This window comes from Salvia hispanica, chromosome 1 (genome assembly GCF_023119035.1).
Source record: "Salvia hispanica cultivar TCC Black 2014 chromosome 1, UniMelb_Shisp_WGS_1.0, whole genome shotgun sequence".
In the NCBI taxonomy this organism is placed as follows: Eukaryota; Viridiplantae; Streptophyta; class Magnoliopsida; order Lamiales; family Lamiaceae; genus Salvia; species Salvia hispanica.
In genome coordinates, this window is record NC_062965.1 from 9,956,794 (window position 1) to 10,097,513 (window position 140,720).

General features: G+C 36.6%; 15 protein-coding genes and 1 long non-coding RNA gene across 18 annotated transcripts; 7 read left to right on the top strand and 9 right to left on the bottom strand.

Annotated features, from left to right (window-relative positions):
• Positions 1-3,233: 3,233 nt before the first annotated feature.
• Positions 3,234-5,791, top strand: LOC125201400 (lysine histidine transporter 1-like). Its single transcript, XM_048099487.1, has 8 exons — positions 3,234-3,408; positions 3,516-3,673; positions 3,737-4,123; positions 4,375-4,768; positions 4,872-4,977; positions 5,068-5,159; positions 5,256-5,324; positions 5,402-5,791. Exons 1-8 carry the CDS (start codon positions 3,361-3,363, stop codon positions 5,498-5,500), a joined length of 1,353 nt encoding a protein of 450 aa, XP_047955444.1. The 5' UTR covers positions 3,234-3,360; the 3' UTR covers positions 5,501-5,791.
• Positions 5,792-6,583: 792 nt separating this feature from the next.
• Positions 6,584-9,098, top strand: LOC125201399 (lysine histidine transporter 1-like). Its single transcript, XM_048099486.1, has 8 exons — positions 6,584-6,668; positions 6,921-7,078; positions 7,349-7,732; positions 7,859-8,252; positions 8,357-8,462; positions 8,563-8,654; positions 8,748-8,816; positions 8,881-9,098. Exons 1-8 carry the CDS (start codon positions 6,585-6,587, stop codon positions 8,977-8,979), a joined length of 1,386 nt encoding a protein of 461 aa, XP_047955443.1. The 5' UTR covers position 6,584; the 3' UTR covers positions 8,980-9,098.
• Positions 6,783-9,729, bottom strand: LOC125201401. The gene is made up of 4 exons (XR_007172902.1): positions 9,595-9,729; positions 9,123-9,194; positions 7,839-8,190; positions 6,783-7,716 (listed from the first exon to the last, which is right to left on the bottom strand). It is a non-coding gene; the product is annotated as an uncharacterized LOC125201401 (long non-coding RNA).
• Positions 9,730-11,603: 1,874 nt separating this feature from the next.
• On the bottom strand, positions 11,604-17,744 carry LOC125201398 (transcription factor GTE8-like). Its single transcript, XM_048099484.1, has 11 exons — positions 17,342-17,744; positions 15,761-17,024; positions 15,600-15,648; positions 15,389-15,514; positions 14,431-14,492; positions 14,251-14,320; positions 12,694-12,771; positions 12,505-12,620; positions 12,365-12,431; positions 12,142-12,272; positions 11,604-12,062 (listed from the first exon to the last, which is right to left on the bottom strand). The coding sequence occupies exons 2-11, from the start codon at positions 16,964-16,966 to the stop codon at positions 11,799-11,801; spliced, it is 2,169 nt and encodes a 722-aa protein (XP_047955441.1). The 5' UTR covers positions 16,967-17,024; positions 17,342-17,744; the 3' UTR covers positions 11,604-11,798.
• Positions 17,745-26,042: 8,298 nt separating this feature from the next.
• Positions 26,043-26,507, bottom strand: LOC125186726 (dirigent protein 2-like). The gene has a single exon (XM_048083165.1). It carries the CDS (start codon positions 26,505-26,507, stop codon positions 26,043-26,045), a length of 465 nt encoding a protein of 154 aa, XP_047939122.1.
• Positions 26,508-58,125: 31,618 nt separating this feature from the next.
• LOC125216491 (kelch repeat-containing protein At3g27220-like) lies at positions 58,126-60,406 on the top strand. Its single transcript, XM_048118222.1, has 7 exons — positions 58,126-58,425; positions 58,629-58,799; positions 58,865-59,100; positions 59,191-59,361; positions 59,647-59,752; positions 59,831-60,037; positions 60,117-60,406. Exons 1-7 carry the CDS (start codon positions 58,252-58,254, stop codon positions 60,279-60,281), a joined length of 1,230 nt encoding a protein of 409 aa, XP_047974179.1. The 5' UTR covers positions 58,126-58,251; the 3' UTR covers positions 60,282-60,406.
• A 1,059-nt stretch (positions 60,407-61,465) lies between these two features.
• On the top strand, positions 61,466-61,919 carry LOC125186732 (LOB domain-containing protein 24-like). The gene is made up of 2 exons (XM_048083178.1): positions 61,466-61,618; positions 61,710-61,919. The coding sequence occupies exons 1-2, from the start codon at positions 61,466-61,468 to the stop codon at positions 61,917-61,919; spliced, it is 363 nt and encodes a 120-aa protein (XP_047939135.1).
• Positions 61,920-63,226: 1,307 nt separating this feature from the next.
• On the bottom strand, positions 63,227-67,003 carry LOC125217753 (serine/threonine-protein phosphatase 6 regulatory ankyrin repeat subunit C). The gene is made up of 4 exons (XM_048119282.1): positions 66,582-67,003; positions 65,496-65,771; positions 65,108-65,245; positions 63,227-64,913 (listed from the first exon to the last, which is right to left on the bottom strand). The coding sequence occupies exons 1-4, from the start codon at positions 66,912-66,914 to the stop codon at positions 63,384-63,386; spliced, it is 2,277 nt and encodes a 758-aa protein (XP_047975239.1). The 5' UTR covers positions 66,915-67,003; the 3' UTR covers positions 63,227-63,383.
• A 9,620-nt stretch (positions 67,004-76,623) lies between these two features.
• Positions 76,624-80,204, top strand: LOC125202464 (probable inactive leucine-rich repeat receptor-like protein kinase At3g03770). Of its 2 annotated transcripts, XM_048100860.1 has the most exons (7): positions 76,625-77,997; positions 78,232-78,561; positions 78,653-78,786; positions 79,044-79,287; positions 79,372-79,583; positions 79,660-79,782; positions 79,866-80,204. In XM_048100860.1, exons 1-7 carry the CDS (start codon positions 77,166-77,168, stop codon positions 80,103-80,105), a joined length of 2,115 nt encoding a protein of 704 aa, XP_047956817.1. In that variant the 5' UTR covers positions 76,625-77,165; the 3' UTR covers positions 80,106-80,204. The 2 variants fall into 2 exon arrangements, with proteins under 2 accessions (XP_047956816.1, XP_047956817.1); XM_048100859.1 differs by having other exon boundaries at positions 76,624-78,561.
• Positions 80,205-82,843: 2,639 nt separating this feature from the next.
• LOC125222691 (uncharacterized sugar kinase slr0537-like) lies at positions 82,844-85,888 on the top strand. Its single transcript, XM_048125450.1, has 5 exons — positions 82,844-83,270; positions 83,530-83,792; positions 84,010-84,127; positions 84,908-85,116; positions 85,235-85,888. Exons 1-5 carry the CDS (start codon positions 82,956-82,958, stop codon positions 85,692-85,694), a joined length of 1,365 nt encoding a protein of 454 aa, XP_047981407.1. The 5' UTR covers positions 82,844-82,955; the 3' UTR covers positions 85,695-85,888.
• A 346-nt stretch (positions 85,889-86,234) lies between these two features.
• LOC125222699 (dnAJ-like protein slr0093) lies at positions 86,235-88,203 on the bottom strand. Its single transcript, XM_048125460.1, has 6 exons — positions 88,030-88,203; positions 87,884-87,961; positions 87,744-87,819; positions 87,184-87,257; positions 86,988-87,058; positions 86,235-86,420 (listed from the first exon to the last, which is right to left on the bottom strand). The coding sequence occupies exons 1-6, from the start codon at positions 88,048-88,050 to the stop codon at positions 86,378-86,380; spliced, it is 363 nt and encodes a 120-aa protein (XP_047981417.1). The 5' UTR covers positions 88,051-88,203; the 3' UTR covers positions 86,235-86,377.
• Positions 88,204-89,460: 1,257 nt separating this feature from the next.
• Positions 89,461-100,049, bottom strand: LOC125200647 (dual specificity protein kinase YAK1 homolog). Of its 2 annotated transcripts, none has more exons than XM_048098342.1 (18): positions 99,417-100,045; positions 98,076-98,275; positions 96,960-97,113; positions 96,760-96,869; positions 96,591-96,660; positions 96,404-96,486; positions 96,239-96,317; positions 96,112-96,152; positions 95,272-95,394; positions 93,882-94,032; positions 92,630-92,744; positions 92,446-92,528; positions 92,283-92,357; positions 91,902-91,976; positions 91,044-91,816; positions 90,452-90,610; positions 89,833-90,008; positions 89,461-89,744 (listed from the first exon to the last, which is right to left on the bottom strand). In XM_048098342.1, the coding sequence occupies exons 1-18, from the start codon at positions 99,609-99,611 to the stop codon at positions 89,665-89,667; spliced, it is 2,742 nt and encodes a 913-aa protein (XP_047954299.1). In that variant the 5' UTR covers positions 99,612-100,045; the 3' UTR covers positions 89,461-89,664. The 2 variants fall into 2 exon arrangements, 1 of the variants encoding a protein (XP_047954299.1); XR_007172744.1 differs by having other exon boundaries at positions 89,731-89,744; positions 89,833-89,967; positions 99,417-100,049.
• A 3,279-nt stretch (positions 100,050-103,328) lies between these two features.
• On the bottom strand, positions 103,329-104,781 carry LOC125201910 (probable polyamine aminopropyl transferase). The gene is made up of 7 exons (XM_048100206.1): positions 104,509-104,781; positions 104,377-104,429; positions 104,246-104,305; positions 104,092-104,169; positions 103,824-104,006; positions 103,585-103,740; positions 103,329-103,509 (listed from the first exon to the last, which is right to left on the bottom strand). The coding sequence occupies exons 1-7, from the start codon at positions 104,756-104,758 to the stop codon at positions 103,369-103,371; spliced, it is 921 nt and encodes a 306-aa protein (XP_047956163.1). The 5' UTR covers positions 104,759-104,781; the 3' UTR covers positions 103,329-103,368.
• A 2,221-nt stretch (positions 104,782-107,002) lies between these two features.
• Positions 107,003-108,195, top strand: LOC125213109 (probable carboxylesterase 18). Its single transcript, XM_048113476.1, has one exon. It carries the CDS (start codon positions 107,094-107,096, stop codon positions 108,102-108,104), a length of 1,011 nt encoding a protein of 336 aa, XP_047969433.1. The 5' UTR covers positions 107,003-107,093; the 3' UTR covers positions 108,105-108,195.
• Positions 108,196-110,447: 2,252 nt separating this feature from the next.
• On the bottom strand, positions 110,448-113,336 carry LOC125201680. The gene is made up of 5 exons (XM_048099895.1): positions 113,091-113,336; positions 112,304-112,995; positions 111,288-111,697; positions 111,020-111,089; positions 110,448-110,910 (listed from the first exon to the last, which is right to left on the bottom strand). Exons 2-5 carry the CDS (start codon positions 112,924-112,926, stop codon positions 110,847-110,849), a joined length of 1,167 nt encoding a protein of 388 aa, XP_047955852.1. The 5' UTR covers positions 112,927-112,995; positions 113,091-113,336; the 3' UTR covers positions 110,448-110,846.
• A 6,171-nt stretch (positions 113,337-119,507) lies between these two features.
• Positions 119,508-128,215, bottom strand: LOC125215738 (U1 small nuclear ribonucleoprotein 70 kDa). Its single transcript, XM_048117272.1, has 12 exons — positions 128,100-128,215; positions 126,250-127,645; positions 123,805-123,812; positions 123,227-123,402; positions 122,582-122,642; positions 122,343-122,441; positions 121,530-121,624; positions 121,301-121,414; positions 121,071-121,138; positions 120,616-120,726; positions 120,073-120,310; positions 119,508-119,932 (listed from the first exon to the last, which is right to left on the bottom strand). Exons 2-12 carry the CDS (start codon positions 127,623-127,625, stop codon positions 119,822-119,824), a joined length of 2,457 nt encoding a protein of 818 aa, XP_047973229.1. The 5' UTR covers positions 127,626-127,645; positions 128,100-128,215; the 3' UTR covers positions 119,508-119,821.
• Between the last annotated feature and the right edge of the window lie 12,505 nt (positions 128,216-140,720).

Consider the following 140,720-nt stretch of genomic DNA (forward strand, 5'->3'; position numbering starts at 1 on the left):
TTAAAAAAATACATAATACAAAATACTTCCTCCGTTCCGTCCGTCATAGTTGAATCATTTTCTATTTTGAAAATTTTTCTCATAGTTGAGTCATTTGCATATATATAGAAATAATAAACACTTTTTCTCACTCTTATTTCACTCTCTTATTTTTTTATATATTTACTTAACAGTTAACACACTAAATAGCCATTTTTTAAACATTATGCCGAAAAGTTTCGCCTCAACTATGAGGAAATTGATGTAGTATTAAATTTTACATGTAATATACGCACAATTTTTACGGACACTAGATGATAATAGTTTTGGACGAGTCGACATGTGCCACAGGTCACATTTTCATTTTTGTTTGAAATTTATCTTTCAATGTATACAATTAAGATATCATTAATCCGTTTGTTCCTCATTCTATTTTGCAAATCTATAAGTTTCTCAATAAGTTTAATTGAGAAAAATACTTTTTACGACAACAAAGAATACTTTTTATGACAAAAGTTGTTACAATTGAAAAAATCAAAGTGTCAGTTCAATTGAATTCGGAATTGAAATGTACTACTACTATTTAAATTAGTTGTAGTTGAAATTGAATTATTCCTTAATTTTTTGAGAGTATCGCTTAATTTTTAAGAAAATATTGATACATAAAAGTTAGCAATAACAATAATTTGTTATTAGGAATGTAAGAAAATAATTTTACAAATTAATGTCATTAGTATATTTTTTAACTAGCTTTTTTACAACATTAATTTGTCATACTATCAAATCGGTCAAAATACCAATTAATTTCATTATTTTATTTTGTTTATAATGTTATAAAAACAACCCTAGTCAACAAAAGGCCCAGTAACAAAGTAAAAGCCCAAACAGTCGTCTTCTCCATTTTCTCAATTTCCAGTTACAGAGAACGGCGTCGGTCTGGATTGCAGGCTCCTCAAGCAATCTGGGGCGGAGACCTGGCGGAGGACGACCGTAGCAGGGGGATTCTGGGTCCGGTGCCGGCCAAGCCCCCGCTGGCGCGGGGGCTTGGCTCTGTGTGGTTCCGCCGCTGGATACTAGTGACTTGACCGAGGCAGCAGGGTTGATCCAACTATATAATTAATAGTAGAATTCATTTTATTAAGCCGTAATCTTTATCATTTTTTCGATATAAGATTTCCTTTCCAGTTTTACAAACATGTCTCTCGATTCAAGCTTTGATTGTGCATTCAACATTTAGTTATTTTAATAAAATTATTAATTTTTGGCTTACTCATAATTTCATAAATCTCAATTATAATATTTAATCAATATATTTTTTGTGTGAGCTGTTCTTAAAATAGTTTTAAATATAGATTACAAAATAAAATTTGTTAACCAAAAATCGAATCCTAATATTTTTGTAAAAATTGATAACCAAGTATGAATACAGCTTTCTGGCGGTCGCAATCTACCTGCATCAGCCTCCCTATACTTTGCCATATATCTTTAGATTTGATTTAATTAAGAGAGAAAGATGGAGAGATTTGATTTAATCATATAATATAAATAATGTATAGAATATTACTATATAATTTAGTAAGTACGAGATTCCAATTTTCCATGGCTCTGTCAAAAATAAAATAAATATGAGGTCAACGTTTATCATCTCGCAAATCTTTATTATCTGATTTGTGCATTTATTTTATGTAATATGATTTGCACCGAAAATGCTTGATTAGTTCAAGTAAACGATGCAATAGTAAATGTCCAATTAATGGAATAGCTAAAGTTGACTATTGCTGGCAAATCGCCGGAAATTGCGACCCAGAGGAATAAGTTTACAAATACTATTAGTAAATTTCTCCCTTCCTTCACACTTTTTTATTAATATTATAAATAATTATTTAATGTTTTATATTGATTATTAATTCCGTATATTTAATGATATAGCACAGAAATTAAGACAATATTGGTAAAATAAAAGATGTGAGGATAATAGTAGTAGTAGTTAAAGTAGGATAGTGCATAGTGGGATCCACATTATTATTGTTAGTGTTTTGATGCTGATATAAGTTGCAAATAACTTCATGTATAGAAGTAAAAATTCGGATAGCTTTCCATAAATGAAAATGTCTATATTTTTATGGGACGGACGAAAATTAAAATACACATATTTTTATAAGACGGAAGGAGTACCATTTTAAATTATTAAGTATATTATAATTATTATTATTCTTTTAATAAATATTTTAATTATTATTATGTCAATTTGTTAATCCATTTATTATTTCAATCACTTGAATGAATTTAACTAATTATATAAATTTAAAATCCTAACAATTTTTTTTATATTTCTTTACATAGAAAAGTAATCTATCGGGAATCATATTCTCTAGAATCAGAATCTTTAGCAAACTGAAAGAAAAAAAAATGTGTCGTCTTATTTGGTACAGAGGGGATATTAATTTTCTTAACAAAAAACAAGCCCATAATGTATTCTTACTATTTTGAGTATACTAGAAATATTAAATTTATGTTTATCAAAAGAAACATATTTATCCAAAATTCACAAGATTAGCATCAATGGGATCAAAATATACTTTTGATTTAGTTTTTCGTTAAATATTTTTTTATTACCAACTAAGTTAAAAAGTTAAAATTTTTTTGAATTAAAATATGTACATCTTGAAACTCAAAGCACATTATGTATTAAACACAATAATTTGGAAAGGTTTTTAATACGGAGTATTTAAATATATATTTGGGATGTAATCAAATGAACATTATAAACTTCAAATTATGCTCTGAAATATAACAAAATGTCAACAGATGATAAAATAATAGTAATAAAAATTGTCAATATAATATCAATGATTGATGATGTATTGATATTTTTATTTTGTGATCTGTTGATATTTTTTAATTATTCGTTTAGTAGTTAACATGTTCTGGACAAAACGATCGATACAGAGAGTTATTACCTTATTTGATAGGATTGTGTATATGTCGCATTGAATTAAACTAAACAAAAACTTCACGCCGATCGAGGTTTGGTTATAGCTGGATCACTATTTTATGGATCAGTATAATTTCTTCATTCTTGACTTGGGCTGGATTATCACAATTCAGCCGAACAAATATTCATTCTTGACTTGGTTTGATTTTATCTATTTGTTATACATGTCTGAATAAATACATATATATTAAACAATTGTTAGGACAAAACTGCCGGCTTTTATATATGCTTTCAATTTTATAAACAAGAATTCATGTCACCTTCTTCACTATAAGTCAAACAAAACGTCTCTATCTCTGGTAACTCCATTAATCTTCCAACTGCATATTTACATATTAAGAGGGTGAGGAGTTTGTATTTCCAGAGTTGATACACATTGAATTTTAATGGCCATGGCAACTGATGATTCAACTGCAAGCGATTACAAGAAAAATGTAAGTTCCCATGTACCACAACACATGTCAATTTAATTTGTTCAAGTATATCTATACCGGACTTAGAGCAACTCCAAGGGAAGAGGTAAACGAAAATAAACGTGCAGGTGGATACAAGGACTGCGGAAGAGAAGGCGATCGATGATTGGCTGCCTATTACTTCTTCACGAAATGCGAAATGGTGGTACTCGGCTTTTCACAATGTCACAGCCATGGTTGGAGCTGGAGTTCTCAGTCTCCCTTTTGCCATGTCTGAGCTGGGATGGTAAGTATTGAAACTTCTGCAGTATATATGACTTGAAACTGAACGATTTCGGGTTATTTTCAGGGGTCCCGGAGTAGCAGTGATGATCATATCTTGGATCATCACCCTCTACACATTGTGGCAGATGGTTGAGATGCATGAAATGGTACCTGGCAAGAGGTTTGACCGATATCACGAGCTCGGACAGCATGCTTTCGGAGAGAAGCTCGGGCTGTACATCGTCGTGCCTCAGCAGCTAGTTGTTGAAGTCGGAGTGGACATTGTGTACATGGTCACAGGAGGGAAATCACTCAAGAAATTCCATGATTTGGTCTGTGATGATCACTGCAAAGACATCAAGCTTACCTATTTTATAATGATCTTCGCCTCCGTCCACTTTGTCCTCTCACATCTCCCCAACCTCAATTCCATTTCCGGCGTGTCTTTGGCTGCAGCAATCATGTCCTTGAGGTACATAGGGTTCCGTTATGTTGATAACTAGCTTAAATTGATATCTGACAACTATGTCAACAACCTACGTTATTGAGGTCAACTAAATGTAGTTGAGTTATATATGCATGTAAAATATCAATAGTTGTCAGTTATCAATTTAAGATAGTAATCAACCGATTATATCCCGAGATACATATATATTTATATACTGTGAAACTTTATACGACTTACCTATGATCTGACATGATGATTTTGTCTTGTGTGGGAAGCTATTCTACGATTGCGTGGGGGGCTGCGCTGAAAAAGGGCGTTCAACCAAACGTGCAATATGGTTACAGAGCGAAAAGCACAGCCGGTACTGTTTTCAACTTCTTCAGTGCTCTGGGAGATGTGGCTTTTGCCTATGCCGGGCATAATGTTGTCTTGGAGATTCAAGCCACCATCCCTTCGACACCGGAGAAGCCTTCCAAGGGGCCCATGTGGAAGGGAGTCATCGTTGCCTACATTGTTGTCGCCCTGTGCTACTTCCCTGTCGCATTCATTGGATACTGGATGTATGGCAATGAAGTATCAGACAACATTTTGATATCATTAAACAAACCAACTTGGCTCATCGCCATGGCTAACATGTTCGTCGTGGTACATGTTATTGGAAGCTATCAGGTAAAATGAAACTCAGTGTGTTTCATCATTCTAGTGTAATTCAGTAATTCGACATACACATATCAAAGGAAGTCATCGAATCACATGCTATGTGTGGATGCAGATATACGCGATGCCAGTTTTTGACATGATAGAGACTCTCCTAGTCAAGAAACTACGCTTCAAGCCAACCTGCTACCTGCGCTTCATCACCAGAAACATCTATGTCGGTACGTTAAAGATACCGCATTCAAACTCCATTCCGTAAGATGATTGTTATGTTATGCCACTTAAAAAGAATGTTTATATCAATGTTTCAGCATTCACAATGTTTGTTGCCATTTCATTCCCTTTCTTTGGCGGACTCCTCGGATTCTTTGGAGGTTTTGCTTTCGCACCAACCACATACTTTGTGAGTACAATTAAACTGCTTATACTGTTTGTGCATTTCATAGATTGAATGTCTCCTGTTAGCATAATATCTAAAATGCTCAAAACTTTCCTACAGCTGCCTTGTATCATGTGGCTTGCAATCTATAAACCAAAGAGGTTCAGCCTATCTTGGATTACTAACTGGGTGAGTTAATACTCTATGTTCTTGCATATCTTTTTGTCGTATCACTAGCTGATGGTTTTTGGGATTTCGGAACTCAGATTTGCATCATTCTCGGAGTCCTTCTGATGATTATAGCACCAATAGGAGCGCTAAGGTCAATAATATTACAAGCAAAGACCTACGACTTCTACTCCTAAGCATCTACAGATTGATGTGTCTTGCTGGTTGAGAAGGCTCGATCGGTGAAGAAATTTGGATGAATTTTAAACCAAGATGGATGTGTCGATTGCTAAGCGAGGAGTGGAGGGTTCATCGCCTGCTCCAGCAATTCAATGCTTACAATTTTATCTCTGAATTTATTCTGTGTATAAACCTGTTTGCTTGTGTTCTAGACTATTAGTGCTTTTGTTAATGAAAAACAGTATTGCAATGATAATTTAAATACAATCATATGCTAGCAAATGACCATGTGACTGTTTTGATTTTCATGTTCTAGTTTGCTTTTAATCAACACATAACACGCTGCTGAAACGCAATGCAAGACGTTGACTACATGTAGACCATTAGATAGATAGTCTAAACGAAACATGAGGAAGCATGTCCTTTGATACCCTAGACTCTTTAGAATACATTACACATACCAAGAGAATAATACAATATATAATGAAACAGAATAAAACAAAGTAATATCATATGTCAAGGCGATGTACCTTGAATTCCAAAACTAGTAGAAAATTGCATTTGGCTGGTGAAACTGTCCTTGAAATTATCGTTCCTCACTCGCCGAGCTGGAGAGACGAAGCATATCATATTTGAAATAGAGTACAAAACAATAAAATGAAGGATGGAGAAATCTAAGACTGCATAATCTATCCTTGCTCAAGGATGAGGTTAATTTATTGGTTGCATAATGCATACAAGATTAAATCTTGTCCAATGTGAGCCTGCATCTCTATGTGTTGTCAATCTCTATGAATTTTGGACATTACGATACCTTCTATAACCAGCTACACACTCAAAGGTAAACTTGTATGACAACAAAAAACGAACCTAAGTTTATTATAATTAGGCATCACTCATTGGTGATGACAATACAAAGTTCGGAATCTTGAACTAGTGTGAATACCGCTTACCTAGAAGACTTGTCTGCCGCAAGAAGCATCTTTCCAACAGGCAAACCAAGATTTATTCATTTAAAATCTATGTGCTAATACATGACATCTATATAAGAGCCATTGTGTAGTTCCCTGCACCTTCTCTCCATTTCTGTGCTACAACACCATGGCAACGAAGGAAGCAGCTGATGACAATGTTTCTATCCCTGCTTCAACACCAGCAGATGGAGAGACATACAGAGCAACAAAAGTAACTGTCATTCTCTCTCCGTACAACATAAATTATACACGTGTTTTTGCAGATAAAAGACCTGGCTCACAGGATCTCGATAAATTGTAGTTTCACACAATTCATCATCACCACTAAGGCACTAACTGATATAGAGAGAACTGTGTGGAGAAAGTTCTAACACCAACCATTTCAACATTTCCATACTTAACAGAACATCTTTATACTCTAGTTCCATTACATGGTCTGAATGTTTCGTATTGCTAATTATAGGAAGATTACCGGTCAGTGGAGCAAAAGGCAATAGATGACTGGCTTCCAATTACTTCATCACGGAACGCAAAATGGTGGTACTCAGCTTTCCACAATGTTACAGCCATGGTTGGAGCAGGTGTCCTAAGTCTTCCTTATGCCATGGCAGCTCTGGGATGGTAAGCATGCCTTCAACTTGAGGACAAATTTGTTTGTTTCGGTAAAGCTTAAGCTTTGCGTTATGCTATATTTAGTCCCAAGCTTTCATTTGGTTAAATTGGATCACTAGACAAGGATCCAACTGAACCAATGAAAGTTTTAGCATCCCATTACAAAAAAATAGAAAGTTTAAAAAAATGAAAGTTCAGGAACCTATCAATATATTGCTCCTTTATATTTTCATTTCTCCCATCAAAACCTATTCCTTATTCCATAACTTGTGACTTTAGGGGACCAGGAGTTGCCATTCTAATTCTCTCATGGATCATCACATTATACACTTTGTGGCAAATGGTTGAGATGCATGAGATGGTACCAGGAAAACGTTTTGATCGATACCATGAACTTGGCCAGCACGCATTTGGTGAAAAGCTTGGCCTTTACATCGTAGTACCTCAGCAGTTAGTCGTTGAAGTTGGTGTCAATATAGTTTACATGGTAACTGGAGGCAAATCGCTGAAGAAATTCCACAAAACTGTATGTGGAAGCTGTAAGGATATCAAAACTACTTACTTCATAATGATATTCGCTTCTGCCCATTTTGTTCTCTCCCATTTGCCAAACTTCAACTCAATCTCTGGGATATCTTTAGCTGCAGCTGTCATGTCTTTAACGTAAGTGTTCAGTATCTTTAACAAAGCCCTCCTCAAATAGAAACTAATGCTATATCACAAAAGGTAGATGTTGTAAGCAAAGTTCATAAACAACAATGATACTCACTTTCGTTTCCAAATAAACAGTTACTCTACGATAGCATGGACAGCTTCCATTCACAAGGGAGTCCAAAAGGGAGTTGAGTACAGCTATCCAGCATCCAGCAGAGCTGGAAAAGTTTTTGACTTCTTCACCGCCCTGGGGGAGGTGGCGTTTGCCTATGCCGGTCACAATGTGGTGCTGGAGATTCAGGCAACTATTCCGTCAACAAAAGAGAAGCCCTCAAAGAAGCCCATGTGGAAAGGTGTGCTTGTTGCCTACTTCGTTGTTGCATTGTGTTACTTCCCCGTTGCTCTTATAGGCTACAGGATGTTTGGGAACCAAGTCGAGGACAACATACTTCAGTCGCTAGAGAAACCTGCATGGCTCATAGCAGCAGCTAACATGTTTGTGGTTATCCATGTTATTGGAAGTTACCAGGTTCAGTTTTCATTTCTTATTGAATTGTTTTTTGTCTTTTTCAACCACTTCTCGAGCAATAAACAGGTGTTCGATTTTCTGACATTGGATCCCATTCTCTGCAGATTTATGCCATGCCAGTTTTTGACATGATCGAAACTCTGTTAGTGAAAACATTGAGGTTCAAACCAAACTTCTGGCTTCGTTTCATCTCACGCAACATCTACGTAGGTAGTATTACCAACAAATCCCACACCCTCTACCAAACTGAAGTATTTGCTAGTTTTGAAGTAAAAGTTTTAGCAACCTTATCTCTACATGTTTTCCCCAGCATTTACTATGTTCATTGCTATAACATTCCCATTCTTTGGTGGGCTGCTGGGATTTTTTGGAGGTTTTGCTTTCGCCCCGACAACCTACTTTGTAAGTAATTCTGAAAACCCAGTTGTGAATACTGTTCTAACCAAACATAAAATTGGCTGAGTCTTCTATAATTCTATTATCTCTCTATTTCAGTTGCCCTGTGTCATGTGGCTTGCAATCTATAAACCTAAAAGATTCAGCTTATCTTGGTTCACCAATTGGGTAAGTAAAGCACAAAGTCTATAACACTAAAAGTAGTATGTCTAATCATCTGCTTTATTTTCAGATTTGCATTATTCTTGGACTTATGTTGATGATACTCTCACCCATTGGAGGCTTAAGAAATATAATCCTGAAGGCTAAGGACTACGAATTTTACTCTTAAGCACTTTCACCACTTTCTTTAGAATAAGGGTAAGAATGTAGTAGCAACGAATTCTGATGGCTTTAAAGCATGATATATGCACTACATGTGGATAAATATGAATTTTCAAGGGAAATATAGCAACCAAGAAAAGAATTAAATACCCTGGGTTCATTTAAAAGTTGTGTTTTTTCCTTGTGATTGATAAATAAGCCACATATTTTTTCCTTATGTTCCTGAAAAGTAGAAACAATAAAACTTGATTACAAATAGAAGGACTACATTGTGCAAAGGGAATTATTTCATTAATGTTTAGAGTGTATATTGTGCATAATGTAAAACATGACAAAACACACACACAAACAGATATGCATTCTACAAGACAAAATTCTGAAATGGCATGCTGGTTGTAGAACTAATTGACCTCAGTAGGAAACCACAACAACATATTAGAAACTTGATTTTTAAAAAAAGGTGAATCAAAAGAATAAAGGTAAACCTACTCTCCACCAAGAAAAAGAAAGATTCTCATAAAAATATCAAACAAGGATTTTTAATCACTTGTAATAATTCAAGTTTGCCATTAAAAGAGAATAAATAGAGCGCATAAAACGGAGGAGACATAAGATCAAACACCTTAGCTGCAATGTCCACATCCGAGCTGGCCAAACAATGAAGATGAGATAGTAGAGAATATCCGTGAGGAAATCAGGCAATGCTGTAATCCAACACGAGGTTTTTGCGAAGGAGGAAAATTGCCATTTCCAGAGACATTTTTTATCGTTGCAAATTTGAACATAAAACAGTATTCCGTTTTTCTTTTATTTCAAATAAAATATGTTAGAATATTGATATTTACAAAATTCTTACTACAACTACTACTACTTCCTCATGTTAATGAGAAATTGAGTTGAAAAGTAGGAGAGATATACTACTCCATAAAATAAGAAATTGAGTTGAAAAATAGGAGAGATATATATAAAATAGGAAAAATAAAGAGAGTAAAATAGGTGATGAAATAAAGTAAAAGCGTTTGGATACTTTGATTTTTATTTTTAAAAAAAATATGACTCAACTTAGTTGGTATGTTTCAAAAAGAAATATGACTCAACTTAGTTGGGACGGTGGAAATACTATTTGTTTGTAATAACTCAAATATTAAGAAAAAAAAAATACTTCATTCGCCTCACTTTAAATGGCACATTACTCCCTCCATTCTACCATAGCTAGGTATTTCTTTTCGGCAGAGAAATTAAAAAAGTTATACTTATTATATTAAATAGAAAAAATAATGTGAGAGAAATGTTAATTATTATTAATTGCGTCCCAGAGAAGACAACTAGGTTTTCTTTCGATTTGTCCCAATCAAGATGATCAATTACTAAAAATGGAAATACATTTATTTTTACTTTATTTTCTCCTCATTAACAAAAAACAACACTGCATAAAATTTTATGCCGCCAAAAAATGAGACAGAGAGAATATTAAATATGAAAACGGGTTAACGGAAATATAATATAGATGTACTTTTTCATTGTATTTTAGGAGTAATGTTATATTTAATGACATGAAATTTAAAATTGTGTTTAATTGCTTTACGTCCATTATATAGTACATCCCTGTCGGGGAGTGATCAATTGCTAACTCATCACTTAGTTGCTAACTACAACTAATTTAAGACCATAAGATTTTAAAAATCTTGTGGTCTACAATTTGTCATGTGTAATTTCGTTTTTCATTTTTTAATATTAAAAAGATGATAGCAACTATCAAATTTAGGGTTTAGAAATACAATATCAATACAGTGTATGAAATACATCAACACGTAGACATAATAATGTCAACACAGTTTCATATTGACATTTTACAAGCATAATATTGACATATTAGGTAAGGTGTATTGACATAAATCTGTTCGTAAAAAATACGAATTTTTTTTTGAATTTTGACGTCGGAACATATGCATGTAGTATATCGTTGGAATTCTTATAAAATTATCTTTAATTTGATATATGCTATATGAATTTAAAGTTTTGGGATTTCTTTTAAAAGTTAGTTATAACTAACTTGACATTAATACCCCTATTGATTTTTATTGGAATTAATCCTACAGTGTTATTGACGTTTTTTTTTATCGTATTGACATTTCTTGGTTGATGATCTAGGCCTTTAATTTGAATATCTAATGGTTATTATTGAGTTGTAGTTAGCAATTAAACATTGAGTTAGCAATATAACAGCCCCCATCCCTGTCTCACTAAGTTGGTTCATATTCTTTTTAAATATCTAATTAAGTGGCGTTATTTTCTATTTTGACAAGAATAAAATATTTAATCACTCATGATTTTCTTTTCTTTTATTTATCATACTTTATTATCTCCTCTACTTTAGTTTACTTCCCTCTAACTTATTTCATACAATTTCTTAATCTTTATGCCCAAAGGAATAATTGGGACAAAGGGAGTATTTCTCTTTGTTGAAGCAATTCCGAAAAGAAAGTAGTACTGAAGTTTTCACTTGGATCAATTTTTCTGTTTTTTGTGTGAATTGTATACATACACCAAACAAGAGAAACTTACCATTTGCAATAGAAAAAAATGCAAATTCCATACTTAGATCTTGTATTAAGAGAGAAGAGAGCAAAATTAGGAGCCAATATAGACCACACTTCCACACCATCATATATTCATACAACATGATATCAGCTATACGTATTTGTATTTCCCACGTAAATAAGGTTGGAATCATTCTCATTTTCAGGACTTATTTTTGTGGTTTTCGAAGTTGAAGACCAAGAATATCGAGAGTCCAATGAACAGGCGAACCGATCTCACCTTCATCTACATTGAGCATGTAGTAGCATTGGGATCGGTTGTTGGGGGTTCGGGTTCCTCATCGTCGTCGTCCATCTTCATGTACAATCCAAGCTGCTCTAATGGATTATGACTTCCGAACTTGAAACTCCCAAACCCATCCTGTGAGTCCTCTGGAGTTGTTTCATCGACAATGCTAGCTAGTGCTAGTTGCTCGGTAGGGGCTGTCCTCAACATTTCCAAGTCCTCAAGAAAACGAGAATTCTCGTTGATTTCAACCGTCTTCTCCATCTGCAGCGTTACACGGTAATATAGGCTTCGATGGAAGAGAATAAGGGATAAGATTCGAGTTAGTTTGTGGTAATCGAACCTTGAGCAGCGCTTCTCTCGCTGCTTCTCTCTCCAGTTCCCTTCTCCTTTTTTCTTCAGCTGCAGCTTCAGCTTCAGCCCGCTTACGAGCATCTTCTGCAGCTTTGGCTTCTGCTTGAAGCCTAGCTTTCTCTGTTTAAATGAAAGCAAAGATGTTAAAAATCCTTTGTTGGAGAGCAGAAGTGCTCATCCATAAACCATCACCAAGCAATTACATGAATTACCTCTTTTTTTGTGCATCTCAAGTTCCTCTCTTTCACGTCGGAGTTTCTCCGGGTCCATCTTCTCATCCTGCCAGGAGATCAGGATCATGCTGCTAAAACTAATAGGGTAACTAGTGATGAAAATTTGGGAAATCACTAACCTGAGTTAGAGTTTTCTCTCGAGCTTTTAAGATTGTGTCCAAAAACCGATTCTTCAAGATAGCTGCCCTGTACAGCTTGTCTGGGGAGACATGCCTGTCATCTTGTGCACCCTCCACTGACACGTTCAACAATGACAGATAAGAAACAGCAAATATTTACATAGCCAATCCATCACACTGAGCTCTTACCATCAACTTGTCCATCTGAATCACTCAAGGAAGGCTTCACTAAACCATCTTCAAGGTGGTCCAGTTCACTAGCAGATGCTGTAAGGAATCAGGCATCTAGCTTAACCAGTAAATCGTGTAATTGACTGAGAAGTTAACAGATAATAGAAAGCTGACTTAACATGCATCACGCCTGAAAATACTTCTCAACACAGAGCTGAGAGCTATAAATAATATTTCAACTAAACTTAGGACATCATGCCTGAAAATCTACTTCTCAACACAGGGCTGAAGAATGCTGTGTACTTACAGCTGAGATACAACTTCATCAGGCTCATGGAAATGTTATCAGTGGCGTATGGCGGTCGACAAAAAAACCTCCACAAGGTTATGACGGTTGGCATGGCAGAATATTACGATCAATAAATAATTAAATAAATAAATAAATATTATAAATGTATATAAAAATACAGTATATATAAAATGCTAATTTTTAGAAAACGCTAAAAAATATCTCAAAATATAATTTTATTTGAAGAAAGTACCGTCATCATATTAAGTTGCTAGAAAACAGTACTTTCTTCAATTGAAATTTATTATATTTTGAGATTTTTTTTATCATTTTCTAAAAATTTGGATTTTATATATGCTGTAATTTTTATGTACATTAATAATATATTTATTCAATTATTTATAGAAAGTACTTCTACAATTTTCTTGATAAAGTAAATTAGATCTAATAATCGATAATATTAATACTACATACATCCCATTCAAGATGTCTACTTTCCCTTTTTAGTTTGTCTCAACTAAGATATCCTCTTTTCTTTTGGGAATAAAACATGTCTCTTCTCTCTCCTCGATAAAATATTCAACTATATTTTTCTTTCTACTTTAATACATTCAACAACTCCACCTAAAATCTTATGTCATTCAAGAATATGGTCATCTTGAATGGGACAGGGGGAGTATGTGTATCTGAATTCCACTAATACATAAGGCATACAGTAATACAGAAATTGAGAAAACGGTGCCAGAGGCTGAACAGCAGGCAGTGGGGAGGTGCATCGATTGAAACGGCGCAAACTTAGGCAGCGGGTCCAATGTGTGGAGGATAAAATTTCCAAAACCCCTACTTTCAATAGGTGAATGGATTGGGTTTTTGGTTAATTGGTAAATGGGTGGGAGAAAATGACAACTATGAAAGTGCCGTGGCACTACAAGAGGCATGGTGGCAGCCATCGCTGCCACCGAAAAATGCCAAGCCATGCATGGCTGCCTTTTTATAACACCGCTCATCTCCAACAATGTGGGATGAGCCACGATGTGTCATGGGACCATAACTCCTACACTAAAGGAATGACTTCAGAAGCCAAAAGATCTAAGTCCAAGCAGCTATTTCCACATTACCCCAAAAATCTAATTTACATTGCATTCAAAGCAAGTTGATATCTTCAAAATGCTGACTCTCTGGAATTAAAATAGAAACGAATCCTAAAATCCCAAAAAAGAACAAAGCCTCTCCCCTTCCTCCCAATCCGATAAAACAGAAGGATAAGACAAATCCAGAACACTTACGATCTTTGCTAACCAGCTCGCCAGTGTCAACCTTTTTAATATCTGAATCTGCTGTGTGACAGGTTTCATCCTGAAACATTTATTAAAAACACTATATAAATACCAACAAGCAGCAATTACTGACTCTATGACCAAAGGAGAACAATGGTGCAACCGTGCAAGAAAGAAATAAGAGGGGACCTGCTCTTGTTTTACAGCTGAAGAACCCTTGGAGCATTCAGACCCTCTATCAGAGTCTGGACCTGCAAGATTAAAAATATAAGAAATATTTTAGGGTTCAGCGAACACAAATCATAGAAGGTACAGAAACCATGCTATGTCTCAAAGGAGGACTATAAACATTTAACAAACAATTAAACATTTAGCTCTAGATAGATAAAAAATACTATGATAAGTTAATTGATTGTTTACTTATATGGAATAGAACTTTAGAATATCCCAAAGCCATTGAGATTTTTTTACCATTAGAGCTAATTTTGTAATTTTTGTTTGATTCGTATCTCACTCAAAGGCTAGGATGGAGAAATCATAATGATAAGGACTAAAAATACCCGACACTTTATCTTGTCAATCATGAACCCTGCCTATAATTGCAAGGCGAACAATATCTAACACTTCCAGAACCAAAATAGTTCAACCGGGGAGATGGGTGGCATGGTTGTGGTGGCAGGGAATTGCAACAGTGGTGTGGTGGGGATGGGCAACGGAGTGGTAGCAGAAGGAGGTGTTGAGTTATGGCTGGGGAAGAGCTGGGGCTGGCAGAGGATGGATCTATGGTGGTGGAGGATGGATAATGAGGAGGGAAACGGGGAAACCCAAACACCAGTCAGAGGTGAGGAATGAAAAGCACTCAAATGGGGAATCAAAACTCTTGAAAACCAGCCGTGCAAATGCATGCACATTTAAAACTTCTACAAGGACGTATTCACAATTAGTAACCACACAGATTATAAACATAAACTTTGCAGCACAAAAACATCACATGCAAGGAAACAGACATTTATATCACACTGAATTAACTAGCACATGGGATCAATTTAAGAGTTCAAAAAATGTAAACGTTTGCTAGCATGAAGTCCTGATACAGGATTATAATCAGATAATATTTACTGTTTGTTTATTCAGAATCCAGATCAACCTGCTTCATTATATTCTTCAGCTCTGCCCCCAACATCTTTTTCAATCAAAACTGGAGGATAACTAGTGACAGGAGCTTCATTTCCCCCAATATCAACATCCTCGTCAATGGGATCGTTATCGTTGCCTTAAGATAGTGAACATCACATAATCAAAAAATAACTTCAGAGAAGTGACACTTAATCATAGAGTCAATTTACAAAAATTAGAACCTTTATCAACTTGAAGTGATGAATTGCTAAACCCTGATACATTTGGGAGCTGAAAAAGAAGAGAAACGATCAATTGGTGGTAATGCTAAAACAACACATGCATACTTCAGCAGGGTCTCCACAATGAGGGACAAGAAATGAGCTAAAAGGAAAAAAAATACCTCAATCTCACAGGCCTCAGATCTGGCAAGGTTCTTCTGGTTATCAGGTAAATGTTCATCTAAAAGCTTCCTCAAGGTAAATAAGGTGTCATCGCTAAGATCGTCAATGTCTATTTCAATCTCATCCTCTCCACCATCACCTCTATTTGAAGTGTGTGCTCTGAGCAAATCAATGACGGTATCAGGAAGGTCCCCATCAAAACCCTCTAATTCCATGCTCAATTTATGCTTGTCTTCAGAAGTCAGCTTCCTCTTTGTAGGTTCTTGTACAACTTCATGTTGTATTGGACTCGGTTTCCTCTTTTTCGATGGAGCCAATGTCTTGGCTATTCCAGTTTCTTCAATACCCCTTGGCTTTTTAGGTGCCGAATGAGAAGCAATCACCAAAAATTTATTCTCAATAGCTTTCCACCTTGTTTCAAAGAACTGACTAAATGACTCAGCCAGAACGTGGACGTCACTCCCAGGTGGATTATATGTCTTTGCATTTGTAAAAGTAAGTCGGACATCATCTACGAATTCTATAGGATCTGAGTACTTCCCTGAATTGAGTTTTCTCTTAACTGTTCCCAAATCCATGGGGGTTTTGATTATATTAAAATAATCCGGAATGTTCAGTTTCACCACATCGACAGGTGTATTGAATACCCAAGCAAATTCTTGCGACATCAGCTTCTTCAAGAGACCATCGCACTGCTTAAGTGTTGCGTTGTTAGCATTCACATGAGAGTTGTTGCCTGCTGATTGAAACCTTCCCGTTATACCTCGATTCCAACCACGAGCTTTCTTCCCAGATGCAGAATTCAACAACGCCGATTTCTTCAAGCTACCCACTTGCAGCCCTTTCTGTTGTCCATTAGCGCAAGTGAGAGCATCACTAGAATTTGACTTTGTAAACTTATTTACCATTTTTTTCATTGGCAACTCAACCTTATTTTGGAGAATTCGAATCTTCTCAAGCTCTGATGTCAAGCGACGCGCCAAACTCTTCCTCTCCAAGGAAGACAATTTGGACATTGGAATAATTTGTACGGGTACAGTAAAACCATCCCTGGAGGCTGAATTCAAATCAACCCATTTTCTCTTAGCCGCAGAAGAGCCATCAACAGAGTCAATGCGTCCCGAGCTGCCAGATCCTTCAGATTCATAATTTGGAGCAACACTAGCAGAATAACCAGGGGGGAATCTATCTTTCTTGGCCATCATTATACCGCTTCACGCACTTATACAGAATTCTTTTACCAACTATAGCAACCAAAATAATCTGCAGAAAGCATTGGGGGGAAAATTGCATTCATTCGAACATACATATTAAAAATTCACTATTGGTTAACTTTTCAACTTTGCTTAAATATACAGATTTTTTGCAGAAGAAATTCAAGAAATAACCTAAACAAGTCTCACTCAGCTTGTGAACAATTACTAAACCTGATTCCCCAAATCAGCAACACTTTCCTCTGAAATAAACCAACATTTTACATTCCACTCATATATACAAATTGGACTGGGCCGAAATACCTAACTTCAATAACACCTAACATAATCCATTACCAATTCATGCTCGAGCTGAAATACAATTACCTTGACATATATTCCAGTCCTCAATCTTGGCCACGAGCACCAGTCCAGCAGCCAATGCCCGGGAAGGGACGGAAATATTTTGTATAGAGCAAAATTCACTAACTTAAATTGGAGAATTGAATAACTCAACCCTAGATCGAGAATTAAAAATTGGGAGCTCAGCTGAGAAAATGAATACTCGTAAAAACATAAACACTCAGTAATTTCGAAACCCTAGAAGAATACAAAAGCTTGAACTGGATTAATAAGGGAGCCCCGAATCAAGCGCGCTAGTCGATTCGGGAAAGCTACCCGAAGCATCTGAGCTCCAAAAGGAGTGTGTATATCGATATGATCTAGTGTAGTAGATGGAGAGAGAAAGTGTGCGCAATCACTCTGTTCATTTTTTTCTAGAGAGAGAGAGTGCGTGTATCAGTGGGAGTGGGCGGCAGGTCGTATACTTATGGTGGCGGCGCCATTGTGGAAATCTGACCGTTGATTGTCTGCTCGGATGATCCTAACCGCTAGATCTGGATCTAAGTAATATGGAAGGCAGCCTCAGTTAGATTTATATACATATATTCGTATTGTAATTTTATGGAATTAAATTAAGAAGTTATATATTTTACTTTCATTTTAAGACATTGACTAGATGGGATTAACTAATTAATAAAAATGTATTGTAATATTTAATTCCTTGAAAAATTAATAAATAATTTATACACACTCCATCCCATAAAAATATAGTATTCACTTTTATTTCCATCCATCCCACAAAAATATGTGCATTATATTTTTAGAAATTTATGTTAATTTAATAATATAGTTTCCACTATGCATAACACTACTTTAAATACCATTCTCCTTCTCCCTCTTACCGTATCATATCATTATTCTCTATTTCTCTTACTTTACCAATTTTGTCTTAATTCTCGTGCCATATCCATTGCACCTATTTTTAAGGGACGGATGGAATATTAACTTTTACATTCTCTAAAGGAAGATGAGTCATTTCTTCGACAAAAGTATTTTGCAATGTTGTTTATATGCTAGGTCAGTGAGTATATCTTTTTTTCTTAAGATTTTATTGTGTTGGATATGGAGGAAGATAGAAACGTCCCTCTTATTTTAGAGGGCGTTCTTGGAAGAACTGATGAAGCATTGATAGATTTTAAATGAGAATTGACCTTAGGTTTCAATAAATATAAAATATTTGGTTTCGGGAAAAATATTTTATATAGTGTTGTTTTGTGAGTTAATGAAGGGAGTAAAATAAGAAAGAAGAAAAAATAGAGATGATGTTGATTCTATTTTCGAAAACATTTCATTTTTAATAGAGTGAACTACAAAAATAGTCCCTGGACTATGCGTTTATCTCGCCAATGAACCCTGGACTTTAAAAATATCCCCAGACAACCCTGGACTAAGCGTTTATCTCGAAAATGATCATTTTTCACTGTTTCGTGACGAAAATACCCTTTTGGGGGGTTTGAGCAATTTGGTCTTTTTACATTTTAAATCTGATATTATTTCAGTGATGTACTAAATATGATATTATTTCAAAATTATCATTCTTCTTCCCTTTTGCCATCCTTCACCTTGTTTCTTTATTTCAATATTATATTTAATTTTTAATTTTAATTTTAATTTTTAAATCAATAAATTTTTTAATTATTAAAATTACTATTAAATAACAAATTAATAGTTTTAATCAATATTTTATAGTGTCTAATATTTAATCAATAAGGTACGATAACGTCTTAGTTTTAATTAATATTTAATAGTTTTAATCATAAATAGATTATATAACACGATTTATTCCGAAATAAATATGCATCTAATGTATAAGAGAATTTGACTAAAAATATTATGAAGTTGACTAAAAATTTGATACTAAAATTTTGATATAGGAGAATTTTTGTTGAAATTTTCTAGTTAATTTTGATTGTTTTCAAATTAATAAATGAAAATTATATTAGTCTTACATTAGATGCATATTTATTTCAGAATAAATCGTGTTATATGATCTGTTTATGATTAAAACTAAGGTGTCGGCGTACCTTATTGGTTAAATATTAGACACTTTCAAATATTGATTAAAACTATTAATTTGTTATTTAATACTAGTAGTAATTTTAATAATTAAAAAAATTTATTGATATTTAAAAATTGAAATTTAAAATTAAATCTAATGTTGAAATATAGAAACAAAGTGAAGGATGGCAAAAGGGAAGAAGAATGATAATTTTGAAATAATATCAGATTTAGTGCATAACTGAAATAATATCAAATTTAAAATGTAAAAAGACCAAATTGCCCAAACTCCCCAAAACCCCCTAAAAGGGAATTTTCTTCACGAAACAGTGAAAAGGGACTATTTTCGAGATAAACGCTTAGTCCAGGGTTGGCTAGGGATATTTTTAAAGTCCAGATTTCATTGGCGAGATAAACGCATAGTCTAGGGACTATTTTTGTAGTTCACTCTTTTTAATAATACAATCCAAAAAAAAAAACTGTTTTATTTTTAATATGACTATGAAAATATTAAAGTTCCATGAGAGCTCCTCTAGACTCTGGAGACGCTTCAAAATAATTTAGTCAATCCTTCCTCAAAGTTAATTTGATTGAGTGTAAAACTAACATGTGTGATTTTGTTAGAGTACTTAGAGCATTCACTATTTTTTTTATATCAGTATTTTATCCCATTTATTCTTAACAGCTTATTTCCTTATAACAAAAGGACATATCATATTTTTCATTTCATCCCCACATCATCAATATTTGTATATTTCAATTTAAATTGTTTCACTCAACTAAAATGTGATAAGATGGTGAATAAGAATAAATTCTAGACAAAATAAATTATAGAAAACATATTTAATTAAAAAAAAAAACTTACATTTTAAAAAAATTCAGAAAATAAATAATAAAAAAAAACACAAATAAACATAATAGAGTATAGAGATATATATAGAGGATTTAAAATAAATTAAAAAAAGATCAATGACAGGTGATCGGCCCTGTCACAATGGAAGGCCGATCAAAGGCCCTATATGGGAAGGCTCTATATGGGATCAGCCAAAGCCGATAAAGGGCTCTTTGGGGTGATGGTGGAAAAGCCGATGATCGACCCCCTCTTCCACAATGAGGGGCTGATAGGAGTGTTGATCATATGCTCAATTGACTGCCCCCATAGTGAATGCTCTTAATACCTTGACAAAAGCTCCACCATGGACAATGATTCATTCCTAGAGCATCTCCAACGACGTCCTTATGGAAGAGCAGAGCCGTACCGATGACACGACAAAGGAGATGCTCACGGATGCGCTTGTGCTGACGGCACGGTGGTGCTCTTAGCTAAGACTAATAGCTCCGTCTGTTCTGACGGACACACGCGACTGAGCGACGTGGCGCTCCCATGTTGTGCGGTAAAGCCTAATCGCGCCACCTGCGACTGGGCTTGAACATAGCTATTAGAAAATAACTTTCTTTTTTTTTAATTTGGAAAAATTCAAAAAATCAGATTTTAATATAAAAAAATATTTTTTCACTTCAAAATAAAATATATCCATTTTTTCCCACTTTTAATTTGTTTTTTCATTTTTTAACTCTAATATTCACATTTTTCATCTACAAATACCCAATTTCACCAAAAAAAAATCACACCGAACATGTAATTTTTGGAATATGCAATTCCAACCTTTTAGGGTGTTATTTTAAATTTTTAGAATTTGTAGTTATGCACTTTTTTTTTTACGAATTTCTAATTGATTTCGGATTTATTAATGTATTTTATTATTATGGAAATGTTTTTAGTAATTGAAGTATTTAAATTGAATAATAGAACGGTGGAAAACGAAAAAAACATGTCTTAGCTAAGAGCATGATTGAGGGTATTATGCAGTAGCTAAGAACACAGAATAAAAAATGAATAAAAGTGAGACCGGGAGCATAACCGTGCTCTTAGCTAAGACCACGGTGGGGGTGCTCTGAGGACAACTAAAGATAAGGAGGCAAAAGAAAGAATCAAAGGAACGGGTTCGAGCTTAAGCAGTCATTTAAACCGCTCATGTAACGATCCAACTCCCAAACTGACAACTGTCTGACAGACCAACACAAATCTTTTCGGCATGCTTAGTCCTTACTCACATGCTCCATGGGCACCAGCTTTCCAATCTTTTTCCCAATCTTTTTATAGTTATTCTGAATAGTGCATCGATTTTTTTTTTTTTTAAAGTCAGATTCTTTTTACCTTCAATTCTTATAGGAAAATAATATATATTTTGGGCCTTTAGCAATTATTTCTTTTGTACCCAATTTCCTCTTTGAAACTACATTTCGAAGCCCAATTTTTGGAGAAGAGCAATTTAGAGCCCTTCGCCACTTCCTTTTCGGTTACCACAATGGATGCCAATGCTAAGAGAAAATCTCGGCTAAAGCTCAACAAAACTTGACGTTTAGTTTATGTATACCACCATCCACGTTCACTCTTGGTTCTTGTATCTTTTTCATGATCAAATTAACTGAGAGCAGAGAGGGGATAAGGGAATGTAGGCGACTGAGTTCTTTCTTGGATTGAGAACAAATTGAGAGAGATGAGCGACGGCAGTGCTCGGCGAGCCGGGACAGCAGCGGTGTGGAACCGGCGAGAGCATGCGGCTTGGCTTCGAGCGGTGTGACTAGAGACTGGCGATGGTGCTGAAGCCGCTGTGATTTCGGTGGAGGCAACGTGGTGAGTCGCTGGAAGAGCGGACAACGATCGACAACAGTAACAGAGACAACGATGGCTCGACCAACCGCTCATGGCGAAGGCGAGCAACGACAGGTTGACGGCGGAGGTGACCGAATTAAGGTGATGTACAGAGAGAGAGGCTTGAAAGAGAGATTTGGGTGAGAGAGGAAGATGACATACGTGTGTTTCAAATGAGAAGGGGATTTCACTTAAGGTGAGGAAGATTAATGAATGTTTTTGGCTCAATGAATTAATTTCAATGGTTGGGCCTACTGTTTTAATACAGGAGATAGGATTGGAGTTGATTTGGTTTGAGCCAAATTAATTGAATGGAAGTTTGGGTCGGAGTACATTAAATCAATGGGTGATTTCACGTACGCTTTTTGAGTACAAAATGGAACACAAGTTAAGACTTCAAACGAACAAGGTGGGTTTTTTAAACTAAAGTATTTTCAGGAGTTTTCGATTTAATATTTCGGTATGAGCATCATTTTAAGCGTAGGAATGTCTTCTAAGTATGATTGCATATTATTAATTTTATTCCAATGATGATGTGATATATGTGTTTAAAGTGAAAGTGTTGTTGTGTATGATATGTGACGCTATGTGATGAATTATTGAGTGATACTATAAATTTCCCGACTTTATTGATGTGATATGAATCGATGCTCAACATTGACAAAAGTGTGATTCATGTTTTAAATGCGTTTTATGAGAAAAATAAAGTTTGCAAATGTTATGCCATGCCATGCTTTATTTTGAGAAATGTCTATCTGTTGGTTTAGCAAGGGAAGTGTCCCTACTAGGCCTATTACAATCGAATTCGGGTATGACTAGGGAGTGAGTTCCTACTTAGACTAGTGTATACCGATGAGGTTCGTGAGCCGTCTTTTGGGTCGGCCGGTCCAGTGATCGAGTTTGTGGCCACATTCTCATTTCACAAGATATTGTTATTGATGATGGGCTAGGGAATGGGAGTGACCCTGCTATGCCAGATGATGGTAATCGAATTTGGGTCCTAGCAAGGGTATGTCCATACTCAGACTAATAATGTACATGGTGTGGACCTTGAGTCATCGAACGGGTTGGCCGATTTTCATGTTCGTCGAAGGTGGCCACCTTTCACGGCACCCGAAAGAACATATATGACAGTTTCTTAAATAACTCAAGGAGATATGGTTGTTTTTTTGAAATGATGAAATATTTTTAGTGTCTCGAGCGTTTTCAAAGTTAAAACCCCATGGTCACTCAATAGTTCCCGGTGATGTCCACGAGCATGCGCCGAGGGCAGCAGCACCTGCGGTGAAGCAGCTGCAGGAGCAGCTGAGATGACGTCGGATAACAGCAGCCATGGGAACGACGAGCAGGCTGCCCAGCCTTTGACGTCCAACGGTGTTGACGGAGACGTCTAACAGCTGTGGCAGTCCGAGTAGGAGCTGTGCTGCGGCAGTTCCCGGGCTTGGCGACGTCAATTTCAAAATTAGTTAGGGTTCCCTACTGAGAAATTTCGGAATAAGGGGTTAAGTTCGCTAACCTTTCGTAATTAGGGATTCAATTCGCTGACCTTTCGTAATTTGGGATCGAGGCATGCGTATTCTTCAGAATAAGGGATTTGTGGTATTTTATCTTTATTTATGTTCTTTTCTAATATTTTTCCCTCTAACCATTTATTAATTGCCTAAATTACCCCTTCAAATTTTTAGGTAAAAATTGTATATGATTTTTAGGTGATTTTATTATTCATTTTTGAATTGAATTGAGGTATTGTTAATCGGAGGAAATGACAACGAGTCAAGGGGGATTATCAGCCTCCACCAAGAGAAGCTTGTCGTCCTTAATTATGTATTCTCCCTCTCAAGGCCGGAAGAAATCCATCGCCGCCTCCGAAGGCGCCGGATCTTTCTTGGGCTCTCCCTCTCACAGCAAATCTCAATCTCTCTCTCGGCACTCCCCGCTCCATATATCTTCTCTAGTTTTTTATTTCTATACATTCAATTCCTCTATTGTGTTTTCCTCAAAATGACAATTGATCAAATTTGTGATTTAGGAATATGATTCATTTGATATTGAACCTGCTGCAATTTCGATTGTGATAGTGGTCAATGAAATAATTTCTTAGTGTGTTATTTGTGCTTGAAATTTTGATTAATACGGAGTATCTATTTTATGGAAATTGCCCAAGTAGAATTTAGGTAAAAATTTAACGGGGTAATTTAGGCAATTGATAAATGGTTAAAGGGAAATAATACTAAAAAGGAACATAAATAAGATAAAATATTACAAATCCCTTATTCTGAAGAATACACTTGCCTCGATCCCAAATAGTGAAAGGTCAGTGAATTGAATCCCTAATTATGAAAGGTCAGCGAATTTAACCCTTTATTCCGAAATTTCTCTTCCTGGACCTAGGAACTAATTTGGAGAAAATTTTGAAATTAGTTATGGTTTCCTAATCCTTGGAACTAATTTTAGAGTTAATTTTATGATATAATTTAGAATAAGTTTTGAATATATCAATTTAATTGGATTATCTAAAATTTATTAATTTTTTAAATTAAATTATGGATTAATTGGATTTTTATCCTTATTTTATGGACTTATATATATTTAATTATATCTTGAGAAATTCTATATGAATTTGGATGATAGTAACTAAATTTGTTTATGTCACGTGATTAAGATAGAGGTTATTCTATCATGGTGAATCCTAGATAGATAATAAATAATAATTAGGTTTATTGATATCTTGCAGATATTGATAGACATTAGGAACCATTATACACATTGCTAATTGATCCTTTGATCTACATCCTTCAATAACTTATTTGGTAATCAAAGCTTATTGTGTACTTTTTATGTAAAGATTTACACATTTTATTGCAGATTGTAGAAACGGACTTTATTCCACAAATTTATTTTATGGTGTCTACGGAGACTCGCGCCAAATTGATTGATGAATGATCATTCAAGAAATGTTGAATGTTGAATCTTAGGGGAATAAGTTGAGGCTGTCGAGAAAATTATTTGTTCCACAAATTCATTTTTTGGTGTTTACGGATACACTCTCTATCAAACAAAAGAGGGATTAGTTATAGACTATTGTTTTTTTTAATGTCTTTACCCACTCCTTCGTTTGTTTTATTATATGGAGCTATGTGTCTTGACTGTTAAATGAGTTAATGTTGGCATCATTGCTTGAAGTCAAGTGGAGAGGATGAACTAATATTTTAAAATTTTTTTGTTATGTTGGTCATGCATTTATATTAATATGTATTCTAATAGATTAAATTAATAAATTGTTTATGTCAAAAATGATACTCCGTAGCATTTTTTTAGAAAATGATTTTGATCAACTGATACGTTTTTATAGGTTATATTTAACAAATAGTTTATTTTATTTTCTATTTTTGAATACGTATAATAATTTATACTATTATACAAATTAAAAGAATATAGAATGTATCGTGCATCGCACGGGTGAGATACTAGTTTAAGTAAAATATAAGATTAATGGGCCGGTCATGGATTGCCTTGGTTGGTCCTAAATTATAAACAATGCCAAATAAGTCTGTTGTAACCAATGAGCCCATTTCAACACCGTTTTGTTTATGATGGATCGATCTTATGCCGGGCCTTACCAGGCTTGGGTCGGACTGGGTCACTTGACAAATCTATTTATGTAAGATGTGTTTGCGTTGGTTGATTGGGCTCGGTCACACTAAAATTTGTTGTGGGCCACTAAATTTTATTTATTACATGACCTTAGTTTTATTAATCTTTTTAAAATTAGATGTATCTGATTATATAGTCCTTCTCAAAATCCAACTATGCTCTAAATCATACTAATACATAAACATAGTTTTTTATTTCATACACCAAATATTATTCCATTCCAAGAAGCTTAGACATGCCGAGTTCGAGCCCTCTTGACATCAGTTGTAATTTCATCCTTCATATAGGAGTTTATTAAAAAAAAAAGCAGTTAGCAAGTCAAACAACATAGAAGTCATACACGAACACAAAGGTATTAGGGGTGGAGGAGAAGAGGCTGCTAATGGTGTATCCTCGCGCCAAACGGAATACACCGGTGCCCCCGATGATCGGTATTTCCTGATTCTTCACAAATGGCATCTTCCGGCCAGCAATGGTAAGCGAGCTCCCTCGGTATGGTCCATCCGTGAATATGAAGGTGTACGTCAGCACAATTGCAATATCATCGAGGTCTGAAAACGCAACAAAGCCTTGGCTTCGGCCCAATCTCATCGAGTTCGGGTCAGGAGTAGCAGTTACGAAGTCATCGCCTACTAGGAACTGGCCGAAGTTTGTGGGAGAAGTGGACGTAATGTTTGCCCGTGCCACCTCGTATAGAGTTGCATTTGGGCCGCTCAAAATTTCTTGAAGATAAACACGAAATGTTGCTTTCTTATTCAGACTTGAGCCGTTGCATAACACCATTAGTGAACAAAATACCAATATTATGGGGAGTTTGGCCATTTTGTTTTAATGAAGAGATGGTGGAGAAATGGGAATTTATAGCTGGATAAAAGAATGATCAAGTGTAACTTGGTTTATTTTGTCAAAATGAATTATTGGTTCATTAAATGAGAATTTGGATTTTCAAGTGATTCACTTCTTTTAAGTGATGCTAAATGGCTATATTTGTTTATTTTTTCATAAAAAGTTAGGCCATTTTACATTATAGTTAGTTTTTTTTTTGGAAAGGCTACAATTCTTAGGTTAGTAATGCTCTTATGCCTTATTGTATCATTATTTGACATGATAGTGCTTTGACAAAATAATATTTCTCAATTCAATAAACTGTGTTGGGAGGATTTAAGGAAAAATAAGGAATGTGATCTAATTCTTAATTTATAAAATTTCCATATTTAGTTAGATTATAAGAAAATCTAAAAGTAGTTTGATTCTCCAACACAAGAATCATAACGTAAAATATAAGGATTATTTTAACTTGTATAGTTCTATGTTTCTGCTTCTATATCTAGCTCTCTGCGTCTCTACTTCTATGGTATTCAGATATAAAATTTTCAAATCTGTGTTGCTTAAGCCACTGACTTTTTTTAGTAGTTAGTTATATGTGTTTATGTTCTATTATCCCATAAATCAAGTATGGACTCTCTTTTTTCAGTCACTGTAGAGATTAGAAGAAAAAGATCATAACACTAAAAAAAAGTGTTTATGTTCTATTATCCCATAAATCAAGTATGGACTCTCTTTTTTCAGTCACTGCAAACGGTGCAAAATATACATGTGCTAGCAAGTTAGAGCAAGAATAGGTGCTAGCAAAACTTTAATTATTATCCAGATCTACTTTCTTCTTTCTCATTTGTTACCTTTCCATATATTTATTATCACTGTATGATTCCTTCCCTTCTGCCATTACCTGCCAAACCAAGCTTCCACCCATAGCAAATTTTTTTGCCAGATCTACTGACATAAAAGGTGGGAGTAGAGAAATATGGGGAAGCAAGTTCATCAAATTTTGATATTTTCCAATTATTGAAAGTTGGGACTAGAGAAATGCGGGGAAGCAAGCTCATCAAATTTTGATATTTTTCAATTATTGAAAGATAAAACTTTGATTTATTAGTTATTCTTCTAAAGTTGTGGGCTAAATTATTATACTTAGATATTCTTCTAAAGTTGTGGGCTAAATTATTGATTTGTTAGTTATTCTTCTAAATTTGTTGGCTAAATAATTCAAAATATTATTATACTTGATTTTTCAGCTATTCTTTTGAATGTGTAGGCTAAATTATTATATGGAGTACATGATTTGTTAGATATTCTTCTAAATTTGTGGGCTAAATAATTCACAATATTTTTATACTTGATTTGTTAGCTGTTTTTCTAAATTTGTGGGCTTAATAATTCAACATAATAGTGTACTCGATTTGATTAATATTATTATACTTGATTTGTTAGCTATTCTTATTTTTTATTTTATTATTTTTTTCCCCACATATATGACATGTGATTTATATTGTTTCTTGCCTAAGATTTTTGCGATTTGGAGGTGTTTCTGTTGCCCGTGGTCGGCCCAGCTTGACATTTTTCAAGTATCTAAAGGTAAAATTTTTATTTGATAAATATTCTTTTAAATTTGTGGCTAAATAATTCAAAATATTATTATACTTTGTTTGATTTATATTGTTTGTGTATGATGGATAGTGAAATGAATAAAATTCCAGGAAGAGAGTGGATGTATGAGAGAAAATTTTCCACCGGAGATTTGAATCTGGATTTTATTGATGGTTTGGATAAGTTTATAAATTTTGCTATACAACATCCCTCTAGAATGAATGGTTTTAAAATTAGATGTCCATGTGTACGATGTGATAATAAAAAATGTCTTCATATGGACATGGTGAAGGAGCATCATGTGAAAAAAGGGTTTACTCAATATTATTATGATTGGAGATTTCACTATGATGTTGAAGTGTCGTCCAACTCAAGGCAAATAGAATCCATGCATTGTGATCCACCATTGAATCCGTACCAGCACATGGTGCACGATGTGTGGGGACAATCAGATGCTCACGAGCATTGGCAGTATGTTCTGCCTACATACATGCCAGAACCTCCATTCAATAAGTTGCAACAGTTCTACAATTTGTTAGAAGCTTCTAAGTCTGATTTGTGGGAGGGGTGTGATTATTCTGAGCTGTCAACAAAGCTCGAATAATGACTATGAAGTCTGAACATTGAATGTAACATCCCGGATTTTAGAACCCTAATTTTTTTAGCCCTAGAATTAATTGTTGATGACGTGGCATCGAGAATGCTTTTATTTCATGAGTTGATATGGTCGATTTGAGTTAGGGTTTGTGTTGAAAGTTTGAAAAGTCAAACCTATTTAAGTTAATGGTGTGGCATGTGATATATTAAGTTATGAGACTATGTGGTCATTTAATTGTTTATGGGTGAGTGAGAATATTAGAGAAAATTTCCATAAATACTTGTCACCCTAATTCTTATGATTTTCGAACCCTAGACCCCTTGGAGAAAGAATTTCTATTTTTCCGGAATTTATTTAATCCTTGGGATATTTATCCAAATTAAATTCCAAGAGCCAATTATTTCCTTGTTTAGAGATGGAAAAATCGAGCCCCTTATTCTTCTAGTGATTTTCGAAAATCACTATATTTGGGAAGGAAGGAATTGTTTTATTTTATTTGATTCCTTACTTGATTTCCTTCCATACCTAGAATTTAATTATTCTACCAAATCTTTTCATACTTCAAGAGATCTTGCCTTACTTTATTTTAGTCAATATTCAAAAATCCATGCCTTATTTAAAAGGCTAGAAATCGCCCCTTGTCTTGCTCATGGAGGATTTTCCTTATTTTTATTTTGCTCCATGATATTTTATTCTATATGGAAAAATACCAAAAACAAAACCATGGCTAATTACCTAGCCTAATTTTCGAAAATTAGGAGATATTGCCATCTTCTATTTTTGTTAATTCTTCTTCCCTACTTCACAATATTATTTTATTTATTTATTTATTTGGGAGGATGGGATCTTACCAAATATTCTATTCTAATTACTTAAAGATCTTGTTGAACTCTATAAATAAGAACCAAAACCCCAACCCTAGCCCCATAATTTTCGGCCCCCTCACCCCCATACACTCTCTCAATTTTTCTTCTACATTACTCCATTAATCCTTCATCCTTTGAGAAGAAATTGAAGTTTAATCCAAGAACTTTGAAGAATCAAGGCTAATACTTGTTTTCTACCGATTGTTTTTCGCTAAAAAGGTATTTTCGATTAAGAGTTATGTTTGTTCTTCTTCTACCTCTTCTTTTCTTCTTCCAACCGATTAATCGGTCTTCTTGAACCCTCATGCATCTTAGTCGAGTGAAAGAGGGATAAAAAGGGATGTGGGAACGTGTGTATGTGTGTGTGCCGAGTGTGTGTGTGGCGTGTGTGTGTGTGCCGCGTGTGTGTGTGTTGTTGTGTGGTGTAGTGTGTGTTTGATAGTTAAAAATATGGTGTGATAAGCATGATCTTGATTAATTAGTAATGATAAGATGAATCGTTGGGAAGGGGGAAAAGTAATGAGACATGCATGAGTAAGAGTAGTATTGAACCTAATTTGTGATATGTGCCTATGTGATTAAAAGGTGAAACTTTGGTTGCGAAGCCGGATAACGGAAAAGCAAATCTACTTGAAAACTAAGCAATCGAGGTGGGCTTTACTCTTAAAACTCTCTTTTATTTTGTCAAAATGATATTCGGTGTTATAAGGGTGGTTTAACTGTTATGCCATGCCTATGTTTGTTTTAATGTGATTGTTGGATATGCTTATACGAATTCGGGTCTGAGTGTGGGCCGCAAGCCCTACCAGGCTGTGTACACGATGGGATCGAGAGCCGTCCTTGCTAGTCGGCCGGTCTCGTGGGCGAAAAGTGTGGCCACACTTTCGTCGCACCATGGAATGATTGTTATTTGATGAGAAAATGGGAGGTTATTTTGACTGGCCAGTTTATGAAAATGTATTTTGTGATACTCGTGATATTCCTTTTATAACTGCTTAAAACTCGAGTACACTTGGTAAGGGTGGCATAACTTATAAAATGTTTTGGCAACGAGCTCACTGAGTATTTCAAAATACTCAGCCCTGCATGTGTTTTCCTTATGTGCAGGTTGAATGAAGACGAGTGGTGGCGGGTGTTGAGCAGCTTAATTACTTAATGAGGATATGTCGAACTCTAAGTGTAGTTGTGTCACCATACATAGCTATACTTTCTCTTGGTCATTTTCCGCTGAATTTTTGATACTCTTAGAACTTCTTTTTGGAATATTTGCATCTTGCCTTCGGTTTGAGGCCTTAGTCTTTTCATGTAATTTCGTCTTGGATATTGAGCCGTGCTCTTAGGTTATTTTGATCGCCATTTATGATATCTTTCTTCTTCTAAACTTCTAGGTTAAGTTGTTGCATTAAATACTCTGATATCTCTTTCATTTCTTTTGGTCAATACTCTTTAAATGGAACCCTAGCCTATGTTTACTTCTTTGGAGTCGGTTTTGGGTAGCAGCTGCCGCATTTATTGTACCCTAGGAGGGCGGGCTGTTACATTGAATGTCTCAACGAGCTGTTGACGAATTGCGTCAGTTTATGGAAGAGCGTTTGTCAAAGCCAAATCGTATGCCTAACAGTTTCTACAAGTGCAAGAAACAAATGCAGACTTTAGATATGCCCCATCCGAAGATACATTGTTGCAAGAAAGGGTGCATGATCTATTGGAGAGAAAACGAGAATAGGACCAAATACAAAGTTTGTGGTCATGCTAGATTCAAGGATAATGGCAGGATTCCATTCAAGAAGATGTATTATGTTCCTCTCGGCCCAAGATTAAGACGATTGTATGCGTCTGAAGTTGAGCACGCCCAGACTGCAAGAGAGATGCGTCATCCAGCTGATTCTATAGCCTGGAAAACTTTCGACAAGACACATCCCTTATTTGCTTCTGAATCAAGAAATGTCAGATTGGCACTTAGCACAGATGGATTTCAGCCATTCGGCCAAAGTGGTTCACAATACTCATTATGGCCCGATAATTTTAACTCCATACAATTTGCCGTCATGGATGTGCATGAAAAATCCATACATGTTTCTCATTGTGATCGTGCCAGGTCCGAAGAGTCCAAAACAGAAAATTTATGGACTGAAGGAATTCCAGCATACGATGTATCAAGAAAACAAAACTTCCAATTGCATGCAGCACTGATGTGGCCTATCAGATACTTCCCCGCATATTCAATGTTATCAGGATGGAGTACATCTGAGCACCGTGCATGTCCGTATTATATGGAGGACTCACAAGCTTTTTCCTTGAAGCATGGACGGAAAACTACTTGGTTTGATTGTCACAGGAGGTTTCTCAATAGAAATCACCATTTCCGCAGAGATAAAAAGAATTTCATAAAGAACAGAAACGAACATTTCGGTCCTCCTTCGATCTTAAACGGAGAAGAGATACTTGATCACTTGGAACAATTTGAGTACAAGAGAGTGTTTGATGAAGGTGCAAAAGCAGCAAACTCCGAGTTGAGCAAGATTTTTGGATGGAATAAACAAAGCATATTTTGGGATCTTCTGTATTGGAAGACAAATGTGATTCGTCACAATCTAGATGTCATGCACATAGAAAAAAATGTGTTTGGCAATATCTTCAATACCATCATGAATGTGGAAGGCAAGACGAAAGATAATGCTAATGCAAGAAAGATTTGGAAGAACTTGGTATACGGCCTGAACTTTGGCCTTGTGACGGGAAATATCTTAAGGCTAATTTCACAGGCAAAGCTTAATGATGCATGCATTGAATCTTATTGGCAAGAATTTAAGGTAATGTTGTTCTAACTTTTTTTCTTTTCTTTTATATCATTTTGCAGGTGTATGCAAATATTGAGAACTATAATCAAGATCTTGCCAAATTTGCCTTTCGTAAAAGATGTAAGCGTAAGTATGGAGATCATATTTACAAATTGAAACAAAGGAAAAAGAAGCCTGCATACTTCACAAATGCGTTGTGGGAAGATTACACTAAATTGTGAGAGACGGATCAGTCTATCAAGGTTTCCGAGAGATGCTCGAAAAACCACAAACAAGGATATGAGAAAGCCCCCAGCACACATTGTAACACATGTGTTTCATTTGACGTGACTGCGGAAAAGATGGTAAACTTTGCATTTTCTAGTTTAACTTGTTCATTTTTTAATTATTGTTAATCATTTTGAATATTGTTTGTAGATTAAAGAGAATAATGGAAAGATGCCTAAATTTGTAGAATTTTATAAAAGGACTCACACGCTAAGGGGCAAAGATTCACAGGGGAGGCGCGCCATAGAAAGAATGGTAATTTCAAAGTAATTTGCTTACAAATTTATATATCTATAATTAATTTTTGAGTGACAACTGCCGGAAGTAAATATCTTTAGTATGATGAATAGTAAATATGAATATGATAGTAGTAGTGACTATGAAATTAAATAAGATATCAAGCTTTTTTTGGTCTTGCATCTATGGGATTTTAAATGAAGAAAATGGGGACTGCCTTGCATCTATGGTATGCTTCCATGATTGATTCTATGTGAGCATTTCATGAAAAAGAAGGCAGTGTTGAAGGGGGTTTACCATCGGCTGGTATAATTACTGTTGAAATAAAATGTTTGTTATGAAGAAGTGAACTGATGGTGATGAGCATATATGTGAGTGTGTGTATATATATACAAATCTGATTCTTGATTACTGTTGATATCATAACTGTTGAAATAAGAGGTGCTGTATAGTTTGAAAATCTCACCATCTTCTCATTTCCTTTTCTAAAATGTCTTCTTGGCTCTTTTGAGTTATGAGAGTAGCAGATAAATTCCTTTAGCACCATTTCAGATTAAATTAGAGAGCTATGTATTGCTTTCTATAGAGTTGCAGTGTCATATGCTGGTTGAAATAGACCGTATATAGCATGTGCATGCATTGGTTTGAAGTCTTATTATACATGATATGAATCCTGTATCTTGATTGATTCTGTATCTTTTAGTTCTGCAAACGAGGGGGTTCTGATTTCTAAGTTGATAAGATTGATTCTGTATCTTTTAGTTCTGCAAACGAGGGGGTTCTGATTTCTAAGTTGATATTTGATTTTAAATGTTGATTTTCTTCCTGTTTTTTGTTTTTTTGCAAACGAGGTGCTTACTGTTTTCTTCTTCTAAGTTGATATTTGATTTTAAATTTTGGGGCAACCTCTTACTATGTCTTTGTTTGTTTGTAGGAGCAAGTTATGGCAAGAGCCTATGAATTAGGGGCTGCAGGGGAATTAGATCCAGATTTAGATCGCATTTTCCTTGACCTTTTTGGGAAGAATATGGAGATACAGCAAATTCCTGGAGCCGAACAGACAACAAGCATTTATTTCCCTAATGCTAGTGGTTCGTCCAATGGGGGCTCGGGCGTTAGCAAGGAAGAGTTACAAGCAATGCGAGAGCAAATCACTATTGAGGTGCGCGAGGAGATGGAGCAGCAAAATGAGGCGTCGCGCGCGGAGTTGGAGAGGCAAAATGCGGCATTGATCGCAAAGCTGGAGAGGCAAAATGCAGGGTCACACGCTGAGTTAGCAGGGCAAAAGGTGGAGTTACGCGCGGAATTAGCGAAAGAAAATGAGAGGGCTATTAGAACAATTGTTTACCCTTAGTGAAAAGGTTAATAGAATGAGTAAAAAACTCAGTGTAAACCAATCTTATTAATTTTATGTAAGTTTTGAATTTTGATAACTTTTCATTCTCGTTTTATTATTATTTTTATTTAATAAATTATCCAGATAATAATTTGAAAAAAAATAATGTTAGAATTTGCAAACAAAAAATATATTCAGAATACTAATTGCTAGCACCATTGTGCTCGCAAAAAAAGCTGAAATTAAATAGTCTAAAATTTGCGAGCACATATATGGCTTGGTCGACTTCGCCATTTAGCGAGCACAATGGTGCTCGAAAAAGAACTTATGCTCGCAAAACTGCTCACAAATTTGCTACAAGCGTTATAGCAAGCACAATTGGTGCTCGAACTGTGCTAGCAAAACTAATTGTTGCGAGCATTTTATTACCCTTTTGCGAGCACAAGGGTGCTAGCAAATGGACGCTTAGGTTTATGTTCTTAACTTAAGTTGCTTCGGCCTTTTTTCAGATGATGAAAAAATAGATTCAAATTTGAAATTAGTTCATGTCTTATGATTCATATGCATAGGAGGCTGTGACATTAATCTTAAATAAAGGAAAATTAAAGTTTTGGAATCTTAACATAGGCCAGATGCAAGAATCATATTTTTTTAGGAATTACTATAACTTTGAAATTATATTTCCAGAGTTTATAAATTACAAAAATCAAAATCCTAATAGTTACTTACTATTTCCAAATAATTCTAATAACTTTCCTTTTCCCAACAAAGAAGGCACCAACTAGTGAGATTAGGCGCTAGTTTAGGTATAATTTTAAACTTATTGAGTATTATTCTCAATACTTTTAAAATATCCGTTTTATTTAGTGGTTAATCTAAATTGAGCAACTACTACTACTTGATAATAAAAGAAATTAACGTGTGCAATAACTTTGGAAGAAATTAACGTGTGCATTAATTTTGTAAATAATTAAGTTTTCCAAATCAAGTATAATTTATAGGCTTAGGAAAGGTTAACTTTATACAAGTATTTCCAAATTAAATTGGAAATCACGTCCATACAATCATTTTTAATTAAGTAGTATATTTTGAAAATATGTTTAGTAATAATCCCATTATATATATAGCGGCTGCGACCAAAGAACCCATGTCTTTCTCAAGATCGTCTCTCGAAACCTAGTACATGAATACATAAGTTTATATTAGTGATTTGTTTAATTGGTTGATGTTCTGTGGGACTTGTGTTGCATGCTTGTATATTTATGTGGAATTTTGAGTTGATGATATAAAAGAGATATTTTCTTTGACTGTGGTTTTATGGCTTCTTTCGCTTGTCTGCTTGTCGTGGTTTTCTTTTCTAGCTTTGTTTGGGGTGGAGTTTGATCCTCCCTTTCTTGCTGCTTTGGGTTGTATAGTTTTTGTTTTGTATTCTACAGTTCGCTTCTCTTGGCTCGAGCATTTAGAATAATAAAAAAAAATAGAGACATATTGTCTTGTGTTTATTTTTCTGTTTAATTACTTCATGTGTTGTGTTTTACACCTATTTCAGTTTCAATTTATGGCTGTGATTTATTCGATCTATATAATAATATATATACTATATGTATGTGTTACTATTCACCTATTGATGAATAATTATAATTTCAGGGTTATCTCACAACTCTGTGGATTGAATCAATCAATTGGCTGCCCTCTTTCTGGATCTTTCAAAATGTTAATTGGCCATGTTAGAGAAATCACTCCACAGGACATACGAATCGTAGGTTTTACCGTTGTTTTTTACTCATCATTTGTGTAATCCAAAATCTATATACATTATGTACTATTTGTATTTAATGCATATATATGGTAGCCTATTGAAGCACTGATTGATTAGAAAACAATAACAATTCCTTATATTTTTCTACCATGTGTGCTAAACTTGTCTTTTGAACTCGATCAGGTTAAAAACCTTGTCGAAATGTGCATTCAACGTTACATGAATGAGAAGGAGGTTGTGGATATGTTGTCCAATGATGCAAAAATTCAACCTCGCATCATCAAACTTGGTAACATTAATTTCCACTTAGTCTCTACTATTTTCATCGATCTACCTATTATTTTGATTTTGTACTCCATTAACAAACGTGCTTCATTGATTTTGATAATTCTTGAAAAATGTTTGTACCCGTCCCGTACAATTCATTATACTATAAGTTTGGAATTATCTAATAATTTGCTTTCTTCTAGTGTGGCAAAGGCTGGAATCGGAAAATCCAGAATTTTTTCAGACGTATAATCTCAAATTGGCTTTGAGGGCCCAGATAAGAAAATTCAATGAGTTCGAGAGACAGGTTGAGGTAATGCGTCAAGTTGGCCAAGGAGTCATTTCCATGTCTTCGTCGAATGGATCTCAGATGCATTCAAGTGAGTTTTCTTTTGTGTCATGGTGATTTTATCCATGCATCTTTGGATCAAAACAATATGTTATTGGTTTGATTGATAATCAAATTTTGTTTTTAAGCTTGGGCAGAGCATAATAATTCAGGTTATCAAGTTCAACGGCCGGTCGGGCCACCTATAATGCCTGAAAACATGCACCAAGTTGTTACATTACCCAATGTCTACACTAATGGTGTGTCCGCCCTGCAACCTACCGTGCAACTTCCGGTCAGCATGTCCAGTCATTGCGGTCGGACTGAGATGCCAGAAAACAAGCTGTTAACTCAAAATTCCAGCTCAGGAATCATGCAAGGGATGAACCATCTGATGATTGAATCAGCGGGTGGCTTTACAGGCGACTCCCGCGGCATGTATGGCCCAATGAAAAATAAAGTAGAGAAAGTAAAAATGTATTCTTTTAAGCCCTATTGAATCTTAGGGAAATTAGAAGTAAATATCTGACAATAAGAGTTTTGGAAATTTTGTTACCTTAAGAGATTGAATTGTTTTTGGTTGGATTTAATGTTTTATGAAGTAGAATTGCAGCATGTAATACCCCGTTTTCTTAATGGTGTTTAACGTTTATCAATACGGGCATGCTTATATTAAAGTAAGTAGTACTTCAAACTACTATCTTTTTTTACTTTAAATCCTTTTGTGTTTTATTATTCAAGTGCCAACTTGAGTAGGTAAATATGCTAAACAAGTTTGTTGTGCAAGGAAATACAAGTTAGCGAATAATTTTCCGTGTATAATTATAGCTCAGATGAATATTAAATGTCCATTTACAAAATATAGATATTTTACATTTTGAATTATTACATCCTATACATTTCAACTAGAGCCACAGTCAATCCAAAATGGACGGATCTGTCAAATATTAACAATCAATGGGTGTTTACCCGATTTTGACCCAATTAACATTTTTTATTATTTCAAAAATAATAAATATTATTATAAATAAAATAAGTTTTATATTATAAATAAAATAACACCAAATAATAACATGCTTCTTCCTTTCACACCCAAAACTGAATTTGTTCCCCAAAAATTTCCTAATTTCCCAATCCCGCCACCTCATCTCTTCCCTTTTTCTCCCATCGATCCACCCTGATAGGATAAACCTCCTATCGGGCTGATCGGCGTCCGTAAATCGGCGATCGATAAATGTTTGTCGCGGGCAAGTGTCCGTCGAGCACGACGACTTTCTCACTTAGAGAACATAATGAACGATAATATTGATATTCTATTGATTGATTTCTCAAATCCACCTTGTCCTCAAGGTGGGAACTCGACAACCAAATCTAGTGTTGTGCGCGGAACGTCTTCCGTCGGGCAGCGGCGCAACTTTGGTGCGAGATGGTGGGAAGGCATAACTAGTTGTTGTGCGCGGGTGGATTCCCGTCGGGCAACGACGTAGTTATTGATCAATCGGTGTGGCTAGTTGCTGTGCGCGGTGGATTCCCATCGGGCAGCAACATAGCTGTGATTCGATCGGTGTTTTGGAGGGTGAGATCGTGATGAAAGCACCAATTTGATTCGATCGGTCTCCCTCTGCCTCACAGAATTGATTTCACGGCGCCCTCATTTCTCTTCGGACATGTCGGCTTCCTACTCCCGGTGTTCAGCCGTTGTTGCTCACCCTCAAGCCATCGTCTCGCCTCTCCTCTCCTCTGCGTCAGGCTCATCGCCGCTGTCGTCGCTTGATGGATGTAGCGCGTCGGTCTCCTGCCATCAGCGCCGCCTTCGAACTTCGTGCTGATGCGAGATTCCGTCGTTCCGACTAAGCAGTTTTTGCTCGCCGACAAGACAGAGATACACATCTCTAGTCTCTAATGTTGAGATTTGCACTCTCGGTTCTCTCTGATTTTGATTGTGGAAGTAAGTGTGTGTGTGGAGATTGAGTCGGAGGTGGTGGATTACTGGTGGGATAATTAATCGGGTAAAATGGCCATATATTAATATTAACCAATTTATTTTATTTAGAGTAAGTGCATCTCCAATGCTGAGGATGTCTCATTGGACTTCCCCGACGGACTTCACAAAACCCCTCCTGCCACGTCATAAGGACCTCACACTGCACTGCCACATCATAAGGACATCTCACTGCACAATGGCGGACATCCCCAAGGACTTCCCGCGCAGACTTCCCGCAATAAAAAAAATCACAAATTCACAAATATGCAATTTACGTTGCGTAATAAAATTTCGACACGAATACGGATGGGGAAAATGCAACTACTTCATTAAAAAAAAACATACATAATTATATATATAAAAAAAATTACATGGTTATAAAAGAAAAAAAAAATACAACCCCAAGCTTCAACAAATGCGACCCCCGGCTCACTCCTCATTGTCCGCATCGTCCCCGCCGCTAGTCCAGGCGCCACTCTCGGGCAGGGGTGCCATCCCCAAATCACGCCTCAATGTGTCAATGACATCCTTCAACATCATCTTGTATAACGGACCAGTCGCGTTATGCCACATTTCCATGGTCTGTACCAGGCTATGCATTTGCTGCGCGCGGGCGAGATTGTTGATCTCGGGAGTGGCCTCCGATTGGACCTCGTCAGACCCGCTGGCGCTTCTCCTTGCCATCCGTTGTGCAGTCTTTTGCCCAACCGGACGACGACGGCGGCAGGAAGACGCTTGAGGGGTCGGGATCTCTACCTCGGCCTTGGGGAGCTCGTGAGAACTGGCACTGCTGCTGTACTCACCAGAAGCGCTGATCTTCGTCCGCTTCGGCCAGCCAGCTTCAACACCCGCACAAAACTTGGCGGACTTCTGCACCACCGGAAAGACATCCCAATGCTTGAATTCGCGGAACTTCAACGCCCTATCGGGGTACTGCTGCATGGAAAGGTTCTTCACATCCTTCTCGGACATGACGTTGGTTGCTTGGCGGAGGTTGTTTTGCTAGATGCCGGCAAATTGACTGAGCTTAGGCCTCAACCGCTCCCACTATTTCCGGCATTGCTCGGGACCGTGAGGCTTCCACTGGCGGTTTGAATCGGAGGTAGCCTTGACTAATGCGCAGCCACATTCTGTCGATATACTGGTTAACCCCGATGTAGGGATCCTTGACTACAACGACCCAAGCCTTCATCAGCGCGACGTTTTCTGCCACACTCCAGACGGTCCTCTTTCCCGTCTCCTCCACATCCTCCTCCTCCTCGGCCCCCACACGCACACGCGAGGACGAGGTAGGGCCCTTGCCCCTGCCCCTGCCCCTCCCTGCGTCCTTCTTCTTCGACCTCCCTCCCGCTGGTGGCACCACTGTGGGAGTCTCCCTGATCGGATATAGCCCCAACTCCTCCAAAGAGAAAGTATCATTCTCGGTGAACTGATTCCCCAGAGGAGTACTCTGGGAATCCCCCGATAATAAATCCATGTAGGGGCGATAGACATTGTCCCCAGGTGATAGGGGCCCCTGCTAACCCCCCTCCCCCCCGCAGTGGCAGGCATGCCGGGCATCATTCCCCCCATCATCCCCGGTGTCATGCCCCCAATCCCCACTGCCATCCCAAGCATCATTCCCCCATCCCCGCTGCCCCGGGCATCATTCCCGGCATCATCCCTCCACTCACCCCGGGCATATGGGGCACCATACCACCCATCCAAGGGTACATATTGTAGTACGGGGACATCATCCCCGTCATTTGGGGAATCATCCCCGCCATTCCACTCGAGTTTCCCTCACCTCTGGCGGGAAACATCGGCATTTGTGACTTGCTCGTGGCGGCAGAATTCTTATCGTTCTCCATTTATCTTCAACAGAAATGAAATTTAGAGAGAGAGAGAAAAACTTGTTAACACAAGTGGTGCGAATGAAATGAAATTCAACGAGCCGTATATATAGAGTTTTTTTTTTTTAAAGGAAAAAATCGGAAGTCCGCGCCGGACGTCTGCGTCGTCGCCGCAATGGCGGACGTCGCGACGGACGTCCGCCTCAGCCGCGGATGAGCGGTGTCCACTCCAGACGTCTGCGTCCTCACCTTCCGCGCCTAATGGCGGACATCCCGCGCGGACGTCAGGCAGGAAGTCCGCCGCTGGAGATGCTCTAATGCCAAAATTGGTCCAGAACATATGGTCATTTTACGATTTTGGTCTCAGACATTATGTTTAAAATATTTGCATCCCAAATATTTCAACTCGGATCACAATCGGTCAAAATTTGACGGTTCCATCAAATTGTAATAGTCAATGTCTTTAAACGCGATTTTGACACAATTAAGCATTCTGATTACATTTTTTTATTATTCTGAAAATAAAATAATTCATATATGTATTTCAATTCATAAAAATCCCCTCATTCATCTTCTTACTCCCAAACATATCTTCAATTCCATCATCCATTATTTCAAAAGCTTCAATCTAGGGTGCATTCGGCGCTCACCACGGCTGCCGAAGAGGTGTGGAATCTCAAGGCCTAGCAAGCCTCAAAAAGTATTTCCATATATTCGGCTACATCAACACCTCCTTCGACGAATTCCTCGAATCCACAGTAAAAAAAAACTACCAATTGAACTTCAACCTCAACCAAACCGGCGAGCTCGACAGGGAGGAGATTTGAGTTTTCCAATTTGGGAGTATTCTTTTTTAAAAGAACTAGTATCACACATGTGCGATGCACAGACCTAATGTATTCGTATTTATACGATTATAATTTGTATATTTAATAATGATATTAATTTGAATAATAATATAGATATATGGATATATAACAATAGTAGAAAATTACATTTGTAACTTTTGATATTGTACTAATATTATTTATGATCTATTCTCTCTTTAGCTTGAGAGAGGTGCTGAGTTTGATCAAAAGAGAGGGATGGAAGGAGATGAGTTTGAGATGAATGTCCAAACAGTAGTACTCGTAGTGACAAGTTTACGGAAGGATGAATCTATCTTTGGGGCAGTAGTAAAACATTGTCGTCAGCTTTTGAAAGAGGTCTCCGGATCCTCTATGAGGTTCGTAAGGCGATCAGCGAATCAAGTTGCCCGCACGTTTGCTCGGGCATCTGGTTCTATAGCTGAGAACAAGTTTTGGTTGAATTGCATTCCTATTTTTATTCGCGATGTAATCGTTATGGATTTGGTTGAATAATATCTTTCATTTGGTGTTAAAAAAAATATCTATTCTTGAGAAACATCACTTTGGACATGATTTTGTATTTTTTTAACCCTAACCCTCTTACTTTTCAAACTATTTCCAAGACAGTAATTTACTTTAACTATTACTCAAATAAAAAATTATTTCATATTCATATACTTTTGCACTGAAAATAACAAAGTAGAAAAATCAGACAAAAAAAGTTGAAAGAGGAAATAAAGATAAGCATGCAAGGGCAGCACTGAAGATAACAAAATAGAAAAATCAGACAAAAAAGTTGAAAGAGGAAATAAAGATAAGTATGCAAGGGCAGGGTAGTGATCAATTGCTAATACTCATTAGCAGTCCTAAACTAAGATTAAATCTTAGCCATTAGATTAGAAGATCTAGTGATTGAAATAATGTCACATGGATTATATTTTTAATTAAGAAATTAATAAATAAAATTAGAGAGTATTAATGTCAATTCTCTCTCATTAAAATCATCTTAAAATTTTAAATTTACGTAACTCTCTCGATTTAAATTATTTTTTCGCAAAAAATATATCAATTTAAAGATAATTTTTTAAGGATTCCAACGAGATCTCAGTTGCATATGTTCTGACGACGTTCGGATGATGAAATTTGATATTTTTTATTTTAATTTTTATAAATGTTGATAATCAGATATTTATCAATAAATACATAAAAAAAATCTCAATAAAACCATGTAAAAATCTCAATAAATATGTGTTGATATTTTCTTGCACTAGTGTTGATATTCTTATGTTATATTGTTGATATTTGCAATACACTATGTTGATATAAAAAAAAATATTCACGAAAATTATCATATGATAACATAATGACGATATTACCTTTTTGTTGATATTTTGTCTACTATTTATTGAGATTCGTAAAATTTAATTTCATCCACTCATTTTAAAATCTAAGGGTGGAGATTTGGTTTTGATTTTGGATTAGAATGCTATAATCATTAAAATATGACCGTTCACGGGCATTGTATAAAACTCATATTTGGGGTTGACTAACTTAATTATATCTTCCATGAAAATATTAACTTCCTTGATTGCAGGTATGACATTCACACTGAATCTCTTTAAGGTGCTCTGAAGCCTTTTGTCATCTGTTGTGGTCATCTTGTGTACAACCTTTCTCTTTCTGCAAACCACACAAGTGATTTTATTAGAAACACAAACGGACAAAGTTGAAATCATGACAAGTGTTGCTCTTCTGCTAAGTTTAATCTTGACAACATAAATCAGTTAAAACTATAAATAAAAGTTTGCTGCATAAGAGCATCCGTAATGGTCGGCTAGCGACCGGTTAGCCGATTCGTTGCGCTAGCCGATTGGCTAGCCGAACCATTGCAGTCGGCGAGAGAGAAATCGGCTAGCGCTTCGGCGTGGGCTAGCCGATCGCTCGTCGCTGGCCGAAGCGCTAGCCGATCGGCTAGCTGCCATTGTGGCGGCCCGATCGGCCTTAGCCGATTTTTTATTTTTTATTTTAAAACCTATATAAACGCGATTTTCGTTTCATTTTCATTTGCACCACTTATTTTAACGAGTTTTCTCTCTCTCTAACTTTCTGTACAAGAGCATCATCGAGCGATGGATCACAACAACGAGTCCAGTCCGGCCGACGAGTGGATCTCGGACTCCCACGGTACTGTGGGATCCGGATGGGGGCGATGGGCTCGGGGGTTTAACATCCCTTGGAATCGATGATGGGGATGATGGCCGGTGCGCCGGGGGGGGAGGCAGGGGGTATGCTCGGGGGTATGCCGTGGGGTGGGCAGGGAGCGCGGGCGTCGGCGCCCGGGGTGGGGGGGTATGCCCCGAGATGCAGCAGCAGATGATGGGGATGATGTGGCGGGGCGGGATGCAGGGGGGGATGTAGCACGGTATGCATCCCGGGATGCAGGGGGGGCTGCAGGTGTCACCGGGAGGGGACACGGTATATCGGCCCTCGCTTGATTTTTTGACGGCTTCGTCTCACACGTCGACCCCGGTGGAGACGCAGTTCTCCTGGCGATGACCTTCTGTCATTGCATGATATGAGGATCGATCTCGGGGAAGATGATACTTTCGTTCCAGCGACACGGGCCGCGCCGAAGAAGAAGACAAGGGGGAAGGGGAAGGGCAAGGCGGTCGGCGAGTCATCGCAGCCCGCTGCCCCTGGCCGGAGGAAGTGGACGGAGGATGAGTACGCCGGGGTGGCCAAGGGGTGGTTGGAGGTGTGCGGCAATCCGCTGGTTGCGAACAACCAGCGAGTCGTCAACATGTGGTCGAAGATTAGAGCTGCCTATAGGAGGCACTTGCCCGCACGGGAAGGACTTCAGCAACGAGGAGGTCCGGAAGGGGTGGGAGCGCACCAGGGCCGCGGTGGGCCGTTTTGCGAATTTGTTCGCCAACGCCCTCCGTCGGCTCAAGAAGTGGGCAGAATGAGGACGACGCCCCGGAGGATAGCCGCGAGTCGGTTCCCCTTGGAGGGGAAGTATAAGGAGTTCACCTTTCGGGAGTGCTTCTTGTTGTTGAAGGACTCCGAGAAGTTCCGGGCGGGGTGCGACGCTGGGTGGCCGAAGAAGCGGCCGACCGAACTATAGCGGCGGCTACAGCGGCTAAAGAAGCGGCGCGGATCCCACGACCTTCCCCCGGATGCCGAGGAGTTTCCATCCCCTCCTTCATTTGCGGTCGCCCCCGCCCGGTTGGACGGAAGCCGGGCTGCGAGGAGCGAATCCCCCCTATCGCCCCGCGAGGTCCAGTCCTCCGCCCTCCCACCCGCCCCACTCGAGTACACTCTCCATTCGCGTAACCAAACGCGGGCTCAGATGTACAAGGTCTTCCAAGAGTGGAAGAACGCCACTGACCCCACGGAGAAGATGTTTCTTCACGAGATGCTCGAGAGAATGCGTGTTGATTTGGAGATCGCGAGGGCACGGCTAGCGGGTTCCGACGTGGGCTCAGATACCACGAGTAGCGGCAGCGGCGGCGGCGACGGCGATGAGGAGTAGAGAGTGGCGGAGCTCGTATGTTGAAGCCCCTTTTTTAAAAAAAAAATCATGTACTTTTTTTTTAAATCTTTGTACTTTTTTTTAATGGAAATGATTATTTTTCCCGTATATGTGTCGTAAATTTAATTCCGTATTTTAATCGTAATTTTAATTCCGTAAATGTAGTATATTTTGAATTATTTTAATTGCGGCTGGCCTATGGCTGGCCTAAATCTGATGTGGCAGGTAGATTTTTTAGTGTTGCTGACGTGGTAGGGGAGAGAATGGCTGGCCTATTGCTGGCCTATGGCTGGCCTAAACAACATTGCGGATGCTCTAATATCGAGAACAAACCTTCTCATTGTACCCTTTCCACCAGTGAATTCCATGGTTTCAAATTATTACAAAATTAGTAACATAACAAATTAACAATCACATAAAAAGTACGTGTAAAATATATGAAAGCTAATGCAATCGGAGAAGGCAATGTGAAAGTGACTATAAACTTTTATAGGAAGATATTATAATTTATTATTTATGTACCCTTTCCACCAGTGAATTCCATGGTTTCAAATTATTACAAAATTAGTAACATAACAAATTAACAATCACATAAAAAGTACGTGTAAAATATATGAAAGCTAATGCAATCGGAGAAGGCAATGTGAAAGTGACTATAAACTTTTATAGGAAGATATTATAATTTATTATTTATGATTATGAAGTCTTTATTTCATTTTATTTTAATATAATATTCATGATGGCAATTTTGTAAATATCTCTAAATCTCCTCTTTTATATATTTATAGATAATAGAGAGAGAATCAATTTGGGAAGATATGACAGAGAGAAGAGTGAGAATATGATTTAAATGTTAAGTTGATTATAATAATTAAGGATATAATGGAAGTTAATAATCACACTTAAAGACTGTAATTAGGTTAAAATTGCGTTTAAAGATGTTGACTGTTATAATTTGACGGAGTCGTCAGTTTTGGACTGATTATAATCCGTGTTGAAATGTTTGGGATGCAAAAATTCAAAACATAGTGTCTGAGACCAAAATCGTAAAATGATCATATGTTCAGGACCAATTTCGGCACTTACTCTTTTATTTATAATACTCCATCCGTCCCACTTTAGGAGTCCCGGTTGATCAATTTTGGACGTCCCGCTTTAGGAGTCTCGGTTGAGATAAATTAATAAAAAAATGCCTACAAAGTGTTAAAAGTGGGTCCCAACATCCACTATAACATTTATTTATTGGACACTCAATTAAAAGTGGGTCCCAACATCCACTACAATATTTATTTATTATACACTCAAACATTTTTTTCTTAAAACATGTGTCCGACTCAACCGGAACTCCTAAAGCGGGACGGAGGGAGTATAAAAGTTACTTATTTATAATTGTAGTATTATTTTTTAAATAATTAAAATGATTAATTGGGTCAAAGACTCAAAATCGGGTAAACACCCATTGACTGTTAATATTTGACAGATAAGTCTATTTTGGACTAATTGTGAACCGAGTTGAAATGTATGGGATGCAATAATTCAAAACGTAATGTTTTGGACCAAAATCGTAAAATGGGTGTTTATGACCACTTTAGGCCTTTACTCACTAAAATAAATAATGGTCTGAGGGTATCACACTAGTATATACTCTCTCTGTCTCATGGTATTCTTATTTTTATATTTTGAATCGTCCCTACTTGTACTATTTTTATTTTAAGTAAGAATTAGGATATTTAATTAATATATCAAAATTAAAAGTGTTCCTTCATCAAGTAATCTCAAATTATACTTAAAATACTAATTTAACTATACTAAAAAAAATCCATCCTAAATATATGAGGCATTATAATATTAAACTTATTGAGTACCATTCTCATTACTTTAGAAAGATCCGTTTTATTTAGTGGTTAATCTAAATTGAGCAACTACTAATAACTTGATTCAAAAGAAATTAACGTGTGCAATAATTTCGGGAAAAATTAGCGTGTGCAATAATTAAGTATTGATAGGCTTAGGAAAGATACTTTATATAAGTATTTCCAAATGAAATTTGAAATCACGTGCATACAAACATTTTTAATCATTTGAAAACGTTTTTGGTAATAATCCCTCCACATATATAGCGGCCGCGACCTGAGCACCTCATCACTTTCTCAAGATTGTCACTCTAGACTTTGAAATTGATTCTTTCTTTTTTTTTTTATGGTTTGATTGGTTGATGTTTTGTGGGAGTTGTGTTGCATGCTTGTATATTTATGTGGAATTGGGAGTAGATGAGAAGAGGCATATTGTCTAGTGTTTATTCTTCTGTTTTATTAATTACTCCCTGTGACCCTGTGTGTTTTACACCTATTCCAATTTCAATTTATGGCGAATATCCTATCTATGTAATAGTAAGTAATATATTATATGTGTGTGCTACCATTCATCTATTGATGGGATGTGGGTCCTACTTTTAAAGTATTAGTTTTATAATATAATGTGAGTATGAATGAGTTAGTGGAATATGAGGTCCACTATCAAAAATGGTAAAAGTGAAATGGGAAAAATTATGTAGGACGGCTCAAAATGGAATACTGGGTCAAATTATGTGCGACGGAGGGAGTATTTATTACTCTCTCCGTCCCACTTTAAGAGTCCCGGTTTACTACTTTTGGGTGTCCGACTTTAGGAGTCCCGATTAGAATATTTCATAATTGGTAATAGGCCTCACATTCCACTCACCTTTTTCCACTCACATTTTATTATAAAACTAATATATAAAAGTAAGACTCACATTCCACTATCTTTTTTCATCAACTTTCTTTTATATTTCTTAAAATTCGTGCCGAACTCAACCGGAACTCTTAAAGTGGGACGAAGGGAGTATCATTTTTATAGAATGAGCGTACAAAAGGCAACAGGACTACTACTATTGTATTGTGTGCGCATATGCTTTTGTCCATACTTTATTTTCTTAAACGTTTATTGTTTAGTAATTTATAAAAGCTAATTAGAATTCGAATTGTTTATTTATGTTAACAAGCCCCACGCTAATCATTTATGTTTCCTAAAAATAGAAATTATTTTTTTTTTTAGTTCTATCGTTTCCAAAATTCTTATTTTTTTAAAACTTAAGTATAAGTTTTGATTAAATACCAACGGGTTTGGAAAGCAAAAAAGAAAGGGAAAATTCAGTCCCAAAATTTCACTTATTTGGAATAAGTTAAATCAAGCTATTCATTGTCATGTCTTTGGCCCAAGAATATGGGCCATCATTTTAATTAACCTTTAAGTATTTTTTAACTCTTTTTCCAAAAAGATTTATTAATGTAACTCAAATTTTGTTTAATACATTAATTATCCTACTTCCACTCATGACACAAATTTTTATCATTTGAAGTTATGAATCACTCCATTTTATTTTCAAACTCGTGATTCATCCAAATTCTAATCAATCGAATAACCTTAAAAGTAAATTAAACGAACCCCAACACAAGTAACGTACTACAATTTTCATACTAATTCAATTACTACAACAAATAACGGAGTATTTAATTTGGACTACTAGTTGTTATTTTAATAATTTATTTAAAATTATAGAGAAAACGAGCAAATTGAACTTTGATTTTTCATGAATTTTAATTAAAATTTATAATAATATTTTTTAATATATTAAAATCAAACTAAATATATAAATTAAAACGACTAATAAAAATATCCGTCTAACTATTATTCTTGACTCGATTTTCTTTGCTTGATTCTCGATTTCTTAATTCCAAACAATTGTTGTATCGGTGCAATCGGTAACTAAATAACCTTGGAGTTGATTAATCATGACATTCATCATTATGGGCCGTAATAAAATTTCGGTTGATGTTGTTTTCTAAGTAAGAGTGGGGACTGCTCATTTGTCAAAGATTAGGGGCCAAAGCCCTGAGAAATATGGGCCATTATAATAATTATCCTTTTACTAATTTAGGTTGATGTTGTTTTCTAATAAGAGTGGGAACAATGTTGTCGGAAATGTCTATTCAAAAATGTTTTTGTAGAACTTAGTTCAATTATTCTACTCATGGCACAAAATTTTCTTCTCATATAGTTCTCACTCTATTTCCTCGTAGTCGAGTCATTTTTCTATTTTAGAAAGTTTCCTTATAGTTGACTCATTTCCATATAATTAACATTTTTTCTCACTCTTATTTTACTTTCTCTTATTTTATTCTCTCTACTTTTTTATTTCTCTTACTTTTTTATCTATTTACTTAACATACTAAACATCAATTTCTTAAACAATGTGACGAAAAGTTTCGGTTCAACTATGAGGAAACAAAGGGAATACTCACTTCGTCGCATTAAAAATGAAACGTTTTCCTTTTTGGTCTGTCCCATTAAAAATGAAAAGTTTCTAAAAATGGAAAAATACTCTCTCTACATTTTCTTCTCTCTTACTTTAGTCTTTCTTCATTAACTCACAAAACAACACTACATAAAATCATGTGCCGAAAAACAAATGTTGCATATTTAATGGAACGGAGGGAGTACTATTTTATAAGTTATAACCAAAAATGATTTGTATATATTTCACATAGATGTGAAATCAAAGTATGCGACAAAATAGCGCCAAAATAAAGAGTGACTGCACTATAAGAGGAAAGAGAAACACATTTACGCTTTTAGAATTTGCACTTTTCACAGATTTTTGGCGTGAATTTTCAGATTCAGGTACTCAAAATATGCCAACACTATTTTTAGTGATCGATTTTGAAGTTCGCTCTTTCAAAATAAATTGCCAAGACAATACGTGCCTAATTTGCAAGATGACACTTGTTGATATTGTCTTCAACTTATAATAGTATCTTAACAAATGAATGTTACAATTTCAAGTTATAGAATCGATTCACTCAACTCTCAAAATGGGATAGGATCGTTGAATTTCCAGCCGTTAATCAAAATAAACGACTTTCCAACGCAAGTAATCACACTACAATTTCCATAAAACTCATCAAAAAAGGTTCAAGTTTATTATATATGGAATCTCAACCAAATAGAAAAGTTCATCCTAATTTCCTCTTAATATTTTAGGGGTTTCTCTAAAGTTGAATTCGTCAACATAGCTCAATTATCAAAAGTGATTTAAGCAATTGCATCTAAGTCTAAAAATAATCATTTTTCCTGCAAAACAAAGTTAAGTGAAGGATTTCGAAAGTCAAATGTCGGAAATTTTCATCTTGTTTCGTACCGCTCTTATAACAATAATAATAATATAAAAATTAAGCCTTAATTAGTCTACCAATTATGACAAAAATATATAAATGCGATAGTAGTAATTTAAATGTCAAAGTTTGGTTAGATTAGATCAGTTCCATAAATTTAAAAATAAAGCAAAGCATTTCAAATTTTCTCAATTTTCTTATCCGTATAAAAAACGATAACTTAATTTAATGATGTCCAAAACAACATTATTTAGTTAAAAATAAAAAAGAAAAAAAGGAAGAAAGTACTTATTTTAATTGAGAAAAAAATGAAAATTGGTAATTTAAATACTTAAATTCGTTTTAATAAATCTTACGAATCTGATTGGACTTTGACCAAATTTTGATATTTAAATGAAATGTCAATCTTTTCTGGACACATTCTTCAAGACTAGAATATAATCGGCCACTTTTCCTCCGAAAAGTTTTCTAGTAGAGGTGGTCAAACCAAACTGGACCGCCGGCGGTTCGGAACCGGAACCGGACGACGGTTCCGGTTCGAAATCCGGTTACACGGTTATTACGGGCCGGTTACGGTTCAAAAAATAAGCAACCGGAACTGACGGTTAACCGCCGGTTAACCGAGAATATGTAGCCGTTCGCCGGTAGGTTCGTAGGGTTGCAGGTGTAGGTCTGAAAAAGGTCGGTTAACCGCCGGTTTGTGTCGGAAAACCGGTGGTTTGTGTCAGAAAACCGGCGGTTTCTGACACAAAACCGCCGATTCCCGACGGTTCAGGGCTAGGGTTCAGGCGTAGGGTTTAGGGTTACAGCGTAGGGTCTGAAAAGGTGTCGGAAACCGGCGGTTTTAATATGTTTTAAATTTTACTTTTAAGTTGAGCTCAAGTCCTTTTTCTTTTATTTCTTTTTTTTTTCTAATTGTTTCAACTTTACTTTTAATATGTTTTTTGTAAATTATAATTTTGTATTTAAATTTTAAATTCAAGTGTATAGTTGTATTGTTGTATTTTGTAACTTGTAATTGTATTGTAGAAATTTACATTTAAAGTTTCAAATCAATAAAATTGCAATTCTTTATCGTTATCAATTCTCTTTGGACTTTAATATAGAATTGCAATAAAAGTTATAACTCTAAGATTTAAAAAAAAAGAAGAACCGGAACCGACCCGGAACTGCCAGAACCGGTGAAAAACCGGCGGTTAGTAACCGGAACCGGATAACCGGTATCCGGGCCGGTTACGGTTCAAGCTTTCGACAAACCGGAACCGGCGATTTCCGAACCGTGGCCACCTCTATTTTCTAGCATACTGTAGTATATATTCATGGGCTTGGCCGGGCCGTGTTTATTTTCAAGGGCCAACTAAATTATTTCCATTGGTATCAAACACCAAGACTTTGACCAAAATAGTCCTATTCTGTGCTATCAAACACACCCTAATAGTAATATTATAAAAAGGAGAGGATGGAAGAATATTATTAGATATGTAACGAATATTCACCATCAAAATGAATGAATCTGAAATTGTACCAATTGTGTTTGGATGTGTCTCAATTACAATTTTTGGCTTAATTTGCTTATGCGCTGTTCGCTGGCCCGCCGCTGGTCCATCTTCTGCTCAGCCGGTGGATCGCAACGTCAACAGAGAGTATACAGAGGAAAGCAGTGGAGCCAAGAAGGCGGACCTTGGACAAGGGGCGGCTAGCGCTGCTAGCGCTGCTGATGGTCCCGATGTCAGAGAATCTACTGACTGTAGCACAGGGGGCGGCGGTGGCTTCGGAGGAGGAGGTGGTGGTGGCTTCGGAGGAGGAGGTGGTGGTGGCTTCGGAGGAGGAGGAGGAGGCGGTGGTGGCTTTGAAGGCGGAGGTGGCTGTTGAGGTAGGTTGAGTAGAAATATATGGTACAGTAAGAAAGAATATAACATATAGAAGAGTCTTTTTCTGCACTATTCTCTTACTTACTCTATCATTTCTCTACTTTAAATATTTATTACTCCCTCCGTCCCAGATAATTTGGGACACTTTGACCCGGCACGGGTTTTAAAAAATGTAATGGAAAGTGAGTTGAAAAAGTTGGTGGGATGTAGGTCCTATTTTTAAAGTATTAGTTTTATAATAAAATGTGAGTATGAATGAATTAGAGGAATATGAGGTCCACTACCAAAAATGGTAAAATTGAACTGTGACAAACTATGTGGGACGGCCCGAAATGGAATACTGGGTCGAATTATCTAGGACGGAGGGAGTATCATTTTATTAAAATGCGTGCAGAAAAGACAGCGGGACTACGAATGATGGAGTGATGGAGTACTACTATTGTATTTGTATGTGTGTATATGCTTTTGTCCAAACTTTATTTTCTTAAACGTTTATTGTTTCCGTTTCGCCATAGTTGAGTCATATTTTCATTTCGGAAAGTTTCTTCATAGTTGAGTCATTTCTATATATTGTAGTAACTTTTTTCTCTTTCTTACTTTACTCTCTCTTACTTTATTCTCTACTTTATTCACTTTATACTTTATTCTCTCTACCTTTTCCTCTCTTTTACTTTTTTATCTTTTTGTTTAACACATCCAATATTCATTTCTAAAACTCCGTACCGAAAAGTTTCGTTTCAACTATGGTGAAACGGAGAGAGTAATTTATAAAAGCTAATTAGAATTCGAATTATTTATTTATGTTAACAAACCCCACGTTAATCAAACATGATTTCCAAAAATCATTTAGTTTCCTAAAAATAGAAATTATTTTCTTTTTATTCTGTTTCTATCGTTTGCAAAATTCTTTTGTTTTTTTAAAACTGAGTAAGTATAAGTTTTTTATTAAATACCAACGGGTTTGGAAAGCAAAAAGATAGGGAAAATTCAGTCCCAAAATTTCACTTATTTGGAATAAGTTAAATCAAGCTATTCATTGTCATGTGTTCGGCCCAAGAATATGGGCCATCATTTTAATTAACCTTTAAGTATTTTTTAACTCTTTTTCCAAACAGATTTATTAATGTAACTCAAACTATGTTTAATACTTTAATTATCCTACTTCCACTCATGACACAAATTTCTATCATTTGAAGTTATGAATCACTCCATTTTATTTTAAAACTCGTGAATCATCCAAATTGTAATCAACCCCAACACAAGTAACGCACTACAATTTTCATACTAATTCAATTACTGCAACAAATAACGGAGTATTTAATTTGGACTACTAGTTGTTATCTTAATAATTTATTTAAAATTATAGAAAAAAAACGAGCAAATTGAACTATGAGTTTTATAAAATTAAAAATTGTAATAATATTTTTTAATGTATTAGAATTAAACTAAATATATACATTAAAATGAACAATACAAAATGTGCGTCTAACGATTCTTGACTCGATTTTCTTTGCTTGATTCTCGATTTCTTAATTCCAAACAATTGTTGTATCGGTGCAATCGGTAATTAAATAACCTTGGAGTTGATTAATCATGACATTCATCATTATGGGCCGTAATAAAATTTAGGTTGATGTTGTTTTCTAAGTAAGAGTGGGGACTGCTCATTTGTCAAAGATTAGGGGCCAAAGCCCTGAGAAATATGGGCCACTATAATAATTATGCTTTAAGGCTTTAACTAATTTAGGTTGATGTTGTTTTCTAAGTAAGAGTGAGAACAATGTTGTCGGAAATGTCTATTCAAATTTTTTTTTTGTAAAACTTAGTTCAATTATTCTACTTATGGCACAAAATTTTCTTCTCATATAGCTCTCCCTGTATTTTCTCGTGGTTGAGTCATTTTCCTATTTTAGAAAGTTTTGTTATAGGTAATACTTTTTTATCTATTTACTTAACATACTAAACATCAATTTCTTAAACAATGTGCCAAAAAGTTTCGCCTCAACTACGAGGGAAACGACTACTATTTTATAATTATAACCAAAAATGATTTGTATATATTTCACATAAATGTGAAATCAAAGTATGCGACAAAATAACACCAAAATAAAGAGTGCCTGCACTATTAGAGGAAAGAGAAACACATTTACGCTTTTAGAATTTGCACTTTTCATAGATTTTTAGCGTGAATTTTCAGATTCGGGTTCTTAAAATATGCAAACACTATTTTTAGCGACCAATTTTGAAGTTTGCTCTTTCAAAATAAATTGCCAAGATCTTTCACAAATGAATATTACAATTTCAAGTTATAGAATCGAATCACTCAACTCTCAAATGGGATAGGAGCCGTTAATCAAAATAAACGACTTTCCAACGCAAGTAACCACGCTACAATTTCCATAAAACTCATTAAAACAGGGTCAAGTTTATTATATATGGAATCTCAACTTCGGAAAAAGGGATTAATTTCGCTGACCTTTCGAAATTAGGGATTAATTTGGCTGACCTTTTATAATTTGGGATCGAGGCATGCATATTTTTCAAAATAAGGGATTTCTGATTTTTTAATCTTTTTTCTATTCTTTTATAATATTATTTCCTCCAACCATTTATCAATTGCCTAAATTGTCCCTTAATTATGTTACCTAATTTCTAAAAAATCAAAGCCGTTTCACTTCCAAACCACCCGCCTTTTTTTTTATCCCAAGCCTTCTCCTCTCCTCCCCCCTCCCCTCCCCTCCACGGCGCCTCCGCTCTTCATCACCTTTCGTCGCCTCTTTACCTTACTCTAGACCCTACTCCACCCTCCTTCACGGCGCCTCCACTGTCGTCTTTCAACTCCAAACAGCCGTGATTATGAAAGGATTTCAAAATACACATACCTATTTTCTGTTTTATTTGTATAGGCATACATATCCGTCTGTATATGCAAATACATATATACACAATACATATTTTTTGTTTGTCGGTATTGGTGTTTTGAAATCACTTTACTTAATGTAATTGAAAATTTTGACATAAAAACTATTTTAAATTTTGTGAGAATACATGTATCTCTATATATATGTTTGTCTGTGTTTGGACAAATTCTTTGTAGAAACGGCTGGAGCTATGATTTTGTAGAAATCATGTCAAATAATTGAGAGGGTAATTTAGACAATTGATAAATGATTGTAGGAAAATAATATTAAAAAAGAATAGAAAAATGGAAAAAAAAAATCAGAAATCCCTTATTTTGAAAAATAAGCTTGCCTCGATCCCAAATTACGAAAGGTCAGCGAAATTAATCCCTAATTTCGAGAGGTCAGCGAAATTAATCCCTTTTTCCGAAATCTCTCATCTTAATTTCCTCTTAATATTTTTGTGGTTTCTCTAAAGTTGAATTCGTCAACATAGCTCAATTATCAAAAGTGATTTAACCAATTGCATCTAAGTCTTTAAATAATCATTTTTCCTGCAAAACAAAGTTAAGTGAAGAATTTCCAAAGTCAATGTCGGAAATTTTCAGCTTGTTTCGTACCGCTCTTATAACAATAATAATAGTATAAAAATTAAGCCTTGTACATATTGTTTTTATTACTCCATGTATTGTGTTTTACACCTATTTCAGTTTCCATTTATGGCTTTGATTTATTCGAATATCTGATCTATGTAGCGACGGAGCATCTCACAACTCAATCAATTGGCTGCCCTCTTTTTGAATCTTGCAAAATGTTAATTGGCCAAGTTAGAGAAATCACTCCACAGGACATACAATTTGTAGGTTTTATCGTTGTTTTATACTCATCATTTATGCAATCCAAAATCTGTATACATTATGTACTAATTGTATTTAATGCATGTATATGGTGGCATATTGAAGCACTGATTGATAAGAAAACAAGAAAAAATCCTTTTATTTCTACCATATGTGCTAAATTTGTCTTTTGAACTTGATCAGGTCAAAAATCTTATCGAAATGTGCATTCAACTTTGCATGAGTGAGGAGGAAGTTGTGAATAAGTTGTCCAATAGTGCAAAAATTCAACCTCGCATCATCAAACTTGGTTACTTTAATTTCATCGATCTGTACTATTATTTCGATGTTATACTCCATTAACAAACGTGCTTCACTGATCTTCATAATTCTTAAAAAATGTTTGTACCTGTCCCTTAAAACTCACTATACTATATGTTTGGAATTATCTAATTATTAGTTTTCTTCCAGTTTGGCAAAGGCTCGAGTTGGAAAATCAGGAATTTTTTAAGGCTTATCACATGAGAGTGGCTTTGAAGGCCCAAATAAATAAATTCAATCACTTGCTCGGGAGACAAGCTGAGGTAATGCGTCAAGTTGGCCCAGGATTTATTTCCACGTCTTCATCGAATGGATCTCAGATGCATTCAAGTGAGTTTTCATTTGTCGTCCCAGTGAATTTTATCCATGCATCATTGGATCAAAACAATAAGTATGTTATTGGTTTGAATGATAATCAAATTTTGTTTTGAAGCTTGGGCAGCGCACAACAACTCAAGATATCAGGTTCAACAGCCGGTCGGGCCACCTATAATGCGTGAAAACATGCACCATGTTGTTGCATTACCCAGTGTCTACGCTAATGGTGCGTCCGCCCTGCAACCTACCGTGCAACTTACCGTCAACATGTCTGGTCATTGTGCTTAGATCGAGATGCCAGAAAACAAGTCGTTAACTCATACTAATTCCAACTCAGGAATCGTGAAAGGGATGAACCATCTCATGATTGAATCAGAGGGTGCAAGCGACTCCCGCGGCATGTTTGGCGCAAAAAAGAATAAAGTAGAAGTAGTCTTTTAAACCCTATTAAATCATAGAAAAATTAGAAGTTAATATTTAGATAGGAGTTTTGAAATTTTGTATCTTAATAGATTGAGTTGTTTTTGGTTGGAGTTAGGCCTGTCAAATCGGGTATCCGCGGATACCCGATCCGAAAATTTCGGATACCCGATCCCGAATTTTCTAAAATCTAGTATCCGATACCCGATCCGATTTTGATTTTGGATACCCGGATACCCGACTCGGGTATCCAGTCCCAAATAATCGGGTATCCAATCCCGATATTGATTTCAATTCAATTTTGAGGAGAGATGGGAGAGGAGATGGGCCGCGGCGGCACTGGGAGAGGAGACGGAACGCGGCTGGGCAGTAGAGGAGAGCTCGCCGGCGCTGGGAGAGATGAGGGCTAGTGCTGGGAGAGGAGACGGCGGCGTTGGGAGAGGAGATGGGCCGCGGCGGGCAGTAGAGGAGGGCTCGCCGGCGCTGGGAGAGATGAGGGCCAGTGCTGGGATTGGAGACGGGGGCGTTGGGAGAGGAGATGGGCCGCGGCTGGGCAGTAGAGGAGAGCTCGCCGGCGCTGGGAGAGACGAGGGCCAGTGCTGGGAGAGGAGACGGCGCCGGCGGAGGGAGGCGCGGGCGAGAGAGTAGAAGAGGGGAGGGAGGCGTGTCAGCTGCTAGTTTGTAACTCAGTAATTAACTACTCCCTCCGTCCCGGAGTATTAGACTCAATTCTTTTGGGCACATGATTTAAGGAATTGATATTTAAATAGTTAAAGTGGAGAGAGTAAAGTATGAGAGAGGGAAAAAGTAGGGGAGAGAAGAGAAAAAAGTAAGTGGAGAATAAATAAGATAGATGCTTTTTGCTAAAAAAAAGAAATGAGTCTAATATGTTGGGACATCCCAAAAAAGAAAATTGGTCTAATACCTTGGAACGGAGGGAGTACCATTAACACTAATATTTAATTACTTAAACTTTAAAAGTTAGAACTAATATATTAGCAAGCGGACAGTTAGTATTTCATATTTGGGTTAGTAAATAAGTATGAATATGCAAATTAGAATTAACACACTATTTATTAAATTTTTTAAAAAAATCGGATAATTCGAATATACCCGAAGATCCAAAATTCTCAATACCCGATCCCGATCCCAACTTGGAGTATAATGTTTTATGATTCAGAAGTGGAGCATTACCTGTTTGGTTGGTTTCTTGATCGAGTGCTATGTGTTACATTTAATTTATCACAAATTTGACACGGTAATGTAAATTCGATTTAATTTCATCACATTACTTGATTGTGAAAATTTTGATACTCATTTAAAATTATTGTTTTTCACCATATTTAAATTTTGCAGAAAAGTCGGAATTAGCCTTAAATTTATTGGCTATTAATGATAAATAACTAAATGTTTTAAAAAGAGTGTTTGGAGAAAAACCATCTGTATTTGAGGCGGTGTGGCAGCGATGTTTAAACCATTGGCGCCCCATCTTTTTTTCCTCTCCCGAAACATGATCTGCTTCACTATAACTTTCCTCTTTGCTTGCTCCCTTAATTTCTCATTCCCTTTCTTCGATCCTCAATCAATATGCTGTTTGCCGGAAAACGCAGTTCCACTAAATCCACAGTCGTTTTTACGCTTCTATCCCTTATTGGGATTGCTTTGACGCTCGATTTCTTCTGGGCCTCCTCCTCCACTTCTTCTTCGAACTGGGATCGGGAGAAAAATCAAATCTTGGTTGTTTCGAAACCCAAAATCGAGGTTTGTGATGATTGCATATATTGAGTTTAACTTTCAGCATTAGTGATGATGGAGAAGTTTGCTGTTTGGTTTGTGTATTGAATTTTGCATCTATTTGGTTGATTTTGATCACTAGTGATGGTTCAAAATGTGTTGTTTTGTATTGTATGGTATTTACCTGTTTGTAGAAATGCCTGAATAAAAGAGTTATTTGATGATCGCAGGGGAATTATAATGTACCTGAGCTGGAATTATCAGGTACATTTGCTGATCTACCAGCTCCACAATTAGAATGGGAGCAAATGGCTTCAGCGCCTGTGCCGCGTTTGGATGGTTCTGCCATTCAGATTGAGGATCTTCTTTACGTTTTCTCCGGATATGGAAACCTAGATCATGTAAGCTCTTTGAATTTATAAATCAGTATGAGTTTCTATGTTTTGATGTCATGCTTCTTTGGTAGGTGCATTCCCATGTCGATGTCTATAATTTTACGGCTAGAAATTGGACTGAAAGATTCGAGACGCCAAAAGAAATGGCAAATTCCCATTTGGGAGTGGCGAGTGATGGGAGAAGATATGTGTACATTGTGTCTGGACAGCATGGCCCTCAGTGCACAGCTCCTCCCGTGGCTCTTTCTTTTGTCCTCGACACAAAGACGAGGAAGTGGGAGAGCATTCCCTCGTTACCAGCTCCGAGGTAGTACTACTAGATCACTATAGCTATATATCAAGATTACTTTGTTTTGAACTGAAAAACAATAACTTGGTGAATGTGATAATGGTTTAGATATGCTCCAGCAACTCAGATATGGAGGGGAAGACTACATGTAATGGGTGGCAGCAAAGAGAATCGGCACACACCTGCAACCGACCATTGGAGCATTGCAGTGAAGAATGGTAGAGCAATCGAGAATGAATGGCGAAAAGAGGTACCCCTGCCCCGAGGGGGACCTCATAGGTAACAAAAAGTCATCCTTCTTACTGCAAGTTTTAGTTTATTCGTGAGAAGGTGAATAGTACCGCTTCCGTCTAAAAAAAAGTAGTCTTGGTAGTCGACGACACATGTTTCAATGCAAAATTGGTAAAGTAAGAGTGAGATAGAGAGAAAAGTTGGTTGAAGTTTTGTTAGTAGAAAATGAGCCCCACCTCATTATAGAGTGAAACTTACTATAAATAGATAGAGATGGAGAAAAACAAGTCTATTTTTTGTTGACGAAGGTAGTAACTTGGAACATGTGAATAGGGCCTGTGTTGCGGTTGGTGATAATCTTTTTGTGATTGGCGGTCAAGAGGGCGATTTCATGCCAAAACCCGGGTCGCCCATTTTCAAATGCTCAAGGAGGCACGAGGTAGAACACAAGACCAGTATGCCATGAGTTGTAGCTAGATTGATCTCGTGCTTTACTATTTTCTTGTGTCTTGTTCAGGTGGTATACGGGGATGTCTATATGCTTGATGGGGAGATGAAGTGGAGAGCTGTGAACCCCATGCCCAAACCCGATTCCCACATAGAATCGTCTTGGATTATTTGGAATAACTCGATTGTCATAATGGGAGGGACGACAGAGAAGCACCCTGTGACTAAAAGGATGATTCTAGTGGGAGAGATATTCCAATTTCATTTGGATACCATGGTATGTATGTTTGGATCAAATTCAGCTCTAACATGTTCATGTAATGAATTGACATAATATGATAATGTGAATGGTGCAGCAATGGTCTGTGATGGGGAGGATGCCGTACAGGGTGAAGACGACGTTGGCCGGTTTTTGGGATGGATGGTTGTATTTCACATCTGGGCAGAGAGACAGAGGAGAAGATAATCCACAACCAAAGAAAGTGATTGGTGAAATGTGGAGAACTAAGTTGAGTTTCTGATGTTTTTTACTTATAATTTGTAACTTTTTTCTCTATTTTCACACAGAAAACACATTTTTATTTTAAATTTCAAATTAATCAATTATTTTCATTGAAAGTAATATATATGAGAAAAGTGGTAACTCCATCTACAGAATTTATATGAATTATTGAGTCTAATTGAAATACACTATTAACTTCATTTTGCATCAATTTGGATTCAACTTGATAGATAAGAAATTGTAAATCAAACTACATACCCCTCTCCCCTCTAAGCGGAAATCAATACAAGTTGAATCCTCCTCTATTAAATAGTGAGCATTATGATTATTGAAATTATAATTTTTTTTATTGTGATTCCTTTTTTCAAAATATTAACGTATTAAGAAACATGTGTGAAAATATACTTTTTATGTATTTAATTGATCTAATAAATTTTAAAAATAAACACAAAATACAACATAACCCATCTATTAAATTAGAACTAAACAAAATCAAAAGATAAAACTACTAGAAATTTGACCAACAATCGGGTTCTGGTTGCGCATTTCAGAGCATCTATAACATTTGCCTTTCATTCTGTTTCGGAGGAACGAAACATGTAAAGATTTCGTTCCTCCATATAAAGAGTTGTTCCATGTCATTTTTTAGTGTTTTTATATTTGCAATTTTCTTTTGTCCTTTTTTCAGCATTTATTATTTGATATTCTTTACAAATGTTCACTATTTAATTGTTTAATTAAATAAACATTTTAAGAATTTATCAAGTATGGGAAAAAATTGTCGTGAGGTTCATGAATAAATTAATAATTCTAAGAAACGTAGTTGTAGATGCACTTACGAAATGCATTGCCTTATTAGCAATTGTACTATTCATTTTTTTATTAACACACTATGTTTTTCTTCTATATTATATTATGGCAAACATTAGTAAAGTAAAAATAGGAAAGACGTTTTCATGAGGAAAATATGAAACCAACTAATAAGTAAAAAAGGAAAACGTGAAATTATGAGGTCAATTTTTGCATGATTTGAGAAAATTTAGTGAAAATTTGTCACAATTTAAACAATCAAGACTTTCATATTTAATGAGTATTCCATATGTGAACTAGCCGTTAAAAAATGTATGCATCTTTCACTATAAATACGAAAATCTAAAGTTGGATCTTCTTAATAAGAAAATACAAGAGAGATAGGAATAGAAGATGAATTCAAGCCGGTGTGCAGCATGCAAGCATTTGAGGAGAAGATGTCCTTCAGATTGCATTTTTGCTCCATATTTTCCATCAAATAATCCATCTCGTTTTGCTTATGTTCACAAGATTTATGGCGCCAGCAATGTTGGAAAAATACTACAGGTAATTAATGGTTACTTAATAGTACACATTTTTGAGGAGAGGAGTATATATTTTTGTAGTGAATTAATGGATGTTTTTTGGAGAAGAGCAGGATCTTCCGGTGAGCTGTAGAGGGCAAGCAGCGGAGACGTTGTACTACGAGGCATACTGCAGGATCAAAGACCCCGTCTACGGGTGTGCCGGGATGGTTAGTGTGTTGCATCAACAGTTGAATGTTGCCGAATGCCAATTAGCTACCATTAAGGCCGAGGTCGCTGCGCTTCAACCTGCCTATTTGTCTGACTCCTCTTGCTTCCACTAGAAATTATCATGTTTTATGCATTCATTTTCTTTGCCTTTTATTTATGTCTTTTGTTTATACAATAATAAGTTTGTGTAACCACATCAATCATTATTACTATCAATCTCACTCAGTTCAAGTGCCTAACCAAGTACTTGAATGACTATTTACTACCCTGTGAAAAAGTGACTACTACTATTTAATATTCTTCCAACAAAAGTTGCAAAATTGTTTTCAATTTTTCATTATGAGTGTGTTGATTCAACTTCGTACATCAAAAGATATAACCAAGAAGTAGCCTATTTGATTAACTAAATTAAACGCGTCTAAAAATCTAAGAGAAAAAGAATGAAGAACCAATTGATACAACTATTGCTTCATATACAACCATATCAAAATCTAAGTTTGGTCAATGCGTTTGACTTGATCATATAAGTGATGAAATATTTAATTTTGTGAAATTTAATCTACCTTCCAAGTAGATGATTGTGATAGCATTAATTAATAGTAGAATGTGCTAATTAATCTCATATTAGGAAAAGAGCCTTAATTAAACTTATAGGCTAAATTATAACATGTACATAATTAATGTGCACAAAAATTGAATTGTAAAAAGCCCACACGCGCCGGCGCCGCCACCGCCTCACCAAGGTCGCATGTTGGGGCCGTGGACTTGGACTTGGAATTGGGGCTTGGGATTTATCTGAACCCAATTTGATATTTTTTTCTTTAACCCGTGAAATGAACCAATGAAAATAGTAGTCCAATCCTGAATTGGACACATAGTCCAACACAATGTGACTTGACATGTAGCTATCTATGCATGCATATTGATAGGGTCGTCCAAATATGATGTGAGACGCGTCTAGATACATCCATATAAATTCATGCTTTCAACACGTACATGGCATAACGTCAACTGCTACGCTCCAATATTAATGGCAGAATGTTTGCGTTGACTCCAACATGCCCCAACGCAGTAGACTATGCCTAGGTTTTCATTCCATGCATATCAACCCCAAGCAATCTCTGCATACACACTCTCTGCATACTTTGTCTGTAGAAGCTATGCCCTAGCTATTATCTGGTTCGTCAAAGCTCGTTTGTGAGCAATGCAGCTACATACGAGATGAAAATGTTTAATCTTTGGAGACGACAAACCTACAAGAGTACTAACGAGGGAAAGAGAACTTCTGAACTTGGCTATTCTCTGCAGTTCATTGCACCAATTTATGTTTTCGTCAATCTTGCATTTTATTTGCTCCAATTATAAAATGTAGTAGTATTTAAATTTAAGCTCTCAACTGAATTTTAATCATCATCCCAAATCCCAAAATCTCAACTGAATTTTAATCATCATCCCAATTTCCAAAATCTCAACTGAATTTACAATGTAGGAAATAATTTCCCAAATTACATATACTTCGAGATGAAGCACTACCTACTCCTATCATAACTATACACCTCTCATCCACAACATAATTCCTACTTACCAAAAATAGCATCTCCGGTCAACAGCCTAATCCCACGCACCCACAGCTCCGCCACCTCCACCCCTCCTTCACACACAAAATGCACCTCCTTATTCTTCGTCGTCCTAACCCGGAAGATCCCCGTCTCATCGCCATCCCCCTTCCTCCTCCTATTCCGCCCGAAACTCAAGCTCGGCCCTACTTCCGCCTCCCGGCATATCACATTCCTGCAGCTCGACTTCCCCCACCGCAGAACCCCAGTTGCTCCTACCATTGCAACGAGCTTCGTGTGTGGCACTCCCTTGCCTCCCTTGGTGTGTTTTCGCAGCCGTGAGCCATCTGTCACCACCTTGCATGCGACCGCGTCCAGTATCACGTCCTCTGCTTCGTTGTGAAGCTTCTTCGCGATTGATAGCGCAGTTTCACCCTTGGCATTTTTCATCCCAATATCCGCTCCTGAAGAGATGAGGAGTTGGCACATTTTGCCATTCCCTTCCCTTGCTGCCAGCATCAGTGGCGTGTAGCCTTCCCCGTCGGCAGCATTGATGTCGTATCCCTTGCTTTTTAAGAGCTTCACTGCGTCCGAGTCTCCACGACGAGCTGCGTAGTGCAGGGCAAAGAATCCTCCAGCGATGCGGTTTCCCTTCTCCAGAGCAAACTCCAGCATCACCTTCTCGAATAGATCACTCTGCTTGTTGAGTTTGGAAAGTGTGATGGCGGTCTCACCAGATTTGTTGCATAGCTTAACATCAGCACCAGCATATACGAGCAACCGGAAAGCATCAACGTGACCCTGCGCTGCAGCAATCATGACCGCGGAGAAGCCTCTGTCGTCCTGCTCATCTAGCTCGATATCTGCTTGTCCCATCACAGCTTTCAAGCTAACAAAATCACCAGATTCAGCCACGAACAACAGAGGCGAAAAAACAGACTTGTTGGTGGATGTAGGCATGGATCCGCTGCGTATTACATCGAGCAATACTTGCTGGAAACTGACATACCATCGATTTGAACGAGCGATGGAAGCTGCTGATTGGCCAGCCAAGTTAACCAAGCCAAAGTCAGCACCTGCCTTTGCCAATGCTTGGAGGCATTCTTCCTGCATATATGCAGCGCAGATCATTACCGCTGTCTCACCAGATTCTGTTGTGGAGTTCACATCACAACCTGAATCAATCAAAGTACGAAGAATTGTTGAAGATCCAAGACGAGAAGCCATATGGATAGGACGAAACTGAGTTTGTTGTGTGGTCATGACTGATGTCTCAATGCATGCACCATATTTTACAAGCGCGTTCACAGCCTCTTGATTGTCGCATAGAATGGCATGGTGGATTAGAGTTCTTCCAAAATGAGGAGCATCGGGGGAGATGCACTGAAGGAGCATCTCCAGTATAGATCCGGTTGCTTCAAAATATTCAACAGCACACCATGTGATCGGATAAGGCTCAGCGAGTCCTGCACCAACTCGAAATTCCTCACCAGAAGCCAAATCCCATAACCATGCTCCAAGGTGCACTTTCACATCAGTTCTGACACCAGCCTTTTTTGTAGAAAAATATGATAAGTTAAGTTTATTGAAGACCACAATAATGTATGAGATCAAGAAATTTCCAAATATATAGAGGTGATGGTCCAATGTTGTTATTTTGTTATATAGATGGAGAGTGGAGACACACATGAGTAATCGTAATTAATACAAGGATCCAAATTCATTGATAAGCATTAATTTGTTACCTTCAGTAGTAGCCAGACCACGGAAATCTGCCTACTAACAACGGCAGCCACAAGTGCAGTACAATCGGCATTTGTATGCAGAGAAGGCTTACAAGATTGAAGCAAAACACGATCGGTTGCATTGGCATCTACTCCACACTGCCAGTAAATAACAACTAAATTAGATAGATCATAAAATGGATATGAACAAATATCTGTATGATGAGTTGCAACACATTCCATCTGCCTATTTCAACAAACTTACCATGCATGCCCTTCTCAACTAATATGGCACCTGGCAGGCATTATAACCAACTAATTCATTTAACCTCATAATGCTGGTAGTTTACAGTCAAATAACAGAGATATGTTTCCTATACAAATTGGTGTAGGTGTATCCAAAATGTACCTTGAGGAGAGTATCAACGACCTCAACAAATCCTCTACTGCATGCAGTAACGAGAGCATGAACAGCAACATGTGGTCTGATAAGGTCAGATGCCATTAGCAGCCCCACTAACTGAGAGTGTCCATGGATGCTAACCTCTAACAGTGCCTCCTCACAAGCTGGTTGAGATGCCCCAGCTTTGAGAAGGATCTCTAGGATTTCGTAATGGCCCTCTCTAGCAGCTGCTGCCGTTGCATAGCCCCTAAACAGTTGTAGGTTTACATCAGCTCCAACACTCTGCGATTTCAGAAAGGTTACATTCTGTCATTGCAGATATGATATAAAAAAAATAGTCAAACACAAGCAAAGCTCTTATGCATATACTTTGTTTTATTAGAAATGGGCCACTCACCCCTTAAAAGGCCTCATAAGGGGGAGGGTTATCCATCCTTATTTAGAAGAGATAGGATCATCGCCAAGCCGATGTGGGACAAGATATTAGAATTTTAACATGTTTGTAACTTGAGGCAACAATACAGGGAATTATTAAGGAGCTGGTCCCCCTCAGATAAACAGATTTCCTTAATTAAATAGTGGACAACGACTACGAGTAGTTTACATAGCACAATACAATAACAGTGACGGGAAACTAAGTCAATGCGATAAACCACTCTAATAGGATAAGAAAGGGACTGAGATCACAAAGCACAATATACGGTTTATGGAAGGTTAAAGCCAAGAGATCACCGATAAGAAGAAATAGACAGTAAAAAAAATCACAAGGAGATTTCAAGCAACAATCAATGCCAAAGCATCTGTCGACATTTTGAATAACAGAGATAAATAACAATACCAGCACATCAACTTTAAAATTTTGAAAATTGAACCAAACGAAATAATCAAGAGTCTAATCACGCAAAACAAAACTAACAGCATTATATAGGCGCAAATCCAGCAACAATAAATTACAAAATCGAAAAGCCAGATTAGAATTTGCCGAATTCCAGGATGAATGATGGATTTCCATAATAGGAGCAATGTTATAGGAAACAAAATCGATAGACTAAGGCAGGTGAAATAAAAGTGAAGGTGAAGGACAGAATTTACCAGTAATTGCCTGACTAGTGCCGAATTTCCGTTAGTAACAGCAACAAACAAGGGCGTAGCATCAGTTCGGAACTCCTCGTAGCAGACTCGCACCTGGCTCGGAGATTCCTCTGACAAAACGACGCCGGTATTGCGCATCTTCAAGCAAACTGCACCGACGTAGTTGACGTCGACGAAGGGATCGGCGAGGCATTGATGAACCGATCTGAGATCATTGCAAAGCGACGATTGTAGAAGGCGGTGGGAGACCTGAGCATCGTGGTTGAGCGGAACAACTTGCTTGGCAGCCAGAAATCCGCCGCTGCCTCCCCCGCCGTGTCTCAGCACCATCATTTCCAGGTGCAGTGTTGGTTGAGAGAGAGAGAGAGAGAAAGGGAGAGAAATTGAAATAAGTGAGCGCCAGAGACGGAGGGGGAAATAACTTCTTTTTTCTCTACTTGATTGGTTTTTGAATTTCACTTTCAATTTTTTGTTTAAAGAATTTAAAGGAATCCCTTTATTCAAGCATCACTTTAATTACCATTTAATTCTTTTTTCCAAAAGGATCATTCGCTTGTAAAATTCTAAATACTCAATAAATTCTGATTTTTTACTTCATTTCACACCTTTCATTCTACTTTCTTCCTCATCTCAATTTCTCTCTAAATTAAATAATGAATTCCAAAATAATTTCATTTCTACAAGCACAAAAAATAAAAATAAAAATAAAAAATAAATATTGACAATAGAATTGACCTTTAATTTATAGTTTTTTTATATTTATTCTTGCTAATTGATATGTTTGCAAACATAAAAAAAAAATATTGTAGTGTTTAAATATTCAAATAATAAATAAAATACTTAGGGTGGGGCTTAGGGCAAGCTATAGTCCGCCCCATTGCAGTGAAAGAGGTGGAGGATAAAATGCTGATGTGGCAGCGCATAGGGCGGGGGCTTAGGGCGTCGCATCCTCCGCCCCATTGTAGATGCCCTAATATTTTTAAAATCTCCTTATTAACTACCAAACTTTTTTTTGTATTTATTTTGCAACTAATCTACATAACTTATACTAGTAACTTACTTGTGCGTGGCACCATTAAACCCACATACCATTTTGATAAAAGTACATGAAATTTAAATATATATTTACACTTTTATTTTATACTAACATAATAATAATAATGCAAATCAACGTAAATATAATTCCCCAAAATCAGAAGCAGCCCCTTTTTTAAAAAAATCCTAATTCTAAATCCAAAATCCAAAATAACATTTCGCAGGTCTAATCACTGTGTTATTTGATAATTCATTAAGTCACAATACAAAATTCGCAACCTATGCTACCAAGATGTTCTGAATTATTTGAAAAATTCTTAGTTTTAATTTTGATGATACTAAGAATCTTTCAAAAAGTTTGTTATTTGAATTTTGAGAAAAGATTATTCCATGTAATTGCCACGTAACCAAGTTACAAAGTTATGTCATCAGTGAAATTTAGATAGTTGATAGTATAAAATAAGAACAAATTAAAAGTTTTAGTATAATGTAGAGAAAGATTTTAAAACTGTTATGCAAAATCAGAATTTGGTGAAAGTTTAGCAATTTAGGTACAAACATCTCTGTCTAAAATCAACGACTTGAATTTAAATATATAATAAAAAAAATTCTGGATTTGAGAATGTGTATCCATATTCCTTATCGTACATTTTCACCTTTAAACAATTATTATAAATACTCTTCTTTCATCCTATTATACATTTCTGACTATTTTTTGGCACATGAATTGAAAAAATAATTGGATAGAGTCGGTGATGTCAAGACGTGAAAGGGGAGATGCATTACAATTCATCTTCAAAAATAATGTGTAGGAGTAGGAGCCATCACAATTTTATTGGGGTTGCATAAGCCATCAGTTTTCTAATAAATTCAAAATACAATATTTATCTTTTTTGTATACAAGTATACTTTGTGAAAAAAAAATGAGGGGGTTGTAAAAGCTTGTTCACATTTTTTTCCAGTCAATACTTCTTTGACAAGCCAGATACTAGTCAAGATTGTTGGCCAACATTTTTAGCAAATTAATTAGACAACAATGCAATTAACTATTTAATAAATCAATGTTAGCAGATTTGTATTTCATCACAAATTGAACATTAGTTTCACTTGAAATAAAAAGTGTAACACTACTAGTTTATTCAAATTTTACAACTTTCATATTCTAAAATAGAGACAAGTTACAAAAATAATTAGAAAAATACAAATGGACACGAAGTAGCTAATTTTCTTCCCCATAAATTGCCTTTCATTCTTTTGATTTTGCCGGATAAAAAATAGTAAAAGAGATTTTATATTTGTGAGAAAAAGAATTAAATTGAATCCACATGGCGAAAGGGAGGTTCGGCTGCATTTGCGCACGCCGGCACGTGACCACTATATATCACTGTGTCTGAGATAGAATAATTAATATTTAATCCATCGCTAATATCTAAAAAAATGGACATTTTTTTATTAGAAATGATAATTTTGATGTTTAAGCAAATCTATACTATATTAAAGTTAAAGTCTTGTTATATTCACACTTACAAGGCAAAAGGATTTATTCTAGTCACACTGACATGTGCATAAATTAATCTTTTTTTTACATAAATCTTTATGTATAATGAATTGGTCAAGTTTGATTAACTAGCAAATTTTAGCCTAAAATTGTGGTTACACAAGACACTCATGAATACTTCATTGTCACGAAACAATAAAACATTATATTATAAACTTAATTAGGTTTAGAGAAGAATAAAGAGAAGAAAATATATTAAGATGACGATTAGGTCTCAGACCTTTAAATTAATTAATTAATTCTTTAATCTCGTATTTCATTTTTTATGAATGCATAAATTCATACAACAATATGTATTATCAAGTCGAAATAAAGTTAAATTGCTAGCGAAAATAAAAATATAGTACAGTGATTGTGGCCAATTAGGATTCACATGAGCATGTCTTGATTTAGAGTCAATGACGAATTTTTTTTATTTATTACGATCCATACAATCATACTCCATAAATTTGTAAAGAGACAAAACAAACCATGTTCAACGAATAATTTGTAATTGTCTTACTACAATAGGCATCCTATGAAAATGCAGTCCCATATGCACAATTTGAAATAATGGTTTAAATAAATAATTTAGGTAAATGTCAATGCCTCTGAACCTATTAAGGTTGTGTTTTACAATTACAAAAACTTTTTAAGTATTACTCCCTCCGTCCCGTCCCAGAAAGATTGTCCCAGTTCATTTATTACACTCGTTTTGCAAAAATAATAATAAATAGGTAAAGTTGAAAGAGAGTAAAATAAGAGAAAGAATAATGTAGGTAAGACTATTCTCTACATTATTCTCTCTTTTACTTTACTGTCTCTCTACTTTAACTATTTATTATATTTTTTGCAAAACGGGTGTGAAAACAGAAATTGGACAATCTTTCTGGGACGGAGGGAGTACTGTCATTTAAAATTTGAATGAAGATTTCGAACTAGTTCGATATTATTTTATTTTGGAGTTATTTTTCAAAAAAATATATATACATAAATTGATTTGGACTTTATAGATTTATATAAAATAAAGTCCAAGTTGTATTAATTAATTTGCAATATAAATAAAAATAATAGTAAAAAATAGATTTGTGGTTCAACTCTATCAAAAGTAGATTCCCATTAGATTTGAGGCTAATAAATTGAAAGTTTGAACATTGTTAGCGCCTCAATGAGGATCCATGTCTTCACCAAAGCAACACCCCACTTTCATTAATTTAACATTTTCGATACCAAAAGAAGTGTATTCGATCATTTGGAGTTTGAAAGGATTGAAAATCTCTCTTTCTCTCAATTAAACTTGCTTTTTATTCAAGTCTTTCTCTAAATTGTGTATTTTTTTTTGTTCCAACAATTTGGTGGGTTTACCTCATCATCTAAGCAACAATATCTTTGTAAGGGGATTGTGGCATTTGGCAAAACTTAGAATGAAGCTGTGTGGGGCCATTGATCATAATCCATGTTTTATTTATTTGTCATGATTAGGCCATAATCTTAATCTTCTAAATTATTGATAACTTAACCTTTCACTAACAATGGATGATACCTTGAAGTGAGGATTTTAGTATGCCACACAAATAGTGTGTTCCAATTTAATTATATAGAATGTAATTATAATTGGAATAGAATGAACAATAACCAATTGGTACATGTTTCTTTGTTCTTTTAGTAACACTAAGTATAGGAACACTTATATATGCTCTAATTTGGTAGATACTAGACATATTCAAATTAAAAGAAAAGCACAATTGATCCTAGCAACAAGGAGCAAAAGTCATGGATAATATCGTGAAAAACATTATTTGTTTAATGAAATAATAGAGTTGTCAAAGTATTAGACGGTTGGACCTATCAAAAATATTTTAAGGTGCATTATATCAGATCAACCTAGGTTGATCAATCTGGCTTGAATTTTTGGCCAAAAGACAAAAGTATTAGGTGACCAAACCTTTTCGTATTGGGGAAGCGTAGTTAATAACTTTGTAGGATTAGACGAGCAGTACTCCCTCCGTCCCACAAAAGATGTCGCATTATTTTTTTTTGGAAAAGTTCATTCTCACATCAATTATAAAATTATATTTTCTCTCACCACTTAACCCACAAAATATCATCTCCTAAAATTCCGTGCCATTTACATCTTCTCTGGGACGGAGGGAGTATGTAGATTTGACAAAAAGAAAAAAGAAAAAAGAAAAAAGAAAAAGAGTAAGTTCCGAATAAATGCTGAGGTTGTAGAGTTTGATCCATAAATTAAATATGAGAAGCACAATTTGGGCCAACCTGCACATATAGCGGCCCAGAATTAATCATTCAAAGCTGCAATTAACTTTGTTCACGTTCAAATCTAACGCACTCTATCTTCTCATTAAATTTGAACATTTATAAGTTAAGTGGAAAAATAATACAGTACTGAGAGGGAGGGAGAGAGAGAGAGGAAAAAAAAAAAGAAGTATAGATGATGTTGTTTATAGTATAGATGATGTTGTTTATAGACCTGCTTATTCGGTCGGTTTCGGTTCTAACCGGACCGGTTGACCTGTTTCAAATTTTCATAAATTCTAGAATCTGAACCGGAACCGATGTTTAATTTTAATCCGCATTTTATAATTTTAAAAATTCAATACTAATAAAATAATAATCCAACATCTGGATATATAACAAATAATACCTAAAAATTCAAATAAATACACAAAAAATACAAACCAATAATACAATAATATTCATATATGGGTAAGAGTTATGCCAAGTATAGTAGTTCGTACTAGTTTACGTTGACAATTCTTTTATAAAAAAGGACTTCTAAAATTTAGCATTTTTCTAAAAGGAGGTTTAAAATAGAATTCCATTTTCCTTTTTTTTGCTAAATAAATATTCAATGGAATTTCCAATACCAATTGATCTTGTTGTGACTTTTTGGGCTTAATACGGAACAGTTAATAAATCATTCACAAACAGGTTAAAATTTGTATATTGCATGAATTTTTACATATATTTGTTATAAAGTTAAATTTCTATCATATGAAATGATATTGTATTTGTATAATTATTTTGAAAATTAAAAACAAACTTAGATGTTCTACTCATAGTAGTTAGTTCATAAAAAAATGGAGTGTGGAAATAATTGTAGATTAAGCATCACGATTTAAATCTTAAAATCAAACAATGTTTCAAATTATTTTATTTCAATTCAATATTAATTCAATTAAGTTAAAATTACTATATTAAATTATAAAAAAAAATTAAAATTTAATTGTAATTCGGTTCCCGGTTAGGAACCGGTCGGCTCCGATTCTAACTGGAACCGGAACCGATTTTCCAGTTCCCAGATCCTCAATTAACCGGCCGGTTCCGGTTAACCGAGAACCGGGGAATCGTTTAAGCACCCCTAGTTGTTTCCAATTACATTTACTCCCTTCATCCTTAAAAAATAGACAAAATTGTAAATGGCACGAGTTATAATGTGCAATTGGTAAAGTAAGAGAGATGGAGGAAAAAAGTAGTGGAAGGATTGTTAGTGGATTATGTGTAAGATTATTATTTGTTGAAAATCTTCCAAATTTAGACTAGTCTAATTTTGGGGGACGACCCAAAATGGTAAAATAAGTCTATTTTTTGAGGACAAAAGGAGTATAATAGGACAATTCAAAAAGGAAGCGTTTCATTTTTAATGGAACAGAAGGAGTATTTTTCTTACGATCATCTGCATATAGATAACTAATAACACATCCGAAAATAGGCATACCAGAAATCAGCTCAATCCAACAACAAATGATCAGTTCCATCACTAATACTCCTTCCGTTTCACAAGAATATGCACTCTTTCTAATTATCCACTAACAATATCTTAATTACTTTTTCTCTCAATCGCTCTCTTATTTTATTAATTTTGCATTAAAATCATGCCAAATCCAAGGTGCATATTCTTTTGGGACAAAGGGAGTAAAAAACATGACAAAAGAGGAAATATAAAATAAAGTTGATCCATGAGTTACTTGTCCAATACTTTATCAACTGTGAACCAACTCATTTAGCACCAAAAGCATAGTACTATCTAACCCAAAAAAAAAGCTAGATCTAAAATATTTGGATGAAGGAAAGGAAATATTTGGATGAAGGAAGGGGATGAAGGAGGTGTAATGAGATAGGAATCTCTTTGAGACCTATGAGCTTCCACCAAAAGGAAGATGGCAATCTAAGGTGACCCTCAATAAAACAAACACTATATTGGCTATGCAATTCTATTTACACTCAATGTAGTTCCATACATTTACTTAATTAATTGGATAATTAATCAAGCAACCATTCAATAATGAAATTGGATAGATTCTCACACAGGAGACAACTCTCAAAGATGTTTAACATTCATTAATCTAAAACTTATTTTACAAAATAAGAAATAATAATTTATTTGTACTTGGATGGAAAATTAACATAAATGCCTCAAAATTAGGCTTAATAGACTGAAAATTTGAAAACAGCCGAGTGGAGTTAAGGAACCACTCGGACGAGGGGAAGTCTCGGAGCATGCAATTTTTACAAAACGATCATAACTTTCTCAATCAGACTTTAGTTGAGGCATACAAAATTCTTTCGAAAATGAGGGCATTAGTGGTCTTTAAAAAATATTTAAAAATCATCTTGTTGGGCTAAGTATTTACATTATGACTTCCTTCTTTTCTCTACTTTGGCTTGAGTCCCAACATTCGCCCTTGGGCCCCTATCTATCCATGACTCTCAAAGTTGGCACGATGCTCGATGTTGAACAGTCGAATTTGCATCAATGCATGCGATACACATCTGTTGTATATACACGAACTGTGATCAGATTATCTCTATTTATAGAGTATTTATTATAGAGTATTTATTGAGCTTGGTTGGGAATCCAATGAAATATGGATTTGCCTCTTCCTAAACTTCTACTTAGTTAAACCAGTCTTGATTTAATTGAAGTTTTTAAGAAATATTAACTAGTGTAACTTTTATTCATTGTACTGATAGTAAATTTTAATTAGCTATGTTTCTGTAGAATAAATCATTTACCAGAATATTTTTTAGTATAATTCGATCAACAAATGAGAGACAATTCTATTAAGTAATCATACTAGCCATTTTAAATGCTTATCAACACTACCCAAGAAGCCATGATATTGGGAGGCGAATAACCCACACATTTAAAGTAGCGTATGATCGATACCGTATGTTCAATGTTACTTGTATAAATTTAAAAATGAATAATTTTCAAGATCTTTGTACTTTATTTACACACAAAAATATATGTATTTCAACGTGATCCATTCAGTGTTGTATCACATCCACTATCACCAGTAACCACGATAGAAATTAACTTTGGAGTGACACCAACAACTGTTTGCGATAGACGGTCTACAAAGTACCTACTGAAAGATCTTTTGAAACTATAAGTCTATCACAATATAGAAAAAGACTGTTTATTCCATTATCAAAATCCTTAGCGGGATGTTAGTTAAATGGTTAAGTGACGTGGTAAAATACTACTCCCTCCGTGCCAACTAAGATGAGTTAAAATTTTGGAAGTAGGAGAGATAGAGAGAAGAAAGTAAATGAGAAAATAAAGTCAGTGTGATTTTGGATGTTTTGTTTTTTAATTAAAAAAAAAAAAAGAAATGACTCAATTTAGTTAGAGCATCAAGGAATAAGACTCAACTCAGTTGGGACGAAGGGAATAGTAATTTATAAATGTTGTACTCACACACACACAACTTGTGAAATGAGATACTACACTATGATTCTTCTACTTCTCTAATTTGTAACTTAGCTTTGCAAGTTAGTGGATGATATTCTTGATCGCCTTTCTATACTCCGACGTACTTGAAGATCTGTGGCGGTTCCAACCTTGTACCACCACTATGTTAGTAGACGACAATGATATGAATTTGGTGCTTTGGCTTTTAACTTTTAGCTTTATCTTTTTTTTTTATTGTCTTTAAAATTGGTCCCATGGATTTGTCTTTTCTTGTTAGTAGGTATCTGTTTCACAATTTTCTGAAAAGTGGTTATGGTTGCAACATTCCCTCATTATAAGTTTTTAACTGACCGTTAGCATAGTAATCTGTAATTATGGCATCATCATCTTTTTCTTTTATCATTATTTGATTGAGGATATCTCACATCATTGACTGCACACATACATATGTTTCACTTATTGTCAACTTTTGGAAAGAGAGACAGAGAGAAAAAGAACAAAATTCTATGCTTTAAGCTTTGCTGGCAAAAACAATATCAATGGGCATACATTCGCATCGTGCAAAGTCTTTAAAGTGTCAATTACCATGATTAAAATGTCAATTATTATTATGAAAAGTGTCATTTGCTTGCAATCTTACTCTCTTGTAAGATAGGTAGTTAGGTACAATACAATTTATTCACAAGAAAATTGTACCGTAGTACTATATCAAATTCGCACCATGAAGATTTGGTCACAAGGGTGTATCTATAATGTAAAACGAGGTCATGTATAATAATCATAGTATTCACTATTATAGTAGTATTATTGCAGCAAAAAAGGCTATTCGTCGTCTTGGTGGCCCCCACACTCCGGCCCTATATCATGTGAGGGTGTTCAATCAGGATACGCAATAGCCCGTTAACGGGGAAGCCTTAACCCACTGTCTGTCAGAAGCCTATCTCCCAAGGTCTCACACTTATGCCTGAGAAATGGAAGCAACTACATGACAGCAGTGAGATTTGAACCCACACTATTGCAAAAAGGTCTACACAATAGTATTATGATTATTATGGAACTATTTATATTTTTTCACTTTTTGTATGTGGATCCCACATTTTACCTACTTTTTATATTCACAATTCAACATAAAACTAAATGAGTTCCACATCCCACTCACTTTCTCTCTTTATTTTTTTTCACAAAATCAAACAATTTATTAAAATTCGTACCAGATCAAAATAACTCTTTAAATGGTGGACGTGGGAGTAATATCCAAGTTGCCCCCTTTTGGAATGGGATCAATTAGTAACGGAAATGGAAACGTGGGGTTAGGCACTGATGACAGAGTGATTAACATGTGTTTTTGTGCAATTTGACTGACTAATCATCATGCTAAACTATTTAATTTGTTATTTAAAGCTCTAAAGCCCTATTTTAAAAGGAATCAGTGACTTGGATTTGTTGCTTTCTGTGTAGACCCCTTTTCTAAACCAGGTTTCATTTCAAATTTCACATAACTTATTAGAATTACCACCATTGTAAAATTCAAAATATATCCAATTAATTTTACTAGAATCAGTAGTCAGGTCAGGTGTTTATAAGAAATGGCAGGAAGTTTAAATATATTTTCCACATCAGAATTACACCTTATTTTGTGCCTTTGTCTAATTGTCATGTGAAAGTTAAGGTTTTCAATTTTAACAGTGGACTGGTTTTTGTATAGATGTGAAAGTTATACTCTCACTCTCAGTCTGACTGCTTGAATCCATCTCACCTCATCCATTAATGCTACATCGAAAGACGACAAAGGGAAGTTCCCACTTTTGCTACTCTCAACTTGTGTTCTTCCATGAATAAATGCATCTATGCTGGTGGTAGGAGTAAATGCTGATTCTTCCCTTCCAACCGCCTCTCATTATTAGTTTCATTTGTTCCAAGTCTTTCCCATTTATGTTAAATTCTTTCTCTTAATAAAATTCTTTCCAATAGGTAATTTATCGAATTTCTCTTGATTGTTCATGCTGTCTACCCCATGTTTCTTGTCTAATTTTACTTCTACAGAATCCAACACTATTCACTTTCTTTCATCTCCTCTTTAATGGTTTCCCAATATCTTATCTCTAGCCCTGTTCCATGAAATCATCAGCTGTTTATTAGGCTTTTTCTGAGTGCTCTTTTGCAGTTTTCTGAATTTGAGAGTTGGATGTTGGTGAGAAATGGAACCCCTAACCAAAAGCTGCAATCTTTAGGGCTTTTGCAAATTTATAAATTTGAGTGTTGAAGTGTTGGAGAGATAGAGGTAGCTGATGGAATGCTAACAAAAGCTGCAATCTTTAGGGCTTTTGAGCAAATGGGGCCTTCAAATTACTCAGTTTTGGTGTTTCTTTCATGGCTGCTGTTTGCTTGTAGCACTCATCAGCTGAACAGCTACGAAACTCAGGTTCTTCTTCAGCTTAGGAAGCATTTGGAGTACCCTCTGCCTCTGAGCACTTGGGAAAATAACAATGCTGATTTCTGCAATTTGTCTTCTCCACCACAGCTCACCATCAAATGTGAGAATGATTCTGTGACCGAGCTTCGAATCATGGGAGACAAGCCTGCAAAGGTCAGTAGTGAATTCAATGGATTTGCAATTCCAAATCTAACACTGTCCCAGAGTTTCTCTATGGATTCTTTCATCACAACTTTGACGAGGTTGTCCAACTTAAGGGTTGTTACTTTAGTGTCTTTAGGCGTATGGGGTCCATTGCCTGATAAAATCCATAGATTATATCTGCTTGAAGCTTTAGACATGAGTTCAAATTTCTTGTTTGGTCCCATTCCTTCTCAAATGTCTAGAATGGTAAAGCTAAGGACTTTGAGCTTTGATGAGAACTATTTCAATGGCAGTGTACCTGAGTGGTTGGATTCGTGGTCGAATCTCACTGTGTTAAGCTTAAAGAACAACAGATTGAATGGTGAGATTCCTTCTGCAGTGTCAAGAATTGCAACATTGATTGAATTAGTTATGTCTCACAACTTGCTCACTGGGAAGTTACCTGATCTGAGCAGCCTCTCGAGTTTGCAGCTGCTCGATTTGAGAGAGAACGGATTAGATTCCGAACTGCCCCCTCTGCCAAAAGGGCTTGCTAATGTGTTTCTAAGTAAGAACTCGTTTTCTGGTGGTATACCTGAACAATTTGTTAAGTTGGATCAACTTCAGCATCTTGATTTGTCGAATAATCATCTTAGTGGAACCCCTCCTCCCCTGCTTTTCTCTCTGCCGAATATTAGCTACTTGAATCTTTCATCCAATGTTCTTAGTGGATTACTTCCTGAGCATCTTAAGTGTGGAGAGGGACTTAGTTTGATTGATCTTTCTGATAATAAAATGGTAGGTCATCTTCCGAATTGTTTGGACACTGCAGCAGATAACAGAATTGTCAAAATTAGTGGGAATTGCTTCTCTGCTGATGCCAGAGATCAACATTCTGCAGCATACTGCAAAGATGTTGAGGGCAAAGGTCGATCTAGAACGAGGGAAATAGTGATTCTGGCCGGTGTGATTGGGGGAATCGTCGTTGTAGTGATAATCCTCTTGCTAGTTGGTCTTATGTTTTTCTGTAAAAGGCACCAAACACAGCATTCAGTAGTTCAGCATATTGCACCTAAGGTTAAGCAAGACGAACCACCATCTGGAATTTCCCCAGATCTCATAACAAGTGCCAGTACGCTCCCTTTCCTACATTATGATTCACTTACAATGTCATCTACTATCTTTTGATTGAATCTTGAACCTTTTATGTTTCCTTCCATCAGGGATAATGTCTGAAGCATCAAAAGTTGGGAATCAAAGTTCTCCATCCTATAGGGTGTTTACTGTAGCAGAACTTGAAGAAGCTACAAAAAACTTTGATCAGTCGACTTTCTTGGGCGAGGGATCTTTCGGAAAGGTAGCTTGGGACCTACATTGCAGTCTATGTCTTGCCCCTTTCTTTAAGTGAATTTAACTTGAGCATTTTTTTAAGTACTGCTTGTGAAAATGACAAAGTTTCAAGTTTCATTTAGGTAAGTAGGTAAGTTTTATTCAAGATTCAAGTTTTCGTTCTCGACTCTTTGATGTGATTTTGCATATGCTGCATTAACATTCTAAGTTCCTACTATTTGAAATTCTACTATCTTTCTTACTTTGCTAGTTTCACCTGTACAGGTTTACAAGGGAAAGTTAGAAAATGGAAGCTTTGTTGTTATACGATCTTTAACTCTATACAGAAAATGCTCGATTCAAAACCTCAAGCTGCGGCTTGATTTGCTTTCAAAGCTTCGTCACCCTCACTTGGTTGCCCTTCTTGGCCATTGCATCGATGATGGTATGCAAGACGACTCAAGTGTACGTAGGTTGTACCTTGTGCAAGAATTCGTTCCTGATGGAAACTTCAGATCCCATCTTTCAGGTACTATACGGATCACCTATCTTTAATAGAAGACGAAAGTTATTAACTTTACAAACGATGGAATTTGGTTGTGTTGGTGTACAGAGAACTCTCCAGAGAAGGTCATGAAGTGGCCGGAAAGATTGGCTGTTCTTATTGGTGCAGCCAAGGCAGTCCATTTTCTGCATACAGGGGTGATTCCGCCTTCTCTGAGCAATCGTCTAAAGACGAACAATATACTTATGGACGAGCATGGGATTGCAAAGCTTAGTGATTATGGAATGTCCATCATTGCAGATGAAACTGAAAAATCTGATGTAGGCTCTTCCCTTCACTCTTGAAGTCATACTTGTAAACAGCTATTTACAGTTTTTTATTTTTATTTTTTTGCAGGGAAAGGGAGAGCATGTCGATAGGTTGCAGGACGATGTTCACAATTTCGGGTTCATATTACTTGAGTCGTTGGTAGGTCCTGTAACAAGTGGAAAAGGAGAAGCATTTCTACTAAATGAGATGGTATGATGCTATATCTGTATGTTGGTTTCTTGTAATGAATTTATCGGTTTAGGGGTTTGATTGTCTCTGACCACGAATGGCAGACATCATTCAGCAGCCAAGATGGTAGGCGAAAGATAGTGGATCCAATCGTGCTAACCACGAGCTCACAGGAGTCGTTGTCCATAGTGATATCCATCACGAACAAATGTATATCGGGTGAGTCATCAGGGCGCCCCTCGTTTGAAGATGTGCTGTGGAACTTGCAGTATGCTGCTCAAGTTCAGGCCACGGCTGATGCAGACCAGAAGTCGGATAGCGCGTCTCATCAGAGCTTCGGCTAACCTCCTTTTGTTGTAGTAATTCTTTCATTAACTTAATAGTATTATGTTGGGAAAATGTAAATGCATTCATTTCCACTATTTGATTTTTTTTTTCCTTGAGTCAATTCTTCAATCTGCGAATGTGTGAAATGAGGTAGTACTGAAAAAGCATGTAAACAGTTGAAGTTGAGCATGATACATAACTACGACAGACCACCGGTGTCGAAGAATAAGCTTGAAGTTTAGAAATCGTTTTAATCTCATCAGATATTTCCCATTGGCAAGAAGCATGTTCCTCTCTACAAACCTTGTTGTCATCTCCCTAATTGCATAATCATGTGGCAACATTATCCAAGGTGCAACAGAATTGTCTATTCAGGTTCAAACCCCAATCAACAAGAATAGTGGCAATTTAGAAGTAAGATCGTCACCCTTATAACTATAGATCTTTGAGAAGCCAATGATATTTTATGCAGATTTCATGAGCTATCGCGGTGAGGATTACCTACAACTTTACCTACAAAATCTCCTACTCCACACTCACAAACCTCACTATCATATTTTATGTTTGTGAGGAGTGGAATAGAAGATGTTGTAGGTAAAGTTGTGGTGATCCTCACCGGAGCTATCGATGCAATGCAGTGTGATAAATAAAGTTTGTTTTACTGCAAGTGGTCCATTTCCATAAGAGCATCCACAATAAGAATAGGCCGGCCATGGGCCAGCCACTCTCTCTCTGTCACGTCATCAGCACTAAAAATCCACCTGTCACATTAGCATAGGTCAGCCATAGGTCAGCCGCAATAAAAATAATTAAAAAACAACTACATTTTACGGAATAAAATTTACGATTAAATTACGGAATTAAATTTACGAGACATATACGGGAAAATTCATTAATTTCATTAAAAAAAAGTACATAAATAAAAAAAAATACATGATTTTTTTCAAAAGAAAAAGGGCTTCCACACATGAGCCCCGCCACTCTCTACTCCTCGTCCTCGCCGCCGCCGCTCGGGGTATCTGAGCCCGCGTCTGAACCCCCCACCAGTGCCCTCGAGGCATCCAAATCCACCCGCGTGTTCTCGAGCATCGGTAGAGGAACCTCTTCTCCGTTGGGTCGGTTGCGGCCTTCCACTCTTGGAAGACCGCGAACATACGTTCCTCCGTCTTTGCACGCGAGAATAACGTGTACGCGCGTGGGGGTGGGGGGGCCGAGACGACCTCCTGGGGCGATACGGGGGATCCTCCTCTCGCTGCCCGTTGTGCCCGCTTTTGGCCAACCGGGCGAGGGCGACGAGCAACGGATGGAGGGGACGGAAACTCCTCAAAGCATCCGGGGGGAGGTCGTGGGATCCGCCGCTGTCGCCGCCGTAGTCGCCGGAATAGTTCGGGCCCCGCTTCTTCGGCCACCTGAAGATCGCACCCCGTCCGGAACTTCTGAGTCCTTCAAAGCCAACACATAGCATTCCCGCAAGAGGAACTCCTTATACTTCCCCGCCAAGGGGAACCGACTCTCCGCTATCCTCCGGGCGTCCTCCTCATTCTCGCCCACTAGTCACCTGGCGGAGGGCGTTGGCGCATACAACCCCGAAAATCGGCCGACCGCGGCCCTAATCCGTTCTCACCCCTTTCGGCACTCCTCCCCGCTGTAGTCCTTCCCATGCGGGCAGCTTCCTCCCGTAGGCCGCTCTAATCTTCGCCCACATGGGACGACCCGCCGGTTGCGAACAACCAACCGGATCGTCGCAAACCGACAACCACCCTTGGTCACGCCGGCGTACTCATCCTCCGTCCACTTCCTCCGTGTGGGGGTGTCGTCAACACCGGGCTGCGAGGACTCGCCGACCACCTTGCCCTTTCCCTTCGCTTTCTTCTTCTTCGGCGCGGCCCGACCCGCTAGAACGGGAGTGTCCGGATCCCCGAGATCGATCCTCATATCATGCAATGATAGAAGGTCATCGCCAGTGAACCTGCGTCTCCACTAAGGCCAACGTGTGAGACGAAGCCGTCAAAAAATCAAGAGATGGACGATAGACCGTGTCCCCACCGGTGGCCTCTGCATCTCGGGATGCATACCGTGCTGCATCCCTCCCTGCCACATCATCCACATCATCTACTGTTGCATCTGGGGCATACCTCTCCACCCCGGCGCTGACTGCCCGCCGCTCGCCTGCTCCCCGCCCGGCATCCCCCACGGCATACCCCCCTGGTTCCCCCCGCATCCTCCCCGCCGCTCCGGGCCCATCATCCCCATCAACCGCCCCCAAGGGACGTTAAACCCCGGGTCCATCTGCCCGCCCATCTAGCCCCATCCGTATCCCACGGTACCGTGGGAGTATGAAAGCCGCTCGTCGCCGGACTGGACTCGTTGTTGTTGTCCATCGCTCGATGTTGCTCTTGTAAAGAAAGTTAGAGAGAGAAAACTCGTTAAAACAAGTGGTGCAAATGAAAATGAAACTAAAATCGCGTATATATAGGTTTTCAAAAAAAATTATAAAAAAAAAATGAAAATAGGCGCGGCCGATCGGCACGCCACAATGGCGGCGGTCAAGCACATCGGCCAGCGCCCCTGAATCGGCTAGCCCACGCCAATTTTCTCGCCGATTCGCCGCTGGCCGACTGCAATGGTTCGGCTAGCGACGCGAATTGGCTAGCCGGCATTATATTATCTGACAAATAATTTTATCCCAATAAATAATTAAATCCTATACAAATTGCTACTATTAATTTGATTTTAGTATATGGTTTATCCAATGGATAAATGGTTAGGGGCGCGCAGTTGAGCGGTGGAGATTGCGAGTATCGAGAGCAGGCTTGATCGCCTGCAGCTGCAGCCACCATCTCCGCCGCGGTCTTCGCCCTCTCCTCATGGCACTCTCTCTCCCTCCTCTCTCATTCAGAACTTTCTTCTCCCTATCCGAATTTTCTTCTCCTTCTCCCGCTCTCAATTCATTCCCCCTTTTTAACCGGACATCCATTCCTTCTCAATCTCATGCCTCGTTTACCTTCCTTTCCAACTCTTACTTTTCCTCCTCCTCCTCTCCTTCTTCTATGTCGACTGGCAGCCACTGCCGTTGCGCCTCTGAAGCTGGAGACCTAGGACTTTCCGATTCCGACGACGATGATGAATCCCCCCACAATTTGCCTGACACATGGCACGTCCTTGGCCTCGGCCAAGCTATGGTACTCTTTGCCCTAATTATTTATGGATTTGTCAAATTTCACTGTTTTTTGCTGCAATTTCCCTAATTTCTCAGATTTATTATTTTGGAATTATGCCTACAATAATTGAAATGGAAATCGCAAATTAGGAATTAAATGAGAATCCTGACCCTAATATCGACATAGGAAACTGCTTACGAAGCTAATATATGAGACCTGATCCTTACCTGTGAGGAAGTTAACGAGAACAAAGTTTAAGGAGTTCATTTTCATTGTCTAGGTGGACTTTTCGGGAATGGTCGATGACGAATTTCTTAATAGGCTCGGATTAGGAAAGGGCACAAGGAAAGTGGTGAATCATGAAGAAAGAGGTAGAGTTTTACGGGCTATGGATGGATGCACCTATAAAGCTGCTGCTGGTGGCTCTCTCTCCAACACCTTGGTTGCTTTGGCAAGGCTTGGTGCTCAACCTATTGGAGGACCTTCGCTAAATGTTGCCATGGCAGGCAGTGTTGGAAGTGATCCCTTAGGTGGATTCTACCGGTAGGATTTGTAGTCTTTTATGTTTTCCATAATCGTACATTTTCCACCTCCTACCATCCATTACTTCTACTTCAAGACTCTTTTCACATCTTTGTTTACAATGAATTCAGGTCAATTAAGCAGTTGGTGCGCTTTTGATATTGTCTGTCACACATGTGTCCACAGCTAGATTGTTTGAGTCTCATTCTTAACCATACTTTTGTGAATGTTAATATAGATCAAAACTCCGGCGAGCAAATGTAAATTTCCTTTCAGCACCAGTGAAGGATGGAACTACCGGTACAGTTATTGTTCTCACAACTCCAGATGCTCAGCGGACAATGCTTGCTTACCAGGTCAGTAGCATTTCAGATAGTTAGTGTAAAGTTTAAGATGCCTGTGATTATGCGATATTCAGCACAGTAGGGAATATGAAGTCAAGCACTGCCAAGGTTTATTATTCAAAAATCAAAACTATGCTAATAATGAGTACAGTGAGGCAGGCTCTTCCAGTTACTGCCGACCATGAAAAAACTAAATCATGAAATGTGTTATGGAAGATATTTTATTAGATTAATTGTTATTATACATTGTCAGAAAGGTTGAGCAACTCTAGCGTGAACCAAGGAATGTTGAGATAAACCTCTTGAAAGGAAAAATGTGCTCGTTATGAACAAAACAAAGTTTCTAGATGACTATTATTGGTCAAGTTAAGCGTTTTTATGCAGTGTAAGACAGTGAACCCATTTGTTTGTCTTGTTTAAAGCTAGCACAACATTGGTTGAATCGATGAATATTGATTTGTGAAAGTTAAATAAATTAACATGACACCTTGAAACTAGTTGCTGTTAAATGATCCAGCAATGAGCTATATCCATAATATTTGAAGTTAATCTATACACTGTCTCAAAAAAATAGATCTCTCCTTTTCAATCATGATGCGGTCGAACTTATTTCATTTTGCTGATCAATATCAACTGTAAATAAGTTTTCTTCATTTTGACATTTTCACCTCAGAAACATCTATATTACTGTAGTTGCTTAATCCATTATCCCAAATTTTCTTTTCAGTTCTTCAATTTTATATAAGATAGCTTCATGATTTTCTCTAAAAATTGTTCTGTCAATGATATCAGGGCACGTCGTCAAGAGTAAATTATGATTCATGCTTGGCTAGCTTGATGTCCAAAACAAGTATATTAGTTGTGGAAGGATACTTATTTGAATTTCCTGACACAATCAAAACAATTTCTATGGCATGTGAGGAGGCCCGCAAATGTGGTGCTCTTGTCGCCATTACAGCGTCAGATGTCACCTGCATTGAAAGACATTATGATGACTTCTGGTAAATATTTTGCGACCTACCTAACTCTTTTATCCTCTTCATTTGATCTGAGGTTTGTCTGTAATATAATCAATCTGTCAGCCTGAGATATAACTTTTAGTTTATACTTATGTGTTAGGGACATCATGGCAAATTATGCAGACATAATCTTTGCCAACAGCGATGAAGCCAGGGCTTTTTGTCATTTTTCCTCAAAAGAAAGCCCCATCTCAGCAACTAGGTACCTGAGCCATTTTGTCCCGTTTGTTTCCGTGACAGACGGTCCTAGAGGCTCTTATGTTGGTGTGAAGGGAGAATCTGTTTTCATACCTCCAAACCCTTGCGTAGCACTGGACACTTGTGGGGCGGGAGATGCCTATGCATCTGGCATATTATATGGTTTGTCACGTGGTGTATCTGATTTGAGAAGTATTGGTACGTTAGCTTCGAAGGTTGCATCTGTAGTTGTTGGACAGCAAGGAACTCGGCTAGGGATAGAAGATGCTGCTAAGTTGGCTGAGTCATTCGCATTCCATTGCAAGAGCAAGAGCTCAGCTAGGTGGTCTGATGTAGGTTCTGATCAAATTTCCAGCTTGTGATCTTTTGCATTTAGTGAAGGAAAAATCTATCCCATGGCAATTTGTTGATCCATTGAACATTTTAAGCTGTTTATAACCACTGTATATCTTGGAACTAGTAATTAGTTATGACATTGCATTATTCTTCTGCTATGAGAGATATGTAGTAGTTTATCAACTAGCATCAGATATGTAGCAGTCTATTAATTTCTTCATTGAGAGTTGATTTTGGCTTCTTGATATGTGACAGTAACAAATTGATTCGACTAGCACAATAACAAAAATTGCATAGTAACTCCATCAATCAATAATCGAATCAGATCTGAGTTCATTAACCTTTACTAGAAAGAAGAAATACTGTGTTATTAGAAGATTTCAATTTCAATTCAAATGCAGTAAATGGATGTTACATAGCACATAACCACTAGATAGCCGTTTAGTTATTTTTGCTCAGATAGTACTTCAACCTATTGTTAGTTTGCTTAGACCGGCAGCGCACACCTGTTCTTCAACAACAGACACAGCATATGAAGAAATACAACAAGAATAGGCCAGCATAACTAGCCGGAATGGCGTTTTCATCAACTTTTCTGCATTGCTTTTCTTAACAATATGATACAAATATTTGTCTCATCTCTTAATGTTAACAGACAAGAATATTGAGATGGAGAATGGTGAAGAAATAAAATGACTCTCTCCAAACCTCAATTTTCTTTTAAATCATTAAGTTCCACAAGTGTCTGTGACCTGCACGAGGAAACAAAAAATAAAACACAAACAGTTAGAGTTTTTATCAACAAGAAAGGCCAAGCTGCAAGAATAAGGCAGGACTGTAAAATAGCATAAATCATAGATTGTGCATTACTTTCTACTCATTTATGAGTCTGCTATTCCATTATAATTACAATTACTCTCTTGACTCTAGTTTTTCTCAACTACGAGAACAAAGGAACTATGTAGGGGATGAAGCACATGCAACACTAACAAATACTATAAATAAACAAGACCATCAATATAAAGTCACAGCAAACACACAAAAGTGTGTATGGATAAAGCTGTCTTCAATAGTCACATATGGTGAGATGTAGTAGTTGATGTCTTGAATTCAAGCAAGAAAGCAAATCCCTTTTTCATATAATGTTTTTATTGTACTTAAACATGATATTATTTTCATTCCCCTTTCATATTAATTTCTCTCATTCTACACTCTGGCAGCACGCCATGCCAAGGCCCTAAATGCAGGCATGCAATTTCATAACGTACTTGAGAAGAAAACGAAGCAAGTTGAGCATCAAAAGAGATAATCATGCTTACCATTTTGATGTTTGGCTGATGCCAAGACCATTACAGGTGAGTATCATTCCTTTGAATCTCGATAAATACTCCTAGAAAGGGAGAGGCCGATCAAACTATTAGCGAAGAAGCATCAAAGTTTGACAATGATAACAAACTGTTAACATAACTTGGATCAGACAACGCCTCAAAAGATGACACGCCACAAAATACTAACCCGTAGGGTGTACTTATCAATCTCATAGTTTCCATTCAAATCATACTCGAGTCTCTTATCCGGATCACTTAACACTGCAAGGAATATACATGGGAATGAGACTTAACAACATCATACCCCAGAAAACAAGAGGGCTCTACCAATCAACATATCCTTATAATGTTAAAGGCACTAGATTTTTAGGTCAGCTGATGGAAAGTTGATTCAATTCCATTCCATTTTGCAGAGAGAAGACAACTAATTGTTTACACTGCCCACAAACTATGCTTAAATGGTGATCTTAGATGTAGAGTAGTACTCCATCCGTTCCATCCGTCCACGATTAGTTGATACCAATTTCCTTTTTCGTCCGTCCATAATTAACGGACACCCTTATTTTTCATTCCAACTTTTGGTAGTGGACCCCATTCTACTAACTTTTTCAACCTGCTTTACACTATATTTCTTCAAATGGACTCAATTAATCATGGACGGAGGGAGTAGAACATGATTTTATGATTGAAAATTGGAGATGAAATCCCAATAATTCCAAAATGAGATTGATTAGTAAACACAATTACCAGAATAAGCTTCATTAATTTCTTGAAATATAGCGGTGGCAGCAACATCACCCTTGTGTTTGTCAGGATGCCATTTCTGCGAACGAACAAGGTAAATTAGAAGAGGAAATAGAGAGAAAAGAAGATGAATTAAGTTGTACCAAAGCGAGCTTGCGGTAATTCAATCGGATATTTTCGTCAGTTGCATCATAATCTACTTGTAAGATCTTGTAGTAATCCTGAAATAGGAAGCAAGTAAATGAAATTGAGAGGTGGAAATGGATAGAGAAAAGAAGCTAGAAGTAACCTTGTGAGAAGTGGAGTCCATGATTAGATGGAGAAAGATTCATAATTTCGTTTCATGGAAGAATGAAGCTGGATATTGGGGAGTTCTAATTTTCCTATTTTAGGATATTTTTAGAGAGAGGTTTGCTAGCTGGAGAGGAGAGGAGAAGAGAAGAGAGATAATGGAAGGCATTTATTTTCTTCAACAAAAAAGGCATTTATTTTAGGATATTTTCTATTAATGTAGCTTATAATTTATATTCCACTAAATTTTTTCCTTCCAATTTTCTTAATAAAACCAAACAACTTCTTAAAACTCACACGGTCAAAAACAGGACAAAAATTAATGGAGATCGGAGGAAATATGCTTTAGAAATAACGATTACAACTCATTATTCTATCACTTTTATATTGTTCTTTTACTTAATATTTATAGGTTCCATTTTTTTAATTCATTTCTTATTTCAATATTTATTGTGAAATCTTATTAAATTCTTTTGAGATTAAATTGAAATAAGAAATGAATAAAAAATAAAATATTTGCAGTGAGTTAAAGTTAACTAAATTATAAATTAATATTAAAATTAAAATTTTATAATAATGAAATTCAGATGATAATAAAAATATAAATATGATATTAGAAAAAAAAGTAAAACACAAGTGAATACAATAAAATGAAAAAAAAAATACTTCATACACTCTTTTCTTTTTAGTCATAGTCCGTCCAACAAGAATATACACTTTCTAATTTTGAAAACTCTCTTATCTCTAATGAAGTGGGATCCATTCTCCCCTAAAAATAATTTACTTACTTTTTCTCTCTACATCTTTTTACTTTCCAATTTTACATTAAAATCTGTGCTGTCCCCAAAGTGCATATTCTTTGAGGACAGAGGAAGTATAATAAAGATCGAAAATGAAAAATGAAGAAGTTGGATTTTTAATCCAACCTTTAGGTTTCACCAAACACATTACCACTAGATTACCATTGATTTTGTAGCAAAACTCAACAAATTTATATAGAAAGGATTATACACCACAAAAAAAATTTAATAAAAAAAATTGATTCTTTACACTTAAAATTGGGCAAAAATTATGTCCTCACAAAGAAAGACAAGGTTGTGAGGCAATTTCACACCAACATGGCTTATGCTATGCATAGTGATGAATCGTCTGGATCGAGCTAATAAAATTGCTGAGGATTGAAAAACCTAACTACTTATGCTTGTGCGATTGATGCTTATTTTGGGTGTAAATATAATAATGCTACGGGTGGTTTAGATTTTTAGAGATGATTTGAATGGTGTTTGCATTCATCACTCTTTTTATACAAATTTCAATCCACCCTATTTTTAAAAAAAAAAGCAGTGACAATAAAAACATTCACTTGTCAATAATAACACTATTTTTTGTAAATCACCATCTCCTGTCTAATGTATTATGCTCCATCAACTAAGCAATATCAACCCTCAAATCAACTTCTTTCTTTAAGCTTTTGAAACCAGAGACACATGTATGTCGATAGTAATTTTTTTCTCAACAAACTCAGAAAAAAAAAATAGAAAGGGAAAAGAAAAAAATCACAAGTCCAGGAAATTCAATACTAGTATAAATAATGATGGAGGACTTCTCCCATTAAAACATTTCACATTATGCATCACGCATTCCTTCTGTAATCTTTTCGTCCTTGAAAAGCCGGAGGTGTGCTGGAGACTGAGTAGTTCCCTCTATGTCCTCCTGCAAGTAGATATACCAAGTTCGTGTTAAAAGGTACTGGAATGGTGACAAGATGTTCAAACTGAAACCAGATCATTGGGGTACTCACCTTCATGAAATTGAGCTGATCTCCCTATGTTGTGTCGCTGAGCTGGCTGTTGCCCCAAACGGCTGGGAGAATTTAGCGCCAAATGAGGCGTTAAATATGATTGATTGGCATAACCATGGATTGCAGGATTACTCCCTGCTTCGCCAAGAGAAAAAGACTGAATAGGCCCGTCATGCCTAAATTGTTATCCAACAACAGAAAAACTAAACTGAGCCTCAATTGACAACCATAAGGCACAAGAAAGCTTCAAAAGCACAATCATCTTTAAACAGTTCCATTCGTCTTTGCTTTTCAAGTGATATCAAATCAAGGGTTTTGTAGTTTCAAATTTCAATTATAGAGTTTTACAAGCATAATTCATACTTCTGAAATTCTTGATCGTAGTGGAAGATATTTGTCCACCTAGGCCATGTCAATGGATAAAATTGTAAATTATCTTTAGTTAAAAATTAAAGATGATTTGCAATTTTATTTTTTAACAAGTGATGAAACAGGTGTACATCTGGCAGTAACGAAAGCCTGGGCTAAATTGGAGAATATGATCTTAGAAAAGCAGTAAAATGGATCAAACAAATTTCAAGACTGTCCCCTTTATATATTCTGTGAATATAAAGCATACCTTTGCATAGAAAGAGCAGCAATGGAGATGTGACTTGAATTTCCAGCTCCAATCAATGGTTCAATGGACATTGAAGGTTGGCCCAAGTCCATCCCCTTGATAAATTGATTTGTCATGCTATTCACATCTGAACTATCCTCTTGTAAAAGAAGTTCTTCACTGAAAAAAACAAAATAGTGAAATACTATAAAACAATGAACATATTACAAGAAGATCCATTTGATAATTTCATACTCCCTCCGTCCCAACTTAAGAGTCCAATTTTGCCATTTCCGTCCATCCCAACTTAAAGAGTCCTATTTCACTTTTACCATAAATGATAAGTAGGCCCCAATTCCACCAATTTATTCCACTCACATTTTATTATAAAAGTAATATATATAAGTGGGACCCATATTCCACTAGCTTATTCAACCCACTTTTCTTTATATTTCTTAAAACTCGTGCCCTAACTAATTAGGACTCTTAAGTTGGGAGGGAGGGAGTGAAATACAAGCACATAGATAATCAGAACATCTATATTAATAGAGCTCAACCATCAAACAACTAAAGTTTCTTATGTCAAAATACATTACTGCAGTTATATGCATACCTATAATTCGGATCCCAGTCTCCAGGATCAGGCAGTGAGTTACTAGCCTCATGCTTTTCAGCTGCACTCCCTTGAACAGTTTGCATGTGTGAAGAGGAGTAACTAGATGCTACACTCCTCCCTCCTTGTTGAGGTCTCCATGTTGATGCATTAAAGTTGGGCTGTCGATGAGATTGAGAGCCTACATATACAGGAGAGTTCCCCTCAGGCTGACAAGTGTTCATATCGGTGATATTTCCTTGACAGTTAGAAGATGATGCAGTCTCTTGGGAATGTAAATTTCCATGATAGGACCAGTTCTTCCTTCTGTTGTAATGGCTTCCAGATGCCATCTTTCCTAGAGGAGATCCATGACAACTACCTCTAGGAGAAGGAGGACCGTAATGTCTGGGCGAACCTGCTGAAATCTGACCATAAGAGCTAGGAGGAGTAAACTGCGAAGGGCTAGAACCAAGGGACATAGGTGCGAAATTTCCAGGGCTAAAACCAATTCCACTCCCGTGCGGTAGTTGCATCATGCGCCTAGTATCAGGACTATTCCCAAGAAGTGAGTTACCACTATGTGCGTAGAGATTCATTCCAGACGGACCAGCCGGAGAATAAAATGCATGGAAATTGTTGTTGTCACCAAAACTTCCATAACTGCTTCCAAGCCCCAGGCCATCATTGTAGCTCCCATGGCTTCCCAAACTACCATAACTACCTGGATGCACATATGGCACAAATTGGTAATGTTGGCTGTTGGGCATCATAGCTCTATTCCTTCCTGATATCTACATAAGAAGGCCTGCAAAGTCAATTTTTGCATCCAGATAAACAAAAAGGGACTGTAGAATATATTGGATGAAAATTGCTTACGTTAGGGGACAGACCAGCGGCAAACCAATGACCCCCAGCAGGATGATGGTCCACCTTAGCATTTTGAGTAACAGGCTGAAAAAGGAAATTTACAAAAATTGATGAAACCAGGAAGGGTCGTGTAGACAAGGTCAGATACAGATCAATGAATGAATCAGGACACTGCTAACATAGAGGAATGACTATATCAAGCAAGATCTTCACCAATTGCTGTCACAGCCTTCACAGGCTCGCAATCAATACAAAAATATTTTCATTCACGGGCTACCCTTAACTCACACAAATAAAAATGGTAGAATTCTTATTTTCCAAAAGGTAAAAGAAAGAACATGAACATGTCGACACATTATTATAGAAGGCAATTCAGCCATACTTACTCACCATGTGCGAGGTCTCTGGAGCAGGTTTGTAAGGGCATGTAAAAGGTTCCCCAGTAACAAAAGGGTGCTTGGAAGCCTAAAACACATTAATAATCAAATCCGTTTAGACAAAGAAAATCAATTTATAGATCCATATTTATTGAGATGCCAAAGTTGTTCAATACCTGCAAAGGCGACCACCTTTTATCCGGATCAAATTCGACGAGCCCCTTCAAGAAATCAATAAGTGCCAATCGTATTTGACTTTCTGTAAAAGTAGAAGTCAATAATGTATCCAAATAAATAACGTATCAAAAATAAGACAGTCAATATGCTCCCTGTAGCTTCTTGAAAGAGTATCATGATAACCTTTAAGAATTTCTTCCTCTGGCAAATTCTTCCTGTAAGGGTACTTCGTGACAATAGCTTCAAGGTTCATATGGTTGAAGTACTCCTTTCCTATTGAAGGTTTTTTCGATTCCCTCTGAATCAAAGAAGCATTAAAATAACTATTAACTAGCATAAAGAATTAGTGAAAGCATAAATGATAATTCAAGGGCTGGAAATCAGGAAAACTAGTCAATATTACACCAGGACCCACCATAAGTACGATGCTAGTAATATCATAAGCATCATTATTTTCATGGAAATGCATCAAGAGAGAAACTGACAACTCGTTACTATGGCTTGAGTGAGCAATGTACCCTTACCTAGTTGTGGCCTTGTGGATCGACATGAGAAACTAAGAATAGTGATATAATACAAAATCTCAAACAACAATCTGAATTCTATGTACTCCCTCCGTCCCACTCAAGATGTCCACATTCTTGAGTGGCACGAGATTTTAGGAGTTGTTGTTAGGTGGAGTAAGTAGAGAGAAAAATGTAATTGAATAATTTAATGAGAGAGGAGAGAGGGATTTATTTCCAAATATAGAAAGTGGACATCTTGAGTGGGACAAACTAAAAAGGAAATATGGACATCTTGAGTGGGACGGAGGGAGTACAAATGAAAATTGATATAATAGGAAGCTAAGAAGCAGACTTCAAAATTAATATAGAGAGCTGCACACCCATAAATAAATAGTATTATACTTGATTACTTGTATATGCATAGATATTATTGTGCACACAAATACAGATAAATATGGCATAGGGGCCAGTACATATTTGAAAGGGAAAATTGCCATTTAATTTAAATCACAACGTTTGATTGACTTCTGATCAAACCCATAACTTTCAAAATCAGTCTATTAAATCATAACTTTTGTACATTTCTCAATTGTCTCATACAGTTAAATCATATATTTGGTTAACTTCCGGATAAATTTAGCATTGTTCTATGGTGGTCGATTTCTAGATTATTATTATGTAAGCGGTGAAGATACAATGACGAAAAGTACAAAAGTCACAACAAATTTCATGAAATTCTTTATTGTATGGGACAACTGAGAAATGTACAAAAGTTATTATTTAATTGGCTGATTTTGAAAGTTGCGGGATTAACCATAAGTCAACCAAAAGTTATGATTTAAATGGAAATTTTTCCCTATTTGAAAACACACAAAACCCTAACAATAAAAATCACCAAGCTGTAACTGACAAGTTTAAAAGGCACTTACAGCTGCATATTCTTCTTCGGTCAAGACCTGATACATGCTGTAATTGCTTCTTTGACTCTGGTCTCTGTCATCATGGTTGATGCTCCCAATGAACTTAAAAAACTTGCTAGTGTTTTTTGCCTTCCTGAGAATATAATCAGGAGGTTGACCCCTGCCAATTTAGCAGAGTAAGTCAACTTGCACGATAGCTAACACCCTGAGCAAAGTAAACTTTATACAAAGCATAGTTCACCAGATGTGATGTTTTTATTGTTGTAGATGTTGTGGTGGTCTGTTTCAGAACTAATTAATGCACGGTAAATTGGAGCTTTGATTTATGTTCAACTTGATAATGTATTTCAAGAGATAAAGTAAAGAAAATATGCCTAAATATCTAAACTTGGAGATTTTAGCATTGAATTTGAGATTGAGGGTAGCATCTTCATAATGGAGTTAAAATTCAGTCATGAACCAAATTTGAAGCAAATGAGATATAAAGATTTCTGAAATGGGAACGAGGAAGAACAAGGAAAAGAAGAACTCGTGGTAGAAAATCCTGGAGCATTTATGCACCACCTTTACTCGCATGGCATATAACATATTATATCTCAGAAAGTTGAATCTGAAAAGGCTGGAGAGCAGAGTTTAGTTAACTAAATTTGTAGGTTTAGAAAATGGCAGTGGATGGCAGTGACTGGAAATGCCATGAGGTAGTGTGTGATTATGATCGCATTGGGGTGGAAAACAGAACCAACAGCCATTTTCAGGAGTGTGTTTTGCAGCATCTAAGCTGTGTATAACTATCTATTGGATACCATGTCAACCTTCTTTTTCTCAACTAGACAAATTTCTTTTCCCAATCTATGCTTACACTTATGAGTATATAAACTTATAAAGCTATCCAAATTAGAACAGTTTCAGTAAGTACAAAATTTTAATTAACATCATTCACAAATCACAACCAGATTCTCATTATGTTTTTCAAGACGTGCCCAGTTTCCTATCTAAATCTATCTTTGTCCCAAGATTAGGATTGGATATCATTAATTTATTTTGTAAGACAATAGACCTCAAAGATCAACAGCCAGGCCTTCAGGGCCATTTAATTCTACAATAGCAAGCATAAAAAACAGTGGAAGTGATTTAGAGTAAGCGAGTGGAATAAATAGCAGAACCCAAACCTTAAGGGAGGACGTATTGGTAGTTGTATCAAATAACTGAAGAGTACACGGACATTCATTTCATAAAATGAAATATGCCCAAGCAAAGATAATAACTGAAACAAAGCCGTAAGGCCTAAGATAAAAATCTCCAGTAACATTAACATCAACCTTCGCTTTCCACTAGTCAAAAGATTGCTTAAGAGCATCAGTTAATTAAATTTGAAAAAGAGAAAGAGGATGTGTCATACCCAAGAATTTTAATCATTCTCCGCAGAAGATCAAACTCTGAAACACCTGGAAACAATGGTAGCCCAAGAAATAACTCGGCAACGATGCACCCAAATGACCACATGTCAATAGCTGTAGTGTACCTATGCAAGGTTAAGGTCTACACAAAAGCATCTTTTTGCATCATAAAGAATCTGTAAGTGAGTATAAACTATCATAAAAGAGCGGAGGAAGATGAAAATAAATGTAGCCCAAGAATTTAGTTCCTCAAAATCCGAGTGACTATTAAATACTCCATCTATCCCACCATAAGCGAGTCACTTTCCTTGTTAGGGTGTCCAAGTGAGTCATTTTCCCTTTCAGCAAAAATAATACATACTCCCTCCCATCCACAAAAAATAGTCCCATTTGTGGATGGCACGGGCTTTAATGAGAAATTAGTAAAGTAAGAGAGAAGGGATAAAAAATAGATAAAGTAGGGGGAAAGAGAAACGGTAAAAGAGAGAGGAGAAAAAGTGAATAAAGTATTAGAGAAAGTTCCATTTTTGAAATGAGACTATTTTTCGTGGACACCCAAAAATGGCAAAATGGGACTATTTTTCGTCGACGGAGGGAGTATACTTTATTCTCTCACCTACTTTTTTCTCTCTCCACTTAACACTTTAAATATCAATTTCTTAAATCATGTGCCGAAAAGAAGCGTCTCGCTTATGGCGGGACGGAGGGACAACTTGTTTTCCTTTACTCAATTAGAAGTACTATGATTAAGACTAGCTTCTCCATTATGGCAAGGTCCAGGGTATCCCAAGCAATTTTTTTGTGGGGTCAGGGGCCAGGGTTTATATCATTTTCAAGGATACTGGTATCCAAGAAGAACTTCTGGTGATCTATAGTACCGACTCTGCAAAAAAAAAGGTTACTAGCTTAACAAACTAAGCTCAAATTGGCATCAACAAATTTATAAATTCCAAAATTGAGAAAGCTTACCTGTATATAAGAGTAAACAGTACGATCTTCTCTACAAGCTGATCCAAAGTCTATGATTTTGATTTCTGCTGGCTTCACGCTGTAATTTTATGTGTAAATACTTTAAATATATAAGATAAATAAGATGCATACCTTTGTGGGGTTCAAAATCACCGAGCAGCTCACCTTGTAGATAGCAGAATATTCTCTGGCTTTAGATCACAATGAATTATGCCAGCATCTTTCATGAGAGCCAAACCCCGCAATATCTAGAATAATAAGAAATCAATCTTATTCCATGAATTAAACAGTCCATTCCATGAATAAACTTTCTTAAAACCCACACCAGCTTGGAGAAAGGAAAAACCGTCACCTGTTTCGAGAATAGCTGCACAATGCTCAACGACAACCCTCTAAAATGATTCAACTTGATAAGCTCATACCTGATACAAGATTCTCAAGGCAATGCAGCTAAGTTCCCAGGTGTGGTCAAGCAAAAAAGGTTTATCTCTAAATGGAATATTTGTGGACCAATAACTCACAGATTAACATCAAGCAGCTCAAAGACGATGCACAGGTGATTCTGGTACACAAAATAATCATAAATCCGGACAATGTGGTGCTTATCCTCAGGATCAAACTTCTTATTTAACTGCGTAAAGAAACAAAAGGCTGAAAACCTACCACAAAGAGTTCTAGGCGAATAAAAAAAATGACAAAACCAAGTCCAGAGCAGGCTTACTGTTGTTAGGATAGAAACTTCAACAAGTGCCTGCTGGTAAAAAGCAGGTAAATTTTTTATGATCTTGACAGCAACAAAACTGTTCATTTCTGCGACCCAACATTTAGCAACCTGCCCAAAGGTGCCTTGGCCAAGAACATCCTTCACAACGTACCTGCATACAAAAAGTAGATGGCAAATCATCATCTGATGTTACATACAAGTGAGAAGCAGAGAGCCTAGCAGGGGAGAACAAGAGCAGGAGAAAAAAGGCAGATGTCGAATAATTTTTTATAATATGTAACCATGTGATACAGAAACTTCAGTAAAAGAATACTTTTCTCAGCAATTCATACAGGCAGAATGCCAAAACCAAGATGATCGATCCAGTTTTTCTTTTACTTTTTCTTCATTACTGACCGGATACTAGATGGTACTCTCTCTGTCCCAAGATATTAGACCCATATACCATTTTGGGGTGTCCCGACATACTTGAGCCATTTCTATTTATGGTAAAAATTTACTTTATTACCAACTCCACTTACACCATAAAACAACATCTCCTAAATTCTCGTGCCCAAAAGAAAGAGGTCTAATATCTTGGGACGGAGGGAGTAACATTTTTCTTACAAAAGAACTTATATCATTGAGAACCATTCATTGATTTATTTATCCATTTCCTCGTTCCATGAACATTAGGTTGATACTTATTTAAAATGCCGGACAGGAAGATATTTTATTCAAACAATTATGTTGATCAATGCGAAATATATTAAAATGGGAATCCAGTGGCATACCAAGATAAATTAATTGTAACAATTAGAAACCCTATGGTATCAGTCCAACACCAATGGAATCTTGATATAGACCAGAAATTACAAGGGTCAGTGCACTACTCATAAAAATCCCCTGTTTTATTAACTAAATTCTTCCACCTGTTAAAAATTACAATAAGACACGTATTCTGCTAAGTGTTCGCATAACGCAATTGCCACTATATGTTCAAAATGTATCATCTTGAGTTTTAACATTAATTATTTAAATATGAAAGTAGGACGTAATGCTTAATGCTACCAAAAAAGGTACACATTCCTTCAAATCCTTGAGCAAATTCCCCGGACATCGAGATAGGCATACCTTTGATTTAAGTTTGAGTTAACGAGGGAATAATTTACGGTCAGGATCAGGTCTGAGTTTTCATTATCGCAACCATCATTCAAAAGTCCAACAGATGGTGACGTCAAGAACCTCTTTAGATTCAATTCTTCTGAATAACAAAACTGAGGGTTGCATAATTGATATATCTCAACAATATCCTTAGTCAAGCGGGCAACCAACTGCAACCAAAAAAAAAAGAAGAAAATTCTAAAATTAACCTACAAGTTCAACAAAGGTTACACAAAGCAAACGGAGTCCTAGCAAAAAATGACAGATAAGCAGCATGTCAATGAATAATAGTTTGTCAGGAAAAACAAAAGCAAAGCCAGAAAGGAGATAAGTTCCTTGATAGAGGACATAATATCATCCAACAATAAAACTGAATCATGACCAGCCATTGTAATATGCACAGTCCATATATATAACCAGAATATCTTGATCTTTTGACCTCCTTCCCAGTGACAACAATATTGAGGCAGTTTCTTAAACTTTCTGTCTTATCCAAAAACAATCTTTCCTTTCTTCAGGTCAACAAGCCAATGACAATTTTACATAGGGATTTCACTATTAAGGCTTCAGAAATTCATTCTTACTCAACCTATCTCAACAAAATGAAGTGATGCTCTATCCACAAACCACGCCCAAGTCAAGACCACTACTTTTATATTCTTCAGATAGCATGGCATGCGATTATACTTTGGAATTGATTTATGAATAAAGGACTAATATATCCTGATTTCTTGTGTTGGTACAACCACAGCCATCACAACTCACAAACTTACTCATTTAAATTTATACTGATTCAGTGACAACTTAATTTCAACAAGTTTAGTTGGTTGATACAAGTTTATTTCTGCATTGATAATTTGATGATACATAGATGGTCCAGAATCTATATGGTCAAAATGTATATAGTTTTGTTCAAAGCAGATACATAATATCATGCCAACAACATCTAATACCAACCTCTAAAGGTAACCTGTTAATATATGAAGCATCATTAATGTATTCTCCAACATTGGTCTCTTCCTAATTACTTTCAAGGTCATCTACTGCCTAACGTTATATGCAACCTATAAATTTATGTGATCTATTATAATCAACTGCTTCACTGCCAAACAGGATGAAATGCTCGGCAATCGGCATACATGATCAATAGTGAAATAGGAAATGTAGCAAGAACCATAGCAACCAAACCAAACCAAACCAACAACCACATTCTTTGACAGATCACAGCCAATTCAAAAATTAGGCACTTGGGGAAGCTGAAATCGTAGATTAAGTGATTGTAGCTATGCAATGAGGGATGAAAAACGATACCGGTCTCTTGACGACCACCCGAAGATGTTGGGGCTTGGTATTGGTGGGGAGAGTTGGGGAATAAGGTCGGAAGGCAAACGGCCTAGGGCGCCATGAGATTATCCTGGATGATGAGGAAGAGGAAGATGTTGAACTCTCGCTGAGTTGCGGGGATTCAGCTTCCCTAGCAGCGGCAGCAGCAGAGACCTCGTCCATAACTCAATCCTACCTCAATTATATTGATTGATGAATAACAGATTAAAGATTCAGTTGAATTGAAAGTCAGAAACAGGGATGGTATGGTTTACTCCTCCAGCAAATTCGAGGAATTTACCGGAAGATTGTAATCCCATCCTCCTCCTCCACTCAGGAAAGAATCTTCAAAATCAGGCACATAAACAAATATAACAAATTTCTTTTTTATTTTTTTTTCTGGAAAAAAAAAAAAGAGAAATGAAATGGGAAGGGAAGGGCAAAACGAGGGAATCGATCGAGCTGAGGCGAGAAGGGGGAGAAAAGAAAGAAATCAAAGAGATAGAGCGATGAAGTGAAAATCGGTAGAAATGAATCTGAATTTGGAGGAAATAATTAAGAAAATTAGAGGGGAAAAGGGTGAAGGCGCTGTGAAAGGGGTGGGGTGTTTTGTGGTAATCGGGGATGAGCAGTAATTGAACAACTACTACTGTGTCTGTTACTCTATTTGGATTAGCAGTAAAACTACAGTCCCAACATTCTTCTCCCCATTTCACATTTTATTTATGCTCATAATTACTTAAATAATAAATCCAATAATGTTTGAGGAATCTTCAGCTGTATTAATATAGGCCAAAATCCAAATTGCCACAAAAAATTATGAAATTTAGCTATTTACTGCTCAATTCCATCCCTTTTTAAAATAGTTACTTATATCATAATTTTGATTTTTTTTTAATTGTTATTTAGATGTGGAGGAAAATTATACTAATATGACTTGAAAATTGAAATCCATTTTTTTGCAAATGTGTGTATATGCAAAAGCCATTGACTTTAGTACAAACGTACATATTAGACTAAAGTTTTTTGCCTTCTAAATCTTACGTACATGATTTCCTCCTAATCTAAATTAATGGAACAATAGAAAAAACTGATGAAGTTATGATATGATTGAATATTTTTTAAAGTTGCAGGATTAATTAAAATTTGACAAAATTTCTTGATATGTTGGCAATTTCCCATTTAATATTCATAAAAGTCTTGCATCTAATACTTTTATCTTTAAATGGAGTATATTTCAACCCATTTGCTAAAAGTTTACTGATTAATTTTTCCCTGTATAAGATAAAGGCTGCAATTTATGTAAGATAATCTTTATTCAATCTTGGTTTTTGTTACAAAATTAGGCATTAACAGTTAACACCTCCTAATCATATATAAACCAGAAACACATATCATAGTGCGATGAAAAACATATAAACCATCAAGCATTTCCCATAGCATCTCTGACCAAAAAATCAAGCTAAGTACATGGGCCACATTCAGAAAAGCATTGCTAGAGTTGGTTCACATTTTGTAGAGAATATGCCTGATTGCAAAAATGTGCAGAAAAGAAACAAGTTGGAAAATAAATCAACCTAGTCATGCTGCTGAACTTGTGGATGCTCTAAACTTCCCCTGCATCCAAGCTAATCGCCTCTCACTTTTAAGAGATACGAAAGTTTCTCTTGCTGAGGGATTTTCAAATAAATCCAAGGCAAAAAAGTATACAGTTTGATCAACACCTTGCATCTCATCCAATATTTTTATGCATTTGCTAATGGTGAAACGCTCCTCATTTCTCATGATTGCAGCAGCTCTCATCTTTGAAGCTGCAGCTATCTCCAACATAGCATCCACAATAGCATCACCTGTTGCTTTGCGGCTTCTCTTGTGCTGCCCTGAGTGAGGAATCGCGGTATGGTGTTTATTCTGGCTATCTAACATGTTTGCTTCCTCGCCAGACCCAGAGGAAGCGTCCCCGTCTACAAAAGTCCGGTCACCAGACATACTTGGCCTTACAACATACCAAATGAGGGGGGAATAAGGTTCCAGTAGCCTTCTACGTTAGCGAAAAAGACCTGGATCAAAGCAATTACGAAGCCAATGATGTAGAATCATTCAAATGGTGAGACCATAGCACAAGAGATGAAAGCAGCAATGGACCTAATTAAAGGAATATCCGATGTATTAAGCTACATTTTCCATATGTTTTGTGTCAAAGGAGTAAGACAACAACACTTCAGAACCAAAAAAATAAATAAGCATGTGTAATCTCAATTACAGTTAGAAAGGAAGAGAAGGATACTACATGCATGTTGTTGTAGATGGCATTACACGGATGTCGATAAGCATGAAGGCCTCAAATAAGTACCAATACGTGTGACTCAATGCTATCAAAGTATCAGTAGATACACTTAATTTGCTAGACTGGGATATATCTTAGGTACTTGAGGAAGGGTCATCTTAGAAAAGGTATTGAACCAAATACATTTTAAACATACAAGACGAGCTAGATCATTTAAGCATAAGTTGTAAATAGTTAATACTCAAGCATCACAGTGGGAATTAACAGTCAGGATAAGTGCTATTCAGATAAAAATAAAACATATTTTGCATGTCATATTAATGTTAACCCTAATAATAAGTAATGCAGATGAGAGTCAGTTGCAGAGTGCAGATTGATATATACGGATCTATTGCAAACTTCTCTGCATAATTAGATATGCCATAACAAAGAGAGGAAATTGGCAATAGCTAATCAATGTACGTACTTGTTAACTTGAAATGGCAAATCTGAATTGCAGATGTTGGAACATTTTCAATCAGAAAAATTATCTAGTAGGTTACATACAGATAACACAGGGTGACAGGGAGAAGTACATTCTGCAGCAATTCCACAGAAATACATCGTATACAAATGTACAAAACGAGCCTAGCCAAGTGAAAGATGCAGAAACAACGATAATGAAGGTACAATTGAATAAACAAGGAAAGAAAGTAGATGGAATCAGGGTTTCTGGCTGCACTAATACATGTATTTTTTGGTTAATTATTCCCGGACTTAGATCGAGAGGAGTTAATCTCACGCCTATGATCAAACACACTGACACGTTCGCATGAAAGAGAATTTTGAGTGGAAATTGAAAATCAGCACAGGCACAAAAGGGCAGTTGCGTAATCAAATCAATAAAACAGAATTAATTGAGAAAATTAGCAATAAAATTGAAATTTAGGATAATGATTAGCTGGGCAGAAATAGAATTACCTGGGCTGGGAGGATGAGAAAAATGAAACGCCAGTCAGAGCTTTTGCAACAGAAATGAAGACGATGATTTTGGAATATTTAAATGATTATTCTCCGTTATAGTGGGTGAAGCTTAAACTGGGCCATATTCTCACTATTTGGAGGCCCATTAATTTGTGATATTCTCATTAATGCCATTTATTAAAATCAATCTCTCCCATACCATTTTTCCTCCCAAACTCACAACCACAATTTATATTTATAATTATAACATTTGACAAAAATAGTTTGGTGCAATTAATTCATAATAAAGATGAAAGGTCAATTATTTATAATATATTATGTATAGCTACGTGCATTCAGCATTAAATTTATAGATTTCTAATTCGTAAATCATTACAACCTTTTCCACTTATTGCATTGAAAAACGAAACAAACTTTATTAGTCAATGATTTCATGAGTTACAATGGCATTTATAATATTTCTCAAAAGTCCTCTTTTATTTATGTATAGATAGATAGCTACGTGCAATCAGCATTAAATTTATTGATTTCTTATTCAGTTTCACTTTGCTGTAAAGTATGAACTTAGATTTGTTATGTGTATATATTTTATTTTTTGAAACTCATCATCATTCTCTAGCTCTATAAAGGTGTGATATTTGAATGATACATATAGAAAATGAAAGATGAATTATAAGAACTTGTCTCTCTTCAGGTACATGTCTTCCATGGATTGATGCTTGAATTGAGCGGGTAAGGGAGAGTAGCAGACCAGGCACTCAAATCTGGCAAAACCCCTGTCAAAGCCATATAGTTTTCTCCTGAACCCTTTGGCATCTTCTTCCAATTCACCTTATAAAACAAACAATTATAATTGGAACTCAATTGGCCAAAAAAATGCAAGTGAAAGACAAGAAGCAACCCTACTTGACCAGGAAATGCTTCACACATGGCCCTAATTGCTGCATTCAGCTTCCAAGTTTCATTATCTCGAGAAACCGCTTCACCTTCACCCGCACCACAGTTTACCATGAAGCGGCCTCCAGGCATCAATTTCTCAGATAGTTGTAACCAAGTAGCAGCCTGATCAAGAATAATCATATTACTACAAGTTTTCAGAGTGATTGCATTGCTACAAAATGTAGAAAAATGGAAGTTGTATACACCTGTTCTAACTCTGGCAAAACCTTTCCCTCTGCAAACAGATCAACAACGATGCCTGCATATCCTCCCGAAATAGCAGCTTCGGGAGAAAAAACATCACCGATGTGAGTAGTAAGCAGTCCACCCTCTCTAGTTTGCTTCTCCAAGTCGGACAGTCCAAAATATTCTCTGGACAAATGTATCAACTGCAAGAAAGAAGAAAGTGTGAGACAATCAAGCAGTTAGTTGGCATTTATAGCAGAATTGAGGATGATAACATATTCACATTACAATTTCATCTATCTCCCAGCCATGAATCTGCAACGATGGCCACAAATCAAGCATCAAATGTGCAGCCGTTCCTCCGCCCTAACATTTCGACTGAGCCATCAATTCAAAGACGAGACTGAGGAAACTTGAGACACTTAATCGTGAGTTAATTTACCAAGCCAAAGATTGCAATAGGGCCCGGAGGAACCACAGGTGGCAATGCACTAAACTCATCCTGCAAATCGACATGATGATTCATAAGTCTTCTTTCCATCATCAAACAACACAGCATGTGCATAAACATACCCAATAGGAATCTGTCCATTTGGTCTCTTTGTTAAGCATGCTATGCACATTATCTGCAGCGTCATAGCTAAGATTAACCACTCCTTATCATTTACTACTACGAATGAAATGCTCTAGAATCGAGAGGCGTACGAGTTGAGTCGAGAAGAAGAAGCCTTGATTCAGTTGTATCAACAATTACTACGTTGTTGTATCTGGTCTGGATGGCTGTCAGGACTTGGAAATCCTCTTCTTGCTGGGCCGCAGTAGCTTTCACCTTCAATCTGCTTGATTTCTTGCGATTGCTACCAGCAAATGCAACGATACAAGGTGTTGATTTGAATGAATTGGCGGAGGGAGAAGAAGAGCAAACAGGAAGAGGGCATCGCATAGAGGCAATCATGATTTGAATGAATGGTCACGATTGGCTGAGTTTGGATATTACAAGAACTTAAATGTCAAGTTGCCTAGTTGAGTTGTGGGCTGAAATAAAAGCCCAATACTAGTTGTGGTCATAGAAGCTATGCAGGAGCGGGCAAAATTCTGAAATACCACACTTATCGTATAGATAGTCATCGTCCCACTGGGATTAAAGTGGCCAAGAGGAAGGGAAAGGTGAAGGCACCGACATCCGAGCCAGAAGCCTTATCTCTGATGCCCCAAGACCCGCAACTCACGTCCTTGGTCTGGGTCACGGCGCAGAGGCTGTTGTTGGACACACATTACGCCTTCACCGCCTATCAGAACCCAGCCAAGCGAGAAGTTCTTGGGGAACTCATGAACCAACTCAAAAGCCATTTGAGAATGGAATAGTGATCTGGTTTTTTTAATTTTCTATGTTTTTTAATTAAGTACTACTAGTATTTTCGTTCTATTAATTTTTTTGATTAAATATTTTGTAGTGTTACATTTAATTTATGTTGTTTTGATATTTTATTTTATTTAGTAAGATAAAAATTTTACAAAAAAAATAGAAATAAAGATAATACGAAAAATGAGGCTAGACGGATTTACAGGACGGGCTATTGGAGGCAGTGACGCATCCTGCTCAGGCCAAGCCACCGCTCCAGCAGGGGCTTAGCCGGAATCAAACTGCTAAGACCATCGGAGCTACAGCCTAATAGGGCCGTCATGCTTAGGTTGCATAAACTAAATGAAGATGAAGATTAGCAGTTCGAGTTTTAATTTGGATTGGTGGACTGAAAAAATATGGAGTAATAAAAACTAAAAGGCTCACAGCCCTATACTCCCTCCGTCCGAAAAGAGTATGAACTATTTTTTTATTCGTTCGTCCCTAAAAAATACTCCCTCCGTCCCACTTTAGAAGTCTCATTTGAGTTCGGCACAGATTTTAAGAAATGTAAAGGAAAATTGGTAAAAAAAGATAGTGGAATGTGAGTCCTACTTTTTTATATTAGTTTTATAATAAAATATTAGTGGAATGTGGGGCCTAATACCATTTATGGAATATTCTAACCGTGACTTCTAAAATGGGACACCTAAAAATGGTAAACCATGACTCCTAAAATGGGACGGAAGGAGTATGAAATTTCTAGTTTTGGAAATTCAAATTACATATTACCCTTACACATCATTTTATTTAAAATCATACCATTATCATTAACAACTTATACCATTATAATAGTGTGGATCCCATTTTTCACTAACATTATTTTCACTACCCTTTCTTTCTCTCTTACTTTTCTCCTTAATTATTAAAATTCGTGCCGAACCCATTATTCATACTCATTGGAGATGAGGAAGTATTATTTAATATACTATCTCTAGTTAATTAATACTCTCGGAATTAACTTTTATTCACAACTGTCCTTAGTTCCCTATGATACAAATGTTTAAAAATTAGGCGTCTACCAATTCTCTAATTCTAAACCATGTATATATTTCTTTCCTATTATCATTAATTGCTACAAATTGATACTATCAAGTACTATCAAATAACAATTCCTAAATTACCTTCCATGAATCTTTGCGTTAATTTAATAATTCATAATATCAATTTATGTATTTATCGCGTGTATATTATTTTGTATGTTAAGTGGAAAGAGATGATATATTTTTATATATTAATATGAGAGAGAATCTTTTAAAGAAAAGAAAATATGATATTATTGTGAGACTAAAAAGAAAAGTGGAATATCTTTTTTAGATAAATAGCTTATGATTTAATCATTCTTGAGTGTGAATATATATTTTAAAACTCTCTCACTTAAATTAATAAGATATGGAGTAGTATAAATATGACTAATTTTACTCATTATTCGATGGGGAGATATGTATTCCTTTTTGATTTTTTTTTTATTGTTTTCTACATTGAATTTTTTGATATCATAGTATTATTTCCAGTATATTTATTTTTTATATATATTTATATAATTCAAGAATCATTTAAAGTAAAAAAAATTATTTTTCATTGTTAAATTTTAGCTTTGATCAGTCCAATTCTAAGAGACTAGCTCAAAATTTACAACTCAATCAATTTGCAACCGATTAGTCCGCAGTTGGAGTACTTGATGGTAAAAATAATGAAGAAAAGTGTGTTATTGCGATTGGTGGGTGGTTGGACGACAGTCGACAGGTAAGATTTAAATACTCGTACTGCAAAAAAGTGTGGGCCGGTAATATTTTCACCAATAAATTCAACTACAGCCTATCCCTACCCTCCATTGTATTTTGATTTTCTCCCAATCTATCTTGAATTCGAAATTGATTTGGGTGTGATGGATAAATCCGCTGTACACCGACCTCAGCTCCCTCTCAAGACGCGCATCAGCCTCTTCTTCCTCAGCGCCGTCACCGACGCCACCATGCGCCCCGACGGCACCGTCAACCGCCGCCTCTTCTCGACTCTAACCTACATCCTGAAGGTCCCACCCTCCTCCTCCAAGCCCCGCCACGGCGTCGCCACCTCCGACGTCCCCGTGGACCCCTCCCGCGGCCTCTGGTTCCGCCTCTTCGTCCCCCGCGACTCCGATATTCAGAAACTCCCCGTGCTCGTCTTCTTCCACGGCGGCGGCTTCGTCTACCTCTCCCCCGACTTCAAGGCCTACGACGACGTCTGCCGCCGCTTCGCCCGCGCGATCCCGGCCGTCGTCGTCTCGGTGAACTACCGCCTCGCCCCGGAGCACCCGTACCCGGCGCAGTACGACGACGGCTACGACGTGCTCCGGTTCCTCGAGGCCGAGGGGAGCAGGATCCTCCCGGAGAAGGCCGACCTGTCCCGCTGCTTCGTGGCAGGGGACAGCGCCGGGGGCAACCTGGCCCACCACGTGGCTCTGCGCGTTGCCCAGCACGCAGAGCCACCAGGCGAGCTCAGGGTACTCGGAGTGATTGCAATACAGCCCTTCTTCGGGGGAGAGCAGGTCCGGAAATCGGAGATCGAGCTGGAAGGCGTGGACGTCATTGTCAACCCTGCCCGGACGCAGTTCATGTGGAAGGCGTTCATGCCCCGGGCAGACCGCGACCATGAGGTCATCAATGTGTGCGGGCCGAACGCAGTTGATATTTCGAATATTAGTTTTCCGGCGACCATGGTGGTGGTGGCGGGGTTCGACTCGCTAAAGGACTGGCAGATGAGCTACTACAACTGGCTCATTGAATCCGGGAAAGAAGCTTATCTCGTCGACTACCCCAACATGTTCCACGCCTTCTACATTTTTCCTGAGCTTCCTGAATCTACGCTCCTCGTTTCCGAACTCAAGAGCTTCATCCACAAACAGTCTAAGGTCTAACTCTACCTAGTTAGTTGGATTCAGAATGTACTATTTCCTGTTAGTACTCTTTTCTTTTTTTTAAATAATAAAAAAAAAACCATGAAGTGAAGGGTGGAGGCCTCAATGTCCATTTCAATCAAGCTAATAATGCTATAATTACTTAATTAGGATAGACACATTCATACTCTTATCTCATAACTGAAATAGCTACAAAAGAGTCCGGTCTCACCACGTAACAGAAAGGTACAAAAGGCTCTCAACAAATTACCGCTTGGGTACCTGAACAGACCACCCCCTCCCGCGGCACCAGACGTTCGGTAGAAAGGGCCATCAGCATGGAGTTTGAGCCATCCGTCCTGGACCTCTTAGTGAGCAAGACAGTTAACCACTTTGTGGAGGGACGTTTGTTTTGCTTGGGTAAAAATGATTTTATAGCTCTTGGTCAAATATGCCATTTTTTTTTCTGGCCAAGGGCGAGCTTATCCAGAGACCGGGAGAGGTACTCTGTTGCAAGCACAAAAAGAGAAGACGGAAGGGGGTCACCTCGCCTAAGGCCGCAAGAGGAATTAAAGAAGCATGCTGGAGAACCGTTCACCAAGATTGAAAACTAACATGAGCTGATGCATCTGTTTCAAGACCTTTAATAGGAATCCCCACTTAACAAATCATATGCTTTGGCCAATTTCAGTGCTACATTCGGCGAGGGGTTGCATTTGTCAAGTTCATGTATCACCTCTTGGCATTTGTCAAGTTCATGTATCACCTCTTGCGCCTCTTGGCGCAAGAGGTGATACATGAACTTGACAAATGCAACCCCTCGCCAAATGTGACACTGATATTGGATATGGCTAAAGCATATAATCGGGTTCAATGGGGATTCCGTGTTGTACTCTTTGACATAGCAGTGGATCCAAGCCTGTCAATGCTACTGCTTCTTTTGTCCCAATTTATATGCTGAGGGGAGTGTGTTCTATGTCAAACACTATAAGTTCGAAAGTGGATGCCCTCTAAGTGCTGACGAAACTAAACATTTTTTTTCTAATCACCATCTCTTTGTTTTAACCTTTTTTAACAATTCTAATTGATCGTACACCATGCAAGTGCAACAAAACTCCCATTGTCTGATCACAGCAAGTCAGCAAGGAGATTGACTCATCCAATGGTTAGTTCTTATCCGATTCAATAATATATTATGATCCATATTTAGAGGTGACTAGCCAACGGTTCAGCTATGCTTCGGTGACCAGGGGCGTAGCCAGGAATTCATTATAGGAGTGGCAAAGTTAATAAAATTTTCATTTTTGAGAAGGGGCATTTGATATAATTTTACATATATACGTGAAAATTTGTAATAAATATAGAAGGGAGGGGAAGAGGTGAGGAGGGGCAAATGCCCCACCTACTAAAGGGCTGCATCCGCCCCTGTTCGGTCTTACTCTAATGAACACCCACATAGAGAATTTACATTGGTGGGTATGTTAATATATGTAGGGTTATCAGACATGGAAAAAGATGAAAGGATAAGTTATTGTGCATGGTAGGCCAAATCTGTAAACCGATTCATAAAGAAAAACGATCTGAACGTTGGGGTACGATGCACGTTCCAGCACGTGGTAGTGAAAGAGCCTCACTTTCAGGTCACATTCGTGATTTGTCCAACAAATCCCACCACAAAACCTTGTACAATCAACCACACATTTTAGGTAGTTTCTTGTGTGTAGAATACTTTGTCATATTTTGTCAGCATGCTTGGGTGTCTAGTGATCAAACTTGCATCAATTTCCTCAACTGAAAGTCTTTTTGTTTTACAGAAATTGTATTTGTGGGTCTTGATGGAGACTTGTATGCATTTCATATTTACCAGCAACTTATCTCATAATTTCATGCATAAAATGAACGTTATGCACATAGATAGATAAACTAGCACAATATTGTTTAAAATACAAGAGTCCCCACAAGCTAACGTCACAAATTCTTCATCACGACACTCAACCACATAGTAAAAAAAAACGAGTCTATTAAAACGATGTGCTAACATCGTACTATTAGTTTTCCTATAACAGCTCCGAGCAACACCAATACAATCGCCATGAACCCGTAAACACCATGAGAGAAATATTTTATTGCAACTCTGATGCAAATGGACAATGAAATCGGGAGTGGAAGTAAATTCAATTGTATTGACACAAAAAACAGGGGTAACTTAAGGAATCTACTTGTAGTCCATGGTGCACTTCCCAATGCAGAAGTGATAAACCAGGGCACTTGACATTTTTTAAATTCTTGCCGAATCGCAGTGAACAGTGCGGGCCAAAGCTGATATCTCGGGCCCAGTAGCAATAAAAAGGAGTACACATGCTCTACCTTAACATCACTTGGTTTAATAGTGCTAACAAAATAATCATGATTCAGGGCTATTGAGTCATAAAACTAAATCCTGTTCTGAAATGCTAACCTTGTAGTACATGTACAGTATTCTATGTTTAAACCACTAAACTCATGATATATCTGTAAGAGTAACTAGCTAAACATGACCAACTGTACTATCTCAGCTAACACTAATTCACACCATAAATATTGTATGTTCGTTACATGTGCCTCCACTGACAACAGCAGCTTCCAGCAATGAATTTCCTTATGGTAGTTCAGTCAACCCCAACATAGGAGAAATTAGATTGCATAATAGTAATCAATATATATTCACATACCACCAGCTCACTGTAGCACAGTTTATTCTTTTTCAAATGGGACACCAATGGCTCATCGCAACCGAAACTTGGGTCGTACCATTATAACCCCAGGTCTAGTCTCATCGAAACTATACCTGCAGAGAGTATACTAGTTATCAAATACCAGGACATTTTGTTCCACTGTACTATCTTGATTCAAAACTTCCTCTGCCAAAAGTATAATAGGAAAGAAGGAAATCTCACCCTTTCTCACTGAGAAAGTTTCTGACAGCTGATGGGAGTGCAGCTGATCCCCGGCTATGATTACCCTTTCCTGCGAGAGATGCAAATATATGACTGTATCAGATCAGATTCCTTACTCTAACCTACACACAGAAAAGAAGTGAGTGCCAATATCTAAAGTTTGCAGAGGTTTCTAAGTTGTTTTCACCACCAAGTGCATGCAACATTTCTATCAATATCAGCCTTATTCGCTTATTCCAAAGGATTCTTTTTTTTTTCTGGCACATACCTGTTATAACTTGTAACAATGTAATCCTCTGCCTAGAAGTTGGGTGCCGTCTCCCGAACTTCTCCATCTCAAGCTGACCAGATGATTGTGCAGATGCAGCAACTGACACGCTGGATTCCTTTACCATTACTTGCTGTGCTTCTAAACAGTGCGGTGATAGTAGGGTTTCAACACTCATTAAATGTTCATGCAATGCTTTAACTGCTTCTGCTGCATGAAGACCATGTAAATCTAATGTCCATGGATCATTTTTACAATTCCTCAAATCCAGAATTTCTTTGGCTGCCTTAGCATTGAGCCTCTCAGCAGCAGCCCATTCTTGTTGAGCTTTAACTGAGAAATGGTGAGCGGCTGCATGGTCACCCCTTATGTATGCATCATTAGCAGACTTTGAATGACGAGATGCTGATCTGATCATATGAGATGGAACAATTAAATAAAAAGGCAAGAAAAGATTATTGAGAATTCCTGTTTGGGAGTGGGATCTTTTTCATTTTCCAAGTAATAACTTTGGTATATTTGCACAGGCAGGCATTTTATTCTACAACATGAAGAATTCAACATTAATGCATTTGAATAAGTCAATTAACATAGTGGGAATCATTCGGGTTTACACGTGCTAATAGAAAACGAAAGTTCAGAAAGAGCATTTTCTTGGGCATCTCATTTTGATGGCACTGAGTCAGTACTTTATTCTACTAAGCTAAACAAATCATTACTTATCACCTTCAACCACTAACCAAAACACACAACAGAACCAGGCAGAAAATGGAAAAGGTTAACCATGTCATGTCATCGGCTGACAAGCATTAGACAATAGTTGCTTTCAGATGGAAATGGTTCGACTGGATCAGAACTTGAAAACAACGAAAAATATAACAAGCAAAGGACATAAGAAACTAAAACAGTCTGATGCAATATGTTTCTAGAAACAGAACATAGCTATGAGACAATGGTCTGAATCATTACTTATATGCTGCACAAAAAGTGACCATAATCAAGAAACATAGTACTACCTCGTCATCCTTATTGCATCTTTCCGGTATATCAGATAGACATCATCCTCTCCCCACTCAGGCTCGGGTTCAACGGGTAAAGACTTGATGATATCCAGTAACTGTAATGAAGATCCCCCATCCATGGATTGTCTGTGATTTCCAGCTGCAGAGTCAAAATTATTGCAGCTTGACTCAACTTCTTCCTTCTTGTCAACTTGATGATTATCAGTAATGACCATTGCTTCTAGTAAAGACAAAGCCTCATCGACATTGTCGTTTACACCAGCCAAAACATCCTGAATCAAGCTTTCATCTGCCCAGGGGTGGCGATCTTTAAGCTTTCCATAAGCTAACTTAGCTGTGGCAGCGTTCTCAGCTGTAGAAGTGGTGGCTGGAGAGTTGCTACTCTTGACATCTTTCAAGGAAGGAAAAGCAATTGAAGGGGCAAGCACGGATGAAAAGGGTTTAACTAAAAGGGATTCGTTTTTTCTAGGTGCAGCTAGGGCTGATAAGGAAGGATAAGGATTGGAATCATGATTGTCGGCAGCACCTTGCTGCTTCCTTCTTTGATTAAGGTCAAAATCAGTCCAACCGGAGATGCTACGAGCCTTAGCTCTGTGGCCAGCACCACCACTGCTCATCTTATTTCTCTTTCAGTAGAAATCCGTTATCCAATTTGGAACAATTTAGGGAAAACGGAAAGGGAACAACTGCAATATTGCATAAATAGAAGAGTTTCGCGGATTGCTGCAGTAAAAAAGAAGAATCTTTTCTATCACAACAAACAATAAGGATTTTGAATTACCTATTAGGGATCGGTGAGAGGAGATTGACGTATCCTGAGCGAAAGGGGGTGAATTGAAGGTAAATAATTGGAGGTGGAGGATGATGGAAGAGCAACAACAGATGTATAGAAGGAAGCGGCGGCGGAAGAGGAGCGAGAGTTGAAATCCATAAATCCGGATGAAAATCTACAGATTGAGCAGAAAAGTCAGCCGGCGGATGAGAGAGATCCTCCTTTTGCTTCTTCCTCTTTTGTTGAATGGTTGCAGTTAACCAGAAAATTGATGATACGTCAGCCCACGCATATTAATTGTTTTAATTTTCTTTTTAAAAATAATTCAACTTAATCAAGATTTTTTAAAAGAAAATACTCACTTCGTCTCAGCTAAATTTGCGTCCAAACTTTTTGGGCATAAATATAGAAGAAATAGTGTTGAGCGGATTCAATAAAAATAAAATAAAATAAAATAAATAAATAAAATACTCAAGGAAAGATAATAAAAAGTAAATAATATAAGACTGATTTAATATTTTATTTTTATTAAAAAATAAAATAACTCAACTTTATTGAGATATTCTAAAAAGAAATATTCGCTCTATCCCAATAAATATGAAATATTTATTTTTTGGCACGAGATTTTATATAGTGTTGTTTTATGAGTTAAAGAAGAGAGAGAGACAAGTATTGATAAAGTTATTTCTATTTTAGGAAATGATTCATTTTTAATAGGACAACTCAAAAAGTATTGATAGAGTTATTTCTATTTGTGGAAATGAAATATTTATTTTTTGATATAAAATTTGATGTAATGTTATTTTGTGAGTGATAAAGAGAGAGTAAACTGAGAGAGATGAAAAAATAGAAATGATGTTATGTATCATTTTAAGAAACGTTTCATTTTTAATAGGACAATCCAAAAAATGAAAAATATTTCATTTTTATTAGGACAGAAACAATACTTGCTATACACGCAATCAATTTTATTGCAGATAAGTGATAACAATTTTCCTTTCGTACTATCATTTTATATTAAGAGTCATTTCATATTTAATGTGGACATAAGTTTTAAAAGATATAAAAAAAGGTGGATTGAAAGTCAGCGGACTATGAATTTTAATTATATTACTTCCTCATTCCTTAGTAATTGAGGCATTTTTTTTTTACACAGAGTTTAAGAATTATTTGTTAAGTAGATAGTGAATAAAGTAAAAGAGATAACGATAGAATAAAATAAAAAATTAATTTACTTTTTTGCTAAAAATATAAATGAATCAACTTCCCAAAATAGTAAAATGACATTATTAATATAGAATGGATGGAGTAGTTTCTAATAAAATATAAATGAAATAAGTTCGTGGATGACATAAGTTGATGGATTGTGAGGTCTACTTAACATTTATGATAGAAATGAAATATGATTCATTATGAAATGGAATGAAATGACAAAATGTGATCTTGTTATGAGATAGAAATAGTATATAACTCTAATTTTCAGCAGAGAAACAAATAAAAAATTGTATGAGAATTTATTGAAAAAAGATAAAATATAGGAATCTCTTAGATATGTTTTGTAAGTGAACACTCCTTAGAAATAAAGGACTAGATATGTTCTGTAAGTGAACACTCCTTAGAAATAAAGGACTAAAATTTTGAGATATTCGGAAGCACTTGTTAATGCCGTCACTTTACCGATTTGGATTTGCACTTGTTAATACCGATTTGGATTTAACCTTCAATCTTGTGGTTAAGGTCAATACTTATACTCGAGTTTATGAGCATGCGCAGTGGTGCATTTTCGGGAAAGCAGGATGTCACACCCCAACCCTTATAACTTATACACTTACTATAAATAAATTCAAAATTTAAAATAAATAATCCACACGTATTGTAAATAAAACACACATATTATATAATTTCAAAAATCAATATTTATCAACTACATATTTCAAAACATTCTGAACAGTAGTGGGACCCTCTCACCACTCTATATACTATACATTTATCTATATGCAAAAAAGATGAGGAGGAGAAGATTGCCAAAATGCGTCAGCCGCCGACCCTTATAATAACTGTAACTCACATCAACCCACGCATCATTGATATCTTATTCCTGAAAAATATTAGTAGTTTATATGAGCCACAACTCAGTGTATATAAATCTTACCTTTAATTCACAGCCCAAACAATCAATTATATTCTTTAACCAATATATATAACAATTATCAACAAATATTAAAATTAATTCCATATACATATGCATATCCCACTCTATTTAGTTTATTATTCTGTGACAGTTCAAGCCTAGTATCTGTCCGGGATTTCCATTGTATACGACCCAAAGGTCCCTTTTAATTATTTGACCTTTCCACGAAGGCCCCTCTTTGATTTGACCTTTCCACGAAGGCCCCTCTTTGCACATTTTCTTTGACCCGTAGGTCCATTATCATTGAATATGCCCGTAGAACCCAGGGCAAGACTGTCACATATCCTCTTTAATTCAATGATGCAAATAATTCTAGTGCTATATAAAAATATATCCATAGCACCACTCACATATTCAATATTCCACCATCAATATCAAATAACACATAACTATTTTAGGCTCACATCATATAATTCAAATATTCACTTCAATTTAACACATAGCAATCAATCACATAAAATATGTAAAATTAAAAGTGTGATTTATACACACCTGATTAAGATAGGTAAACTACTCAAAAGCTCGATTCCTTCTCTTCGTTTATCAGTCTCATATATATAGTTGTTGCTTCAAAAGTCTAAATATTTTACTCCGTACCTTCCTCAAATTCCCCCTCTTTTATTCTCATGAAAAAAAATAACAATATATATACTCTACAGTCCTAAAACATGTCAACTGCAAAACTAGGTGACTCACTTATTATTTGTTATATTTTTATAAGGAAAACACGTATAAGTGAGTAACTAAAAACGTGTAATTTTGTAAACACTTGAGCTGCAAACTAATGCATGAAAATACTCATTTTCTATGCCACGTACGTATGCATATTTGTTTAATATTATAACCTTAGTCTATCCCAAACAAAATATATAAATGTGTAAAGTACGTACATAATAGTAGTACTATATTATCTCGTGCACATATACACACATTACTACACGTACACATGCATACAAATTTAATTTAGCTATCAAAAATTCACGTACAAATACACACTTATACATATAACACATAATTATCCAAATAACATAAAAAAAATATGCAATGATAAATAAATCAATAAAATATTTAAATAGGCAAAATGATGCATGTTTTAGGTCATGGATGTCACACAGGAAGTGTGCCGACGGCATGGGAAGAGACATGTTCGTCGCTGCGCTCTTGCCGACGGCATGGGAAGAGACATGCTCGTCGTTGCGCTCTTGCCGACAGTACGGACGTGCTCTTGTCGACGAGCAGATGACGTGGCATTTTCTAGTTGACCAACGGCAATGCCGCTGGATTTTCTTTTTATTTTTTTGAAAAAAAAAGTTCGGAAACTCTAAAATTTCAGATTTAAATATAAAAAATTTCCCACTTCCTAATAAAATATATCCAGTGTTTTCGCTTTTAATTTATTTTTTCATTATTTTTACCCCAAAATTCACATTTTCATCTACAAATACCTCCACTCAATCCAAAAAATCACACTACACCAAACAACTCTCTTTAAATTTCCACGGATATAATTTTTTATTTTTAGGATTTTAGTTATGTAATTTTTAATTTTTTTAATAATTTATAATAGTGTTTCGAGCATTTTGAATGCATTTCAATATTATGAAAATATTTTTCGTAATTAAAATATTTAAATTGAATAATAAAATAATGGGATCCATGAATAGTATAAGAGCATGCATTGCGGAAGAGCACAGATGTGGGTGTTGTGTTCTTACGGAAGAATAGGGAATTAAAAATGAATAAATGTATGTTTAGGTCTACATCCGCATTCTTGCGCAAGAGTATGAACGTGGAATAATATCAAAGTTCTAAATCTAGGAGACAGAAAATAGTCCAACTTTGAAAATTTTGAAGAGCTAGGAACACTATTTGTCTCATTATTTTATTTTCATGTTTATATTCAAATGTATATGTAGTATACATCTAATGCATATTTATTGTTCATGCAATATACTACATGTATTATGATCTGATTATCCTCCATATTTAAAGAGTCGCTATTAAGTTTGATCCTGACTTTTTTAGTTTAAATCAATTCTCTGTGTATAACATGATTATATATTCATTAATTAATTAAGTTTGTTGACCTGTCTTAATATAATTACTTTATTTTTTAAAAGAGTGTTAAGATTTCTAATGACCTTTATTTATTGTATTACTATTAATTCCAGTTAGCTAGATTTCTATACAATAAAACTTTGAATAGAATATTTCATGGGGACAACATCAGCTCTTGCAAACCATGATGCGATTCTATTACTTAACGATACTAGTCATACTTGAATATTGACCATTGTTATCGAAATGTTATGGTATTGGATAATAAAAAGCGCGCACATATTGACAAGTCAAAGTAATATATTACCAACATACTCAATGTTACTTGACGATGAAATGCAACTCAGTTGTTAAGACGTTTCTCTTCTAACCAATAGGTCATGAGTCACAAAGGGGTAGTGTGACTTGCATAGATTTAGAAATGAATACTTACTGAGATCTTTAATTTAGTTTACATGGCAACACGTAAATATAGTCTATCGATCAATCTATAATATAGAAGGACTATTTATTCTATTATCAATTACTCCTATTTTTCTATGAATTGAATCAACATGATAACTGACAAATCATCTGATAAATAAATTTATTCTCACAAATGCATAAAACTAAGTTTTACAATACAAAACAGTACTATAAAATACTCCCTCCGTCCCGCTTTAGCAGTCCCATTGATTTTTCTGCACTCGTTTTGTAAAAATGATAATAAATAGTTAAAGTGGAGAAATAATAAAGTAAAAAAGAGAATAATGTAGATAAGACTCTTCTCTATATTATTCTCTTTTTTACTTTATTATTTCTCCACTTTAACTATTTATTATCATTTTTACAAAACGAGTGTAGAAAAGTCAATGAGACTGCTAAAGCGGGACGGAGGGAGTATGATTTTCAATATAAACTTTAACATTATGTCCTTTAAGACGATTTTGATATGAACTCCAGCATTATATCCTTCTATATAAATATGATTTTCAATATAAACTTTAATGTTACGTCCTTCAATACGATTTTAATATGAACTCTAACATTATATCCTTAAATTATGTTCTCCTCCAAGCCATATTTCATACTATAACCTCTCAAATAATTGGTAAATGTGACAAGCATGACCTCCGGGACTAAGAGTCTAAGGGGCTTCTTGGTATGATGAAATGGAATGTGATTTCTACTTCCATTCTATTCATTTGTTTGGTGTGATGGAATGAATGAGTGAATGGATGAAAATGCAAAGGAAATCCAATAAAATTGACATTTCATTCCAACCTCCATTCCATTCCATCATACCAAGCATGCCCTAAGATAATAGTACGAGCTAGTGTGCTAATTAACCTATACTCCTTCCGTTTATAAATAGGAGTCTCGTTTCTTTTCGATATGAATTTTAAGAAATATTAAAAAAAGTGGATGGAAGAAAGTTATTGGAATATGAGTTTCACTTGTATATATTAGTTTTAAATGATATGTGAGTGAAATGAGTTAGTTCAATGCGGGATCTCTTTACCATTTATATTAATTATGAACCAGGACTCCTATTAGCAAACAGACCAAAATGAAAAAATACTTGTATATATTAATTTTAAATGATATGTGAGTGAAATGAATTAGTTCAATGCGAGATCTCTTTACCATTTATATTAATTATGAACCAGGACTCCTATTAGCAAACAAACCAAAATGGAAAAATAGGACTTCTATTCGCAGATGGAGTTGTGAATTTAACTCAAATTCCATTTTCTATATTTTATATTTTCAACAACTATCAACATCAGAGTCAATAAGAGTTACCGAGAAAAGTCTTCAACAATTTTATATTAGCTATAGGAAAATATATTAACCAACAAACAGAAAACTCAAAATCAATAAAAAATTCATACTCCGTCTGTCCTAAACTATTATCCAAGTTTGACTCGGTACGAGTTTTTAAGAAATGTGAAGAAAAATGGATGGGAAAAATTAATTAAATGTAGGTCCCACATTTATATATTAATTTTTATAATAAATGTGAGTGTAATAAGTTAATGGAAAGTGAGGTCCATTTACCAAAAATGGCAAACTAGACAACATTTCCCGAACGGAACGGATGGAGTAGTATCATATTAGATGCAATCACTCCCATTTTCTTTGCCTCAAATGTCACACTATTCACCTCAACTGTAAACTATTTTCCTTCCCTATCATTTCATCAACGCCCTTTTCCATTTTCAAACTAAGAAAAGACTGAGTTTATCTAAAGTACATCCGTCCGCACAATGCGGCAGAATCTTATAACCCGACCTGGGCTTAATATACTACCTGAACATTTGAAGGATGTTGTATTGTACAAAAACAAACAACATGAACTAGAAAACAAGAGAAGAGTGTCTCAAACCAAACCATATGCAGCAAGTATAATTTGGCTTCTAAAACTACCGACTTACAGCATTGAGTTCGCTATCTATAAATCCCCTCAGAAAGAGGAACGCATGCTGTGTTCAGCACATCCAACACACATCTATCTTTGGGAAAGAAAATGTGCACGAGCAAGATTGTATTCTTTGCCACCAATCCAGGCACCAGTTTGCGACCAAGCTATCTCATCCCACTCCAGATTATCCTCCAAAACCTGGCCAGACCAAATACAAATTTGCAACATAAATAATAGCTTATGTTGTGGACATTTCATATCATAACCAACAATACTCTGCATAATTTTCTGAGGAAAAGGACGCCTACAGCGACAAAGAAACGGCACAAGAAGATTACCTCTACATGTTCAAGAGGCAACGGAATTCCAATACTCTGCATACTTTTCTGAGGAAGAGGACGCCTACAGCGAGACCATCGGAATATGTCTACCACAGTGCTTTCACCATCCACACCACTCCGTTCACCATTAACGGAATGCGCATTGTTAGTTTGAGGTTTTCCAGTTTCAGATCCATGTGCATGAGATGCTGTTGCAGCTTTTACTACTTTTTCTCCATTAAAGCAAAGTTCATACCTAAAAATAGCTCCATTAAATAAGATGAGATAGTGATGGTGGATAACACTGTTGTTCATCTTGAAAAACAATCAACTCATCCCTCACAACTTATAAACTGAAAAGAACATGACAGCCGTGTCAGATATACTATCACAATATTTATATATGTGCTGTCCACCCCAAGAGTCATTTCTATGATCATGCAGCATATGAATGGAAAAAAGACTTGACAAGTAATATAATAAAATCTTGTTGGTAGGGAAATCAAACTAGAAGGTAGAAAATCTAATGACATTTAATTTATTTTAACCCAAATCATGTACCTGCGAGAATGAGTCTCTACATATAGCACTTCTCCCTTCTTTAGGCGTGCAGATGTAAAGAGGGACTTTTTCAGACCCTTGTCAGCAACAGCACTAATGCTGTATTTCAACCTAAATATACCAGAAAGCAACAATAAGGGGAAAAGTCATAGGTATAAATAAAAAGTAGTACAACAATCATTATACTTCTTTTAGCCTATTAGATACTTCACCAGGAATACTTATGACACAATTGTTACCAGAACAAACAATCTTAAAAAGAAGTGTGTATATAATTTGACAGTGTTAACTTTAATTTAATTTTCCCAAGTATAATAATTTGGAACAATGCAACAAATCCAGCCATTGACAAGTACAATGCTAATCAAACAAGGCTAATAATGGTGATCATAGAAAACTTGATACACAAAGCCCTAGAAGAGTTCAAATAGTACTGCTGAAAAGCACAAACATACCAAGGCTCCATGCAGAGGTTGAACTGAATTGTTACTTCACGCACAAACCTTTGCTGGCGTAATGCATTCTGGAAAAAAAGGTGGACATTTATTTATTCTAATTTTATGTTTATTTTGGGGGCTGAGGGTTTTTTTTTAATTAAGCTACTCACAAGGACATAGAAAGTAAGGCATTCCTTAACAATAAAAAACAAAGTGTGTGCTTAGATACGACATCATGATGCAATTACCGAAGCTGCGGCTCTAGTAGTCATTGTGCGCTCCACTGCAACTGGAGCTAAAGTAGGCTCCATAGTTGATGAGTGTGTAAGACAAGGTTCAAGATCAATAATCCCACCTCCTTTCTGATACAGAAGCATACATCAATACATGCAAATAAGTTACAAGTAGGAGTATATAGCAGAGTGAGAGAGTGAGAGTGTGAGAGCAAAGGCAAACATGGAAATGCACAAAAACAACCTTTACAATGCAACACCGCTCAACACGATAACTGCAGCCAATCGCAGCACCCCATGCACGCGACCGGACATTATTCCTCAGTGTAGAATTATAACCTGACATATTTCATGAAATAGATTCAATTAAAACGCGGGTAGAACCCTCAGAGAGATAGAATAGACAAATTCACTATCTTAAATTAAACATGTTAATTTCCTCGCAACGAAAAAGATGCTGTTTAGCAAAGCAACAAATCTTCAATGGAAAAAGTACAGACCAATAAGTGCACAAATAGTAAGGTTTGCAATGACTGTAGCTGTGTATTTGTCTTTGAAAATTTACATGTATAGCACACAGAGAGAGATACTAGTCAACATAATGTGTACTGGCTTAACAAGCTTCACTAAATACTAAGTTCTATCCATCCACATTTCTTCACATAAGGAGCCTCGATGTCTATTAATTTACTTCAGGTATAACAACAGATAGTATTATATTACTATAGATAAAGTTTATGTAAATTGGGATAATGGAAGCATTAATAGGATGACAGACGATTCACTAGCCACCAGTGCTATAAGCCAGGTAAACTGTGTTATGATCAGGCAATCCATCCATCACAATTCTCCAAATCCTCAAACATACTTGCTCTCCTCAATGATACTTAATAGTGGGCATCCGCTTCCCTCTTGTCCCCATGTAATGATAATTCTATTGACCCAGTGTGAAAGAAAGTTTTACATTGACATGCATTACATTTAACTATCGAAAATTAGGACTTAAGCAAACATCTGTTTCAAGAACTATTTTTGACTGGTTATATATTGCACATACTATCTTGTGGTGGCAGCACTCTGATAGTAGCCCTTAACTCCTGAGTAGCAGATGGAGGGGGAGAAGCCGTTGGGCGACAATATCCTGTATGCATAAGAACTAAACAAGAGTGCATAATGTTAGTCAAAGTCACATCATGTACCTATGGGCTATGGTTTATACAACATACGGAAGCTGTACCCCAGTAAAAAATAAGAACAGAAAAGAAAGAAAGCTGAAATATATGTCACTGAGCATACCAGCCACCAAATCAGAATCCACTGTATACACATCAGTCCCCCAAAGCTGTCCACCTCTAACCTGCACAGGCAACATTTAGGAGCTCAGAATAATGGAATTTACGTTAGGGTAAGGATGGAATTTTCCAGGGAAATTTAGCCTCTTCATTAGTCAATGCATCATTTGATGAAGAATTTAAGCTACTAACCATTCAGTTTGTCAATCAGAGAAGATATAAAATCTGGGTGCTACCCACAGTTAGGTCCTTCAATATGAAGCCTCCCCAAACTTATTAAAGCTTGTATCTTATGCTTATACACAGTTTGAATGCATGTAGGAGGAATATAATTTACTGGTAGGCGATTCAGAAATGCAAACAGAAAGCTTAGTCTGCTTTTAATTTTGACTACAAAGCTAAAATAAAGCAGTTCATTCACAAATAATACAACAGCCAAAATATAAGAAAATCGCATAGAAGAAATGAGTTTTTAATGATTGAACTGGACAAAAGCATGAGAAATGAAGGCATAAACATCTCAGGGTTCAAAATTCTAACTAACCTGTAGTAGGAGATTCAGAAATACAAATAGAATTTATAAAGTTCAAACAGCAGTGAGTGGGGTCACAATAAGTAAGAGTAAAAGGAAATTATATAATCATCTTACCTGGCGATTAGTAGCAGTAACATGTTCTGCTGGTATGCAAATTTCTATAGTAGGTCCATTTTGAGCGCCATCACATGCTTTATCAGCTTGCAATGATTCATATTCCTTCCACAATTTTATGAGTTCTTGCATGCACTCACCAATTTTATAAACAACATAGGACACACCAGTTTTACCTGCAAATGGAAATCATAAATTCCAGATAGGCACTACGATGCAACAGGAAATTTCATAGAAAATCATAAAGAGTGCAACATGGTATATTCAAATTTCAATAGCATATGTAGTATTGAAACAGCATGAGAAAAAAGCAAATATCCAGAGGAAACTTGTGCTATTTGAGGTGCCAGCCTCCGACTATTCAAGATACAATGAAATTACTGCTTTATAGAATCCAAGGAAAGCCAAATTCAAGCGAAATTAACACTACTGCTGAATGGGATCAGCTTATCAAGGAGTTCTTATCGTCCTGTCATTCATGAAGTACTCATCTAACAGAAAATGAAAAGCAAACCAGAAATCCAAGTCAATTGTGCAAATGGAACGTTAACAATCATCCAGTCCTATTTGAGCATTACCTTGTGACCTGCACAAAGGTCAAAACAAACCAAACAAAACAGAAAAAAGTTAGGAACATCACTGCAAGAGAAGCAAAACAAGAAAATTAAGTCTTGGTGCATCACAGCATTAAACTGTAGATACATGTTATGATTAATCAGGGGAACTTATAATAAGCAAAATGCAAAATGCAAGTAAAACAAATCACCATGCTACTCAATTACTCATGCTTAATCAAATCATCAAAGTTTATATAATGTGCAGAATTGCATGGGCTAATCATCATCTGACCAATCAGAGAAGGGATGGACAGAATATTAGAGCGATGTAGGATCCAATAGTAAATTCTGTCTTTTCTCCAGGAAGGGGTTTATATCATTTTAATCTATAAAAATGAAGTACAAGCTGTCTTATTTTGGGTGGTCGGGGAGCAGGGGGTCTCTACAACTAACCAAACAATATTAAGGAAAGCATAAAAATGCTTCGGGATATATTTCTTTTATCTTGAATGTTTCTGTAGTTAGTTGAATGCAACTCAATTCTAACCAAAAATTCCCTAAAAGAAGGCAATCGGGAGCACAAATTCTTTGTTAATAAAAAAAATGACCATGAATTTATCTCGCTATTTTTACCTATGAATATCTTATCTTTTATGCAACTTATCTAACAAACAATGTTCCACTCACACTCATTCCCCTCTCCGATGATTTGACAGTGGGGAGCTGCTGAATTTTAAGATCACAATACCATCAATTCTCTCCCTCCCTTTCAGACATCCCACATCCCAGACAAAGTGCATAAGCATACATTACAAAAATTCTATCAGGCCGATTTCGTACAAACAAATATGGAATTAATCTAATTTAGGTAAAGAAGATCAAATCAACTTACCGGAACATATGTTAACCCTGAGAAGAAGAAACTTTTTGATAGAAAGCGAAAGAGAGTTCAATGAAATTTCTGACAAGGAAAATGCCAAGCCTATTTTACTTTCTTCGAGACCCGAAATATTTTCATTTGATTTGATCATTAGATTTGGGTTTAAATTGACGGTCATAATCACTGAATGGGAAAAAGAAAAGAATTACTTAACTTTATTAAAGAATAAAGAGTTACTAAAACTGAACACTGGTCAAAAGAAAAGAGTTGTTTAACTATATTAAAGAATTACTAAAACTGAACACTGGTCATTTAGCGCGTATAAATGCTTCTTCATTCTGATCTAAAATTCACGCCCAGCACGGCCCCTCTGAATTACACAGCCCAAACATGTAAGAGTTAAATCAACTGCATATGTTAGCATGACTATCGTAGCATATATACATATATAGGGTACGGTTCTTATAAAAACATCTCATTGTGATAACTGCGAGAAAACTCTTGCACTGAACCTATTAAGCAATTAGCAATATTTGCTGAGTGTAGCATTCATTTATAGGTTCAGTGCAACCGTTCTCATATATATAGGTTTTGATGAATCAATACATCCAATGGGTCCTTTCGTCATATCCCAATCCATATCAGGTTTGATGTCTGCTTGATCTTAAAAAATTTGATGATAGTATAGGTTTATTTCCATGGCATCAACTCTTGAATAATATAACTCAGTTAGTATCAAAATAATTGACAAAGTGGCATGAGTCTAGGAGTAAGACTTTGACACAATAGTCTATTAAATATTAGGGCCTCCACACAACTCCAACCAACAATGACTGGCCTCATTTTTGGCAGTATCACTTCTACCACAACTTTAATTTACTAACAGAAAAGGTCCACGTAGCACTCGGAATTCATTTTATCCCCACTTTTACCTTCAGATTCCTTCCCCTATATCATGTTTCATCATAAAATAATTGATAATTTATTTCATTTAATTGAAATAATATTTCATCATTAATAGGTAACCCTAGAGTAATAAGCAGAAACCAAAATACTTTAAGTTAGCATTTGTAATAAGCATATTGGAAATAGTCAATGAATGAAAAACTTAATTATAACATTCATTTTAAAAAATAATCTTAGAGGGGCTGGTAATGGTTTACAGCAAAGGACTCAATTCAGTGCATAAGCAAATATGATGCAGACATGCAGTACATGGAGATGTCCTTATTATCATACTAGATTTCATGCATAAAGTGTTGATTGGATTCTATACAATTAGAAAAAAACAACTTTTAGATGAAAATAGACACAGATAAGAAGTTTGGCAATTTTTCTTTTTCGCTCATCCACAGTGGAAGCTCCCCCCAAGGGCTATAATTTTTTACTCTTCCTTACAACTCCAATACCATATATGGATATATAAACATATGAGAAGCATTAATGGTTCATATACCAATCAGATGGAAAAAATATGCGCTAAACTTAAAATGGTGATTTTTCTCAAAAGCTCCCACTTTCATGTAACAAATGCACTCAGAATTTAAAGCTGTCACAGCGGAAAGGGAAAGATAATAAAACCATACCCTTCATTATCATTGGCACCAGATCTAAATCTCGAATCACGATTCCCCAATTGAGGACTACCTCTCGGCCGCAGCATTCTTTTTCTCTGCTGAACCCCACAATTGAAAACTTCTCTTTCCCGTTCAGTGCCTCCTTCAACATGCATACTGTCTTCTAGATCTTTTTCATTATACCTATTGCGTTTATCAGGTCTATCTGATTCTAAATCAACATCTCTTTCCTTCTTTTTCTCTCTTGCCTCCCTTTCAACATTTTTCCAGTTATCATGATCTTTCTTCATTGGTTCTAAAGTGGAGTTTTCCTGTTCACTAGATTTTCCTGGAATTTCTATGAGCTCCTTCTCATTGTGAGGAGGAGCCTCTTTGTCCGACCCATTCCATAACTCCTTCTTCACATTATCTTTTTCATTCAATTTTTCCTTCTCTTTATGAGGGTCTTTCTTTTCAATTCCCCGCCTCTCAGACTCTCTTTCCTCCCTTCCCATATCTTTATTTTCATTACTGTTATTAGCATGCTGCACGGTGTTCCGTCGATCACTTCTTTCTTTATCTCTTTCCCCTAAATCCCAGTGTTTCACTTCTTTCCGCTTTCTATCTTTTTCCTTAAACTTGTCATCAACTTTTGTATCGACCTTGTTCTCCCCAACTGCTTCACGAGCTTCAGCAAAGTCCTTGTCATCAACATGTGAACCTTCCTTACCAGCATCGACTGGGCCATGCAAGCTACTTCTGGATGTTTGCCAGGTTTCAACGTTTCCTCCTGGGACATCAGGATATTGTTTCAGACGGTGTTGTTCTTTCACATCTTTCCAATTCAACTGGCTGCTGGATCCAGTATAACCATCCTTATCTAGCTTCTCATTGCCCTTAGGTTCAGAATATGTGTCTCTTTCATGTTTTGATTCTTTACTATCATCACCTCTGCTATCATATTTATCAGATTTGGCAGTCTGCGGCAACTCCCTGGACTCAGGCTTCATGTTGCGATTCTCAACCTTACTCTCCTTGGTGCTGTCCTTAGAATCCCGGAACTCCATCCTGGTCTCTGAACCAACATGATCAGAGTGTGAATCATTTGGTGTCGGCACCCTGAATAACATATTAGGAAGCAACGGAGATCTCCGCTCTGCATCACGAGACTCATTGTTACGCGGTGCAATCTTAGGCATGCGACCTTCCTGGCCCACGTCATAGGGAGCATGGTAGTCATGCCTGGACGACACAACAACCTTCCCACCTGTACCAGAATATGTTCCCTGGTCATCATGTGGATACTTTGAAACAGAGGGGTGACCGTGATTGACACTACCACCAGTATTGCTGCTGCTGCCATTGCCCCCATCTTCATGGGGCCTTCTATTAGGAGTTCCACTCATATTTCAATCAAATAAAAAACCTAAATTAAAAAGAAAAGCACATAGTTAGAGTAATTGACAGCTGACACATGCATTAAAGTAAAATATTAGCCACAGTCTCCGATGAGCCCATAAATTCCACCATATCTTTTCATAGGAATCCAGCTTTTACGGATTTGCTGAGAAACACGGTGAGAACCTTCAACCAATTACTTTCGAAAACATAGGACAAAGAGGAAAATTGTAAAGCACGAATTTTAGGAAAAGATGCTTCAATTGGAAGAATGTTAATCGAATTAAAAAGTAGTGATCGGAGCAAGTTTGAGAAATTTAGCGGCGAGTAGCAAGGCAGGGTCTTCAACCAATTATATACAAAATCAAGTTAGGATCCATGGAAACAGTAATGCAATTACAACTTTGAAGCAAAAACGGTATGCGTATTCAAAATTGTGCATTGAAACGATAAGGAAATGAGTAAATTTAGGTAAAACTTACCTCCGTAGTGGCGATTTGGGGACGTAGAAGGGAGTGGGTTTCTGCTTTTTCTTACTCTTATATATTGGGTGGTTTCTTCGCAAGATTAAATGAGATTGCCCAAAAATGGAGTCGGTTGTAAATACGGAGTACTAATAAAAGTGAATAAATTAAATAATAGTAATAAGTAAATACCTTCATCCCAATCAAATAATCTACTTTTCCAAAATCTCCGTACTTACAATAAGATTTATTTCGTCCTTTCATTATCGATACTTTCACCTGAATCTCGTTACATTAAAAAAATTGTTTCTTAATTTTGAAAATATGCTTTCAGAAAATGATATTTAGTGAGTTACAGTATATATATATAGGGTGTTGTTAGGTTGAGATTATTTAGCTAAATTGAGAAATGAGATGCAATATGGGCCACTAATCCACAAGATTAACAAAATGTCAACAAATACCACATTATGTCAACAAGGGGGTATAATTGTCTTTTCATTAAATTGTGTTTGAAATCATTTTCTAAAATTCTCTCTAAAATTCTAGCTACAAAGTCTTCAAATCTTCAACATTCAAATATTCAAATCTTCAAATCTTCAACATTCATATCTTCAAATCTTCAAATCTTCAACATTCAAATCTTCAAATCTTCAAATCTTCAATATTCATATCTTCAAATCTTCAAATCTTCAATATTCATATCTTCAAATCTTCAACATTCATATCTTCAAATCTTCAACTCTTCAACATTCAAATCTTCAAATCTTCAACATTCATATCTTCAAATCTTCAAATCTTCAACATTCATATCTTCAAATCTTCAAATCTTCAACATTCAAATGTTCAAATCTTCGAATCTTCAAATCTTCAACATTCAAATCTTCAAATCTCTTCAATATTCAAATCATCAAATCTTCAAATCTTCAACATTCAATAAAATAACACTTATAATTCACATATCAATACCGAGAATATCGAATGTCAACAACTCGTATTAAAATGTCAACAACTAACAAATAACACTTACAATTCACATATCAATACCGAGAATATCGAATGTCAACAACTCGTATTAAAATGTCAACAACTAACAAATAACACTTACAATTCACATATCAATACCGAGAATATCGAATGTCAACAACTCGTATTAAAATGTCAACAACTAAAAAACAACACTTACTTATTCACATGTCAATATCGAGAATATCGAATGTCAACAACTCGTATTAAAATGTCAACAACTAACAAATAACACTTATAATTCACATATCAATAGCGAGAATATCGAATGTCAACAACAAACATTATTTATGTCAACTACAATGTCAACAACAAACTTTATTTATGTCAACTACGATGTCAACAACAACTTTATTTATGTCAACTATTATGTCAACAACAAATATTTTCATGTCAACGACGTATATTATTTATGTCAACAGCAATGTTTTACTTATAATTCATGTCAACAATAATGTTTTACATATAATTTATGTCAACAACATTTTTCATAAAATTTATACCAACGATCTATATAATTCATGTCAACAACAAACGTTATTATGTCAACGAGCTATATAATTCATGTAAAAAATAAACATTTTCATGTCAACAACTTATATAATTTATGTCAACAATACTATTTTAGGCAATATCACTAGGGGGTATAATTGTCATTTTCGCACGATGTCAACTACATAGACATTATGTCAACTACGATGTTAACAACAAACGTTATTTATGTCAACTACAATGTCAACAACAAACTTTATTTATGTCAACTACGATGTCAACAACAAACTTTATTTATATCAACTACGATGTCAACAACAAACTTTATTTATGTCAACTATTATGTCAACAATAACATTTTACAAATAATTAATGTCAACAACAAATATTTTCATGTCAACTACATATATTATTTATGTCAATAACAACGTTTTACATATAATTCATGTCAACAACAATGTTTTACATATAATTTATGTCAACAACATTTTTCATAAAATTTATGCCAACGACCTATATAATTCATGTCAACAACAAACGTTATTATGTCAACGAGCTATATAATTCATGTCAAAGATAAACATTTTCATCAATTTAGTCAGTTGCAACTTCAAAACTGCAACATCTACAGATCTAGTGTGTTCTTCAAAATAATCATCAGTTTATAGAGACGGAGAATTGTAGTAATCAGCATCCTAATTCTATTGAGAAAACTAGCAGATGAAAACAAAACAAACAAATTGAATTGCAAAAACAATCTCAAAACTCACCAATTCATTTTTTAAACTTAAATCGAACAAAATTAAAGAATCATTTCTCTATCCAATTCAATCGAATATCATTCATATTCATAAATTATTCTTGTATTTCAACGACAATGCCAAGAGCAGAGGAATTCAAACGAAAACGTAACCTGAATTCGTAACAAATAAGAAAACAATCACAGATCCTGATCGTCCGCCTCCGCCGCGCCGATCTTGATCTCCAGTTTCGCCTTCTCCGCATCGTCTTCTCCGAGCTTCGATTTCAGCTCGCGGATCTGCTCAATTCAACACAAATTCAAAAACTGAAGCTAAGGTTCGTGAGATGGAGATCTTCGTGTAATTGAGAAGAGGATGAATCTAAACCCCTTTCCTAACTAAAACATGGAATTTGACAACTAACAAATAACACTTAAAATTCACATATCAATATCGAGAATATCAAATGTCAACAACTCGTATTAAAATGTCAACAACTAAAAAATAACACTTATAAATCACATATCAATACCGAGAATATCGAATGTCAACAACTCGTATTAAAATGTCAACAACTAAAAAATAACACTTATAATTCACATATCAATGCCGAGATTATCAAATGTCAACAATTCGAATTAAAATAGCTTAAACCAAAGTAAAGTCGACACTGATATTTTTGTTTTTCGAATTAAGAAATAGCTTAATTAGAAAAAAAAATCATGGAAAAAGTTTAACAAACTGTATAGAATAGTAGAATACCAATAGTTTAAACAAACAAAAGTCAAACCTAGCTAAGAATAGCAATTTAGAAAACTTCCAAAATGACTGTAGATTGAATGAAAATGATTCTAAATGACCTGTGATGATTCAATAAACATGAGCTCAGTAAAATTTAGATATAAAATGAAAATAGTTAAAAAACTGTGAAATTAAACAGAGCAATAACTTCAAGTGAACTGAACTAGAGAGCTACGCTCTACTTCAAAATTAGCTTCCAATAACAAAAAATAAAATTATTTTAGTAGCACGTTTCCAGTAAGCATCAACAAATCAACATACAAATTTGATATTGTACGAAAATAAATAGAATTCCGATCGCGATCACCTGGTGCTGGTAATTCCAGTAGCTGTTGGATCCAGCGAACAGGACAGCCCACCGAGTCCCCTCGGAGTCGTCGGCGCTCAAATCCTCCTCGCTCTCCTCACACTCTCCGCGTTTTTCCTCTCGCTCCACGCCGCGGCCGATTCGGATCTGTCGAGGTCTCTGCTCCAGAATTCAGAACCGGAGAGAATAGGTGCGGATCCTCCGTCGGAGGCGGAGGCACCGGCGGTGTGGGAGAGCAGGAAGATCGGGAAGCACCACCGCTCGTCGGACAGATCGGTAGCAGTTTGAACGTAATCCGCCGAATTTTGCGCCGCTGGAGCCTCGGAGCAGCCGCGGCGGAGGCCATGTAGTGTTGATTTTGGTCGCCGTTGAACGGATTGTGAGGATCCGATGGCTGATAGAGCTGCACCACAGCTCTGCCGTTGAGATCCAAGGTGAATTCGGTCATGCTCGTAGTCCTCTTCATCGGCGGCCGACCTCTCTTCCCCACCATCATGTCTACTCTAGAAGCTTCCTCTTACAGATTTATGATTCAATCTAGGCGATTTGCGAAAGTTAGGGAGAGTGCAGAGAAGGGGAAGGTTAGGGAAGATAACAAAGAGCCAGAAACGACGACGGATTTGACGGCGACGAAATGGAGGGGAGAAGTTGCTGCTCTTTGTTTTCAATTGGGTTTAAACAAAATTACCATTATGCCCTTTTATAATTAATTAATCTAAAAATATTTATTGTGTGGCAAAATCTGGACCACTCATTTAATAAAAATGAGTGGCTGATATTGCATCTCATTTCTCAATTAGCCTAAATAATCTCAATTGATCACAATCCTATATATATATATATTGATTTTTGCGTCAGAGGGTCAAAATTAGAATACGATTAAGTACAACTAGTAGTATCTTAATAGTCAATATGTTCGGTCCCGGTGGCGCACACCCGAACTCCACATTAGTATGATATTGTCCACTTTAGGCAAAAGCCTTCACGGTTTTACTTCTGGGGTATTCCCCAAAAGGTCTCATACTAATGGAGTTGGGGTAGCCCATTTATACACTTGCAGGTCTTGTTCATTCTCCAATGTGGGAATTGTTTGTCCTCACAATCCTCCCGTCAAACCAAGACCCCACCAGACCAAGACCACATGTGTGCCTCATGTTACAGGTCACCCGGTCACCGGTCACCACAGGTCTTGGTCGAGCTCACGCAGAGACATTGGAGAACTTGCAAGCGCAACCACCGAACCCGAGCCACATAGGCTCAGCCCTGAACCAGGGCTTTGATACCACTGTAGGGATCAGATTAGGTGCGGATTCACTAATTACCAAGACCTCTTTGTTCTTCATTAAGGGAGCTCAGTCAAACTCCAACCACGCGACTGATATGTACCACAGATTACAAAGGAGAATCCCTCACAACTATTACAATTACAAAGTAACTAGTTCTAGCTAGGGTTCTTGAGTAACCTTGACTTCTTAATACACCTACACACTCAAGAAGATTGGTAGTATAACAACACAAGATCCTTGCGGATCTTAAACAACAACTAACAAGGGAAGTAAAGAGAAACAGAATAGATCACAGAATATGGCTCAGAGCCCGCCACATAGCCCAGATCTATTCAACTAGAACCAAATCCAAGGGAGCACCGATGAATCGACTGGAGTCTACCCTCGCACCGTCAATACCTTCACCACACAGCCCCTTCACACCGGATTAGGTTACTGAAACCCCTCAGAACAGAAACCCTAGTTCTCACACCAACAAGCAACCGAAGCAGTTGCCTTCCAAACAACTCAGCACTCGAATATTCACACAAGAATGGCGAATAATCTCAAGGAATCAACCGGAGAAGCAATCGGAGATGTAGAGAGAAGATGGAGAGTCTCAGAGAGTAGAGAGAGAGTGTATCGAATGAGAGAATACAAACCGGCTCACATCTCACATAAACAAACACACATTAACAAACCCTCAACCCAACGACTGAGAATCATAATCCGGGTGAAGGGAACACGTGGCAGAAATCCAGCGGCCTCACTTAAGTGATTGGGCTTCTGGGCTAAGTCCAGTAAGGATAAAAGCCCAGACACAAATTAAATCAAGCCCAAAGAATAATGGTCCACATTAATTCAACACAATATAGTAAGTATTTCATCCCAAAATATAAAAATTATATTGGCAATTACTTCTATAATTTTTTAAAACAATGATCTATTATTAAAAAAGGATATTGGTCTCTAAAAACCATGAACTTTGAGCAAATTTTGGTATTTATCATGAACTTTAAAATTGGTCTAAAAAATCACAAACTTTACCTTTTGTTTGTTATTTCTCATGGCATGTCAATCATCATGATTCATATCTAACCAATTTCCATGCAATTTTTATCCTACTTGGCACTGCTAAATCAACGTGATTTTCTACGTTGCATTTTATCTTATTTATCACGAACTTAAAAAGTAATCTAAAATATCATAAACATTTCATAGTTGTCCACGTATAATAAGATTTTTGCCAAAGATATCTTATTTGGGCTGCCATGGGAAATAACATATAAAAAGTAAAGTTTGTGATTTTTTTGATCAATTTTAAAGTTCGTGGGAAATACCAAAATTTGCTCAAAGTTCATGATTTTAGGGACCAATTTCCCTATTAAAAGCAACAAAGTGATTCATATTATTATTAGATTAGATTTATTACATTCGTTCCAAAAAAAAAATAAGGACATTTGCGACGACACGAGAATAAGTGCATAATTTGTAAAGTAAAAAAGATGTAGATAATGAAAGTTAAAATAGTGTTAATGGCTAGTCAGACTCACACTATTATTAGTGGGTCATAATGATATAAACTATAAATAAATTAATATACATGTGTATTGAGTTTAGTAGAACTTTTCATAAATATAAATGAGATATTTTTACAGAACGGACGAAAAATGAAAGTGTCCTTATTTTTATGGGACGGAGGGAGTACTAAAATTTTGAGAATTTAGCTTTAAATATTATTTGGTGTTTTAATTATCATGAATTGATTATCCAGCTGAGATTGATGGTATCATTAAAGCTTTGACTCAAATAATTAGGGGTAGGTCTGTACGGTATACCGTACCGAGAACGTCATACCTTATACCTTACCTAAAAAATATAGTATGAATATCAAACTGATACCGTACCGAATTTTCGGTATACCGCAACTAACAGTGATTATATCATTAAATTTTAATTGCCAATTCAATTTTGACTCAAATAAATAATACTCCCTCTGTCCCACAATAAGAATCACATTTTCCCATTTCGGTCTGTCCCATAATAAGAGTCACATTTCACTTTTACCATAAATGGTAAGTAGGTTCCACATTCCACTAACTCACTTAATTCACATTCTATTATAAAACCAATTTTAAAAAGTGGACATCATATTCTACTAACTTTTCCAACCCTCTATTCTTTATATTTCTTAAAATCCATGCCAACACCAAATATGACTCCTATTGTGGGACAGTGGTTCACGTGTAGATTGAAATAGATGGGGTTCATGCACTTGATCGAGATAAATCTGTCAACGGATCAAGTAAGCTACTAACTCGTCATTGGGTGTGCAAACTGAGAGACTCAAGGCTTTCAAGACCTTAACCCACAAAATAATGAATTAGTACAGAGAAGTAAGGGTCGAACCCACAGAGATGGAAACGTGTCGAGTCGTGTTTGGGACATTTGGGAAACTTTAGCTGCTGCCACGCTTCACAGTGGGTTAAGATTTAATCTATGAAACTGAACTGATCAAGTCTCGAAGCCTAACGGATCAACTAAACTAAACAAGCACAAAACAAAGGCATATTAAACTGATCAACTGGACTGACACACTAAAAGTGCTTCTGCAAAAAGTAAGCGGGACCACTGCAAATTACGACGCACTACAATAAAGCTACAACAATGAAAAAAGTGACAAACATGGTTATGCTAACGAACTACAGCCTTCTTCTTCTTCAATCAACCAAAAGTAAATTAACTAAGCAACTACAGCAGATCTGAATAGAGTATCTAGCATAAAACAGGAAACAAAACAAATCTAAACCAGATCCATGCAATTCAAGCGATCAATTACATAATAATTCAGATCTATTTAGCGGATTATTTAGACAAATTCTATTCGCGTAATTATCACATGTATCATGCTCATAACTCAAATAATAACATGCTTTAAATTAATTGAAACCTAAAACATGCTTTTCTAAGGTTCAGCCATTATACCTTGATGATTCTCCAAAGAATCGAAGATGGCTAGCGCCTTCTCCACGTGAAGATCTTTAGTACAAAACCACGGATCTTCTGACTGGTTCCCGGACTGTGAACTGATATCAGGGTGGGCTGATCTCACCAGCGCACTAGGACTTAAATAGAGAAGACAGAAATCCTTTCCCACGGAGGAGAAAAATTCGACCTCTACTAGGAGTAGGGGGGCCGAAAATTTTGAGAGAAAAACAAGTGTATTTTCTGTCTCCTTTATTCTCCTATTTATAATAAGTCACATATTGGGCCCAGACAGGGATCTATGGAAGGCTTTGGATATGGGCTCCTCCAATTAGCTTTTTACTAATTAAATTAAACCCAATTTAATATAAGCTTAAAATTGGAATATTACGAGCAGCCACTACAGAAGTAATACTGCACTCCCCATCCAAATCCGAAATTATAAGTACTTCGGGTTTCCAATACTTTATATTTATTTCCCGCGCTTAAGATAGAAACATCCATTAATTAATTATTGTCTGCTATGGACTTAATTAATTAATATCTTATTTATTCCAAGAGAGGACTCAGCAAGAAAATCTTATTTATTATTCATAGAGTAATTAAACTCCAACTAGCTAGGTTCCGAATAATAAAACCTTATTTCAAGCTTCTCTTGAGGATGTTATCAAACGAGACTCACCTCGCGCACGATTCAACATAATAGCAATCCTAGCACCGCTAGATATTAATCACCACTACCCAATATACCAGGCTTATTGGGTTGCGAAAAACCCGCACCATTTGGTAAGTCAAAGTAGTGCATAATCAATACCGTATGCTCAATGCTAACGTACATTGATTGAGAAATAATTTACGAGACCTCGTCTTTCAGTAGATAGCATAAAGACTGTCTCGCTGTTAGATCCATTCAGTGCTATACCACACCAACGTCATCTTATTTCAGTAAGGCTTAGAAATAATCGGACTGACATTGCAACCTTTCACGATAGGTAGTCTAAGCCTATCTAGGTTGTGAAATTATTCTTTTTCTTTGTTTAGAACTGACCGTGTTACCTTAAAGTGAACGACGCCCACAACCGGTCTACTAAAACAAAGACTTAGACTTTGTTAAGTTACTTATACATTTAAATATGCAATAAACATCCATTAAATGTAAAACATAACAACATTATGACAAAAATAATCTGTTTATTCATTTGGAAAATAAAATAAGAGTTTTAACAGTATTCAATCACTCGAAAGGTGATTTCTAGTATACAAACTCTAACAATCTCCCACTTATACTCAAAACAGCTTTCGAGTATACAAAAAAAATGTGCACTACGTCTAATTCTCCCACTTATACTGAAAGCGAGTTGAGGTCTCGAGCGAGTCGAACTCCCATTCCTTCTACATGGCGCTCGAACGGTTTGACCGCCAATGCCTTAGTAAAAGGATCTGCCAGGTTGTTCTCTGACGCAATCTTGACCACTTGTATGTCTCCTCTCTGCACTATATCTCTGATGATATGATACTTCCTCTCAATGTGTTTGCTCGCTTTGTGAGCTCTTGGTTCCTTCGAATTTGCCACAGCACCAGAATTGTCACAATAAATGGTGATGCTCTTGGGCAGATTCGTAACCACACCTAAGTCCATAAGAAAGTTCTTGAGCCATACAGCCTCCTTTGCAGCCTCCGAAGCGGCCACATATTCGGCTTCCATGGTAGAGTCTGCAATGCATTTCTGCTTTACACTCTTCCAAATTACGGCTCCACCTCCTAAGGTAAACACATAACCAGAAGTAGATTTCCTCGAGTCCTGATCAGCTTGAAAGTCTGAATCAGTATATCCCAAAGGACATAGCTCGCCTGCTTTGTAAACTAGAACATAGTCCTTAGTCCGTTTAAGGTACTTGAGTATGTTCTTTACTGCAGTCCAATGTCCTTGGCCCGGATTTGACTGATATCTTGCTACCATGCCAACAGCAAAGCAAATATCAGGCCTTGTACAAAGCATAGCATACATGAGACTACCAACTGCCGAAGCGTATGGTATCCTTCTCATCTCTGCTATCTCAGATGCTGTCTTAGGACACATCTCTTGAGATAAATGGATGCCATGTCTAAAAGGTAAGAAACCTTTCTTGGCATCTTGCATGCTAAAACGACTAAGTACAGTGTCGATGTAGGGTTCTTGGGATAAGCACAACATCCTTTTCTCACGATCCCTAAGGACCTTGATACCTAGGATGTGTCCCGCATCTCCCATATCCTTCATCTCGAACTGGTTTGACAACCAAGTTCGAACTGATGACAACATCTTTTTATTGTTTCCAATTAGAAGAATGTCATCTACATATAAAACTAAGAACACCACATTCCCTTTTTCTACCTTCTTGTACACGCAGCTCTCGTTAGGGCATTTTTCGAATCCAAACTTATGAACAGTTTGATCGAAGCACTGATTCCATGATCTAGATGCTTGCTTGAGGCCATAAATGGCCTTCTTAAGCTTCCAAACCATGTGCTCTTTGCCCTTGACGGCATAACCCTCGGGTTGTTCCATGTAGATGGTCTCCTCAAGACTACCGTTCAAGAACGCAGTCTTAACGTCCATCTGCCATACATCCCAATCCATATAAGCTGCTATAGACAACAGTATCCGGATCGATTTGAGCATGGCCACCGGGGAGAAGGTCTCGTCGTAGTCGACACCTTCCTTTTGGGTATACCCCTTAGCCACTAGTCTTGCCTTAAAGACTTTAACTCGTCCATCGGGTCCACGTTTACGTTTGTATATCCACTTACTCCCAATGGCAGTACAGCCTTCGGGTAGGACGGACAAATCGTAGACGTCTTTGTCTATCATAGATTGTAGTTCCGAATCCATTGCTTTCACCCATTCGCAATGATCGACATCCGCCTGCGCCTCTGCAAAATTCCAGGGATCTAGTACATTGCTGTCCGAGGAGTGATCCATAGATTCTCCCAAACCAATGTACCTTTCGGGCTCATGAGAGACCCTCCCACTGCGGCGCGGCACTACAATATTAGGTGTAGAAGTTGAAGGTTCGGGAATTGGTTGTACTATAGGTACTTGTTCTTGGTTAATGGAACTTGTGACTGAAGTGAGCTCTTCAAGAGCCACCTCACTGCTGGGTTTATGATTCATAACAAAGTCTTCCTCTAAGAATGTCGCGTGAGTACTCACAATGACTTTCTTGTCTCGGAGACTATAGAATTCATAAGCTTTCGAACCTTTGGGGTACCCTATAAACAAACATACCTCTGTCCTTGAGCCCAGCTTAGTTGGATCCTTTTCCAAAACATGAGCTGGACACCCCCATATCTTGAGATGTTCTAGATTGGGCTTACGCCCAGTCCACAACTCATATGGAGTAGCAGGAACAGATTTTGACGGTAAATTGTCTAAAATATGACTCGCGGAAAGCAAGGCATGTCCCCAAAACGAAATAGGCAGTCGTGCATAACTCATCATCGATCGGACCATGTTCAACAAGGTCCTATTCCTTCTTTCAGCTACGCCATTCTGCTGGGGTGTGCCCGGCGCAGTCGTTTGGGATTCAATTCCCTCTACTAATAAGTAGTCCAAAAACTCGGCACTGAGGTACTCGCCTCCGCGATCAGATCGCAGGCTCTTGATACGTTTTCCATGATGCGTCTCCGCATAAGCCTTAAACTCCTTGAACTTGTCAAAAGCTTCAGACTTAAAGCGCATCAAATAAACATATCCGACTTTCGAGTAATCATCAATAAAAGTGATGAAATAGCGAAAGCCGCCTCTTGCCTCGGTTGACATTGGTCCACACACATCAGTATGAACGAGTTCTAGTGCTTCCTTGGCCCTATTACCTTTCACCCTAAAAGGTCTCTTAGTCATCTTGCCTTCCAAACAGGATTCACACGTGGAAAATGATTCAGTATCTAGCCCTTTAAGAAGGTCTTGATCCACGAGAGTTTGAATCCTCTTTTGGTTGGCATGACCAAGTCTAAGGTGCCATAAGTACGTTTCGTTCATTGAACTTGAAGGTTCTTTTCTTTTCTTTGAAATTTTCGATGCATTATTGAGTTCTAATTTGCGATTATTAAATTGTGTAGATATGATTGTGTACAGATTGTTTTCCATGATACCACGACAGATATAAGAACCATCTTTCTTAATAACACAACTGTCATTAAAAGAAATCGAATATCCATCAAAAACCAATTTAGAAACTGAAATTAAATTTCTTCTAAAAGAAGGTATCAACAAAACATTCTTCATAACCAAAAATCTATCACTACTAAAACGCAAATAAACGTCTCCCACTGCAACGGCCGCCACTTTAGTAGCGTCGCCCAGCTGGACTTCGATCTCTCCATCATATAGCCGTCTTGTCACCTGCATTAAGTCAGGATCAAAACAAATATGATCAGTAGCTCCAGTGTCAATAACCCAAGTATGAGATGAAGTCGAAGCCAAACATGACTCAACAACTAGAGCTTGGTGCATACCTGTAGCCTTGCTCCTTTTAGGGCAATCTGGCTTCCAATGCCCCTTCTCTCCACACTTGAAACACTTTCCGGTTTGCTTCTTTCCCGACCTCCTCTTTTTCTTTCCCTTAGCTTCTTTAGGTGCGACCTGGTTTGTCACTTTCTTCTTTCCTGCGCCAGGCCTAGGGCCAGAGGAACGATGTGACGAACTAACCATCGCAGCCTTAGCTTGGTTCATGAGATCCTCTGCCGACTGAAGTTCAGTCAACAACTCAGCCAAGGTGTAATTCCTTTTGTTCATCTCAAAATTGAGCTTGAACTGCTGGAAGCTAGGGGGCAGACTCTGAAGGATAATAGTAACTTGGGACTCGGCATCAATGACGCCTCCCAAAACCTCAATTTGATTGAGGTGGCTCATCATCTCGAGGACATGGTTCCTCACAGACGAGCCTTCCTTCATAGACTTGCACATGATACTCCGAAAAGCTTGAGACTTAGCCGTTCGATTCTGAGTACCAAAGAGATTCGTGAGATTTTCCATAATCTC

Coding starts and splice junctions, on each gene's coding strand:
- LOC125217753 (XM_048119282.1), bottom strand. CDS start 66,914: ATGATGGTGCTGAGACACGGCGGGGGAGGCAGCGGCGGATTTCTGGCT. Junction 65,772..66,581: donor CACTAGTCAGGCAATTACTG/GTAAATTCTGTC, acceptor CTGAAATCGCAG/AGTGTTGGAGCTGATGTAAA. Junction 65,246..65,495: donor TCGTTGATACTCTCCTCAAG/GTACATTTTGGA, acceptor ATTTACTGGCAG/TGTGGAGTAGATGCCAATGC.
- LOC125216491 (XM_048118222.1), top strand. CDS start 58,252: ATGCTGTTTGCCGGAAAACGCAGTTCCACTAAATCCACAGTCGTTTTT. Junction 59,101..59,190: donor CCCTCGTTACCAGCTCCGAG/GTAGTACTACTA, acceptor ATAATGGTTTAG/ATATGCTCCAGCAACTCAGA. Junction 59,753..59,830: donor AATGCTCAAGGAGGCACGAG/GTAGAACACAAG, acceptor TGTCTTGTTCAG/GTGGTATACGGGGATGTCTA.
- LOC125202464 (XM_048100859.1), top strand. CDS start 77,166: ATGCTAACAAAAGCTGCAATCTTTAGGGCTTTTGAGCAAATGGGGCCT. Junction 78,562..78,652: donor AGATCTCATAACAAGTGCCA/GTACGCTCCCTT, acceptor TCCTTCCATCAG/GGATAATGTCTGAAGCATCA. Junction 79,584..79,659: donor ATGAAACTGAAAAATCTGAT/GTAGGCTCTTCC, acceptor ATTTTTTTGCAG/GGAAAGGGAGAGCATGTCGA.
- LOC125186726 (XM_048083165.1), bottom strand. CDS start 26,507: ATGGTGTTATGCAACGGCTCAAGTCTGAATAAGAAAGCAACATTTCGT.
- LOC125201399 (XM_048099486.1), top strand. CDS start 6,585: ATGGCAACGAAGGAAGCAGCTGATGACAATGTTTCTATCCCTGCTTCA. Junction 7,733..7,858: donor GCAGCTGTCATGTCTTTAAC/GTAAGTGTTCAG, acceptor CCAAATAAACAG/TTACTCTACGATAGCATGGA. Junction 8,817..8,880: donor TATCTTGGTTCACCAATTGG/GTAAGTAAAGCA, acceptor CTTTATTTTCAG/ATTTGCATTATTCTTGGACT.
- LOC125201680 (XM_048099895.1), bottom strand. CDS start 112,926: ATGAGCAGTGGTGGTGCTGGCCACAGAGCTAAGGCTCGTAGCATCTCC. Junction 111,698..112,303: donor GATGCAATAAGGATGACGAG/GTAGTACTATGT, acceptor TCATATGATCAG/ATCAGCATCTCGTCATTCAA. Junction 110,911..111,019: donor AACTTTCTCAGTGAGAAAGG/GTGAGATTTCCT, acceptor TACTCTCTGCAG/GTATAGTTTCGATGAGACTA.
- LOC125222691 (XM_048125450.1), top strand. CDS start 82,956: ATGGCACTCTCTCTCCCTCCTCTCTCATTCAGAACTTTCTTCTCCCTA. Junction 83,271..83,529: donor TTGGCCTCGGCCAAGCTATG/GTACTCTTTGCC, acceptor TTCATTGTCTAG/GTGGACTTTTCGGGAATGGT. Junction 84,128..84,907: donor GGACAATGCTTGCTTACCAG/GTCAGTAGCATT, acceptor CAATGATATCAG/GGCACGTCGTCAAGAGTAAA.
- LOC125201910 (XM_048100206.1), bottom strand. CDS start 104,758: ATGATTGCCTCTATGCGATGCCCTCTTCCTGTTTGCTCTTCTTCTCCC. Junction 103,741..103,823: donor TTTTGCCAGAGTTAGAACAG/GTGTATACAACT, acceptor ATTCTTGATCAG/GCTGCTACTTGGTTACAACT. Junction 103,510..103,584: donor GTGAAGCATTTCCTGGTCAA/GTAGGGTTGCTT, acceptor TTGTTTTATAAG/GTGAATTGGAAGAAGATGCC.
- LOC125200647 (XM_048098342.1), bottom strand. CDS start 99,611: ATGGACGAGGTCTCTGCTGCTGCCGCTGCTAGGGAAGCTGAATCCCCG. Junction 97,114..98,075: donor AACTCAAACTTAAATCAAAG/GTATGCCTATCT, acceptor TTTTGTATGCAG/GTACGTTGTGAAGGATGTTC. Junction 92,358..92,445: donor AAAGGTGGTCGCCTTTGCAG/GTATTGAACAAC, acceptor AATGTGTTTTAG/GCTTCCAAGCACCCTTTTGT.
- LOC125215738 (XM_048117272.1), bottom strand. CDS start 127,625: ATGAGTGGAACTCCTAATAGAAGGCCCCATGAAGATGGGGGCAATGGC. Junction 122,442..122,581: donor GGATTCTGATTTGGTGGCTG/GTATGCTCAGTG, acceptor ACTCTTGTTTAG/TTCTTATGCATACAGGATAT. Junction 120,727..121,070: donor AACCTCTGCATGGAGCCTTG/GTATGTTTGTGC, acceptor TGGTATATTTAG/GTTGAAATACAGCATTAGTG.
- LOC125201398 (XM_048099484.1), bottom strand. CDS start 16,966: ATGATGGCCAAGAAAGATAGATTCCCCCCTGGTTATTCTGCTAGTGTT. Junction 15,649..15,760: donor CTGAGGCCTGTGAGATTGAG/GTATTTTTTTTC, acceptor CTTCTTTTTCAG/CTCCCAAATGTATCAGGGTT. Junction 14,321..14,430: donor CAGCTGTAAAACAAGAGCAG/GTCCCCTCTTAT, acceptor TAAATGTTTCAG/GATGAAACCTGTCACACAGC.
- LOC125213109 (XM_048113476.1), top strand. CDS start 107,094: ATGGATAAATCCGCTGTACACCGACCTCAGCTCCCTCTCAAGACGCGC.
- LOC125222699 (XM_048125460.1), bottom strand. CDS start 88,050: ATGGACTCCACTTCTCACAAG. Junction 87,820..87,883: donor ATTACCGCAAGCTCGCTTTG/GTACAACTTAAT, acceptor GTTCGTTCGCAG/AAATGGCATCCTGACAAACA. Junction 86,421..86,987: donor ATCAGCCAAACATCAAAATG/GTAAGCATGATT, acceptor TTCCTCGTGCAG/GTCACAGACACTTGTGGAAC.
- LOC125186732 (XM_048083178.1), top strand. CDS start 61,466: ATGAATTCAAGCCGGTGTGCAGCATGCAAGCATTTGAGGAGAAGATGT. Junction 61,619..61,709: donor ATGTTGGAAAAATACTACAG/GTAATTAATGGT, acceptor GGAGAAGAGCAG/GATCTTCCGGTGAGCTGTAG.
- LOC125201400 (XM_048099487.1), top strand. CDS start 3,361: ATGGCCATGGCAACTGATGATTCAACTGCAAGCGATTACAAGAAAAAT. Junction 3,674..3,736: donor GCCATGTCTGAGCTGGGATG/GTAAGTATTGAA, acceptor GGTTATTTTCAG/GGGTCCCGGAGTAGCAGTGA. Junction 4,124..4,374: donor GCAGCAATCATGTCCTTGAG/GTACATAGGGTT, acceptor TTGTGTGGGAAG/CTATTCTACGATTGCGTGGG.